At 30.1% G+C, this 118,782-nt stretch overlaps 1 protein-coding gene across 6 annotated transcripts; it reads right to left on the bottom strand.

Annotated features, from left to right (window-relative positions):
• Nucleotides 1–4,097: 4,097 nt before the first annotated feature.
• On the bottom strand, nt 4,098–107,260 carry LOC129915990 (putative uncharacterized protein DDB_G0282133). 6 transcript variants are annotated; one of them, XM_055995741.1, is made up of 8 exons: nt 100,763–101,749; nt 80,961–81,113; nt 25,018–25,124; nt 18,262–18,358; nt 7,738–7,875; nt 6,910–7,465; nt 6,298–6,840; nt 4,098–4,279 (listed from the first exon to the last, which is right to left on the bottom strand). In XM_055995741.1, exons 1-8 carry the CDS (start codon nt 100,961–100,963, stop codon nt 4,170–4,172), a joined length of 1,905 nt encoding a protein of 634 aa, XP_055851716.1. In that variant the 5' UTR covers nt 100,964–101,749; the 3' UTR covers nt 4,098–4,169. The 6 variants fall into 6 exon arrangements, with proteins under 6 accessions (XP_055851716.1, XP_055851717.1, XP_055851721.1 ...); XM_055995742.1 differs by having other exon boundaries at nt 6,403–6,840; XM_055995746.1 differs by having other exon boundaries at nt 4,098–4,302; nt 6,415–6,840.
• Between the last annotated feature and the right edge of the window lie 11,522 nt (nt 107,261–118,782).

The following is a 118,782-nucleotide window of genomic DNA, read 5'->3' as shown; positions in this document are numbered from 1 at the left end:
CAAGAGGATGAAGAAGACAGTTCACAGTGGTGCGTTACAAAGGAGTAGAAACGTCTTTAATATTTAAAATACAAACTATAAACTCTGATTCATTTTAACTTTATTTGCTGAATAGCTGAATTTGATGAAAACTTTGTAAGCAATAAATTTGGTAACACTAAAACAAATCCATCTTGTTCTTCCTTTTATTCGGCGCTGTTATGATCTCGATATCGAGGGGATCATAACTTTCTCTTTTTAATTTAATTCAGTAATAATTGCTGGATAGCTGAGAAATGGTAACGGAGTTATGAATACCAGAGTTATGCGCGACAAAGTTACGCGTGTCAAAGTAACGCAAAACCGAAGTTACGAAAAACCGAAGTTACGAAAGACCGAAGTTATGAAAGACCGAAGTTACGAAAAATCGAAGTTATGAAAAACCAGAGTTATGAACACCAAAGCTATGAAACGATGTTTTTGGATTGGCAACCATTGAGATGAACGATATACGGGAGGAACGTACCAAAAAACTAGAGCGTATAGGTTGAGTCAAGGCAAGAACAAAATTGTATGGGACGGTTGTGTCTAATCCCCTCCGGTTAGGCGGGAAGCAGGAATTTAAAAAAAAAATACTTAATTTGGAAAAAAAATTATTAAAAATCAACGGTTACACCATTAATATCGTACTGTACTTTTTTGTAAAGCCAAAGACTTGTTCTTGTATACAGGGTGTCCGGTAAATGGATAAGCCTGAAATGGCTGATAGCTAAACTTATGACTGTACTAAAACCAAATAGAAAATCGCAACCAGTTTAGAAAATATTAGTTTTTTTTCGTTCAGTGTATTTTAAATTTCATCATCTTACGTTTTCGTTCACCAGAACCACGAATGAATGAATTTTATAAATTTCTTTTTTTTTATAATTTTCTACAATAATTGACTAAAACCATAAGCACTTGAAAATTGTATTTATAATTTTATAGAAAAAATATTGAAATTCGTTTTTCGATGCAAAATATAAAAAAAAATATTTTATGAAAAATTTTAAACACCTGTGGTATCTATAACAAAAAATCTATAGGAATGTAGGTGGCCAACTTTTTTAAAAATATGCGCGTCCAAAGGGGATTGCAGAATGGTAATTGTTTTTATCAAATCTAAAGTTACTAGAAATTTATTGGTACCAAAGTGCAAAAAAAGCCTATTAATTTAACAAATTATTTTATTAATATTTTATCAGTTCTTTTGATCAGTCATATTTTACAATAATTTTTCTAATACATTACCATAAAAAAAATTGTACAACCATTGAATAGTGGCTATAAAAAAGTAATTTAGCTTTAGAACGAAAATAGATAGATAGTACAGTCATACCTATCAGCCATTTCAGGCTTATCCATTTTTTACCGGACACCCTGTATTGTTTTAAATAAATCTGTTTAATGGAACAGTTTTTGAAAAATTAATTTAAAAAAAAATATATGGCTTTTAATTTATCGAAAACGACAAGACGTTTTTGGATCCAGTTTTCAGTTTTCGTTTTAAAACAAACAAGAACATTAAATTATGTAATTTAAATTAGCACTTAATTACATAAAGTTTTGAAAGAAATAAGTTCGAAATTTATTTTTTTACTTTTTTTCAAAATTTTGATTTTAAAAACTAATTTTTCAAAAACTAGTGAATTAAACAGCTATATTTAAAAACATATTAAAATATATAGTTTTTGGCTTTAAAAAAAACGTACAGTACGTTACTTTTGGTGTAACCGTTGATTTTAAATAATTTTTTTTTTCAAATTAAGTCATTTTTTTTTTTAAATCTCCCCTCCCGGCTAAACGGAGGGGAATAGAAACCCCCGGCCCATACAATTTTTTTCTTGCCTTGACTCAACCTATACGCTCTAGCTTTTTGGTACGTTCCTCCCGTATATCGTTCATCTCAATGGTTGCCAACCTAAAAACATCGTTTCATAGCTTCGGTGTTCATAACTCTGGTTTTTCATAACTTCGGTTTTTCGTAACTTCGATCTTTCATAACTTCTGTCTTTCATAACTTCGGTTTTTCGTAACTTCGGTTTTGCGTAACTTTGACGCGCGCAACTCTGTGGCGCATAACTCTGGTATTCATAACTGCGTCGGTTTCCTGGGGATTTGCGAACACGAATTGAAACCAATCTCAATTTTAACTTTTTCTTCCTGAGTTGTAAAGTAATAAAAAATAGCAATTTACAGTCAGAGTTCACAGCTGATTGAATTTTAAATAAAGAAATATCTCTTATTTATTTTGTTGTAAGCACTAATATTTCAAAGTTGTGGTTGAAAGAATTTAAGACCCGTTTGCTGAATCGAAACTTAAGCACTTAAGTTCTACATAAATCCTTATGTGACAGTTTACGCAAAGGAAAAAGTAGGGAATAAGAGTTTATGTTCAACATAATTTATTTAAGTTTCGATTCAGCAAATGGCTCTAAGAGATTTACATTTAGTTTGATTTTTAAATCAATTCCTTTAGTGCTGAATAGCTTTTTCAAGCAATATCAACTCGTAATTAATGGGTTAACAAGAAAATTATCTTTTTGCATTTTTAAAACTGGGTAAAGCCTGGAGAAAAATATGTAGGTATTTACGCTTTAATTTCATTTTTTTTTTTGTAAGCACCATGTTCCAAAAAAGTGGTAGAGAAATTTTGAGAGATATTTTCCATTATCACTGAACCTACATTCAATTTTTCTGATGCTGAATAGCAAAATCACCTAAAACTACTCGTATGAAGAGGGAAAGTGGCGCTACTTCTCTCAAATGTATAGGTACCTCTAAATAATCGTTAGTAGAAAATCTAGTCAATAAATGTCTTGACAAAACAGTTTAGTTTTCTCTTTGAAATTCGCCATTTTTTTTTAGTTCAATTGTACTGAAAATTCAAAACTGTCACAATTTTGTAAGCACCCTTACATTTTTACTTGAAATCAACTGCTTTAGCATCTGGTATTTAATATATGTATATTTGAATAAAACCATTTTAATTTTTCGTTTTCATAAAAATTGTTTTATTTAATTTATTTATAGTACTTTTATTAATAATAATAATTATAATTATCTCATATTTATACTGAAAACTGTTTTACAATTTATCATTTAAAATACTATTCTTTTGATCCAATATAATTTTTGTTTTATACAAACGAAAACAGCGAAACATTATACAAATTATTTGAAACACAATTTTAATAATAACAGTTTTTTTTTAATGAACAAGTTTTAATACATTATATAAACAAAGTAAAACAAAACATAAACTTGAAATAAAATTTTGTCGACAACTCTGATCGATCAATTTTACTTATTTTTTTCATTATTTCAAACATATTTAACGACAAAAATATATGTAAGTATAACTACAATAATAATATATAATAAACTTTTTGTAGTGACGGAGATTATTTTTAAATTTATTTTTAAATTTTTATAATTTATAGTGTTAAATATGAGTATAACTTATTTAGTAGGTAATATATTTAAGGTTTAAGATTTTATTTAAATTTATATTTTACGTACAAATCGTTGTAAAAATTCTTTGGAGCTATATTCAATTTTCATTTACTTTAAGATAAATTCTACTTATATATAAGTTTGTTTTTTAATTTACTTTTAAGTTTAATTTATTTTTATTTAACTTTAAAATTTATGATTTTTAGATATTTTTTTTTTTTTTTTTTTGAAAAATTCAATCGAAGCTAAATCTTCTAGTAAATTATTTAAATAATTATTAGCCAAAAGCTATTATTACATTCTTTATACTTAATTTAATTAAAATTTTTTTTCATTAAGTTTATTTAAATTTTCACAGTGTTTTCTTATAATGATGGACATCCGTCCATCATTTTTATTGAAATATTACGTATATATATTTTGTAAATACTACTTCCAAATAAATCCTAATAATTATATTTTATATCATAATAATGCTTTCTAAAATATCCTGTTTTAGTCCAATTTTTTCTATGTTATTTAACTTTTTCAATAATAAAAAAAAATATCTCACATACAAAACTTCATTCAAGTGAATAATTTTAAGCTTTTATACTTTCATTTTATAAAATTTTTATTTGTTGTTTTATTTTTTTTTTTTATTATAATTTCCGATGTTTAAATAAATTATTAAATAATAATTAAATCTTTAATCGCTATACACGCGTTGGTGTACCAAATATCGGAGCACGACGTGGTGTTGGTGATGGATTATTATTTACGGAACGTCTGGGTGGACCTTGCTGACAATCAGAATAGGAACGATCTAAAATAAAAATGCAAGACACTCTTTAATTTAAAAAGAGAGTTTAAAAGAATAAAAAAAAAAAAACAATTAACATTGACTAGAATCGTGCAAGGATAATAAATTTAAAAAAAAAACATGCAATACATTGACAAAAATGAAAAGACAAGGCAAAAACTAACTTTACTTTTCTATTTATCAATAAATACTACAATTTTTCCAAATTGAACACATATAAATTTAGAAACTTAAACATGCTTCAGGTTTTTTTTTGTTTTGGAGCCTACCTATAGTTGGTGAAAACTTTCTAATAACAATTTTTACGCCTGTAAAAAATAAAGAAATCGAAACAAAAAACTGTGAAGGGTTGACATTTTCATGAAAACCCTAGAAGCAAACCTGACTACAAGAACTAAATCTTAAAACAAAATCTCAATCAAATTGTATAAGCAAAACTTTTCGACTTTCGAAATTTTTGAAGTAATTGAACCTAAATTTATAAACTGTGCTGAGTTTTTTTTTTCCTAAATTAAATTAAAATTGATAATAAATTTAAGATTGTGAATTTAATTGTGGATAGGATATGCTGAATAGCTGTTCTATAATTTCCCTTGAAAGTTATCTTAGTAATAAATATTACTGTTTTTCCTTTTTCTATAAATACTTGACACTATTAAATCAAAATAAGCTATGCTGAATACTTAGTTTTTCACGTAAAAAAGTTGTAAGCACACCTTTTTCTACTATAAAAAACTACGAAGTAATTAAAGCTACAATTTATAAACTGTGCTGAATATCTGAGATTTTTTTAAAATGTTGGTAAAGTTTTTTTATACATATAAAAAAATAAAAAGAGCTAATAAATAGAAATCAATAAATCTAATTATTCTTTTTTAATTGCTTTATGAAAATATTTAAAGGATGAGGTAAAAAAAACTAAGAATTTTTCGTTTTACTTTATTTTTAAATAAGAGTTTACAAAAAAACCTATTGTCCTCAGTTTCTTGAATATTTTGTAAGTAAAAAATTTTCGACCTCTAAATACTAAATATAGGCAAAATCAGAATTATAACATAATTTTAACTGCTCAATTTTCTAAAGATGTTTTCTAAGCCGAAAGTTTTCTTTAATATCATAATTTCTCTTTGAAAATAATTCCAACTCTGAAAAATCAAATGAAATCAAAATAAAGTTGCTGAATAGCCAAGTTATGAAAGCAAATATTTTGAAAGCGCACTTATTGATGATGAAAACCTTTAGATATGTAGGTATATGAAAGCAAGCATTTTTCAACTTTCCGAAACCATAATTTAGTTGAAAACCAAAACAAAATCTTTGCTGAATAGCTAAGATTTTCTTGCATATTTAGCAATCAAACGTTTTTCGATTCCCTAAAGCTGAATATACCGAACAAAATTTAAATCAAAGTCAAAACATAGTTTGAACTCCCAAATTATCCTAGAATATATTTTTACAAAAAATTTCCCACGTATCCGTTTTAACAATATCACAGTTTTACTTGCTCATTAGTTGATTGGGTCATAAAAACATTGTAAGCAGTCTTAATTTTATATTTTTAATTTAAGAAGAAGAGCTTTGTCCCAAATCTAAATATTAATCAAATGCAAACGTTTTGCTGAATAGCTGAATGTGCTTTATTGTTTGTAAGCACTACAATTTTCGACTGCTTGAATCTTTTATCAATACTATAAGGACTCATATTTATTTAAAACAAAAATGTATGGTTTTCATGCGTACAGTAAAAAATAAAAAAATAACTACTTACAAACAAACAAGAAATAGAATATGTACAAAACTAGCATGCAGTGCAATTGTAAAATAAATTATACCATTTTTTTTTTTTTTTACATTCCTTCTTCTAGTTGAGTGCTCGAATATCGATTAAATGACTTCCATTCCTATTTAGTCACAAAACATTTCAACGATAACAATACCGAATAATAGTGAATTTCGAGCAAAGACAACCAACCAACAAAATTATACAACCAAATAAAAAAGTTCTCTCTACAAATTCCTACCTCTAAACTTAATGCCTTGCGATTCATTTATGATTGCAGCCAAAGCAGGGTGCTGGTATCTTTCACGAAAGATACCCGAACCACTGTTGGTCGTCGATGTATTACCATTGCCATTACCATTTCCTCCTCCAACGCCAGCTGTTGCCGGTGAATGTTGTGGTGTCAGTGATTGATTTCCATTCATCTTGTAGTAACGATTCTGATTGGGATCATAAAGTTCATTGTGATTGAGACGGTTAACTGATTTAATGGATGAACAGCGATCTTCTTCGTTGCGTATTTTGAGAACGCGTTCTTGGACACTATACCGCGACCCATTTAGGGTATTGGCCTGATTCAAGTTGGTGATGTGATTGAGGTGTTTGGAACGAAAACTTCCTCCAGGCGAGTGCAACAGAGTGCCTCTTGATGAACTGACAGTGGTTTCGGTTGAATCCCGTGGACTGGCATGGTTGACATCACGGTAACTGGACGGACGATGAGTTGAGGGGGGAGTATCGAGGCCACTGTCATTGGCTGTATAATCGAGGTCTGTTGTTTGAACTAAATAAAACAAAAAAAAAACAGTTGCTTTGAGTTTGTGAAAATGGAATCACATTTTGTATATTTTACCTGAATGCCTAGTGTCAGTTGTAGGAGCCCTGGGCTTTCTGTACAACCAGTCTCGATCCAGTTCATTGCCATTCTCATTGTTGTTCCTGAACATTCTTGGGCGTCTAAGCTGCACTTCTTCGTCCTCTTCATCCACCACTTGGTTACTTCCAAAACTGCTATTGATAAAGATTCTTCTCGGTGAGCCATAAAGTCCATTCGAGAAGGAACTATTTTGACTGGCATAACCATTCGAGTATCGACTGAGATTCAAATTATTCGAATAGGGAATCTTTTGGGGCGTCGAGTGGTTAGTTGACATGCCACTATTATGATTCTCATTATTTAATGCGCTCAAATCAGGCACAGAATCGGAGAAGAGGAAGGGATTGGCTGAATTGCCATTCAACTTGTAATGCCGCCAGTCGTCTAGGGCGCTAGAATATGTGCCGCCCAGACCAAAGTGATGGGCTTGCAGTGAGGCATGTGAAACTGGAGCCGCAAGTGATGCACGCGATCTTGGACCTTGCGTGATTTTAAGTGTGCGCCGGCGTTCCTTCGATGTTAATGTACATTCCTAGAGAAAAAAGATTACAGAAATAAAGAGAAAAACAAGAAATGAAGATAATTAATGATCATATAGAAGACGATGTGAGTTGTGAGTGTTGAAGGAAGAGATCATGACATGCGTTTGTTTTTTGTTTTTTGTGTGGATGTTGTAACTAAAGTGTAATTCAACAGTAATTATTATTAAATAATTTTATGTTATCTTGTTGGAATTTTGTTTCCCTATTTTTTTTCAAGTGTAACGAGGTTAGTTGTTAAAATTTATGAGAGTAACGAACTTACCTCAAGCAATTCAAACCAATCTTCTAAGCCTTCATCGCATCGTAGGAGAACACGACCCTCACGACCAAGGAGCAAACCAATTGCACTGTACGAACGACGATTGAGCCATTCAACTTTTTCCACATCCACAAGTTTGACCTGGGAAAGATAATGAAGAAGAAAATTAGATGTTTGATTTATAAAATTACTTTGAAATTTATTAAGGTTCGGTTAGAGGTCTGACGAGTTTGAGCTGTTGTCTGTCATCAAAGGTCTTACAAGATCTTTAAATTAACTCCATATTTGTGTAGAAAACTTAAAGTTTTGTTCATACCTCGAAATATATTGTCAAATTAAAAATAAATGGGGTTTTTATTTGAATATTAAAGGAAGCAATATAACCACAAAATATTAAAGTATTTGTGGTTTCATGCGAAAGCATACCACCCGAAAGACTTGCAAGTTTTAGTACGGTAGTTCTAAATTAATTTTAAAACCTCAAAGACATTTGTTTATTGAGCAAAAAGAACAAAGTTTAAAATGACCAAGTTTTGATTACCATAACATTTTTAGTATTAGTTTTCAATGTAATACTTAAAACTTAATTAATTTAAGTTAATTAGGTGAGGGGTTAAAAAGTTAATCTTTAAATTTTGTTAGACATTATTTCTTTAGGTGAAACACTGATATCGCATTTGTAGTCTTTGTTCGTTTTTCTATACCTTCACGCACTCTGAAGTGATTGTTCTTTTTAGTACAAAAGTTACAATTTGTAATTTTTTTCTACAAAACCATAAAATTTATAAAATCAATCATGTACTAAAACAAAAAAAAAAAAATGTTTAAGTACAAATTTCAAAATAGATCTTGAAACTTAATAGGTATCAGTTTTATGTAACAACTTCAAAACAATTTTTAACAAAATTAATTCATTATGATTTTACAATCGTTTAATGGAATATTCTTCAAACAAGAACATTCACAAAAGTTTCATTAAATTTTTTTAGTTCAAAATTTTTGCTGGCATAAGAGAATTTTAGAATTCAGTTTTTAGTACAAGCGTTCAAAAGTATTTTTAATAAAACCATTTTAAGTACCCTTTATATTTTAGCACAATAGTTCTAAAAAAAGATCTGTTTTTTATTTCAAACGATTGTAACACACTGTAATTATATTTAATCAAAACTTAAGCATTTTACTTATATGTTCTAATTTTATTTTAATTCTTAATTCATCCCTGCTTTCAAAAAACTTGTTCTAAAACCCTGCTTGATGAAGAGCGATGAAGAATGATATGAAAATTCGATAAGAGAAAAAAGGGTCGGTGTTTTTTTCTTGTAGCTCAGTTCACAAAAATGTTTTAGTACAAAAATTTAACTGATTTAATACTGAATCTCTTAATTTCGTTTTTAGCTTTTCGGCATAAGGAGATTCCGAACATCCAGGATATAACAATATATTTACATTGATTTACTTAAGAGGGCAAACAAAAAAACAACTGTTAGCTCATTAACAACTTGCGTTACCTAATTTCGTCCAACAACAATAAATGTACTAAAAATGTTAAAAAAAGAATAAATTACGTCATTCTCCCCCTCCAATTTATTGCTCAACAGACCCGAATCAAATTATCTATCTTTCCGCCTACAAAACCCCATCTGGCCAGCTCAAAAATAAGAGTAACAAGTGCGTGCAGCTTATTTAATTTGACAACATTATTTTAATGTTAAACTCATCATTCACTGTTATAATTAAGAAGATACAAAAAGCCCATTAAACTTGAACTTTTCAAAAAACTTGTTCCAAAACATGGTTCTTAATGAGTTTTCTTATTTTTTTTTTTGTTCTTTTTTCTTTTATTACTATAGCCAGTCAGTGATTATGAATATTTTATTATTTTGTCTGCCTGCGTGGTGCGTACTCATTATGTGCGTTTTGCCTCTTCTGTTTTTAATGACAGACATTGCTAACCGTTAAATTCGAATGGAAGCATTCAATTTCACACTTTTTTATTATTATTTTTATTATTTTTGTTTCTACTGTTGGTGGTTTTCACTATACTCTTTACCTTTCAATCTCTTATACGAGTGTGATGCAAGGGTAGGTACACGTAGACGAGGTGTACACATGAATACTCCTACCTCAAAAACCAACTAGCTACTTACGCACGAAAAAAAATATATAAAATAATTTGTATGTTTAATGTTGAGAATCTTAGGTGGTATTAGGTATTACTGGCAAATTTCCCAAGAGTACGTGCCTCGTGCCATCGAGCAACAAGCATCTTCTATACTCAAATCATAATACTCAAAGCTCAATGAAAACCTTCTTCTTCATGACGCGAAACTGATTTGAATTTTTCGCTTTTTAATGTTAAATTTTGGTCTTTTATTTTTTGTTTCTTAAATTTTAAGGAGAAAAAGTAAAATTCTGTTTTTCATTTTTGTGTGTTTCCTAATTTCACTGTCATTATCACAAGAGACTACAAGAGTGTTGTTGGATGTTAATAAATTCACATGAGACTAATGGAAATGCGCGAAAAACAAGATATTGATATTAGCAAAGATTTTTGAAAGAGAATATTTCAAAATTTTATTTTTAGAAACACAAAATAATGTGCCACATTAATAATAAGTTGAAGATTATATTTTTTTTTTCTTTAGGTTTTTATAATTTATGAGACATCTGTTGCTAGAAATTATTATGAAAGAAAATCAAATTTGTTTTGAATTGGTTTCAAATTAGTTTTATTTTAGTTTTACATCAACTGCAAATCGAGTGCAAACATAATTTATGAACTATTCTGTTATTGAAATGTTTGCAGATTTATGAAAGAAATTAGCTTACATAAAAGGTTTTAAATCGGTTGCACATTAATTTTAAATAGGTAGATAACAAATTGATTGCAAGTTAATCGTATAATTTTTTTAATGCTTGAATTCATTTCGAATTCGCAGCAAATTCTTCAAAGAAAAAAATATTCTAAGTCACTAACAGTCGAAGACAGTTTTTTGTGCTTTTGCAAATTAGTTTAAAATCAGTTGCAAAACAAAATTAAAATTTGAGTTAAAAAATCTGCTGCAAAATAATTTCGAATACTAATTTCAAAACGAAATATGTAATATAAAACATAAATTTGTTTTCATAAAGGTTTGAAATTAGTTTCAAATAGTTGAAAGTTTGAAGGATACAAAAATATTTTAAATTTTAGTTTCGAATCAGTTGCATATTAATTCAGAATAGAATGTTGATGAAAAAATATGTCCGTTATGTAAGTTCAAAGTTTCAAGTCTCTGGATCAATGGGAAATTATTTCATTTTTGAAATCTTACAAATAACCATTTCTTACAAATAACCGGTCACCCTTTGTCAACTGGCAAGAAAAGTCTAAATCTATATTAAGAAATCGCTGGAAAAGTTCTAGACGAATTTTAATAACATATTTTATAATGAATGTGAATTGTATAACATAGAAAAAATAAATGAACTTTGGCACTCTTGTCGCGATTTGTTACATAAATTAATCTATTGGTATCAATTAATCAAATCATTGAAGAAGACAGAGAGGCTAGGATAGTGCTTTTTTATCTGGATTTTTACTACTATCCAGTGTAGTCTCCCATAAATGTTATACAAAAATTAAAATTTGACCGAAAAACTTCAATTCTAAAAAAAATTAAAATTAAAATGAAAATGCAAATGTTTTTAAATCAACTACAAACTATTTTAAGCTTTATCATAATTGGTTTCAAAGAAGTCTCAAATCAGTTGCAGTTCAGTTGATATAACATTATCATCCAATTCTTAACCTTTCCTTTTTGTTTAAATTGAATTCCAAACAAAAAACCATATACAAAAAGTGACTTTTAATAAAACCAAAAAAATAAAAAAAAATTATCTGAAAATTAACAAACTCCTTCACCTATTTTAATTTAAATTAAATTTACTTTCACCACAAAATTCAAGCAAAAAAAGTACAAGTTCTGACCAACGAACCAAAAGTGTTTTGTGCTTCCTATGCTCTATGGTGGTCAATTGGCCCCCTGATGAGTGCCTCTGCTTAACGATGCTGAAATTAATTTCTGGTCTTTTGGGAATGAAAAATCACCCGACCATGTCAAATATAATTAGTCTTAAAACTTATTAACAAAAAAAAAAAAAAAAAAAAAACACACAAAACCACCATCGTCATACTTGTCAAGAAAAAAATATTAAAATAACTGACAATGACAGCATGTTTCCGGCACACGCCACACAAGCATGATAATCCCTTAATTTTCTTTTTTAAATTTAGAACAAAAGTGCTAAAATAATAAACTTATAGAGATATTATTTTATATACATTTTCCCAGGCTTATTGAATCCACATATTAGACCAAATTCATGGGATAACTAAAACGCTAACACCTTCAGCGGTAGTATCAATAAATCGAATCAAATACTCTATATTCCCAAAAGATATGTAGGTAACTCGTAGATGCCAATGGTTAAAATATAGGTTTTTAAATTGCTATATGAAAAACGAGTTTGGAAAATTCCCTATGAAAACCTAAATTTCCACCTCGAAGCCATTTTCAAAATGAAAATTGTGTTTTTAGCCCAAATATAAGCGCCAAACACCAGTCGCCACTGCTGCTGCTGCTGCTGCTGCTACCAAACAATATTCATCGATTCATCCACACAAAAACGGAACGATCCTATATCAATAAATGGTTTATGGCGAAATTTACCGTTGTTGTGATTCCAATGAAAAATCAATTAATTTTTCGGTTGTGGCCGGTTGGTTAAAATTAGAAAATTTTTCGTGTATGGTTCGCTCTCTTGTGTGTCGGAACTCGTCATATATGTACACGGATGTGTGTACAAAATGAGATTAGAAAATAAATAGGAAGAAAATAAAAAAACAAAAATAAAATTGAAATTCGAAAAACGAATATAACGAAGTGAAACGATGAAAACTTAATTATTGTTTGCTGAAGAGGCTTTATTAGTTCTGGGTGTTGAATTTGTATCGTTTGAGGAGAAATTTTAAATGAATAGAAATGAAGTAGCTATGTCAATTTGGTGCTGTGTTGATTTGCAAAAGGATCATTGGAAATTAGGTACAATTTAATTTTAATGTGTACTAAATAGCAAGTATTCTATATGTTAAGGCAGATAACGAGATTTTACTAAGACATTTGAAAAAAATATCGGGTTTTAGTACATGTGTACTAAAAGTGTGGTAAAAGAAACCGTTTTTTTTTTTTAAAGTTTTCCAGTTTCTGTAAAATAAAATAATATAAAATAATGGTGTTTATTTAGTACTTTAGTACTAATTATAGAAATAATAATAATTGTTTATTTAAAAATTAGTAAAATAAATAGACTACAGTAGTTAGTCAGACATGCTATTGCGCTAGTAAATCTAGTGATCTTGTTCTTGTGTACTAAAAAAAACTTAATAGGGATTTAGTTTGTATAAAATAGAATAATTTAGTGCCAGTTGTACAAACGTGGATCAGCCATGGTTCAGGAAGTTAACCCACCGATTTCGGCGGATTAGCTGCGGATCAACTTCAGTTCAAGCATGAATATGTGACTATTTCTACATATATGAACCTTGAACCAGTGCCAAACTTCAGCCTTGCTACCGATTTCAGAAGATAAAAGTTGCTGATTCACGGATTAAATATTTGTACAACTGGCCCTTAATGAAACATTTTTAGCACTAAAAAAGGAACCAATTCTGTGTGTTCCGAAGCGATATAATTTCACTTGTATTAATGTTTTTTTTTTTTTTTTGTATATAGACAATTGAATGAATCATCAGTTTTTTAGTACTTGTGTACTAAGAAAATATCCAAAAGATTATGTTATTAATATAAAAAGTCATGATTGTGAGATATAAAATAATAACGAATATTTAGTACTTTTGCACTAATTGAAAGAATAAAATGATTGTTACTTTTAAATATTAAAACAAATAGAATATAATGGATGTGGTTCCAATGCGTTTTTTATGAACTTGGCACGTTTCTGTTGTTATTTTATAATTTTTGGTTACTTAAAATAGTATCTACTTCAAAAAAATATAATTTAGACAAAATGGAAACTAGTTTTAAATTATAATATTTAACATTCTTATACTAAAAACGGAATCCATTTTGTGTGTACTTAAAATATATTAAAGCGAAAAGACAATAGAATAAATAATAAAATCATTTATTTGGATAAAAACACCCAAACACATAGGTCTCTAAGGTTACTTACACAACTCTCACTCTGAGTGTTTTGGCAAGTATCACTTAGTTAATGAAATGACTATGTTACTACTATTTTAAAACATTTTTGAAGTTATACTTCTTATGGGACGGTGGGTATGAAAAATTGTTTTTTGACAAGAATGTCAAAGGGATTATGACGCGATCCCCATCTCCGAGAGAATTAGGCAGCAGGGCTTTCGTTTCACCTTTAGAGTTGGTAGTACTTTAGTATTTAAAAATGCAGTACGCCGCAGTTCGGTAAAAAAAACACACACAACACGTGGCAAGTTGCATGTTTCATGTCGCAAGTTGCATGTGGCATGTACCATGTGGCATGAATCATGGTGCAAGTACATGTGGCATGTAGCAAGTACCACGAGGCATGTGGAATTCAGTATGCAAAATGTGGCAAGTTGTATGTGGCAAGTTGCATGGGGCAAGTTGCATGTGGCAAGTTGCCACAAAAAACAAAAACGTAAATGCTCATAAATAAAAGGAAAAGAAAACAACATAGACTTAAACTAAACTTGAATTGATCATCAATCGTAGATAAAATTTAATTTTTTTTCTCAAAAATTTAGCCCGGAAATTGGAATGAATATTCTTAATTTCCAATTATAAAGATTTTTTCATGCATTAACTATATTCAGGGAAGTCAGATTGTCTTGGGTTAAGGTACGGAGATAGCATCAAAATATTTCCTAAGAATACCATGAGCTGAGATTGTTAAAAAAATACGCTGTTTGGTTATCTTAATAATAATATAAAACAAAAATAATACAAATATCAAATTAAATTCATCTAATATACTGAGTGAGAAGTATAACTTCAGTCGCGTGTACATGTGTACACACACTCTTTTTTTTAGTCACAAGACTATAATTTCATTCAGAAATTTTTAAATTACCAAAGAAGTATAACATTTGCCTTTGTACTAAAAACTTTATGTACACCAAAGTAACGGAAAATAAATCCACTTTTGCTATCACCACTAAACTTGAAAATTTAATTTAAAAGTTAATCATTTTATTTCACTTTCATTGAACTAGTTCATTTCATTGAGGTCTTCAACCTTTTGAACTACCTTACATTTATAAAATTTCCACTACAATTGTAGAAACCAAAACAAGAAAAAAAAACTGTAAAACCACCCAGATCATCGTAAAGCTGGCATCCGTTTCAAGAGATAAACTCTTTTTATTTTATTTAATGATGATTTTTTTTGCTCTTCTTCTATGTAACATTAATGCCATTTTAATTGCAAAAAAAAATTAAAAAAAAAAAAAAAACATCAGAGAAGAAAATTTCCTCTATCTCTAACAGTGTATTGTACGCGTACCTACTTTTTATTATTTTTTTTTCTATTTTTGCAAATTCCACTATTATTTACCACCAATAGTGTACTTCATCAACTTGTGGCTAGAGTAAAAAATATATGCATTCGTATTGTTGATTAAAACTCATCGTCATCATCATCTTCATTGGTTCTGCAATTATCAATCAATCACTAGACCGAGAACGGAAATTTTCATTTGTAACCAAAAAAAAGAAAAATAAAAATCTTTTATTTTTTTGTGATTGCCATTATCTCTGTTTTCGTGGAATAACTTTTGCACAAGAAAAACAAAATAAACTAAAAGTAAAAAAAAAAAACTATTTTACAAGATTTTTATTTTTTTTTTTTTATTTTTATTGAATTTTATTTCCTGCAGCGATTGATAATATTGTTTGGTTTTCTTAATTAATTCAATGCTTGATTGATTACTATGATTTGAACTTTTGTTGGAAGTTTATTGACCCCAAATATCGTGAATAATTTTACACTAATCTGAAGACTATTAAAAATGACCAAACAAATCTCCAACATAAAATAAAAAGAATATTTGAAGATGATTTATGCTATTAAATGTACAATGAACGCTCCAACTTAAAAAGAAAAGAGGACTAATGCTATGATAAAGACAAATATGCAGAACGCTTTTAATCTTTGAAAATTAATAGAATCTTTATTTTTTTTTTTTCGATTTCAACTACAATTTGATAATATTATTTATTGAGATCAATAAAATTCAAGTTTCTCGATCGATTTCCTTAACACTTATATTATTTGAAGGAACACGATGAATTATAAAATATAAAAAAAACAACAAAAATTTGTTTTATTAGTATGAAAAAATCACATTGACTGTGTGCGGTGACGAATTGGTTGCGTTAGAAAGGCGACTAGGAAAATGGTTATAAAAATTAGTCGCACAAAAGCTTACACAAGCATTTAAGACACCTTTCGTGTAAAATTTTGTGGTAGTACTTATGAACATCACTTAAATTAATAAGAAATTATCTCTCAAAATAAATTAGTGAGGCGACTTAGCATTAAAAAAGATTTCAATCGTGCACTTTGTGATAAAAGCATGAAATTAACATCGTTGGTAGTACTGAAAAAAAGAGTTATTTTGAGATATTGGGCCACCTTGTATTCCATCCGGCAGGGTAGATACAAGACTTTTTCTGTTATGCATATCATAGTATAGGCAATGAAACATTTGTATTAATATGATACATGATTTAGAGGTATTTTCTAACGCCCGATCGAATAAAATCAATACCAAAATGTCTCGACCATCATGTAAAAAGTTATTGGACTCTTTATAAATTGCCTTTTACTCAAAGAGCAAGAGTCAGAATATTACCAAGTACTCTTTGAAAAAAAGTGATAGTGGTAGTGGTAATATCATGTATCATATTAATACAAATGTTTCATTGCCTACACTATGATATGCAACAAAGCGAGTGCATTACAGAAAAAGTCTTGTATCAACTATCTACCCTTCCGAATGGAATACAAGGTGGCCCAATATCTCAAAATAACTCTTATAATAACTACGAATGATATAAATTTCATGCTTTTATCACAAAGTGCACGATTTAGATGCTAAGCCGCCTCACTAAATTAGTTATTTGTTGAGAATAAAAATTTTGAACTGAATGATTAATTTCTTTTTCTATAGAAAAAATATTACGCATACACCACAGTGACCCACATGGTATAATTCGATTTGTCACTTGAATGATATGTGTAGGTATATTTTTAAAGATCTAGCTTCACATAATATACACTTGAAGACTCCAAAATAGGGTTGGCTTCATATACAAAGAAAAAGTATTTCCATAACTCCTGCAGGAAGTAAAAAATTAAAAAAAAAATCGTGCTATTTTTAGTGATTTTCAATATGCTGTATCTCAGTGAAAAGTGGTCGTATCATGACAAAACTAAATATTATACTAAATATTTTATTTCAAATAGTGAAATAGCAAAACCATTAGAATTATACCCTAACCAATATTTTATCTTACGAAAGTGAGAACATTTTTTCTCAGAAGCTAAGATTTTCTGAAAACTTCCAGTATATTTGCAAACTCTTATGATAAATACTTCAAAACTACATGTTATCGATATTTTTAATCAAAATACTGAAAATTAAGTCGAATCATAACCAAATAATAATTTCAACATTCTCAACATTTTTCTTCCACTGTCACAAGTGTCTCTAACATTACTCTCATTTTTAACATAGCATAACACTTAAAAGTGTCAAAGTCCTAACAACAACCTCTTAACAAAGTTTTACACTCGTAACCTAAATTTTCTTGTCATTTTTTTTTCATAACCTTGAGGTCAAATTGCTTAGTAAAAAAAACTTCATAACCAAACCCAACAATAATAAACAAAATCTTAAACAACATGAACATAATTTGTACCCCAAACACTTTGCAATAAAAACAAAACTTGAAACTACTGTCTTTTTTTTTCTTCTAAACCCAAGCAATAAGCCCATTTAACCAACACTAAAGTGGGTAAAACTTGAACAATACCCACTTCTCTTTAGGTGCTACTACAAAATGCCAAAAGCATTTTCAGCCACTTCAATAACTTGATTAAGAAAATAATGAAAAAAATAGACACAAAAAACTTGACCGCACCTGGCCTGGGTATTTAACAAAAGATTAATAATACAAAAAAAGTCCTATCCAGTGTAACCACTTTTGTTTTTTTTTTTTTTTATATTTTTTGTTTTTATAATAAATCGTTTCTCTTTAAGTATTTTGTGTTAAAGAGACAAATCAGCTGAGGTAATTTAATTGGATTACCAGTTGTTGTGTGTTGTGATATTATTGGTGTCACAAGTCTTAATAGAGGCTTAAGTCAAAGCAAGTATTCAACTCTCAGTTTGGAGATACAAAAAAAAAAAAAAAAAAAATGGATACAAAAAAGATGATTAATGATTGTTTGCTGACTTACCTTAAATATAAATTGTCCCATGTCTGAGGCCCGTTCATTGGCTGATCCTGAAGCACGTTTAAAGCAATGCAGGTAATCACGTGTGAGAACGAAATATCTAAAAAACAAAAATGAAACAAATAATTTTTTTTTTCGTCAAAAGAGATAACTTTTAATTTTTAGGGTTGCCACTTTATGTGGTTTTCATTAAAAAATCCCCCCTTTTTTCCCACACTAATCTCTTTTTATTATCTTCCATAATTCCATGATTCTTTTGAAACAATTTAATTCGATTTAAAGTTTTTTTTTGCAACCACCACAAATCTGAAGATAATTATTTAAGAAAAGTTGCAAACTTTTATCCCCCTACACACAATTTCCCTCAATTTCTGTCCCTCTTAATTCTACTTATCTTCTCCCATAAATAGAACCCTCTTATTAATATACCTTTCTGAATACCTATATATTTTTTTTTCTATATAATTTTTTCCGCACATAACCATAAGAAATGAGATAATAATAAAATGAGATAAATTCTCTCGCACAATTGTTGTCCCAGGAGAATAGATGGTTATAGAAAAGTCGTCGTTATATTTATATGTAGTATAACAGCAACATAGCGCAACTAAAGCCATCATGTGAATAATAAAGGAGTTGGTATAAGCCATCAACTTATATGCAACTTTATGTTGCAACACTAGTTTATACATCGTGTTGGAATATAGTCTCTCCCTATCTCCCCCCCCCCCCCCCCCCCGAAGAACTCTCTCTTCTTCTTCATTTTCTAGTCTTTTATATATAATTCTTCATGCCATAACATATGATTCGTGCATTATCTCTTGCATCCAACACATCATCGTTTTGTTCGAAGAAGGTAAAAAGGATGATATGAAGGATATGATGTATAGTTGTCGGTTGAGGGGGGAAATTATGTTGAATGGCATGAGATATGGGGGTGTAGCATCATCAGTGTTGTTATTATCATTTTTTCTTTACCGTAATTCTGACGTTTTACACTTGGTATCTCCCTCATAGTCACTCTGGGTCTGTAGGGACAATGAAGACTGCAAAAAAAACTTCTACATTGAACAAGTTTTTCAAACCAAAAAAGGAAAAAAAAAAAGAAATCTCCTCGAAAGGCTAATGCAATGGACTTGGAAAATTGTTAACGATGCGATGTACATATTATAACAGGGTCGAATTTGGTTTTTTGAAGGTGCACCTCTTTATCACCTTTTTTAGTTTATTTTGTTAGGCACTGATAAGTCTCATTCCAAGTGCTGACAGTCGAGTTTAAAAATTGGTGTAAAATGAATAATGAGTTAATATTGAAAAAATTAAAATAAAAAAAAATAAGGTTGCCACTTTTAAAATGGAAATAAGTGTGACCAATTTGGCAATCATATTGAAATAAAAAAAAAACATTACAATTTTCTACGAAAAATTATGATTTTGTACATAACATAACCGCTAAAGTATACACTTTACATTACCCGAAAGTTTTTTGTACCTTGAATGTCGTTGTTTCTTGAATGTCGGGAGCCATCTCTCAAATTCAAGCATGGCAACCCTGCTCAAATCCTTAAAACCTTATACAAACACTTTTTTCTGAACAAATATGATAGGGCGACCACCAGTGAATTAGTAAATGATATTCACAGTTTGAGTTGAGACTTGCACATCGGGTTTTTGCGCTGAAAAAACTCGCTTTAGTTTTGGCTTTTGGTGGCGATGACACCCCTCCACGAAGAAGCTATTCCAGGCCCAAAAACTTTAATCACTGAGCGACATTAAGGCCTTGTGTGAATTGCGTTAAAATTTGTGTTAAAATTTTCACTTTGGTTTACATTTTATCATGCTCTCCATAGCTAAATAAATTTTAACTTTTTAACCCACTTTATTCACCACGCAAGTGTCAAAATTTAAGGTGAAAAATCTTAACATAATTCATACACGGCCTAAGAAGCACACTTTCGAACAAGACAAAAGAAAGTATCAATGGCCTGTGACAAATGTAAAGGAGCAATCCGCAAGTGGCAGCTTGTAAGTACGATTGCCACTGGTGAAAAAAAATTCCTACCAAAATTCCCCAAAAATCCTACCAAATCTCGAATTTTTGTTTTTAACTGATAAAATGATTAAAAGTTCGAAAACAGTTACTACATTAAAAGTATGTACATTACAACTACAAAGGCCACTTTTTGCTAGAATTGCAGAGAATAAAAATTAAGCAAAACGAAGAAAACAATTTTTTTTTTTTAATTCCAGAGAATAAAAATGAAGCAAAACGACAAACGAGAAAAAAAGGTTAATTTCTAGTTTTTGATAAAAAAAAAAACATTACGAAGATTTTCTGATGGTCTTCAGAAAATTTCGTTGCTTTTATCATTTCAAAACTAAAAATTGGTATTTCAAAGATCTGAAGTTCTGAAGTCATCTTTTTTTAAAGCGGAGTGATTGAATGAAATTAAAATTTGTAGTGACCTCTCCTCCAAAATGAGTTTTGGTACCACAAAGGTTCATCAGTTAGATGCAAAATTTTGGTCAATTTCTGACGTTATCTGGATGAACTTTTAATTGAAGTCTTGAAGCTAGTTTTTCTTACTAGGTAATGCATTGAAATTGCAACTTTTAGAAACAGATTTTGTAATCTATGTATTAGAAAGAAATTAAATAAATGTAATTGACTGACTTGAGAATAAAGCGTTTAATAGTCATTCTAAAAACTATATAAAAAAGTAAGTATTTTAAGGTGACTTAAAAAAAACCTACCAAATCGAGTTTAAACCTACCAACCTACCAAAGCCGAAAAAAACCTACCAAATTTTTTAGGATTTTACCAAAACGGCAACCCTGCTTGTAAGTGCCTAAGTGGTAAATTGAAAGTGGCAAATGGATAGTGATAAGATTAAGTACCAAGTTACAAGAAGGTATGCAAGAAGTGGAATGGTGGAAATGACAAGTGGCAGGTTTAGTGAGAGATCAAAATTAAACCAAAGTTAAACTACCTATTTGAGTTAACTCGGATGAGTGAATTTAAGTAATGCGTTTTATGTTTTATTCTTGTGCAAAAGAATGCATTCTGCAGTGAAAAATGTGTGCTAAATTTATTTGCAATGATTGTTGACATTTGACAAATAACTCTGAGTTAACTTTAACATTAAAATAACTGGCTCTTTAAATCTATAAAAATCTTTAGTATTATTTATGAGTTTATAAATTTATGAAATATTGTTATTATTATTAATCTCAACAATTATAATTATAAGCAAATGATGTCTGTCAACTTATTTAGGAGAACTGCAACTTTCTTTTAATTGTTATTTGAAAACCGGAACAATAAAAAAACAATAATAAAATCTTTAAATAAAAAAATCGTGTTTTAAACAAAGAATTAATCTTCAAATCAATATGATGTACATACTTATTGATATAATGTATATATAAAATTGTTGTTTGCTATAAAAAGAATACTGCCAGTCTATACCATCATCAGTTGATCTTTGTTTGTCAAACATCATCATCAATATGAAGGTAGAATAAAAAAAAAAAAACATAATATTATCCTTACTTTTCAATTTTTGTTTCTTTTTTTTAGTTTTTGCAGTTCTTATTCCTACTATTTGCCCTGTTCTTTGTTGCAGTCAGTTCAAGTGGCTATGCTGCTCCTGCTAGACCAGTCGAACCAGCTCCTACTAGGAGACCTCCAGCTCCTCGACCAAGCAACAGCTATAGACCTGGTTAAATTTGAACCATTCCAAAATGTTGTAAAAAATGGATTTGTTATTAGATACAACAATATAAAAACTAATCATCAGCATTCTAAATCATTTATTTTAAATTTTACTTTTTGAATACTCAAACTACAGTAAAAGTGACAGCTAGGTGACAAACAGTGAACAGCCAAGTGAAAAACCGCACTTCTTACAATTTTGCTTCTATAAAGTCTTACAGAAGCAATAGAAACACCTATAAAGCTTTATTGAAGCAAAATTGTTAGTCGGTATTGTAAGGTGACATCTCAGCCTGAAATCCACGAGTCAATGAAGATTGCGATACTTTGTTGGATGGCTGGTTCTTCAACAAAATGAAGAAGAAGGACAAGAAGAAGAAGACTGCTTTGGTTTATGCAGAAATTATTACTGGCCTAATTTAAAATTTCAATTTCACAAGCAAGTCTGACCAAAATACCTCTAAATGAGCGCCTTAACTATTAAACCTGCTTAATCCAACCTTGAAAACTCAATTCTTTTGCCTAAGGTATATACGGGAATCGCATCCATCAAGGGTGAAAGATAGTTATAGGCGGTCGGTGTTGGTGTTTGTGTATAGATGTGGGTTGGTCGGATGTGAACTAGGTGCACGGGTGGCGATATGATTCTATGGGAGGTGTTTGTAATGGTGAGCTTGAGGTTACGGTAGATTAGAAGCTTGTTGTGTGGATGGATTAAGTTTTTCTTTATTTTCGTTGTTGTTGTTGTTTTCCTTCACATTCATCTTCACACCTCAGGAGTTCTTCTCAAATTATTCGAAAATCTCTTCCGTTACAAAGCGACCAAAAAAAAAAAAAAAAAAAAAACACATCTATCTCTACAAACAACTTTCGTCATCGTCGTCGTCATCATCCCTCTTTATAGTTGCGCATATAGTCGTCATCGTTCATTATTTATTCCATCACAAGAGATTACAGCAAGGCTTTTCGGGGGCTTAAACAGATGTGCCACAGTATTTTTTCTGTCTGTTTTGTTTAGTGGTCGACACATTGGACCAAAAATCCATCACACAGGACTTTTGAGTTTTTTTTTGTACTTGCTTTGACGAAATTGGATTTCAAGCGTGATGAGCGTTGGTGGCTAGGATTTTTAAATTAGAAAGCCTGGTGTTGAAAAATTATAATGAGATGTGGTTTCTGTTTTTTTTTTGTCTATTTTGTTGCTTGTGGGTACTCAAATAATGTTGATCTTAAAACATTACTCTAGAGATTTTACTTAATAAGATAGATGACAAATTTAAATAGAAAAACTTAAAGCTTTTTAAAATCACAAAACTGTAAGGATATTTAATCTCTGTTTATTAATTTAAGAAATAATTCTATTTGAGAATCCCTTTTTTTTTCCTTTGAATGGTTTCTTTATGGCGTTGTTTATCCTTAATGCACTGCACTGGCTAGTTTCAGCCTAGTTAGCTAGCAAAGAATATAAAGGCTATAACGAGGGAGTTCGTATTTTTGAGAATTTTTTGAGCTATATCGCACTGTTTTTTTTTTTTTTTAGCAAAAATAAGGAGAAAGTGGCCAGGTTAGGTTTTGGTGTTATTTTATTAACTTTCCAGCAAAAAAGTTGATCGAATGGGCGGTTTTCCAAGACCAAAATTAAGGCAGACCGCGAATTTATTCAAAATTTGGAAACTACTTTTAAAAAGCACCCAGTGCTTTACTAATACTGAATGGTTCCTTTTTAACCAGAGAATAACCTTTGAAACCTTTTTTAACAATCAACCTGATTCACTTCCAATATCATACTAACCAACCCAATTAATTAATCCAGTTTGTGTCTATAAATCTTCCATTACATTCACTTTGCTCTCCAATACGCTACCCTCACTTTTTATATCACATACTTTCCGGGAGAATATTATGGAAAATAGGGGACTTTGTTCACCGAGAAAAGAGGGACGAAGCGACCAGGGCGAAGTCCTATACCCTTTCCCAAATTAACCAAAATGGTGCATAGCTTCCTCTGACAGTATTTTTCATTCCAATAAAACCTAACTTAAACTATCAATATAGAAAAGCTTCCATGAAAACAAAAATCCTTTTTTTTTTTCAAAGGAATCCTTTCATTAGTCAAATTAAATTAATGACAAGCTAAGTGGTGCAAGCGAATATTTTTGCTAACTTAGTTAAAGTTTCTTACACAAGCTATGTAGGTGAAACTGTCAATATTACACAAGAGAATATTCATCCTTGTCAACTCTTAATGATATCTACTTGTAAATGAGTCCTTGAAAATAATAATAAAAAAAAAAAATTCTACTTCAATTTATTAGACTTTCTCCATTCTAGCAAAAATTATATTTCCTAGGGTGTCCTTGTAAAGAGCTGTAATTTCATCAGTTTGAAAATTTATAACTCTTATAGCTTCGTTACTTTTATAGGACTATCCTAGTTTCTCGTATAGTCATCATTTATTCCGAAAAAAATAAATAAAATAACCTCATACCAACTCAATCAATATGGCAGGTTAAATAAAAGTTGAATTCTACTACTCCAATTATAAAATTCCATCTCATTAAATTAAAATTCCTTTGCAATTAAAAATCGTTCTTCTTCTTTAAAGTGGGAAAGAGGAGTACCTTCACATATAGAAGCAGTGAAAATTATCCTTTTAATGGGAGAAATACAAAAAAAAATCCATCAGATCAAGGTCGTAGATGGGAGAAAATTACAGAGGTAGTATAATATGCACATGACTGTCTCTTGGCTAAAAGCCAAGGCATACGAAACTTGTTATTACAAATTTCTCACTACTCAACTTTTATGTTTCAAACTTAAACCTAAAAACCAGAGGAAATAAAACTTTTAGGGCATAAAATCCCCCTTTTCACTACGTCCTTGCACCATTATCAACCAACCCTTATTTCGCTACCTTCACGACTAATTACGTCAAACGAACTATAGACAATTAAAAATCATTTCCCATTTACGGACACTGGTTTCTGTTGTAGAAAATTTTTCTCAACTTTATCCTGCAATTCCACACCCTTTTCCGAACTCACCTTTCTTTCCACCGCGAAAATAACCTATCTCGTTGTTGCCACAATAGGCCACGTTTAATGGGTCCTGTCATCGATGCAACTGGAATACGTCCTGCCAATAGTGATTGCTGCAAAAAAAAACAAAAATACAAAATAAAGGATAAAGTTAATATTTATTTACACATAAATTGAAAGATAAATAAAAAATCGAAATTCAATTTAAAATTAATTTTTCATGAAACGCAAAAAAAAACACACAACTTTTTCATTGAAAGGTTAAAGTTTAATATCGATTCGATTCGATTTTTGATATGAATTTGAATGTGTGGTTGTGTGTGTTGAAAGGAAGGAAGGATACTCAATTTGGTTTCAATGATTATACGATGATAATGATGTCATTTCATGTCAAAAGTATCTCAACTATGGAGGATGTAATTAATTTTATTGGAATACAAAAAAAATTATATTCTGTGTAATTTTATTACACTGTCCAAGTGAAATTGTGCGAAAAGGATATTATAAATAGGTGTAACAATAAAGTTGTTGTTTATGAGGTTTTTGGATGATGGTTGGTGTTCTGATACCAAAACAAAAGGGCTTTGTTGATGTGTTTTTTGTTTTTGGTTGTTAACAATGAATAAAACTTTTAAGCGAGGAATTAAAAACTAGAGAGAACAGATTCACTTTTTTAGTTACAACAGCCCTTAAACAAATTCAAATTAGGTAAAACCACAAGTACCCTTTATTTCCAGTTTAGTTCTTTGCAGTTTTAAATCAAACAAAACTTTAAGATTAAAAAAGCTTTGTTCTTGGTAGATGTCTTGACATATTTGGTTTTTCAATAATCCCACTTCTGATATTTGCTTTCATCTCCAGCGACTAATTCGTTAAACAAAATTGTTATTTAAGTTCTTATCCTGGTTTCTTGTTAAGACTTCTTGGCCTTGGTTACAGCTTTCATATCTACTGTTTTTTTGGATTTTAATTAATTGTTATCACTGTATGCCTCCGTGTCATAGAATAAACAATTTTTTTTTTTTTTCAAAAATGCAATAAAGTTCACAAAAAACACACAAACTAGCCGCCACTCCTTGGAGCTTATAAAAACAAACAAAAAAGTCTTGAATAAACAACAACAACAAAAAAAAACTTAGAATATAAACCTCTTAAAGGTAAACAAAATGAACCTCATTAGAGCGAACATAAAATACTTCGAACTATAATAGTTTGCCTGTCCTCATCTTCTTTAAAATTCAAAAGGACAACAATTTGAAAACGCCCTTGGAGATTAAAAAACATAAAAAAAAAAACTATAATCATTTGGCCCCCAACTGACTAGCAGAACTTAGACAGATATTGTTTTACCCCCAAAAGGAAATGGAACACCATCGCACCATTATCGTTGTTGGCATCGTCGCTACTCATTTACACTTCAAAGGAAAACAAAAAAAAAAATATATGGGCAACCATAATCTGTAAGGCTAATTGTTTGGTCGTGTAAAGGTGCTTTTACTTATGTTAAGTGTAAGAGCATAAGCTTAGAAATTCCATAGAGAAAAATAAGGTTCATACACTAAGTTCCATAAAAAGTTGAATCTCCATAAAAATCCCTAAACTGGGAATACCTAATATGTCGAAAACTAAAAACCAAAATCGGCCGAAAAAAAATTCAAAAATTATTAAAAAAAATTTGTAAACTAAATCCCAAAATGGACAGTCTTGAAAATTGGGTTTTCGGTATTTAGAGTTCTTGAAGTATACAAAGTTTTGTTCATTTTATTTTTATAACTTCCATAATCTTAAAACTCAAAATCTTGTTAGAAAAAAATTGGAAAACCTAAAATTTTAAATACAAAATTCACAATGCTGAACGTCGAAAATCAAGAAAAAAAGAAATAAACTAGGGTCTTTGGGAATTTCGGTTCTAGATATATCGCCTGCGGAAAGCAAAATTGTTCTAAATTCATGTCATGTTGATTTTTATATATTTTTTTTTTGTTAAAAAGGGTATCCGGGATTTAAGTTTTTGAGCTTTTGAACTTTTGAGGTTTTTAGTTTTTTAATTGAGGATTTTGGCAAACTAATTTTTAAAGAATTTGGGTCATACAAACTCTGAAAATTCGGAAAAAAACTAACAACCCTAAGTTCAAATTTATCCACACTCCATTAAACTTAAAGTTTTAATTAAAAACGGGAAGTTTTAAAATTTGTATGTGATTTGACAGATTTAAAATTTTTAATGAGAACTTAAAATATAATGGAGAGTGAATAAATTCAGTGAAGAAAATGCTTAAATCTTATTCCCAGTGTTTTCGGGATTCAAGTTTTTGATAATAAATTAAAAGAACTATTGTTGTCAATCAATCAGCATCACTTTGTGAACAATTTCAAGTCCCCAATCAAACTGATACCTAGTAACAACTTTCTGTTCTCTTCTTCTATATCTTAGTGAAACATTTCAATTTTTTCTCCAACACCAAAACTTGGTCTTTACAATCTCGAAATTGACAAAAAAAAAAGTTAAGTGGCAACATTCGGTGGCAAGTCGACTTCTACTTCACTTCGTACAAATTATTTGCATTGAAACAAACACAGAACAAGAACAAAAAAAAAAACCAAAATGTAATAAACTTTCTGATAAGAATTCATGTTAATTGAATGCGATAAGAAAAGTTGCGGAAGATTCATTGTTTGCTTGGACCAGAAAAACAGAGAACCGACAACAAACACACACTCAGCGCCAATAAAGAACCAGATGCAAGACAGTTCCCTCTTTCTAAGTCGAACATCTTCTATAAAACTTCTTTAAGGCCTGCTGTCGCAATGTTTTCCTACTTTGTCGTTGTGTCATCGTCCATTTTGGGTCTTGGGAGCTTCTTACATTATATTCTTCTTCTTCATCTGGGCATATAATAATTTATGATGAATAATAATTAATTTTCTTAGCTAAAATTTTCTTGTTTGTCGGTCGTCCTCGTTTGTTCATTTTGCATTTTTGTTTGTTTTGTTTGTCTCTCTCGCGACTTAGTTTTTAGTTTTTCATCTCTGGCTCTGTTCTGCGAGAAAATAATAATAAAATTATAATTGTTTGTGTTGAAAAGTATATAGTGTGTAGGTTGTTCTGGTTTTTTGTTGCTGTTGTTGTATTAGAAGTAGGTAGATTGGAATGGTATGTTTGTTCTCATTTCGTGCGAAATATTTTTCACTAAATATTTAGATAGACATTTTGCCGCAACTGGCTCTCAAATAAGAATCGCATGCCTCCACTTTAAAATTTTGTTCCTCTTGTCTTGGGTTCTGTCTGATTCTGTGTTTTTCGTTCTGTTTGTGTTTACTCACCAATTTGATTATGAAAATTAGTTCATGGCAAATAAATTATTCTACATCGACTTTTAATAAAAATATTCGAGTGGTGCATTTTTGCAATAAAATTAATTTCTTAGACATAGCAAGTGAATTATTGCGTATTTTTGTTTACAAAAATTTTTGTTCAGATTTTAGTGTGAGAAAGAATTTTTGTTTGGGTACCTAATTGAGAATGTGACATCATACTGCCTATAATCTATAGACACACTTCTATTGCTAAAAATGAGTTTAAGATGACTTAGTCACCGATAAGTTACATTGTTGACATTGAACAAAAAAAACTGATAACACTGATATGACAATGTGGTTATGATGACTTAGAAGTTCAAAATATTGAAGACTTACACAATTCAATTTTTTTATTTCGAGCTTCCAAGGTTTCTATATTATGATAACAGTCACACTATCTGAAGTGATAATTTAAACTTGAAACTGAAAATAGTTTGACTGATTAAAAAAAAAGTTAAAAATATTTCATTGGCACCTTGGTGGCGATATGGTCTTGAAACATTTTTAGTGTTTAGGTTATGTAATATTTCTGTGAGTGAGGAAATAATAGTAAGGAACTTATAAGTTCTAGGTATTTGTCTGATAAAGGTGATACATTTTTCAAAATACAAAGCTTAAAAATAGTGGAAGAAGTCTTAAAGCTTTTAATGATACTTTTATTATTCTATTTCGGTACTCTTCCGACCTACCCAATAAAAAGTAATTACCGATAAAAAAGTGTTGTCAATTAATCACTTCAACTTCAAAATTTCATTCCCACATAAATAATTATACGCACATAGCTAAATAATAGGTACAGGTACACTAAACCATACAATATATACGGTTGAATAAACTCAAATAGTTGTCCATCATCACATTGCGCCCCGGTAGCTAAAACTACATTCATTTTATAGTAGTTTGATTCAACCCATAACAGTCAATACGGATTTCCATTAAAATCGTTGATTGATTTTGATTTGTGCGATAAATTAACCAGACAGACTGAATGAACTTTTGCTTAGGAGTAACAAAGTTTATATGAGCAGAGCATATTAAGTAGATAATCATTAAATCAATAGTCAAGAAAATTAAGTTGGTAGTATTTTTTTTTTTTGTTAAAACACTTTTAACGTTTGTTAAGCATCTAAATCTCTAATAAACTGACAATTAACTGTTGTGTTAAAGTTGGTTTTGTCAAATTTATTTACTTTTGACGTTTTTGCGCTTATATTCACCTCACAAGTGTCAAAAGTCCGTAGCTAAAGAATCAAATGTAACGCCATCATACCATTTTATCTGAAAACGACTAGACCAGAACTCTTAGGTAATATTTTATTCCCACTGACAGTTCAACTTTATAAATTTCACCTCATGGTGTAATACCATACCAAGATTGATTGGATTTTACCACTTTTAAGCTTTGTTTAGCATTTAAATTGCTTTTAAATGAATAGTTATGCCATGAGTTGATTTTGTGAAATTTTGACGTTTTTGCGGTTATATTCACCTCACAAGTGTCAAAAGTTAGTTTTAGCGAAAAACTCTGTTTTCCAAATGGTTATTCAGAATTCAACTCTATCACCCAGACTAACACTCTTATGTACCTACTATTTTCTTCAAACTGACAGTTGAACTTCATAAAATTCACCTCATATGGTGTCCCACCACACTATCTCCTTTTTATTGCATACTAGATATTCTTTACAAAACGAATTGAATTTTAATCAGCAAATCATTCATCAATTAAAAAACCATTAAGTATTCGTAACTGCATCTATAACTTTGACATCTCTAGTCTTGCACCATCTCGCTCTATCTCTTTTACACTCTTTGTTAAACGTGTCACAAAACTAAAAATTTACATACATAATTAATTAACTATTCCCCCCAATAGACGAGTACATGTCACAAAATGTTGATTTATTTCACCTCTCCAGTCCTCTCTTTCTATCAACTAATCATAGATAAATCGCACGTTAAGATACAATCACAGCGCAGTCAAGTCAAAACACATGTTAGAATGACCATTCTATTATAAAAATGACAAATCACCGAAGCCACCTAACCTAAGCAAAAGGGATTACCTCATCCACTTGATTAAAGCAGACGCCTCATCATGTGTGTTGTTGTTAGCCCACAGAAACACCTTGACACAGACAGTCAATATATAGATAGAATAGATAAATATGGGAGAAGATTATATATACACACCATACGCGCGTTTATTCACCTCCCACCTGTCATTCTATTACGATGCGGTATCTTCTTTTCGTTTTCGTTTTGGTTTTGTTTTTTGTATATACTTCTGATTGATTCAATCTTTTTTTTTGCTTTTGTTTTATTAACATGCGTAGACATGTGGTTTATTTAGTTTGATTTCCGTCCAGACCTTTTATTGGAAAGAAAGAAAAAAATAAAGCTCTGTCCTATTTTTGGAACGCACATTTTGACAGCTTTTGATTTCACCTCAACGATATCGATATTTTCAAACAACAATAACGGTTTTGATTTCCGATGATGTGGTCAATAGATTCTTAGAAAAAGAAAGAGGGTCATTTAGATAGACCCCATCCGATTCTAGTCTTTTGTATATGTACAAAAAAAAGAATGAAAAATAACAACAATAGCCTTTTCCTGCGTTCTTGCATATAGATGATACTTTCTTAATGGCGTCATTGTTTCGTTATTTTTTGTTGAAACAAACTAGCAGACTATAGAAGCAGCAGTTATATAGACAAGTTGTTGGTGGCTTCCTCGCCAAAACATTTTTATTTTATGGCCCGCGGCAAACCTTTATTTTTGTATCCACTTCTTTCGCCACCAGTAAGTTAAATAGATACGTGATAGTTTGCCGCCATCCATTGCCGGTCCGTTTAGTTGGCATTTAAATGTAACTAAGATACACTGCCAAAGATAGCCTCCATTTTCAGAAAAAGCCATAGAGATAGATGGTGGTATGTAGCTAGCAGCCAGCAGACTGGGAAAGGTAAGGTCTTTATGATCACGTTTTGTTTTTTGTTTTTTTTTTTTTCTATTTCCTCCGTTTTCATATATTTAATGTGTGTATTCCTATAATGCTTCTATAAGACCGAAGTATGTTTGTGCATATTCATCCTCGGAAATAGTTAAATAAATGGTAATAGGCTTTCAGCTTTAGATATGTTAGCTACGACGACGACGACGACGACGACGGGGATTTGCAACATTTATTATAGAACGAAAAAGCTACTATGTTGATGGTGGGTAGAGTTGGGGGTGAAGAGATGGTGTTGCTATTAAAAACGTGACCAGAGATTTCCGATTGTCTATTCTGATATATCCAAAACCCCAAGATGACCCTGCATCTCAAACTATACTAAACGAGTAAGTAGATATATACAACTTGGCACAAATCCATATAACTTTTTCGTCCAGAAAGGTTGTTTGTATCTAATTAAGTCGAAACATGTGCCTCTTTGTATTATATCTATGAATGTAACTGTGAGTTAGGACATTAAACTTTAAACAAAACATATGGGATTGTTTTTTTTTTTTTATTTAGCATCTCAATGATGATGTTGCGTCATAAAAATAAATTTCAAATTGCATTTTGTGTGTTCTGTGTGTTGGCTACAAAAATAGAGGTGTGATCATTAAATATTGTGCTAAAAGTTTCTATCTGTTTGTTACTTAAAGCCCAGTACGCAGATCGCGCTAAACTAAATTTTATCTCGACAATTTTTATCTCTACACGTGTTAGCTAAAAGCCAAGATAAATTTAAATTTAAAAATAACGGCTGAATCACAGTTTCATTTACTTATACCAGCTTACATTCAATATTACATTACATATTTTTTTTACCTGCAGAATACCTTTTTTACGTTCTCATTTTGTTTTATTCCTCTTCTTTTATATATTCCAAGGTTTTTTTTGCCTCTTATTCCTTGCAGCAACAACAACAACCACAAAAATGTCAAAATTTATCTGTGAAAAAATGCGCTAAGCATTATTTCGCGAGCTAAATTGAGTGGAGACTTTTTGCAAAAGTAGTAGATGAGAATTTGAATTTAGCGCGTGAACTGCGTACTACCTGGCTAAAAATCCTCGCTAAAATTTATCTTTGGAGGAAATTTGTATGAAAGATAAATTTTAGCGCGATCTGCGTACTAGGCTTAAATGTGCAGGTTTGAATGCAAAGTGAATGATATTTACAAAAAAAAAAAGACTAAAAAAAACTTCAAACATGTACATTGGCATTGTTTACTTTGTATAAACAATTTAAATCTCAAAGCACAAAGCTAAATTTTTTTTTCTTCTTTAATTTTTATTATTTTGAAATTACTTTATATACGTCAATTGGGACGGGTGAAGGAACTAATAAAATTAGAATAATAAAGAATTTTGAACAATTTTGGGACAGTTCACATGAATTCTCTTCATTAAACATACATTTTTATCACATTGCGTCACTGGGTCAGTAAATTTATCGATTTATAGGATTGGGACAGTTTTGGGACAGTTTTCTTTGTGATTTTAGTAAAAAAAATACCCTTTATCTGATATAAATAAAAAAGAAACTTATATTGGGATAACTTTATTGTTAATATTAGTGACCAAACCACAAGGTATTAATGGTTTGGCAAAAATATCAAATTGGGACAGTTTTTAAGCAACTTTTCAATTAATTTTAAACAAAATAATAAAGGGACAGTTTTAAAATTTATGAAGGAAAAAATTCATAAGATATATTTCTGCTATTTTAATAGGCGATCTTATCTCAGCAAAGTTTGAACAAAACTAAAAAGGGGTTTATAATATCGGTTTATAATATTGGGACACTCTTGAGACAGCATTTTTCCCACGATTTTAAACAAAACCATTATAAGGACACAAGGTCAATAAATATACCGATATTTGTATAGTATTGGGACAGTTTTAGAATATTTTTTTTTTCTAGTAGTTAACAGATATGATAAAATCTTAGCAAAACTAATAATAAAAAAAAACCTTTCGATTTGAGTTTTTTATCACTAAAGATATGAGTAGGTATCTAATTAAGAATACCAAATAACAATATATTAAGACAGTTTTGGGCCAAACAAAACCAAGATTGAGACATTTTTCAATTTTTTAATAACAATTAATTTTGCCTAATTAACCAATTAATTTTGCGTAGTTTAAAAAATAATTATTAAAAAAAAAACCAACTTTGTGACAACACAGTTGTTTTTTTCTATTTTTTATTCGATGTTGTGTAAGTTTTTGACAATTAGGAATATTTTAAATTGGACCCACTGTGTCTTTTCTCTTTTGTAACGAAATGATCCTAGAAAAAAACTTAGGACTGCTTTATTATACAATTCACCAATATTTGGGACAAATTTGGGATAGTTTCAGGATAAAATAAAATTAGTAACAAAAAAAAAATGTTGGGACAACTTTTTGGATTTTGGTTTTGAAGATTTAAAGTTTTTTTTTTCTTATTTCCCTGATTTGGAATATTGGGTTTCTTTTAAAAATTTTAGTTTTTTTTTCTGAATTTCGGTTTTCAAACTACATGTAAGTAGTTTTCGGGATATAATGGGTAATGGAAAACCCAAATTCCAAAAATTCAAAAACCCAACACCTCAAAAACTTTAATCCTAGTGAAAACCATAAACCAAAAATCCAAAATTTCAAATTTTCTTTTTATAGAATTACGCTGCAGCATATTACCAAATTCATTATATTATAAACAAAGAGGTGACTGCCCTTAATAATAAGAAAAAAACTTCAAAAGAATAAAAATGTGGTTTCAAATTCTTAACCTGCATTTTAAGGGAATACAAAAATGTAGGTAACATTTTTCTCCCTTACTAACCTACACTAATTGCATTAAGCATTACAAATTGCTCCGGAATTTTAACATAAAAGAAAAGAAAAAGAAAATAAAGACCGCTAACACTGCTTCCCTTTTTATTATCCAAAATTATTAAATTAGATTTTACTTCTCTTTGAAAAATGTTTTTACTTTGGTAAACTTGTGTGAGGTGAGTTGGTGCAATAAATTGAAATGAATTATGGTCGTATGTGCATGCTTTAAATTAAAGGTATCCCAAAGAGTGCATAGTTTAAAAATTGTGTTTAAATTTGTTACAAAAAAAAAAAAAAAAAAAAAATAATAAAAGGACTGATTTACAACTAATTGTTTTATTTCAATACAAGGAAATTCCTCGAAACAAACAAGGTGAAAGAATAAACAATTTTACAATTTTTTCGCGCTAAAACAGTAGTTTTTTTTCCTATAAATGCATTTCACTTCTCCAAGCAAAGTCGTTATGTGGTTGCTATCCATAAAGCAAATATCACCATCAACCTCGTTCATCATCATACAAAATAGTATTCTGCTTTGTTTATTGTTTTTTTTTTTTAATTTTATTATTTCAACAGTTTTTAATATAAGTTTTATTTCCTCAAAAAAAAAAAAAAAAAAAAAAAAAAAATATGTGGGCGTTTAAGGAAAATAATAATAAATTTTTCGCACAATAAATTCCAGTTGGATGCGTTTGGTTTAATGAGATTTTAAAGCTTTGAGTTTTCTTTAAAAATAATTTTTATTTTTATTGCCATTTTTCTTTTATTTTATTTGTTGCCAAGCAATTATTATTCGAGTGGAATGTATTTACATTATCTTATTATAGAGCTATTCAATTGAATCCTTGAAATAATAAAAAAGATATAAAATAAAAATCATCTCACACACAAAGTGAATTCATTCACCTTTTTCTATAATATTCATCATTTTTAATCGCTTATTTTGTATCTTTTATTTATTTTTTTAATTTTTATCTTTGTAACACTTTGATAAAATTTTATTAAATCACGTCCAAATATGGTATTGTGTTGTGGTTGTGGTAGTGGTAGAATGGCATAGTTGTGGTGTACAAATTTTAATATCTTCCATTTGAATCGAATTTTATTCAAAACTATTTTTTTTCTCTCTCTCTTTGAATACCTACCACATCATAAGAAAAAATTATTTTAACAAAAGAAAATACCTACATTTAACTACTGGAAGTTAATTGTAATGGGAAATTATTGAGTAACTAACTATTGTTAAATACAAAAAAAAAACTACTGTATTTTGCAGATGCAAAGAGTAAGAAAAGTTGGTTGGTTAGTACAATGACTTGAAAGTATTTACATAATTTGTGTAAATTAGTGTGTGGTAAACAGCAATTACCTTTACCTCAGTTTGAATTGAATTCGATGTGAAAGGTGAGAAAAAGTTATGGACATTTGCTCGTATTCACGTTTAGTTATTAATTTTGAAATTAAAACAATAATTAAGTGGGAATTTACTGTTGCCAAGGTTTTCAAAGGGAACAAGGCACTTTTTCAGTGTCAAAAAAATCAAAGAAAAGTATTTTTGCGTTGTTAATGTTTAACACAGCGATGCAACCTGACCTTAGCTGATCCCCATTCTTAAAAAAAACGTTTTCTTGCCAGGAGAAGATGTGAATTTTAAAGTACACAAAAAAGTCTATGTATTAGTTTTCTATTACAAATTAAAAAAAAAAAATAGTAGGTAAATAAAAAAAATTTGCATTAAAAAAATGTTATTGCAACTGAAAAATATTTGCATGAAAAATAAAATTTTTACTGCAAATCATAATATTTTGCATTGAAAAAATAAATTTCAATGTAATATCGTCGGCGCGGCGTAAAGCAAAATTGTTCTAAGTCCTTAAGAAATCCTATGTACTTAGAACAATTTTGCTTTACGCCGACGATATGTGTGCACTAAATATTTTTTTTAAATAGATATTCGTCGAATTTCTTACAATTTTGACTATTTGACAATATACGAGTACATTATAAGCCATGTCAACTATAACTTTGAACCTATTGTAAGGCAAAATAGTCCAAATTGTTAGAAATTCGACGAATATTTAAAAAAAAACATTATTTAATGCACACATTTTATTTGCAATTTATTTTTTTGAATGCAAAATATTTTTATTTGGAATAAAAATTATATTTTTAATGCAAATATTTTCAATTTTTTTATTGGCATGTTTTGTTTTTCATGCAAATAAAAAAATTTTTTTTAATGCAATTTTTTTTTCAGTTGCAATAAATACTTTTTTTTAATTCAATTTTTTTTTTGCAACAAATGTTTTTTTTTTTTTTTAATTTCATTGATATTTTTACAACCCTGAAAGGAAAATAAATTTTCTTAATTCATTTAAAAGTCCATTGATCACGGTCGTGGAAGGAGAAAAGAGGTTATGTTTATGCATTTCCTTAAGGATTTTTTCCAAACAAAAAACTATCACATTAAAATTCCATTTTGCCTTAACGGATTATGCACTTCCTTAAAGTTACTTTTTTCGTCACCTTCAACATGACGTAATGTGGTTTTGCACTTCTTCGCCTTTTTCCTTTGCTTTAATCAACAGCCACTCACTTTAAGGCCTTTAAAGGCTCTTAAAAAAAAAAAAAAATAAAAAAAAAAAACGAGCAAAAGTGTCAAAGCGCATATTATGAATCCCAATTTACGACCCAACCAAAACAAAATAGGCAATGATGACTCTCTAAAACATTCACAATGTCGTATACCCGCATACATACGAGGTACATAACAAACCTACTATTACTCATTTTTTTCTGTATTTTATCCTTATTTAATGTCCATATATTATCCCTTCAACATGTGATACCCCCAGCAGCAATTTGCATTTATTTTTAACTAACTAAAAAATCGTTACAAAGATTGATGCTCATTTTTTACTATAAGCGAATGTATATCGTATAAAATGGAAGTACCCAAGGGTAAGTTATGGGTTCGTAAAAATAAACTAAACGATGACACGATTTCAGTATAAAAAATGACATGGAATAGATAAACCGGATAAACCTTTGTTCTAAGGTTTTCCTGTTGAAAACTTTGAATGTTTTATAATTACAAGAGCAAGTCCTTGCGACCTAGTATATTTTACTTTATTTATTCCCTTCTCATTATTTTGTTTATTTTTTTTTTTTTTTATTTCTTTCACTTTAGGGCACGTTTCTGCAACGCCTTCCGCATATTTTTTCACATTTGAAGGATGTTTTGTACTTTTTGTTTTATTTTTTTTTTTGTTTTCCCTCTGCAAGATACTCTGCCTTCATCTATCCTTTTATGGATAAATAAATGAGCCTCGAGTACATAGCAATCTGTGGCATGGGTATTATGTCCTTCTATCTTTTTGGATTTCTGGTAGCTTTTGTTTAACCGTTTTAAAGCACCGCGTGCCGTAATATGAGGACGAGGAGTAAATACCATCACTTTACCACCACCAGCAGCAGAACCAGGAAACAGATACAAAAATATTAAAACAACAATAGAAAAAAAAGAAGGATACGCCACCGACACACGAGTATAGAGAAGAGGTTCATTTCGACCGCGTGTAGATGAATATAAATTATCTTTTTTGCCAAGGTTTCCGGTCGTTCATTTTATTTCATTGTTTTTTTTTCTGTTTTTTGTTGTGGTTTGTTTTTGAAAATATGAATTCTGTTTTTGACCTACAACTTTGTGTACAACGACAACAATGTGCGATATTAAAAAAAATATATAGACCCTCTTTAGAAAGTTCATGGCCTGCTGCTGCTGCTGCAACATGGTGGTAACTTTCAAGGCTTTATATAAAGGATTTGTTAGAATAAGCGAAACATCTAGCTATGCTGTATACGGAACATGAAATAAATTTTTCGGTTAGAAACAAAATATTTGCATCCTTGGGAGATGTGGACTTATATGTTCTTTTTTTATTCTTTTTTTTGTTGGTTTTAGGAAAATCAAGTTTTTATGTGTTTGAGTTGAAATTTTATTGCTGAGCTGAGAGTATAAAAGAGAAAGATGTTCATATGATTATCAAAATAGTTTAAATGTTTCAAGGAAGTTAGATATTTTATTGTGATCTTGGGAAAAACTTTTAAAGGGTGACATAAAATTGGAAATTGTTTTGATGTTTTTGTACTGGTTTTTGCATGCTAATTTAAGGATCTCCATTTTATGAGGATTTGCATTAATTTTTGAAAATTATATTATTTGTTATAAACTTTTTCCTGCTGCTTGTTAGTTCATAAACGGAGAAAAAAATAACGCCAGGTATAATTTTACTTCTGGTATGTTTAATCATAATATAGTTAAATATACCAGAAATATAGTTAAATATACCAGAAATAAAGTTATATATACCAGATATGATATAAAGTTTTTCACATTGTCAACTACCTATAAAAAACTGAGGGGTAACAGTGTTTGATCTTTTGAAATTAAATTAGCACTAGTTAAGACTTGAGCTTTTTTAAACCTTTAGATAACCACCTTATTTCGGATTAGCTCGGTTTTAAGTTGCAATGATTTGGCATTGTGGGATCCTTTACTTACAGTAACCAATCCTAATCCGGATAAAAATGTGAAATGAATCAGTTCCGCAAGTTAAATTTAATAAGGTATAATGCTTTTCTCTGTACCCTGTTCTAATAATATATTGGTAATTGCGTTACTAGCCTAATTATGGCTTCACTTGTTATAAATTCTTGAAAAAATACGGGTTGGGGTCAAAATCCCGAAAACTCAAATCCCGAAAGCTCAAAATCCCAAAAATCCAAAATTCAGAAAACCGGAAATCTCAAAATATTCCGGATTTTGGTCTTTCTGGATTTTGGGCTTTCGGGATTTTTGGCTTTCAGGATTCGGGGTTTTCAGGATTCTGTATTTTCGATATTCTGACTTTTTTTGGATTCAAATGGATTCAAAGTTTCGTAATTGTGTCCGTCTCCCAAATAATAAATCTTCAAATAAACCCATACGATTCACAAAATCTAACACCCAAAATTCTGTTTCCGCTGCTGAATAAAAGGCTTATTGTTTTGCTCTGAATAATTTCTATAATGTAAACTTACCAAGAAGTTGCTCAACTTTGCTGTCATTGTTTTCAGTTTTGTATTGTTTCTTTGTGTGTGGGAAGTTATGTCTTAGAATTTGACACAACATGTGTCAAAAAGATGACATCTTCGTCTACATCAAAGCGCAACTTGAGTTTGAGTCTTGTCTCGTTTTTCTATAAAAAACAAAAGACTCCTTCTACATACAACATGCCAAGTTGCATGGTAAGGTTTTTTTTTTTGTTAATTGAATAGAAATTATGCGAATTGTTGTTTGCAATTGTTATTATGTTTGAAATTCACAAAAACAACATCAAACACAATCGGAGCATTTACTAATACTAAATATCAACAAAAACACATACCTAACCAAACTCTTATAACATCATCAACTCTGTGAGTATAATTGATGCATTTTGAATGTACTATTGCTGATGCAGGGAGTATGATATGCACAGTGCAGCAGAGTTATGTCAGTTGCACCAGTTGTTTGGCATGTTATGAACGTCGTCGTTGTTTTCGTTGTCGTATAGTCGTCGTCATGGCTGTAATGTGACTGGTTTAACATAGACAAGTCAGCCCGGCATGCAGTCTGTTTGAAAATGCAAGTAAATTAATTCGTATGTAGTTTTACCTGCAGACTTGCTGATGCAGTGTAGTGCAGCAGCTGGTTTACATACTAAGGAATGAATGAAATTTTACCAGAGGCTAGATAAATGGGATTGGTATATGTAGATATTTATACATTTATCACATTTAGATCAATAACTTAACTAGAAACTTGAATGTTTAGTATTAGTTAGCGCAATTGAATATAGTGAAAAATTCACGCCTTGAAACATCATACATATGCCCGGTCGTTGAGCTGGAAATACCAACATATTTTATTGATCTTATAAACTCAATCGACTAATTACATTCTAGATTTGAATCTTGCAGTTTATTTGATGGTTCACTTCAATTAGATTGAGAATTTATGTGCCATGGAAATAAAATCGAGATTTCATGTAGGACAAAAATAAATGGAAATTGCAAATAATGATATTAAACAAGAAATTTTCAAGTATTTTGAGAACTTAAATAGCAATCAACCGGAAGCATTAATGTCGTGTTTTAAGGTTTTTATGTTGTGGGATTATAAACTATTTATGTGGAAGAAACTTTGAAACAGTTTTTGTCATTTTTAAGACACAAAGAAAATTAATGTCCTTTCTTTGTATAAAGGTGTTTTTGTTTTCGAAAGCCCTTTTGGCTATTTAAAACAGTTTTTGATTCTTTTATTTTTAACGTTGATAGCGACTATTTTATAATAACAAAACGTACTTCGCAAGAATCATACACAAGATTTTTAGTACTAAAAAACTATGACCAATTTCATACCCAATGAAAATTGGTAAAAATGTTTCATTTACTATAGACACTCAGAATTCAATCAGTCTTTTAAAATATTTAAGGTGAAAGGCTGCTTTTTATTGGAATATTGAAAATCCGCTATAAGTCCCAAAAAAAATCATTTCTATAATTCGTACTCTTGCGAACTTTATTAAAAATGTTGCGTTGCAATAGGAATTATTATTAATTAATTGCGGTTATACTTCATAAGAGCGTTTTTTCGAGTTAAATGTATTTAAAAGTAAAAGGTTTTTAGCTATAATACCTATACTGATTTTTAATAAAAAGAATTTAAAATTTACTCTTGTTTCTAACTAAAAAGCCCTCCAAATTAAATTTCAGTTCAAAATCTCCACCCAAACCATAATTTTACTTTTGGTGTCCATAAAAAATAAAACTCTTCTGCTGAATTTCTTAGACGTTCTAAAACGTTCTGAAGAATAAAGGAATTAGCTTTGACGATAAGATTTAAAAAAAAAAAAAAATGTCACACATACGCCACAGTGACCCTTCGAACACCATCTTTGGATGACATACTAACACCGCTGGATTTCCATATGTTAAATCTACCTCCATTTGTCAAATAAGTCAGCCTTAAAACACGAAGAAAATATACAAATTAACAAAAAAAAAAAAAACTCAGTCACTCCAATCGCTTACAACATTGTTTACATTCCGATTCGATTTATCTATTGAGATATTCTCATAACTCTTATACAAAGTACCTACCTACATATTTTCTTTCGTGTTTTCTAAATTCCAAAAAAAAAAAACGCGCAACTTTTAATGTGCATGCAAATATTTGCCAAATATTTATTAGATTTCTTTGGTATCTATAAGAGATAAAAAAGTTTTTAAAGTAAATATTAGTTTATTCAATAAACATGATTATATAAGAAAATCAAACACACAACACAAAAACTTGTGTTGCTCTATCATAAACTTATTCAAGGTTTTCTACTCAGATTTTTTTATTTATTTTTTGATTTCCAGTCTTTCTACCCAAAAACACTAACTCACCTTTTTGAATTTATAAAAAAGTTATGTCTATGGGATTTTTGGTATTAAAATAGTTTTTTGATGGCAAAGGTTAATATTGTTTGGTTTTGTGATTTGCTTGTTTTTTTCGATATTTACATACAAAAATGTGTTTTAAGGCCTGTAAGACCGAAAGAAGTTTGTTTTTATAAGTTATGGATTTTGAGCTTTATATCAAATTGTTTGATTAGGAACTTTATATTTCGTATGTTTTGTTAAAATAATTTTACTCCTATAAGGTTTTACAGAAGCAGTTATAGCATCTGTAACCCTTTATAGAAGCAGAATTGTCATTTGGGTTTTGTCAAAAGAACAAGAAGGAAATAGAACCAAAGCACGTCTGTCTTGCTTCTCTGTCAGTACCACGACCTTCTTAAAGCATTTGATAGACCTATGATGTTGTAATTTGTCTTCAGTGACTTTAACCTTATGAAATCGTGAAAACTAATTATATTAAAGGTAGTCCCAAAAATCTAGCTTTATAGTAATTTTTAATTGCAATTAACTGTCCAAAATAAACAAACCCAAATATGCCATCAAATTTCCTAATCAAAAAGTTCAAAAATAACCTCTTTAATTAATAAACAAACCACTCAAGTGATAATACACATAAATCTGTTTGACAACCGTGTTAACAAACATCGTGACAACTAAAAAAAAAAACATCACACACCACACAAAATTAACACACATCAGTTAATTGCTTAAAGCTTTTATTTTTATTTTATCAAAGCCTTCAATGCCATATCTTATAGCTCTCGAGTATTATTTGTCGTCAAATATCAAATCGACGAAATATCAACGAAAATTCCATGCCATATTAAAGATTTGTTCATGCAACTTTACTACTGTCAACTTTAAGGTGTGTTCCATATATCCACCAAAAAACATTTTATCCGATTCAGAAGCAAATCACGTCACGTAATCATGAAAACAAATGTTTGGTGCGTGACCCTAAGTCATCCAAAAGATAAAAATAAAAACAACTTCATAGCGTCGCGTCATGTGCCATCAGGCATTGTGTGTGTTGTTGTTGTATCAAGCCTTTTCACCATCATCATCATCAACATCATCCACACAGTGATTTATTAATCGCCCAACACATTAATTATTATGATGGCTTCATGTACGTTTTTTTTCTTCACATATTTTTTGGTTTTGCGAAAGTTTATACTTGTTTTTCTTATCTCTTTGCTTTAAAAAAAATATCACTTAGATAATCATTTTGTTTAAAGATTTTCACTTAAAGTCATGACCACATGACACATGTCTGACATTTCTCTATCTGTCAGAATAGGTAAACAAATTTAAAAAACACACAAATGCATTTAGGTAAATGCAACGAGTTGAGTGAAGAATTATATAAACTCACGATAAATCATTAATCATGCATCACATCATCATGAACTTTTCTTCTTCCATCTTGTGTACCATATCTTCTATCCAAGTTTAACCTTTCCTTAAAAAAAAAAAGTGCAAAGTCAAAAAAGTCTCAAAAAAATATTATGCAGTCAAAGACAAAATCATTAAAGTTCAACAAGAAATGACAGGTGGCGGTGGTGGTGGTTGTTTTGGTGTACACTGCACTCTCTGTGTTCGAGAAGTGAGGGAAATACACCATTAGTGTGGTAAATGTCAACGCCATTACATCTTGACAGCATCGTATGGAATTTCGTTGGTTTTTAGTCATCCAGGTAGAGGTAAACCACTACTCACTCTCGGTTTATGTGTGTGCAAAAATTTACTCTTTCAAAAAGCCATGTAACTCCCCCATACAGAACGAACGCCACGGTACGGTAAGTACAGGAACTATCTTATATTAGATACGACAATGTAACAATAGATGACACATAGCGGTTTTGACATGGTGTCTAATGTCACGTAATATGGGTGGCACTAGAACACACTATAATCTGACGGTTCTTTGGGTGCGCAAAAATTACACGACTGAATGGATGTGTCAATATCAATCACAGAAGGTGCCATCTGTCAAAAAATACTGTGTGAATGGTTTTTTTTTTTTCTTTCTTTTTTGTGGTTGAAATGAAGCTGCAATTCATCATCATTATCATGGCAGTGGAACCTATCATTATTATCTTCATCATCATCTTTATCTTCATCATCTGGTTAAAGAGATAGAAAGTATATAATAATCCTGTTTGAGCGGTTGTCTACAGTACGTGCTGAATTCAAACTTTCAATTTAATTTGCTGTCATTCTACTGCAAAGTCAGAGGGGAAAACTCTACAAAACAAATATCAAAACCAACCCAGAGATGGAGAAGATGATGATGATGAAAGAAAAACTGCAGCATTCTTTGAGAAATACCAAGAAGATATAAAGCAAACTACAAGTGACACTTGAAACAGGTTGAGATGAAGATAATGTATAAAATCGATGGTCTGATATATTTGCCTTGATTGTTTTAATCCTTTTTGGGAGGTGGGGAATTTCGAAGGCTAGACAAAGTCAATCATCATTCCCTTCGAATGAATGAGAACATACGTATATAATATCCACTCTGTTAAAGTCGAAAATTGGGAACACATCCTTTCATGAAAACGAAAACGAAAGGTGTCAGGTTTCATTTCACTTTTGGGGATAAGCAGACGACTGTTGTATATTAGTGAATGAATGAGTAACTTACTGCATTCAGACGAAGAAGAAGAACGCAAACAGAAAACGTGCTCCACATCATAAAACTAAGTGACAAATGACTGCAAAATGGAGTTATTTTTGGGATGTCTTCAGATATTTATTGATTTACTTTCCAGAGGCAAAGGAAAGTCTACATACACACAGAAAAAATGACTTTCTGTTTTATTTAAACGAATTTGAAATTCATTCCGTTTGGGAGTAATTTTTTGCTTGTCAGTTGTTGTCACACGTGACAGCTAACATTGATAACGAGATGGGGTAAATATAAAAAATATACACGTAATCAAGTTGAAAGCCAAAGTTATTTATGACATTTTAAAACTATGTATTTTAAGAAATTTGTTAAAGTGTGGTCAGAACTGTCAATATGTTGGAAACTCATCACGGTGTCACTGTCTGTGGTGAATAATCTTATGAACACTCTTAAGTTATGAGCGCTTGAAGAATACTAGTCTTAATTTCACTCCTGACCTAGGCTCCAATAGAAACTTGTAAGCAGGTATTATTTAAGCTCTCAAAGCTTAATATGCTCATTACTTAACTCACCACCTATTTAAAAAGAACGATAACAAGAGAAGCATGTTTTATAGAGATGGTGTCAAAATAAATCAGCTAAGTGTAAGCTTGGGTTTAAAAAAATAAGTTGAGGTGAACTCAACAATTTGGATCAACTACATGTTAAAGTGTGGTAGATTCGTAATCGCGTTTTTTGAAAAGTTTTCCTTTACTTTTGTATTTTCACGTAAAAAAAAACTTGCAAAATTCTGTCATTGTTGCTTCCCAAAAGAAATAAGATCTGACGATTTCTTCAGTTGGCATTCAAAACAACATAAATAGTAAAGGGAAGTTATCGATTATTTAGTGTGGTGAATATCAGTTTAAAGGGTTACAAAACAAACTTGCATGATGGCAGCCTTTAAGAAATAGAAATAATAATGAAAAACTTTTGCATATAGGGTAAAACCATACAATACGCCCCAGTTTACAAAACGCCCCACCAGTCTCGTACGCACACAGGTGTTGTTAAGCAAACAAAGCGAAAACTGTTCAAACTAATTTAAGTTGCTCGTCAATTGTGTTATTGAGTTGTAGTATTCTGTGTACCCTGAAAAGAAAAAAACTGCAAAACAAAAATTTGGCACCAAAACATATTGCGGAGAGCGCAGACAAAATTTCATTTTTTCAGAAAGTATAAAGACCATATCAAATTGGTATATATATTTAGAAAGTTAAAAAAATGGGCTTCTTAGTTCTTTTTTGGTAATTCCTTGAAATAAGTTTGGGTTGCTATATTTTTGAATGCGCGTATTGCACTTCGAAATTTACAAAACGCCCCAGTACAGTGAGTATAATACGCCCCAGTAGATTATGAAGTAAAATACTGATCAATATTTTTTTTTATTTGCTATATGCTTAAGAATTGCATGAAATTACAAAAGGACGACACTGCGGCCATTATGGTCAAAAACGAAAATTATTACAGGACCGTTTAAAAGAAGTTTAGTATTCAGCGCATATCTTGCCATATGGCGTTGAACGAGTTTTTTTTACCATGTATACATACCAGATTGCAACATTTGCGGCCGCAAAGCATCGCAAAATTCTATATTCCAAAATCAAATAATTTATTTTTTCTAATTTAATACATTTGTACCTACTTTTTCCTTAGGGGCGTTTTGTCACTGGTGTGGGGCGTTTTACCCAGCAAATGAGTTACAAAACGCCCCACTTGAACTTTTTTTAAACGATTTATATAAAATATATGCTGACATATTTTAGTACATATGAATATGCCAAAAGTAAGAAAAAAGACTATACTTTTTATATATACCAAAAAAACTATTATTTTTCTTTATTTTTTTGGTTTTATTGAAGATTCAAAAAAAGTGGGGCGTATTGTATAGTTTTACCCTAGTCTAAAGGCAACTTAAACTTACTGCCTTCTTTTTCATTCTAACTTAAGTGGGAACTTTTTGACTATCTAAAGAAAAAGATGTGGTGAATATCTATTTGACAGAAAATAATTAAATCAAATAAGACTTTTAAACCCAAGACGCACTTTTGCGACATATCGATGAGAGAATTTAATTTAACTACGTCATTTATATTCCCCTTTTACCCTACTTAAAGATTCCCTATGTTTAATCTTCAATCGAAAGACGCGCCAAATGAGAAGACTTTCGCATTTTGTCACTCTAGGGGACAACACACGGTTTCCTAAAAGCGGCTCCAACATGTCATGTCGTGCCATTTGAAATGACAATTTACGCTGTACATATACACTCATAGAAATATACCATTATTCACATGGCTCATTGCCTCGTCATGGGCTCTGGAATTCAAAGTGCTGTGAAGAGTGTTGACGCGTCAGCAAATGAAGTGTTCTCTTGAGAGAATTTTATGCCTTCTATACTAGCATACTGCTATGCCAGCAACTTTCTTATAGAAGGTACCTACCATCTCCTCCTCCTCCAACTTCATTATATCCATACTGATACGATACGATCCTACCGCCCCCTACCGCCGCCTTTTTCTTTAAAGATAAGTGCCTAAGTGCACACAGCAGCATCAACGTAGACTTATTTTTAATTCAGCTTTTTAAAGGAATATCTATATGAACATATCTTCTTTTCTATCTAGAAAACGAGAGAGAGAAAAAGAAAAAAGAAAATCCAATTATTCTGCCGATTAATTCTGTCTCGCGCTCGCTCGTTCATGGAGCCAATTATAGTGTCGTTAATTGTGTCGGCGCAAAGTATAGTTGAGAAACTAACAACTTTCAAAACTCTGACTGAAACTGAATTGAACACGAGAGTTTATATAAAATGTCACACTTGATGCCAAATAAAATGTCAAAAAATCGAAGAAGAAAACTCAAAATGACACTACCACGCCAAGTGCATTATGTAACTTTTTTTTTGGTTTTATTTGAAGTTTAATAGGGTTGGGCTTTTCGCGTGGTAGAATATTATAACTCTAGCAGTTCGCTGAACTTAAAAGTTACCAAACCTGCGATAGTGGGATAGTTGTTATAAAGTTGACAAACTTTTATGTAATATAGTTGATGGAGAGTTAGGAACTGTGGGAGCGGTTGTAATTTGTTAATGCAACACGCAAAAGGGAAGCTAGAGTGCAAAAAAAAGCACAAACGACACGAACACACAAAATGACAATTTAATGGCAAAAGCAAAGTAGAATGAAAAATGGCTTCACCGAGCTCTTCTAGAGTTCTCAAAAGGAATTGTGTGGATTTCATTTGTTGTTGTTGTTGTGTTTTTTTTTTAACGACTTGACAATTAATCTTGTTTGAGGATAAAATCAGGTTCAGTAGCCTTGTTGCACATAAATATAATTTTATTCATGAACAAGAATTATTGAGTGAAAAAGAAAAGAAAAATTGATAAGAAAGTTTTGTTACTTGGTTTCTTTAGGCTAGATCAGAATCTAATAAAAGTGTCGGTTGTATTAAACAACAAGTTATAATAACTGAATGAAGAAAATCGTTGCACTTCTATTTTCAAATTAAAATGAATTAATTTTTTTTTTAATGTAACAATTTTAAGTTAGTAGCTTTGTTAGCAATATATACCTAAACATTGACTTCTCAAATGTTTAGCTTCTATAAGACCCTGAGGTAAATTTAACCTTAAAGTTATTTGAATGCATTAAGCTTCTTATATCACTTTGACAAAAAAATTTCATCCACTGCCGTTGCAGAGCATCTTAGAGTTCTCTTCTCTTTCTTATGAGTTCCACGTTTAATTTTTTTCAACCGAAATATATTTCTTCGCCACCAAAATTTAAGTGAAAAAATAAAACTATCGAGAGAATAAAATACATAAACAAAAGATCAGAATAATCAGACTTTTTTGAACGTGAATAACGTGAAATTCACGTTAAGGGCATAGTTAGATTTAATTATTCCGGTGGAATATTTTTCACGTGAAATTCACATTACGCCAGTAGTTCACTGTACTATTAAAGAATTTGAAAGTAGTTATCAAGCAAATAACTTAAACATAGAATTATTATGGAATGAAATTCAGAAATTGTATACAGTAAAACCCTAATAAGTGCCACACACTTAAGTGACTAACCCACAAAAGTACCTTTGTTTTTTTATAACCAAAATTTTAAGAATTTTTTCATATAAGACTCATCATTTAAGTACCTTTCGCTTAACTACCTTCCCCGCTTAATTACCTGCTATTTTGAGTACTTGTAATAGAACTTACCTGCAAAAAAATCACATTTAAAAACATTTTTAACAAAAAGAAAAACTTCGTTTGCTTTAGCGCTATAAATTTCAAAAATAAAAAAGTAATAGTCTTAATCTACTACAATGGTGGAGACCAACTAGTTACCTGGTTTAAGCTTTTAACATAACATTTTTATTATAAAATAACATGTTTTAACTATCAAACTTGTATATATTTTTTAAACTTTTTAAATAAATGTAAAGCGGGTTCTAATAAGTACATTATCCGCTAAAGTGTCTATCAAAACTAGGCATTTAAGGTAAGGTACTTATTCGGGTTTTACTGTAAATATTAAGTTTGATACTGGAAATTCTATAATTTTCAAAGATTTTGATCATCAAACGGCTCATCTCAGCAGAAAATCGTATGATCTATGATTTCTTTGATTGATATCAAATGCATATCTTTTCACAACCAATTTCTTCAAAGTTCTAAAAAAAAACAGGTGTTCTTTTTCCCAGTTTTCCTTTAAAAAAAAAAACAACAAAAACCATTTTCCTAATATCAAATCATTATTACATCATTTTTAAAGTGGAAAATTTCATTTATATTTTATTTTCTTTCTGTATATTTTCTTCAAATGATTACCTCATTTTTACACTCTCCCACCCACAAAATAGAAGACAGCAATAAAAAAAAAAAACAAGGCACGGCAATTATACATTATGAACAACAAGTAATCCGACGCCAAAAACTTGTGATTCTATTGGACAAGAAACAAGACAGTTCTAGACACATTTTTTCCCTACAACTAGAAAAAAAGATGAAAAATTAAATTACAAAATTCAGTTAAGGCGGGCAAACAACAACCGGAAAATATACCACATAAACGATAAAAAAATGTAAAAAAAAAAAAAAAAAACAAATCTCCACTAAATAGCGCCACTTAATTACCTACACTCTGTGAGTGTGATGTGTCTAGATACAATTTTCTTTTTATTTTATCCCGTCTGTCTGCCTGCAGTCGGCTTGAGGTTATTGATTGTGAGAGATTTTTTGAAGCAGAGGCGGCAACGGCAAGCAAACCAGGCAAAGGCATTCATATGTCATAAAAATCTGCGTCCTAGCGTGAAAATTCAGAAAATTTATGAAAAATCTCCACCCGTTCTAGATGATTTGATCATATTTATCAACAAAAAATAAAAACATTTATGAAACATTGAGGCAACAAATTGCACAAAAAAATATTTATTTTCTTGAGATAGAAGATATTTTTGTATCTCTTAAATGATGATTTCCGCCATCTTTGGCAAATCTTTGCAAATTTTTCTTTTCTTTTGCGCGCAATTTGAATGAGAAGAAAATTCCTTCGCACTAAAACGCATATGGTGTGGAAATGTTGCTTCTATATAAATTTTACACATCCTGTGTGTGACTGTGATGTGTGTGTGGTGCCCTATGGAAATATCAATCTTTTCTGGTTTTTTTTTTTTTGCACACAAATGTTTGTATAGTCTGAGGAATAGATCTGTGGCCTGTAAAAAGATATTCTGCACTATGTTAGGTCTCGAAGGTCAGATTTGCTAAGTTTTTCACTCATAAATCATTCAGCATGCATATATATAAGATACAACGATGATGATGAGGACAAAAATCTAACCGATGCGATATACTGCTACGCTCTGCGATGTGTGTCGGCGGCAGCGAGCGCACTGAGACTTGAAATTTTACGACCATGATGATGTTGTGTCGTGTTTTTGTAATTTCCTCCAAGTAGTTTTTTGGTAGAGACAATAACGATATGCAGAGATACAACTGTGTTTTTGATGTTGAAAATCTATGTGCAACAGTGCGGTGTTCAAAAACACTTCAGAATCACGTTAGGAGCCCTGTTATCAGTAAAATTTGTTAAATTTAAAGGGTTGTCATGTAGGAAAGTAGGTATGTTCCCTAATATTTTAAAATCTACTCATCATAATTCGACATATTTGGTATCGTAACAAGCGTCTTGCTTGCCCCCTGGTTATAGGCCATGTAAAGTCTTTAAATATGGCGCAATCTGTAGGAAAAAATCATGAAACATCCAGTTATTATTTTTTTTACTTATTTCTTTTTTTTTTCAACTCTTTTGGGGTTAGAATTTGATAAAATATTTGCGGAGTCACTGTTTATCAAAATACAATTTTTAGTTATGGTTTTTGCCACAAGGTGGTGCCATATTAAAAAGCTTTACATAATTTTTAACCAGCGGGCAAGCAAGACTTTTTCAACCACATCATATTTGTCAAATTTTGATCAATAGTTTAGAAAATATGAGGGAACATACATGCTCATTTACTTTTCAAATAACTATAAATCAGTTCAATTTGAAGATATCGGTTTGAAATTAGTTTTAAAATTCAGATAATTGAATGGTCTTAAAAAAGTCTTTAAAAAAGTCTATTTCAGCTTAGATCGTTTTGGCTGTAGGTGAGTTAAAACAAAATTTAAGCCCTTTTCTTTAAAAATTGACCTAATTTAATTTATATGGAGACATAGAATGCAGTTAGAAAAACGTGTACTTAAACAAATTTGTAAAAAATTTAATTTTCCACAAAAAAGATCTTAATGATTTTTTCGTTAAAGTTCATTGTTCAAAAGATACGATGAAGAAACCAAAACTTATGTCCACATCACTGTTCCTTGTGTCCCAATGGTCTTTTAGCACAGTACGCGCATCGCGTTATCGTGTAGTTTATTTTTTCCCACACATCACGTTTTCTGTGCAGTGTACTGTTTTACATTTAGTAAATCTTGTTTTTTCTTTTGTTTGTTGTTGTTACAATATCTTAAGAGACTTCTGTGTCCTTATTGTGGAATTTATTTTTTTTTTATTTTATTGTTGTCCTTCTTAGTGAAAATGTGGGAACAAAAAAAAGAACCCACAAGTGTTGTCAAGTCGCCTGAATGTCTGATATTGTCAAACACCAGTGATAGTAAGTTGGATGTATAGAGAAGAGATATTATATTGTGGTGCGTCCTCTTTCATTGTTAAAACATGCAAAATAGAAAATAAAAGAAAAAAAAAAAAAGAAATTCAACAACACCGCTCGCAAAATGTTTTGTATTCGCATTTAAATGAGTGCATTTTGTTGGAATAAAGGAATTGGGTTTTTCTTACTTCCTTCTAACAACTGTCTTCTTGTTTTATTTTTTTTTGTGTTTGTCCTTGTTTTTTCTTTCTTATTTTTTGTTTGTTGCATTGCATAGGAAATATCAAGATCGAGATAATTGGAAGTTCTATTGTCATTTGAATTTCTTGCAGGAAGTACATTTTTCTCTGCATTTATTAGTGAAATTGCAATTGCATGTTTTGTCCCTTTTTTTCTAGGTGCCTTCGTTTCTATGTTCAATGCAATTTCTATCGTTCAATGCAATTTGTGTGTACCCTTATTTTATTGCAATTATCCAAATCGGAATGGTTGTCAAGAAATTTTTTGAAATGTTTTGCGGCAATTTTTAAAGAGAAAAGTTATAAAGAGACAAAGGCTTGTTTTAGTCGTATAATTTAGGTATATAGAAGTTCACTAATTGAAGCCATATGTGAATAACACAGGGTTTTTTGTTTCTTTTGAAGAACCAAAAAATTCATTGAACCGCTTATGAAAGCAAAGAAACATTTTCTAAAGAAATAGAACTATTTTCAATAACAAGACACACGGCCTTCAATTGAATGATAAGGTTCTTTGACTGTCGAGGCCTCCCACGAATAATAGAAGCCAGGAACAGAGGTCTAGGGTCCTGCAACAGAACTTTAGGGCCTCCGAAAGACTTCTAGGGTCTCCAACACAATAGGAGGGGTTCTTAAAATAGATATAGAGGCTAAGGTTCTTTAACTGAGCTGAAGTGCTCTTAATTAATTGTAGGGGTCTTAAAAAGAGCTCCATCAAAACTGTAGAGCATATAAAAGACTTGTAATATAATTAACAGAGGAAAATCAGCCTCCAAAAGAGCTGTAGGGCTCTTCATCCGAAATTCAGGAATATATTTAAACCGAGATAAAAGCTCCTGCAACAGAGTCATAGGGTCCTTCAGAGGAGCTAAATTTGCCTTTAATACAGCTGAACTGTCAATTGGACTGCAGGGGTCTCCAATATAGCTATAGAGACCTAAACTCCTGCGTCAAGGTTCTTTAATACGACTAATAAGGGCCTCGAATTCTAGGGTCCAACTATAGACGTTTATGGCACTAAGCAGAGCAAAAGGAGCATCCAAAAGAGCTGTAGAGGTCTTCATCCAAGATGCAGAAATTTTCAACCAATGTAAAAGCTGCTACAGCAGCACTATAGGGTCCTCCAGAAGAGCTAAAAGGGCCTCAAATAGATTTGAACGAGACTGAAATACGGCTGTAGAGTAGACAATCCCGTAATTATTTGTAGAATGTTTTTTTTAACGGGACGTCTTATCCTAGTAGATCTAGGGCCCTTCAAAATAGAGACCTCGCAAGAACTCTTTTGAGCCCCCAATGTTCTTTATTTATTGTTAATGCAATTTTTTAAAAAGTATTTCAAGTGAAAAAGCCCTAAAAGAATTCAAAAGTCCTGTCTTCAATAAAAAAAAAAAAACCTATAGATAAATCCGGTTCGTTTTGATTTCGCAAAGCAACTTCATTGATTTTATTATAACTTTAAAAGCATTTCCTCATTCCAAAACCGATCACTTCCTAAATCACATTTAATACAAAAAAAAAAAAAAAACATCCAAACATGCATAATATTGTTACGCAATCTTAATGATTTTATTTAATCTTTGATTTAATTCAATTCACACTTTAAAAGCAAATATCTACAAACATTTATGTCAACATAAATCTTTTTGTGTTAAAAAATTCAATTCCAATCTTTCAGTATAAAGATGTTTGTTAAACTATTTATGGTAACTAAAAAGTTACAACCTGTTGCCCACATTTATTTTATATTTTTATCATCGTCATCAACCAGCTAAAACACCGATAAACATAAGTGATTTATTATTATTATTGTTACGCCAGTCAGACTATATAAGATTGTAGTAAATACAAAAAAAAAAAAAAAAAACTGGAACTAAAAGATAAAATAACTGCACATAGAAATATTTCAAATGAAATTCATACAATTTCAAGTTTCAATATCTATCCGCTCTCATCGTTTATCACAATTCCCATAAAAATAAAAACGAAAAAAAAAAAAAAAACAAATATCAAGCTATCCGAAAAAATTTTTAAGGTATTTTAAGTGCAAAAAAAACCTTGAATGCTGCCCATATATATGGATTTAAAATATCCAATGCAACGGAGGCAGCATCCAACGCATGTGAATCAAATTAACTAAACAAACAAAACATTAAAAAAAAATCCAATTCATACTAACTTTATGACGATATGGATCACAGGTGCGTAGTTAATTCAACTTTTTAGATAAAATGAACGCGTTCCACAACATTTGAATATTGAACAGTCAATTCAGTCTGAAAAAATATCTTACACAAGAGTTTAAAGGGTTTTTGATAGTTCAATATCAATTATGTATGTACTTGATTAAAAACTTAGCGAAGGCGGATAAGTTTGACAGGTCAAAAAGGTTTAAAAGGTTTATTCCTTAAAAATAAAACCAAAATTTTTAAAACAAGGTCCAAAAAGTACGAAGTTAGTAAAACACACTATTAGACCTCTTATTACGCTTTTTCATGAATATTTTTTTTTTTTTTAGTAAATACTAGAAAACATGATATAATGAAAAATTTCAATGTTCAATAAAACTTAGAATTAATTTTTTCGGTAAACCAAATTATACTTTTTTAATAGATTTTAATATTCTAAATTCAAATCCGAAGTAAAAAAAAAAAACCTTCAAGAAAGATGTAGGTTCTATATTTTTTATTGTGGACCTCAAAAATTATTTGATTGAGAGTTTGAGTTTAAGAACCTTGTACTGAAAACTAGTTCCATTTCTGGGGGACCATGTACACAACCATGTACACAGAGTTGTACGTGTACTGCCTTTTAAAAAGACATACACTGTGGGAAAAGCCACCATAAAACAAGGTTAAATCAATGAAAACCACATTGATTTAACTATTATTCGGAATGATTTTGCGTTGAAGATGAACGTTTTAAAATCAACGTGGAAAAAAGGTTAATTTTTGATGGTTTCGTATCTTAAAGTCACATAAATCAAAGTGGTTCATCTTTGAAACAAAGACGTTTCAACTTCAATTTATTTTTTCCCTCAGTGTACAAGGGCCTCTGCCCGAGCGATAAAGTCCTTTAACAGAACATATGGGGGCTTTGAACAGAGATAAGAGCCTCCAAAAGAGTTGCAGGGATCTTCATCTGTGATGCAGAAACTTCAAATGGGGAAAAATGCTTCTGCAAAGAAGCTATAGGGTCCTCAACAAAAACGAATAGGGCCTCCAATAGAACTGAACCAGCCTTTGATAGGGCTATAGGGTAAGCTGTCCCGTATTTAATTTTGTTTTGCTTTTATTCTATCGAAAGCGGTATCAAAAATTAAAGGTCTCAAAAGTAAGAGGTCTCAAAAGTTAGAGGTCCCAAAAGTTCCCTTTCAACAAATAGATCTTGATAATTACGAACTAATTTTTTTTGTTTGGTCATAATATATTTTGTATTTCCACCATCGTTTAAAAAATCAGGATGCTTAAGAAAATGATGAGAAGGGTCGTCCAACATGACTAAAGAGGTCTCCCAAAAACTCTTTCTAGCCACAAAAGTTCTGTATTTATTGTGTAAGGTAACATACAGCTTATACAGGGTGTCCCAAAAGTAATGGATCAAACGAAATATGCTTATAGGCCAACTTAAGGGCTCTCAGAATTTGGTAACTTGTTCATCCCAAATCCTTACGGTTTTCAATTTAATGCAATTTTTGTGGAATTTCGAAAAATCCCGACTTTGCAACAGTATTTTGCTTCCTTCGCTCATAATTGGTTTTTGTTTTTTACAATTCTTTCACTAAAACATTGCCTAATAATGAGAATTAATTAATTTATCAAAATATTTTTTATTTCATACCCCATTTAACTGCAAATTAATTAACAGTTCCATGTTTTATAAAAACTCAATTTCTTACTTTTATTTCAGAGCAACATCCCGAAAAAAAATTGTATGGTGTGACACGGGTTTATTATTTTAAAAACTTCCCGTGTTATTGCAGTTTTCAAAAATGTATAAAAGTTTCCAAAATTTAAATTAGAACGAAAGATATTACAATTTGAGTGCTAAAAAACAGGGGTTTTCAGAGCAAAAAACAAACAAAAATCGAGGCTTTTATTCAAAAAGAAATAAACAAACAACAGTCGACAAAATTTGTTTATTTTTCTTTGTTATTTTTCTCTTAAAAGCCCTGTTTTGTTGCATTGAAATTGTAATATCTTTCGTTCTAATTTCAACTTTGGAAATTTGTATACATTTTTGAAAACTGCAATAACACGGGAAGTTTTTAAAATAATAAACCCGTGTCACACCATACAATTTTTTTTCGGGATGTTGCTCTGAAATAAAAGTAAGAAATTGAGTTTTTATAAAACATGGAACTGTTAATTAATTTGCAGCAAAATGGGGTATGAAATAAAAAATATTTTGATTAATTAATTATTTCTCATTATTAGGCAATGTTTTAGTGAAAGAATTGTAAAAAACAAAAACCAATTATGAGCGGAGGAAGCAAAATACTGTTGCAAAGTCGGGATTTTTCGAAATTCCACAAAAATTGCATTAAATTGAAAACCGTAAGGATTTGGGATGAACAAGTTACCAAATTCTGAGAGCCCTTAAGTTGGCCTATAAGCATATTTCGTTTGATCCATTACTTTTGGGACACCCTGTATATTGTAAAACTTGAATGTATCTTTTAAAAAAGTTTTTTAAGTGAAGAAGTTCTAAATCATTCAGAGACCTTACCTTCAAAAAAACTGTAGATAAATCCGGTTCAATTTGATTTCGTGTAAAGCAATTTCAAAAATTATTTCATTATACTGAGAACTAGTTCCATTTCTATGGGAATAAATATGCAATCCAAACCCTTTATCCCAATAATTGAGCTTGTTTAAAGCTGTTTGCAACAGTTTTGCAAGAATCTGCATGTACTTGCTTAAATCGGCAGTTGCTCTGTCTTTAAGGGCATTATGAAGTTTCCTAAAAGTTTCCAAAGCAATTGTAGTTCTTGTAGAAGGGGTTTTATATGCTCTGCTAACCTCGTTTTGCATCCGCTACTGTATACCGTAAACACAAGAGTGCTTTTTAGTTATTGAAACTTGAAAGGATCGAACTAAAAAACTGGTTGTATCACTTTATTTCCATACAAATTAAATTAAAACAAAATGTGTGACAGAAAAACGAAGAGAAAAAAAAAAAAATTAAAAATGAAGAAAAAAATAAATAAAATAAAACCGATAAAGTGGAAGCATTCAGGACTTTGATTGGAATTTTATTTCATCGGTTTGTCAATAGGATCACTTTCGCTGTTTGTGATGCGTGTGTGCTCTTATGTATGTTGTCCGTCCATTCGGACTATCTATTTATTTTTTATTATTTTTTTTTTTTTTTTTAAACTCTCATCGTTGTTGTCCGTTCCATAGCTGATGGTTACAACTTTTTACCCTCAAAGCTGATACAAACGAGTAAATCAAGTTGAACACCGGATTTTATTTATTTCACTCCTCTAAAATTGTAATGCAATTTCCTATGCAATTTTTTGGAATTGGTTTGTTTTTTTTTTTTAGTATTTTAAAGTTGTTTTGAATGGATACGGTAGTGGAATTCCGGGACATAATTACACAGGTACACTTTTTGAATTTACCATCAAAAACAACAAAAGTATCGGAAAAGCCCCTCTTATTGCTCATTCGTATTTGGGGTCGAGAAAAGAATGACGATGGATGGTAATTCAATATTCTAGTGTTACGTGAATTTTTTTGTTTGTTGTTGTTTAGGGAATTATGTACTTAGAACTACCGCATTACAGAGTAACAGAGTGAAACATAAGGAAATTAAGTTTATACCTACTTTACTTTTTTTTTTCTTCTTTTCTGATGGATATACAAAATTCTTTTTTGTTATTTGCGAAGCACGTTCGTGTGCCTTTTGGGTTTTTTGCTGTGCCTTGTCGATGACACTAACTAGCACACATGTTGACATGCCAACCAGTGATAGTATTAGGTATAGCCTCTCTATAACTTAAAAGGTTTATAGTAGGTAAAGAAAAAAAGTTAGCAAAACGAAAAAGAAGTATAAAAAAAAGGAGAAAATTGGAAAGAGGAAGTCTTATTTATTTCCTGTGTGCCTGACGTCTTCTTTTATATGTCATTACGAGGGTGGCAATTGAAAGGAAGCAGCTTATAGGCATATAAAGCTCAAGAATCAAAGAGGAAAACTTTTTACTTAAAGTCTACCCAAGCATATGAAGAGAGAGACCTAAAAGTTTGTTTTTTTCTTCTTTTTGTATATTTTGTGTCAAGGATTGGAAAATTAAACGAGAAAATTGAGTTTTTGTATGTCCTGTTGTTGTTGTTGTTTCGAAAAAGGGAGAATTGATGGAAGGAAATTAAAAATCAAGATTGAATTTTTGAACTTGCATGTCGTCTCTATAGAATAGTCAATGTTATTTGACACGAAATGATGATGTACTTACATAAACCAAATACAAAATAAGCCTGGGTTCTTTGGTATGTAGTTGTTACATGCCAGAGAAAAAAGGATGGGAATTATAAAATAAGGGTCAATTTAGTCTTTGAGATTTTTGTATGAGTAAAGGTTGATGATATAAAGTAGTCGTATACCTACACTTTAGTGAAGATTTTTTAATCGGATTTGGTAAGGAAACTCTCTTTAGTCGTTTTGGTTTTGTAAAGGAATTTGTTCAACACGAATGCTTCAATTCGGAAATGAAAAAAAAGGTAATTTTAGTGTGAGCAGAATTGTAAAAAAAAAACGTAAGAGAAAAAGTTTCAAGTTACATTAAAGTATCTATTTTATTAGCTAGAGAAGATTTCTTAGAAAATTAAGTTCTTTTTTTTTTGGTAAAAGAGGATTTCAATTATGTAAGCCTTTTTGAAGTTTTTTTTAATGGTTGTATGAGAGGAGGTTAAATACCTACGCAGAATTCCATTAATAGTAAATTTCTTAATAATTTGAATTTTGTTTGAACATGAAACAAATGTGACTAGTGTCAAGTTGTAATGATTAGCAACATTATCTGAGGGCGTAAATAAATGATTTATTTACACCTTGTTTTCAAAAAATATCCAAAAATTTCAATAAAAACCAGAATCGTATGATTTTGGAAGCAATTAATCAGTTTTAGCTGCGATTTATCTACAGATTTCAGAATTTTGAATCACAGTATTTCAATCAATATATAGAAAAAAAACTGCACTTAAAGCACTTTAAGATTTAAACGTTATTTTTTTAAAGTACACAAAGAGATAATAACTTTACTGGTTAATTTAACTATATTTCTGTTATATTTAACTTTATTTCTTGTATATGTATCTAATTTCTGGTATATTTAACTATATAATATGATTAAATGTACCAGAAATAAAGTTATCTCTGGTGTTATTTTTTATCCGTGTACTTAAAGGTGTATCTCAAGTATAGTATTATGCATAGAGGTCCTTAAGCCTCTGTTAAGTTTTTTTTTTCATTTACAGATATTCTTAGCGTTAAAATAACTCTAACGTTTTGGGATAAAATACAGCTCATTCCTCAATTCATAAATCCTGCTTTTATATTAAATCACAATGCCCCCATATATCAAGATTTGTTGCAAACAACTATATAAAAGACTTTACTCATTACAAATTCAATGGAATCTCTGAATGCATTCATTCTTCCTTGAAACTAATGAGACAATAATTATTTGACATTAAATACAATATTACAAAGCAAAAACAAATCGAATTTCTATTCATTAACCAAAAGATATAAAACTTTTCTATAGAAACAATAAAATTCTCATCTCAATCCATATTTGGTTGTGAACTATTCCATTTTTAGCAAAGACTGAACGTGTTCATTTTCAATAAAAAAAAAACCATTCAACAAAAGACGATACAAAAAACAATCTCTTAATGCATTTTCCTTTTCCAAACTAAAATGATAACTACCTACACAAAACTTCTACTTTGTAAGTGGTTGTTCTTCCGTGCATTACTGTCAGCCAGGAAAAAATCGTAAATTGACTTTGCGCAAATACGAGTGTTAACCGAGGTTTAACAAAATAGATATAAAACTGTTTAATTTAGTAAAAAACAACTTCCCGAAAGTCTAGCTATAAATTAATTACTCGACTTCATTCTATTCCATGCACATAATTTTTACATAAAACAAAAAAAAAAATACTATAAAAGTCTAATTATTCTATTATAGTGGCCTTTTCTAATAGTGTTTCATTTCAGTAAAGCTGATTCACAAATAAAATTGACACACTGACTGAGCTATAAAGTGAGTCTCTGAGTTTAACCCCCAAGTCTGCGTTTAATTTGTATCTTTTTTTGTTTTGTATTTTTTTTGTCAAACAATTTAAATTGAAATTTATTCCCTCTCATGGTGTAACATCACTATTTTTGGCGTGAATTACTGCCGCATTTGTCTGTTTATCTGTCTGTTAAATTTGTTCTCTCTTCTGCATGTATAAGCTTCTGAAGTGTTTTTTCTGTGTTGATAAAGATCCATTTTTCGAGGGTCGTTGTATTGTTTTTAATGTAACTCATTAATTTTAGTTTAGTTTTTTTTTTTTTTTGTTAGATGATGAAATACTACATAACATTTATTTCAACTATAATTAGCAAGGAATGAGTAATCTTTCAACAACTACAAACAACAAGTAACTGTAACTGTTAATTACAAACATAAATTATGAGATGAGATGAGCAGGAACAAGAGAAATTAAATTGAGTACATTTTTAGTTTATTTGTCATGATTCATTTTGAAATTATGAATTTATGTACCCTATTTAGCACAGTAGCCTTGTCGTTTCTATTGAGGATAACCGTGTATTAAATCGAAACTATTGCTTTTTTCTAAGATTCTCCTCACTAACAAGAAGATACTTGTACTAAAAGCCGATTAGTAGAGTAAATAAAGCAAATTATTAAGGAACCCGGCCGAACAGCTCTGATTTTGACGATTTTTTTTTTCAAACGTAGGTAATTAAAAATACTTTAAAGTCTATAGATTAAAAATTGCCGGTGTTGCCGTATTGTTTTTTAAAATTAAAATTAATTTTTTTTTTAACAAAATCATTTTATTTGCTTAAATTTCATAAAACAAATGATAGCAAAAGATTCTCTAGGTAATTTAAGGAAAATATATAAAAGGCAGTAAGGGACAATCTTTCATCGTTTAAGCGATAAATGCAATTTTCTAACATTCTGACCTCAAACACAAAAAAAATATTTTGAAAACAACGGCAACACCTACAATATTTTAAAATACATTTTTAAAAAGCCAGAAGCTCATTCTTATCTCTTAAATTTAAATCCACTAAATTTGATCAAGACTTTTTGAAAAAATGGTCCTCAAACTCAGAATTAAAAAAAAAAATGTTATTAGAAAAATTTAAAATGACTTTTTTCCAAACTTTTTCTAATAAAATATAAAAAAAAATTTTTGGCCATAAATATTATCAGTTGAATTTTGAAGCAAAAAAGGTCAAATATATCACACTTTTGAAAAAAAAAATGAAAAATTACTTCAATTTCAATGGTTTTTTTTTTATTAAAACTGAATTTTTGCATTGAAATAATTAATTTTCTCAAAATATTGTGGTAAATAATAACTTTAAATTTTTGCTATTTAACTTTCAACAGTAAGGGTTATTAAATGAATAAAAAATAATTTTATGTTTAGATGTTGAATTTAAAAAAAAAATAAGTTACATTTTTTTCAAAACTTTTATTAAAAAAAGTTCTTAGAAAATGAAATACTTTTTAATTTTTTTCATAAACCGTAATACATATTGACATTTCCTTTTATAATTTTAAATCATAATAAATGCGGCCAAAAAAATTTGAAAATAAATGAATTTTATATTACGACCAAGTTTAAAAAACGACATGTTAAAATTTTTTCAATAATTTTTTTTTCAAAAATCTGAGTTCAATTATTATTCTTTCAAAAGCCGTTCATTCAATTAACTTAATTTTAATTTAACATATATGACTAAGCTTCTAGCTTTAAAAAAATGTATATTTGAATATTGTAGGTGTTGCCGTTGTGTTCAAATATTTTTTTTTGTGTTTGAAGTCAATTAATAAGAAAATTGCATCTATCGCTTGAACTATGGAAGATTGTCCCTCACTCCCATATATTTTTTTTCCTTGAATTTCCTAGACAATCTTTTGGCATCAATTAATTTATGAAATTTAAGAAAAATTTTTGAAAAAAATTTGTTTTTGTTCACAAAAATCTTCAATTAAATTTAAAAAATCAAAACGGCAACACCGGCAATTTTTAATCTATAGACTTTAAAGTATTTTTAATTACCGACGTTTGAAAAAAAAGATCATCAAAATCTAAGCTGTTCGGCCGGGTTCCCTAATATTGCCAATTTTTGAGCTTTAGTTACTCCACTAGATATTGAACAAATTATTTCATTTCCACAAAATTGACAATGTTTGGAAATCAATAATTTTGAACCTCCTCAGTCTAAAGAAACGTTCTAAGGCTCCAATTACTGGAATTTTTATGAACTTTCGTTTGTGATACTTTGTTTGCAAACAATTTTTTACTTAGAATTGTGAATTGCTCTCGTATTTAAAGATTGACACATAAAATTCATTAGGTAAATAATTTTAAAAAATTGATTTAAAAAAATGTACCTTTTTTTAAAAATCCATAAAACAATTTTTTTGAAAGCATTCTCAATTTTAATATCAGTATAAACTTTTTTATATCAAAATTTTCATTGAAATCGGTTGTGTCGTTTATATTAAGGAATTTTATCTATGGCAAGTAGGTACCGTTAATAAAGGTCCAAAAAATATTTTTTTTATTTCAAAAGTGCGGCCTTATTTGCAGCATTACATGTTTTTTTTTTCAAAGCAAAATCGTTAGCCATTTTGAGAAAATTGCAAAAACTTTATATTGGAGATATCCGTTAAAAAGGAGACATTAAAATTAAATAAAAATAATTTTTTTTCAGAATTTTAATTTTTCAACATTAAGTGAGTACTTACTCGGAGTATATACTCCTCTATTTTTCTGAAAACTTATTTGGCATGCATATACAAAAAAATAGTGTTTTTGGGTTATGATCATGACAGTCAAAGGAAAATTCTTAAACGCTAAGATTTTAATGAGAACTTACTCAGGGTTGTGAGCATTTACTCAATATCGAATACCTAACACTAAAATAATAAATATTTCCAACTTTTCACTCGTAACTAAAAACTACCAACAAATGAGTGTGTGTCTTACTCAATTACTCAATAAAAGTTGAGTATTTACTCGGAGTATATACTCTTCTTCTTACTTGAAGCTTTAAGGATTTATTTAAAGCAGTTTATTTTCTTATTTTTATTACCTAAGCATTTGCTCAATAACAAAATAAAATCAAGTGATTTTTGGTTGGTTTAAAATTTTTCTCTAAGTGTACTTGTCAGTAGTATTGCCCCCTTTCGAACACCTATCATCATGATGATGCGGTACAACATTATCAATACCGTTTGACTATAAAAGTGGCAAAAACTTTTACTAACCTCAATTTTGTCTGCATTAAGTTATTACCATTTATTTTTTTCTTGTTTCTTGTCTTTTTACGCACGATTCACGTCTATTATTGTTTCTTTTTCTTATATGTATTTTTTTTTTCTTAACTGTTCTCATAACCCCATAGTAAATTGCATATATTCAACCGAACATATGCCACCAACTTAAACATTTTCAATTGAAAGAAAGACACATTTGCCCCCAAGGCTCTCAGGTTAGATGTGCTGTTGCTGCTGATGCCTGTGCCTGATGCCAACAACAAGGGTGTTCTAGAAATTGAAGAAAAAAAAGTAGTAGAAAAAAAGCTGTCAAAAACTAGTTCTCCAACTTGCTATAGGCTTTACGAGTGCAGTGAATTTTTGCAAGAAGAAAAATATAATTCTACAACTGTGAACTGTATCTTACTTGTTGTTTCTTTTTGGCCATTTTTTATAATGTGTCATTTCTTTTGTTCATTCTTCTTCTTTATTCGGTTTTGCATTAAAAAGTTTTTTTTTTATTTTGCATAAGTGTTAAAGAAAGATGTTAAGAAAACTTGAAAGGAAAAAGAACAGTATCATGCTACTTAGCTTGGATTCATTTAAATGTCAACAACATATTGTTGACCCTTAGTACAATTCTACCTGGATGATGTTAATGACATATCTCTCATCTTGTTCGTGTTAATTTGTGTTTTTGTGAGATGCTTTTTATTCATAATCTTAAGTATAATCGTTTGTTGCAAGTTCTTAGTTAACTTGGAGTCCAAAAACTCTATGAAATAGATTAACCACGAGTTAACCCAAGGATAACCTTCATTTAACCGACTCTTTATCCATGAAATAAAAGGTAACAAACTGTTGTCCTTGTGGTGCCATCTAGACTTTTTTTTATATTGAAAGCGAGTTTTTTTTTTTAATAATATCTCAATTCATTTTGATAGATTTTAACTCGCAGTTAAGTCAGAGTTAACTCCGAGTTAACTTCGAGTTAATTCAAAATCAACAGTTACACTGTCAAAATAAAATGTACAAAGACAGAAAAAATTGTGTTTTTCTTCCAGATTTTATCTCAAAATATTTTCTTAGCTGAATTTCATTTCCCAATTTTTTAAATTTTCAAAAAAATCCCTCTCAACCTAATTTACAAATTTTTTAACACTTTATCAAAAATGGGTTGAACTGAAATATGACATTGGATTTAGCTACAGGCCACTAAAAACTCTCCATCATTAATTTGTCAACATTTCTCAACAAGTAATTAACAAATGATTTAGTGGGAAACCCCTATCCCATAAATCCCTGTTGTTCATTGGTTTGACAACTGTTTGGAATGTTTTGCCTCATAAATTCCTCCTCCTTTTTTTTCGAAACACATCACAGAATATTCAAAGAAGTCTTCTTATATTTCCCATTTTGATGTTAATTGTTTTTTTTTTTTTTTTTATGAAATTTATTTAATTTTTTATTTCAGGAGGAATAGATACGTTTGATTAAAGATTTTTTTTTTATAGTTATTAGTTTTTTTTTTTTGATTTAAAAATAATTGTTATTTTATACTCACGCTTTGTTTATGCAATTTATCTTTAATTTTTATTTAAAACGACAAAAAAATATTTAAATTTATTTGCATGGGACGTAAGTTAAACTCGACTCACCTGAAATTAAAAAGAAAAAAGGCAAAAATTAATTTTACAAATCAATCATCAAATTTGAAAATTTGTTGTGTGATATTGGAATGAAAGAAAAAAAGAAAATATTTATTAAGTTTCTATGTTAATTTTATTATGCATGCAGTAAATTATAGGAGGATTCATTAGAAAATATTTCAAATAAAAGATAAAAACGCATATAACCAGATCCAAACACCGATAAATAAGAATAAATTTAAATGTAAATGATTTTGCATGATAAATGCTATATAGGTAAAAAAAATGATAAAATGATAACTAAAATACGGTTAATATAAGTAAGATTAACGATTTATTTCGACTAGTCAACTTAATTGTAGGACATTTTTTAAAGTTTTTTTTTTATATTGATGGAGAAATAAGCTTTTTGTATTTTTTTTGTTAAAACTGCAAAAAGAAAGTAATTTTTATAGCTATAACTTCTTTTTGACTGCACTATCAAAACATTATGCGTGGAATAAGTTCAGTTTTCAATCATAATATAGTTAAAAATACCAGAAACAATGTTAAATAGGGTAAAACTATACAATACGCCCCACTTTTTTTGAATCTTCAATAAAACAAAAAAAATAAAGGAAATTAATAGTTTTTGTGGTAAATATAAAAAGTATAGTCTTTTTTCTTACTTTTGGCATATTCATATGTACTAAAATGTGTTAGCATATATTATATATAAATCGTTTAAAAAAAGTTCAAGTGGGGCGTTTTGTAACTCATTTGCTGGGTAAAACGCCCCACACCAGTGACAAAACGCCCCAAGGAAAAAGTAGGTACAAATGTACTAAATTAGAAAAATTAAATTATTTGATTTTGGAATATAGAATTTTGAGATGCTTTGCGGCCGCAAATGTTGCAATCTGGTATGTATACATGGTAAAAAAAAATCGTGCAACGCTATATGGCAAGATATGCGCTGAAAACTAAACTTCTTTAAAAACGGTCCTGTAATAATTTTCGTTTTTGACCATAATGGCCGCAGTGTCGTCTTTTTGTAATTTAATGCAATTCTTAAGCATATAGCAAATAAAAAAAAATGTTAATGAGTATTTTACTTGATAATTTACTGGGGCGTATTACACTTACTGTACTGGGGCGTTTTGTAAATTTCGAAGTGCAATACGCGCATGCAAAAATATAGCAATCCAAACTGATTTCAAGGAATTCACAAAAAAGAACTAAGAAGCCCAATTTTTGAACTTTTTAAATATACATATCAATTTGATATGGTCTTTATACTTTTTGAAAAAATGAAATTTTGTCTGCGCTCTCCGCAATATGTTTTGGTCCCAAATTTTTGTTTTGCAGTTTTTTTCTTTTCAGGGCACACGGATTACTACAACTCAATAACACAATTGACGAGCAACTTAAATTAGTTTGAACAGTTTTCGTTTTGTTTGTTTAACAACACCTGTGTGCGTACGAGACTGGTGGGGCGTTTTGTAAACTGGGGCGTATTGTATAGTTTTACCCTATACCAGAAGTAAAACTAACCCTGACTTATTTTCCCTCTGTTTTGAATCGTTTGCCAACAACTTGTTATTTTAACTGGAATAACAGAAATAATATTTCTTTAATTTGGGTTGGGACACTTTTACTTTGATATTATTTTAGTAGGTAAAATAAATTAAAACAAAAATAGGACTGAAAATCTGCTTCATAAATTAAAGTAGTTTTATTTTAGGGAGTAATTGAAACTCTCTTAAAAATCTGAAGCAACTTATATTTTCCACTGAGCCAAACAAATATTTTGACCAAAAACCTTGTTGTAGCTTCAGTATTAAAACTAATATAAAATTTTTTGGATTTTTAAGAAAGTTTCAATTTTTTTTTTGAAAAATCAATTTTTTAAAAACGAATGAATGAGTTTTATTGAAATTTTGTTTTTTATTGGCGTTTTCGATTGGCAGTCCGGAAGCGTCCGGAATCATTCTGAAAAAATTTTATTCACACAAAACTGTCAGTTTTGTACGAATAAAACGCTTTCAGAATGATTCCGGACGCTTCCGGACTGCCAATCGAAAACGCCATATGTCTCAATTTGTTTTGAAAAATTTTTGAAAATTTTTTATAAAAAAAAACTATTTAAAAAAATAAAAATTCTTTGGAATAGGTACAAGAAATTAAATGGCGTACAAGGTCAAAATAATTTATTTAGATGTTTTTTTAACTTTAAACTAACTAAAATTATTTTTTTAAGCTTTTTTGTTTTTGACTTTCTTAAAAAAATTTTTTATCAATTTTTTTAAAAGCTTTAGTATTCCAAGCAACTTTTAACATTCGAGCATGTACGTGCGACCCAGTCGTGCATCTTCTTTTTCTCACATTTGGAGCAGGACTCTGTGGATCAAAGTCTCAAATTAAGTTTTGGTTTACAGATATGAGTTCACAGTGAACAGGCCTAAAAAAATACAAATTTATTTTTTACGAGCTTTCGAACAAAAAATTCTTGTGGAAAAACATGCATTTAAAAAAATGTTTAAGTTTTATTTTAAGCTTGTATTAAGCTGAATAAATCCACAAAAAAAATTGAATGTCATGTTTAAGTTTTATTTTAAGCTTGTATTAAGCTGAATAAATCCACAAAAAAAATTGAATGTCATTTGTGTAAACTTAAAAAAAAACATCAAACTTAAAGGGTCACTATGGCGTATGTGTAACATTTTTTTCTATAGAAAAAAAAAATTCTTTTATGTGTTTAATAATGAAAACACTTTGGTATTGTTGATCATTTATTGAGTCTTTAAATAAAATAGTTGGCCATTCATAAATTGAACATATTAGGGGCTCTCGTTTCGCTGTCAAAATTTAGGGAAGAAACAATCAAACTTGTAAGGACACTCTATTTCTCGAACAAATTGATCCCTTTCAATGATGTTTATTAGCAAAACTAACACAACCGCCTAGACTATAAAATTTTAACAAAAAATCAAAGAAATACTAGTAAAAGAACAAAAGAAAAAATAATACCGAACAAACAAACACCACAGCTGCATGCGGCATTGTTTAATTAACCGCGCACCAAAACCATATAAAAAAAAAAAAAAAAACGACAAGAGGCACTCATACGACAATTTCGTTATTAAACCCGCAAATATGAGTAATATGACAACAAGTCATGTGCATCTTTTGTGTATGGTCGTGGTCGTTTATGGTTATAGTTAGTACTAGAGTGGCTCCCTCTATATCTCTCATGCCTCATTTTGTTTTATTTTATTTTTGTCCATTATCCTATCTAAAAATATATCTCCATTTTTTTATTCGTTGAATGTCTCCTATCAAAACTCCCTGACCTCCATATTGGCACTAAAGGGAAAGAGCATTAACATTAAACAGGCAGACTCATCGCCGTCGGCTAAAGCCAATTCATTCATTCATCCGTATGATGCATTATATTCGTCGTAGTCGTCTGTATGATGTGTGCTATGCACAATGAATGTAGTGTGTGTTTTGATAAAGATAAGCAATTCAACGCAGCAACAACAGGAGCAGCATCAGTATGAGAGAGAAAAAGATTGACAGTATAAAGAGTGATTGACATTGATATGCCACAAGGGTGGCAGATTGCATCTTTACTATTAATTCGAAAGGCTTTTCTTCGTTGTTTCCCTCCTCGAGGGGCTTCTAATTAGTGGTTTTATTCTTTCTTCGATTAATCTCTGAAGGAGTGTAATGATGATGATGGATTTTATATCAAAGATCATCAAGTAGTGACCCCCGTTAATAGACATCTCACATCATTTGCGTTCGTTTGTATATGAAAAGAAAGTTTAATGACCAATATGTGAAGAAGAAGATGATGACAAACTAAAAAAAAAACTTTTTCTTTGTTTTGAAAAAAAAAAAGATAATCTCGATTTTCTCTCGATTTGGGATTGAAGGAGCTCATCCTGTCTCCGAGATTCGATTTTTTTTCGTTTTTCGTTTTCTTCGTTGTCGCCATCGAACAACGTCATCGTTGTTATCGTCTTTGGAGAGAAAAGCAAAATATTGGTTTTTTTACTTTGTTTTCTTTTTGTCTCAATTTTACTTCTTTTTTGACTTTGCTGTCTCTGATCGGATATTTCATTCAATTGCAGTAATGGCATTTCCCCCCCTTTTATCCCAACTTGTTTATTCGTTCTTCCAACTCCACTGCCAATTGCCAATTCAATGGCATCTTCTTTTACTTGTGCTTCTATAGAGAGTTTCTGGGGGCCGATTCCAATGGTAGAGCTCCGTCCGGAGCCGGTAACCAGTTTCCTTTCTTGGTGCGCCTTTAGTGGTGAACAAGTCAGAGACGAACTTTTGTCGAATTTGTATATAAAAATGGGCATAAAGTTGAATTTATATCTGTTTTTTTTTGTATTTTTTTTTTTTTAGTTTGTTGAGGAGGAATCATATATTTTTTTGGTCTTTCTCGTTTTTTTCATTTTTATTTTTTTAATTTTTTTGCAAAGAGGAAATATAGGTGCGGTATTATTTCTATACACCAAAGTATGCTTTGCAAAAGAGGTATTCTATGCTAACCAAACCAAAACTGGTATATGGATGGATAAATGTTTTTACTTTTTATTGGAAAGTGTTTGCCATAAAAAAAAAAGAGTGAAGCAGAAAAAAAAAAATTACATGTTTTCATATTGCAAATGTTTGACTTTTTGTTTAATGAATTATTTATAAATTGGAAAATTGAAGGCGGAACGGTGCTAAGGTTTTGCATCCATAGTGAATTGATTTTTTTAGTCTGATGGTGTGCTGTAGTATGCTGGATGTTGATTGAAAAAAATATAGGTTGGGTTCGGATACCTATGTTTTATAATTGGTTTCTTTCATTTTTGATGACTTTGATTACTCAACAAATTTAATAACAAAACAAAAGTCAAGGTGAAAGGGGTGTGTCTTTCTCAAGCGAGAAAGTTTAAAGGTCAAAAGTTTTGTGCAAAATTTGAATGGATTTCTAAGACGACCTAGAAACAAGTCTGGGCTAAATAGAAGTTTCTTTAAAGTTTTAGGAAAAATATTTATTTTCTTTGAGAAGCAAGGTTTCGGACCCTATCGATGCAAGAGGAACCGTTTTCAATAGTTTTTAATATAGCCTTTTTTGGAACAGCTTCAGCTTGGCAGAGGGGTTTAAAACAACAAATATTATAATAAAATTTTAATCTTTGGACTAAGCGGACCGCAAAAGGGGTCTAGAGGTCTAAGTTGCTAACTACGCCATAACAAAAGAGTGTTTTCAACAATTTTAAAGAGTCTGACGATACTAGTAGTTTTGTTAAATTTTAACGAAAGATATTTTTTTTTCTATGAATGCTTTTAGGAGCAAGGTTTAGAACCCTATCTATGGAGGCAAGAGGAACCGTTTTCAATTAAGTAGCCATCCTTGGAACAGCTTGAAATTGGTTGTGGGGTTTAAAACAACTACTATAATGGAATTTTTAACTATGGACTTAGCAAAAGGGGTCTAGAGTTGATAATTTCGCTAATTTCGCCACTACAAAAGAGTGTTCTCAAAAATTCACTTCCCCTTAATATAGTACCAATTTTCTAAAAAAAAGTTCTTTAAACACTTATTAAATGCAGTTAGAATTATCACGTGTGATTCGGTGAGTCTTAAAAGATGTTTAAAGTAAGTCTTTCCTTAAAAATGCAAATACGATAGGGACTTAAAATACTGCGAACTAGGATCTGGACTGCCAAGGCTCTATGTTGAAAAAAAAAAGAGTTGAAAACTAACTCCCGGGACGGTGAAGTCTTGGACCTTAAGCAGATCATAAGCAACAGAGTTATTAAATGAAACTTAGTAGTACCTTAAGTTTGTTAAAAATTGAAATGTTTTATCACAAAAGACCACCAAAAAATCAAATCTGTCACGGGACGCTCTTAAATTGCCAAGTATAGAGAAATTAGGCAAGGGATCATCGGAAATTGAAAAAAAAAACACCTATGAATGGTCAAAATTCGTCACTGACTGGTTTATTTGCACACAAAAAAGTATTGAAAAAACTATATATGATATGACGAAATTGATCATTTTTGAAAAGCAATAATTTAAGAACTATAAGTCCCATAGAAATCGTTTCAGGCTCAAATGATTGCAAAATCAAGAAAAGTCCTTAGAGCTAAATTCAATAAAAACTGAAAAATTCCGGTATTTTTTTAAGGTTTGGTACATAAGTGTCATTTCTTCAGATTTTTGCAAAATATTTCTTGTCGCAATTCAATTTAAACTCGATTAAATTCAACAATTATTTATTTTTTCTCAAATAAACCACTTAATTTATTTCCTTCTAAAATTCCAAATACAAATAAAAAAAAAATTTATTTTCCCACGAACAAATCAATAACTATTTGATTTTTTTTTTGTGAAAGAAAAATGTTGCACCTGTCACAGGGATGACGAATGACATACATTTTCTGGCAGGTACTTGTTTTTTTTTTTTCTTTGTCTGCATGGTTTATTTCATAGAGTCTAGTTTTTCATATCAATGGACAAATATATTCTCTCTATTTGAAAATCCCATAGACTCTTTTGTTTAAATTAAATTCTTTGAAAAAAAAAATGTTGCGCTCAACCAAAAAAAAACGTCATCATCAAAGTTGAATTTCCTTTTGAAATTCTTATCGGTAGGTACCTTTACTGAATTTAATGACTTCTTTTGCCGGTTCCTTAATAATTTCAAAAAAAATTAATTAACGTAGGAACTCATATCTCACAAATATACGAAAATACGACACACAGGTAAGGTAAAAACCGGTAGGTATAACTAGAAATTTCCATTTAAAACATTTTGAGTTTTTTTTTTTACGGGTATGAAAATGAATACATATCGTCTACCTACATACCTTAAAGTGTATTTTTTTATAGGGTAAATTATATTAGATGCAGTTTTTTTTTATTATAACATGTTAAAATTGGAAAAATTGGTGAATACTAGAAGAACTTTATTTTTAAGAATAAACATTTTGAAATTAAAAAAAAAAACTATGTTTTGGGCAACTAGCAATATTTCTCTATTAGTTACTCTATTAGATTAATATCTTTTATGAAAGCAGTAAATTGTGACTCAATTGAATATGCAGTCATTTTAGTCTTAGTCTTAATTGTAGAAAATTCGTATTCGTATTTATTATTTTTTTTTTCATAATAAGTTAAAATACTGTCAAAAATATTTTATTTAATATAAAGTTTGCACTTATATACATAGTACTAATCTTTTGACTGTCGATTAATGACATCCGGCTATAAGTCAGATTTAATTTCTGCAGCTCGAAAATTTGCCAAAAAAAAAATATCTAATGCAACTGCAAAAAATTGCAATAAAAAAATGTTATTCGAACTGAAAAATATTTGCATTGAAAATAAATTTTTTAATGCAAATAAAAATATTTTGCAAATAAAGAATTTTCTGTAGTGAAAAAAAAAATCTATGCAAAATGTGTGCATATAATATTTTTTTTTTAATATTCGTAGAATTTCTTACAATTATTTTAGTTGAAATAGCTTATGTATGGACAAATAGCCAAAATTGTAGAAAATTCGACGAATATTAAAGAAAAAATATTAAATGCACTTATTTTGCATTGAATTTTCTTTTTTTCCAATACAGACAATTTTTTGTTTGCAATCAAATTTTTTTTTATGCAAAATATTTTTATTTGCAATAAAAATTTTATTTTCAATGCAAATTTTTTTCAGTTGCAGTAAAATTTTATTTTCAACGCAAATTTTCTTCAGTTGTAAGAAATTTTTTTTTAATGCATTTTTTTTTATTTGCAACAAATATTTTGTTTTAATTTGTAATTGAAAACAAATGCATTTAAAATAAAATGATTTTTAAAAACCCTGGTTTAGAGCGTTTTGGGCTCCTGCGTATTTAAACTAGGACTGGACTAATTAAAAATACTGCAGTTGTATACCAAAATTTTAATAATTTGACTGCTTTTGTTAACTTTGCAGTCAAAATATTATGTAATTGGTAATTACTGAATTCAGGGTTAAAGTGCTAGTACTTTATGTGCTTAGATAAGTATTTCAAGCCAGTTACAAAAATACTGCATTTTTTTTAAACTCCAGTGAATCCAGATATATTGAAATCCACTATATTTACCCAAAACACAAATTAATTAAGAAAGATATCAAATTTTAAAAAAAATTCTAGGGTAAATTTAATTTTACTGCCTAATAATGTTTTCTGTATTTTTTTCATTAAATTTTCATTCCCATCAGGTTTCAGTGACAGTGAATGAAAAAAAAAACTTGAAAAAAAAAGAAATTTATGACCAACAACGCCTGAACCGGTCACACTCGATATATTCAAATCATCCTGCCCAGGGGTTTTTGAATAAAGTCTGAGAGACTAGGTGGTGGACTTGGTGACTGACTCTGCTGTGCACTCTATGTCATACCAATATACCTGTATTCCAACTATACACACCTAATCCAATACAAAAGTCTGGTCTCTCTCTCAGTTGGATAGCCGACTATCAACATACAACCAGCGACCTGACGTACGAACCAACCAGAGATAGAGAGAGACAGAGACCCTTGAACGTCAACTACTTATTTACAATTTCATGATTCACCGGTTATGATAATCGGCATTATGGGTACCAAATGAATAAATATATCAGAGAGCCCATGTCGTCAGGGTAGTTAGTATAGAAGCAGTAAAAGAGCTACCCAGCAAAAAAACAAGGTTTTCACATTTCCATACATACACAAATTGACTTCAATAAAATTCCCATATAGGCAGAAAAATTACGTTAAATAAGAGGGGGTAGGACTTGAATCAATTTTGATGTGAATTAATAAACGACATGGAAATTTATTAACATATTGTTGAGGGGTGTGTTTTCTGTTTAATGTAGATTGGGATTTCAGGGTTACAACGAGGTATAAATTGCTCCTTTATAAGTTTTTAGGATTTTTTTTTCTTCTGTCAAAAAACAGGTAAGGGAATTTGTATTAGGGATAATTTGTTTCATTTTTTAAATTTTTGGACAGGTTGTCTTAGTTTTGTTTTGATTTTCGGTATTTCTTTCTTCTTTTTGATTGAAGATCCCACTTCGGAGAATAAGTAGTAGATCACTTAAAATTGTGTATCTTCGCTTCTAGGAAGATAAATCTTTAACTTTTGCAGAAACAGACAGCCAGAGGGCCAAAATATTGGGGATTTCTTTTTTCTTAAAAAAAAAACTTCTAAACAAAATATAAAAACCCCTTATTATTAAAATAAAATACTTAAATCAACAACACTTCCTGTATCGATGATGACAAAGAGAAAATTTAAAAAGAAATAAAAACACAATGCAGAGGAAAAGCCCATCAACTAACCACACCCATCAATGACAATAGCCACTTGCACAACAATGCACATTCATACGCATTCTTTAGCACATTTTAGCTAGCTTACATTGTCAAGCATAAGTGATCCCCTTGACGCAGCGGTTGACTTTACGATTAAGCGCCTCATAAGTAAAACTTTAAATATGAATAACTTACGCATTTTAAAATAGTCTGAGAAAGAAGGTTGGACATTGAATAGTTTTCATATTTTTGTGGTGCACAAACACAAAATTTGCACGATTTTGATAAAGCTTGATTGTAAACAGTATGGCTCCGCAATAGAAAAAAACCTACTACGGCAAAGCCAAAAGTTGGATTATGTGTTCGTCTATTCCATCATAGCTTCTAAAGTACTTATCATAATTTGACAATTGTGGTATTGTCAAAAGCGTCTTACTTGGTCGCAAATTATAGGTATATTAAGTTGAATATGATGCCATCTAGTGGCTAAAAAACAAGTATAAAAAGAAAACTTCGACTACGCTTTGAAATTAAACTTATTTTTAATTTGATTTAATTTATTTCAGATTTTTGTTTACATTCATGACTTTTTTCTCAAGAAAGTGTCATATTTCATTCAAATTTACGTTTTATGACCAGCAAAAATAAAGGACGCTTGCAATGATACATCATTAGTTAAATTATAATACGTTGTTTAGAAATTATTTGAGAACAGATGAAATAAACGAAAAAGAAGGTTCTATAAACGCTTATTCTGCCCGCCATTTTGGAACCACCGTTTTGAATAAAAAAATTTTGAAGCTTTTTTGTATTTCTTATACTAATATGCTTCAGTGTACTAAATTTCATGACCTTACGTCAAAAAATGGCCGTGAAAATGACTTTTGACGCAAAAAAACACCAAAAGTACCACTGTGCGGCGAAGAGAACGAAAGATTTTTCATTGTCAACCTCATTTTTACTTCTTATTTAGGAAAAATAATATATATTTTACCAATTAATTTATAAGAATTCGAGCCGATTTTTCAATCTTCTAATAAACAGTTAGTTAACTGTTAATAAACAGTCAGTTAACTGTTTTCAATCAAGAATAATTTATTCTACAGAATAACAAAAAAAAAAAAATTGTCAAATTCAAAAATATTCAAAATTAAACGTCATTTTTATTCATAAATTGTTTTTGTTTTCTTGTGTTCCCCTGTATTTTTTATCAAAATTCTTTCAAAACAGCTTTGACAATTGACACAGTATTTTTGTTGAGATTATTCCTTAGAATAGTTTTTATTCGTCTCTGAAAGAAGCAGATAGTTTTATTCCTCTATTAAATGATTTATTAAAGGAATAAGCAATATAATGACTGTTGAATAATTGATTTTTGCTCTATCTGGGGAATAAGTACTAACTGACTGTATAACTGACTATTGAAAAATCGGACCTTAACAGGATTTTCCAAATTTTTTCGACAAACTTCGAAACGCATGCGCGACTGGAAGTCCATAAACAATTCGGACCAATTTTGTTCTACTTAATATTTAGCTCATAGAAAAGTTACCTAAAACTATTATATTTAAAAAATAAGATGTTAGGGTGGTCAAATTTCTTTTGTAAAAATATCATTTTTAAATTTTTTTTTCAGAGCCGATGCGCTCTTAGTCTTCACCATTCGTCTTGAAATTTGAAAAAATAGTTTTTCGGCCTATTCTTATGAACATATTATAAATTTGTACGTAGTTATTTTTGTTGGAATGTTATTACGATAGCTACCAATAAACCCAAGTCTGCAACCTCGAAAGCTCTGTACGTTGTATTGCTCGGATTATCGCAAAATTGTCAGACTTTTTTTTCAGTTTAGTGCTTATAACTTGTTAAAGGTGCATTTTATCACGAAATTCAGGCATGTGAAAGGTGATTTTTTTAAGAAGATTTATTTAATTCACTACTTTGGAGACACATTTTGCAATGAAAGTATTCAACTAATTAAGAAGTTATTTCGTTTGTATGGAGTAAGAGGGAAAAAGATTTTCACTGGGTATCTTTTCCAAAGCATTTTGCTTATTCAGAAGTGAGAATAACTTGAAGTCAGAGGCGTACGTTGAGTTGCCGGAGCCCTTGGGCAAGTCTACATTTTTGGGGGCCTTTGATATAGGAAATAAGAACACATTGTTTTTGGGCCCCTGATGTATCATTTTTTGGTCGCTAAGATTATTCAAGTAATATATTTTGGGGCCCTACGATAAAATACATACATAATTTTTTTTTTTTAAACAGCAATTTATTTTTTTGGGGCCCCTGAGGTAATATTTTTTTTTTAGATGAAATATTATACCATTTTACTATGCATTACACTTCCCCCCTTGTCCCAATTGTGTGTACGCCCCTGCTTGAAGTTCATTAAGATAATTACTTTATCTATGAATTCAAAATTGTTCCTTGAAAAAGTTCACAATCCGAGTAACTCTTTTAATATTGGCAACCCTATAAAACTCGAAGTAGAATTTTAATTATCGTAAGTCTCTCTTGGGAATTTTCGATAGGTATAAAGTGCACTTCTTTTATTCCACCATTGCAAATTGCAATATTAAAAAGATACAAAGATACAAAAATCTATCTCTAAAATATCACGTGTGCGTGTTGTATATATCTAGTAGACTCTGTAGAACATGAATATAGTTTTCCTGCAGCAGCAGCGCAACGAGAGGCGGTATCTTACTCTCATATCTCTTGTTGCTAATCTAACTAACATCGAACTAATTTCCCTAATGCCTATTATGGGTGCACCCTCCGGATACGGTTTGTTCATTATAAATGTGTAAAGACTTAACGTCGTACTCTAACCTAGTCTTTGTCGTTGGAGTCGTTTTCGTCGTAGAGTCATCGTCGTCCATAGGAATATAGATTTGCCTCCGTGCCGGAATATCTGCAACTTTACCCATAACGTTGAGAAAGTTTTTTTTTTTTTTCCTGAGTTTGAGTATTTTTTTTTTTTTTGTTATATTTCCTCATGCTTGGGATATTTTTATACGTCAGGTAACATACAGTTATGGTATAGTTGATAGTACCTACTTTTTTTTTTTTTTCTTGCAACAAAGAATTCAACTTTAACTCACTTAAATCGCCAACGAAGCGATTACATTTGTGTGCTTGGAATTTTTTTTTTTTTTAAGATCTCTCTTCAATAATTAACTTAAAATAAAAAAATAAAAAAAAAATAAATTATAAACTTAATTAGTGCGACTTGTCGTACAAAGGTGTGTTGTTTAAATTGTTGGTAGGCTTTTTCCCATGCTCCAAACTTGTTGGGTGGTTTGCAAAAAAAAAAAAAAAAAATTGGCTGAAACTTTAATGAAATTAGCTGAAGGGAAATGTAGAAAAAAAAAATTATTCACTTTGATGTGATCTAAGAGAATTTCCTTTCCACATTTTTTTCTTTTTTTTTTTTTCATTTTTAGCAGTGGAATATTAATTAAGTGTGTGACTCTGTGTTGCACAAACTTGCATTTAAAAGTTGACAGAGAGCTTACCTACTTTAATAATATTCAAGTTGTTTTTCTTAACGAGAATTTCATCAAAATTAGTTCAGCCAGAAAGTGTTAATTCCATTCCACGAATTTTTTTATTTAATTATTTATTTTTAATTTATTTAATTTTTAAATTAAGTTTTAGAATCATCTTAGTTGGTCAATATTTTTTCCGATAGTGTAACGTGCCCCTTAGTTTTTATGTATGGAAATAGGCACAACAATTCTATGGACATAGTTTATTGCAAGTTAAAAAAAAAAAGCGAGAGTGGAATTTCATTTTTATTTATTTATTTTTTCTTCTCGTCAGTTTTTTGTTGTTGGCAAAACTAATTAGCGGAATTATTCATAAAAAATGAATGACGATTGTTTGAAGTTTTTATTTTGTTCCTCCCTGTTGCGTAGGTAAAGCAACCTTCTTTTAGGTTAATGAACTTTAAAGTCAGGAAAATGTAGGTAGCTATATTTTTTCCAAGACAAAAGACAATTATTGTTATTGTCAACCATAATAATCAAATAATGAGAAAAAATTTTTATAGCCAGTAGAACTAAAACCAGAGACAAAGGTAAGTTTATTATAATATTGAGCTACCAAGGCATGCATTGTGCAAGAGCCAGGTATGGAAAGATATGAAAATTATGGATTTGTAGAATTTTTAAACAAAAACTGTTGAGGAAGTCGTGGAGTCATGCAATCTAGTATGAACAACATGTGAATCATTCACATTAAAATAAAGCAATAAAATACAGTTTTTTTTTTCATTGAGAAGGATTTAAGTTCATTTTAAGTAGATAAAACATTCAAGTAAGGAATTTTCAAGCAAGATGTTCAAGATGTTCGTTTTTTAAGGTAATCTCGAAAACCTGGAAAGGGCAAAATAGAATTCGAATTCGTTATCAGCGACCCGAAAAACATATAATTAACATAGTCGCACTCCCAGATCAAGAAAACAATTTTTTGAAAATGATGTGACGTTATTTGAGGTTATCTTGAAAACCTGACGTGATGGGGGAAAAATGGACTTTGGATTCGGTTTCAGCGACCCTAAAAACCTATGATTCCATTAAAAAATAACGCAAAACACAATATAGAGAGTTACTATCCCTTAAAAAAGGTTTGATATAGTCATAGGAAAAAAACCCGTTATCTTAAAAATTTTCCATTTTTCGATTTTCTGCCCGTATCGACGTTTGATCAAAGGCTTCAAGAGAACAACATACTAAAATTTCAGACAATTTTACCAAGGGCCACTTCCCCATACAAAATGTGCGGGGTCTTTTACTCAAGATTTCGGAACCCTCGTTAATTTTCTTGTGAAAAAATTTTCTTTAAAAAAAATTGTAAATTTTTTTCCAATTTCTTAGAGAAAACAAAAAAAAAAATGAATCGGAAAAATTTCAAAATTTTTTTTCGTTATCTATTCATAAGGATTGAGCGGGGCTCGTACCAGATAGTTTCACCTTTTTTTAAATTTAAGTACGACCATTTTAAGGGAAATAAATTCACTTTAAAACCATACACAAATTTGGAATAACTTTTGTATACCCTTTTTTTTCCACCAGTGTATTATGAATGATATAATTTCGTAAACAACTTGTTTAAAAATGTTCAGAAATCATAGCGAACTTTTGTTAAGATTTTTGCAAAGCCGCTTTGAGATTTCTAGAAGAAAATTAAAGAACATAGAAGAAAAAATTTTAATTCTGGGTTGTTTCCCTTTCTTAATCTTTCATAAGCCTCGGTAACGCTTCCATAAACAGCTTTTTAGCTTTCTTTTGTCTGTTGTGAATTGTGAGATAAAGAATCAGATATCAGATCAATAAAAAACAAACTGTGATCTGAGAAAGTAAAATTGAGATCAATATTTTTGAATGAAGAAGAGGGATGCAGTTTGAAAAAAAGAACATAAAAATTTTATTTGAACACCAGTTCCAAACAAACATTTCATTTTCTTCAAAGTATTAAAAAATCAGCATTTTAGCTTCGATAATGGTTCGGTAAAACTTTCCCAGCATGGGAAAAGCAGATAGTTATACAATTCACACTCAGAATATTTAAATAGGGTCTAGAAGTAGCTTTTAAGATTGTAATCTTACGAAATTTAGTACCAATTGAAGAAAAACAAAAAAGTTTTAAGGTTTTTTTTATAGTATTCTATAAGCTTTACGTCTGTGTATTGTTTAAAATGTTCAGAGAATATTGTTATCTCTACCCTCGTTATTTGCTTAAACTTCTTGAAATTCCTCTTTACGATTTTAAACTAATTTTAAATGATTCTATAACTTCCATGAAGAATTTGCTTCTGAGCTTAAGGAAGCTGTACTGTAACCAGCCATATTTCAGTTATTCTATTAATACCCATGTTAATAAAATTTATTGATGATATAAACATTCTACAAAAATAATTTTAAATACTCTATTGAAACGATATTAACTCTGGGTAAAACTGGTAAACGTGGTAAAGTGGTAAATGTGTATGTTTACCACATTCAAATAATTTTACAAAGTTTACCCGCGGTTTACATGGTTTCATGAATACCCCTGTTATTTCAATTGATTTTTGTTTATAGTATAAGCATATTAATTTAGAAGTTAATTTCATCGTAAAATTTAACACAAAATATTTTGTGGTGATTTTTTTTTAAATTTTTATATTTATAATTAAAATGTAAAATTGTGCATTAGGTATAATGTAATTTAAAGAAAAATATTTCTGTACTTACTTGGTTCAATCTTTTTTTTCAAGTTTTTTGAATAAAATGTGCATATGAAAAAATAAAATACTTCCCATTCTCCAAATGAATTAAAAAAAATAATAAACAGCAACTAAACTAAACAATTCACCTTGCAATGATATATTTATAAGGAGTTAAACCTTAATCGAAATGTATTTTTGTTTTTTTTTTTTATCTAAATAAATTACTAGGTAAAATTGTATCTCTACCATAACCACAATAAGCTACTAAGAAAAATGGTAATAAATAATGACCACATGACCACATTATTTAAAAGACGACTTAGAAAAAAATAGAATTTTATTAAATCATTCCAAAATTAAATTAAATCTACCACAAAATTTTAAACTAAAATTTAAAAAATTACCAATTCCATACCAATTAAAAAAAAAAATTAAACTAAAAGTAATTTTTAGAGGAAAAATTTTGAATCTATTTTTTTTTTTATAGAGGAGTATAATGCCTACCATAATTTCAGGTTGAAAACAAACTTTCGAGAGGCTATCCTTGCAATTGGTTAAATTTCCCTGCTCTGGTTTGGTCAATGTACTCGTATTGACTTTACCATGACTGGAGAAACGCTTCATATGTGTCCAAACTTGATGCCATGGTACTTCTTTCTATAAATAAGAGATACAGGGATGGGAAGAAAGAAAATATAAAACAAATCATAAAAATAAAGGATTTTTTTGATTCTATAAAAGCCAATTAGAAATTAAAAAATTACATATTTTTATTTTTTGTAAAAATTTTGCTAAAATAATTAGTTTTTTTTTTTTTTTTAATTTATTTATCAATTATTAAGTACTCTTGACAACAAGTAGTTGGGGAGATTCTTATCACATTTCTTCAAAATTCCATAATGGAAAGATATAGAGACCTATAAAATGATTGATGATTGTTGACAATAAAAAATAATAATTTATTTTTTTTTATCTCATGGGAGATATGACAAATTAAATATACAAAAGGGTTACATAAGTCATTTCAATTGGGAACTATTTAATCAAGCAATTAAAATTGACAAAAAAAGTAATAAGTCACGGAGGTCTGGTCTAACGACGACAAGGAGCCCTAAATTAACAAACAAAAAAACGAAGAACAACCGGAAATGTTTTTTTTTTCAATCCCACAACGTAATCACTATAATCAGACAGAAAAATTCTATTAATCTTCTTGGTGCAAAAGGTTAACTATAACGTTGGCGTATTTAAGGTACTTGAATGTTCATATAAGGGTCATTTTTCATTTTCTGTGTGTAATCACTGCAGGGCTAACTGTAATTTTTTTTAAACCAAAAGATACTTGAACATACTAAAAGATATATAAAACGCCTACTTAAGATACAAATTTACTGACTTTTCTTATAAAAAAAAAAGATAAAATATCTCACAAAGAAGAGAAAGAAAGGTATATTTCTTCCTAAACATTTTTATTTATTTTTTTTTTCAGTTTGTTTTCTTTTTTATTATAAAACTTCCTCCACCCACCTGTGTTGTGTATGCATATACCATATGGAATGGGTACTAAATTTTTATATATTTTTTTTTTCTTACATACATTTTAACCCAGAAATGTTCTGAAGAAGAAGCACCTCTCTATCTGACGTCAGCAAAAGAATACCTATGGTACCCGCGATGCGATGATGGTTGAATTTTTAAGATAATTCCATCGTCAGTCGCGTTCTTATAAGGTATAATGTCAGTAAATCTTTTTATTTTTTGTTGGTTTTTTCTTTCTTTACTCTTAGGTTCTTCTTCAAAAAGTAAATCCTTATTCCAGATTCAAATGCTCTCCTTCTTGATTCTACACCACACATCGTATAAGAGAATGTCGTTTACTTTGTAAATTTGACACTTTGGTACACGCGATTGGGGTCACACATTTCTCCATCATAATCGGATCATATCATATCAAGCATTTTTCTAACATTTTTAAGACACACAAGAAGACATTAAGGCTATCAAAACTCGAGTCTTGTGCAAGAAGATTTATTAAAAGCATTTTTGAGGTTTTACAAAAAATCAAATGGCAGCTTGATGGTAATTTTGGTAATAAATTCTGAATAACTCTTGTACCGATAGATTACATCCCAAAGTTCTAAGATTATTACAAAGCAATTGGAGACAAGGATATTATGATAGAGCTTCTTTCATACAATATTGAATCTATACCTAGTAGTGATACTTTTAGGAATACTCGCCGGTTACCCTTGGGGAAAGTATCACGGATTTCCCTGGATGGCTCCTACTAATATCACAGAATACCCAATAAGTATCAAGGTTTATCCCGGGTGTCACAAGATGCCCCTTTTAGTATTACAGTTTGCCCTAGTAAGTTCAACGGGTTACTCCAGACAGTATCACATGATGCTCTACTAAGTATCACAAGATACCCTGTGATATGTGCCCCGGTAAATATCACAGATTACGTTTGTAAGTTCTACAGGATGAATTTAAGGTACAAGAGGTTCGCCCTGTAATTTTCACATTTTCCTCCCATATTTATCACGGGAGGCTCTGTAACGATCACAGGTTGCCTTTGTAAGTTCTACAAAATCAATTTAATGTACAAAAGTTTCCTCCTGTTTTAACATTTTGCTCCCATATTCATCATGGGAGGCTCCGTAAGGATCACAGGTTACCTTGTTTAGTTATACGTCTCGCTCCAATAAGTATCACAGTTTTATCCGGTAAATACCGCAGGTAGCCCGAGTAAGTATCACGGGCTGAAAAGATGTATCACGGGATCCCATACAAAGTATCACAAGCTACCACGGTAAATATCACAGGTTGCCGCGTTAAATATCACCGTATGAATCGGTAAATATCACAGGTTTTCCTGGTAAGTACCGCAGTTTGTCGCGGAGGGTATCAGAAGATGTGTTACTAAGTATCACAGGTTACAGTAGTAAGTTATCACAGGTTGCCATGGAATCAAGTAAGTGATCCTTGTGAGCATCAAAGATATCCCTACATAAATATCACAGATTATTTTGTTAAGTACACTGAGGGAAAAGCCACCATAAAACAAAGTGAAATCAATGAAAACCACATTGATTTAACTATTATTCGGAATGATTTTTGCGTTGAAGATGGACATTTTAAAATCAACGTGGAAAATAGGTTAATTTTTGATGGTTTCGTATCTTAAAGTCACATAAATCAAAGTAGTTCAACTTTGAAACAACGACGTTTCAACTTCAATCTATTTTTCCCTCAGTGTATGACAGTTTGGTGTGGTAAGTATCGTATGTTGCCCTGATAAGTATCGAACTCTAGGCAATATAACAGAGCTTTGCTGGTAATTATCACAGATTTACCTGGAAGGTATTATACGTTGCCATTTTAATTACATAGGATTGACCCAGTAAGTAAGCGTCACGGGTTCCGCCACTAAGTATCACACGTTACCCTGGCAGATGTCATGGTTTTTTTCCGGTTGGAGAGAAAAAAGGGCTCGAATGAATTTCTTAATATTGTTTTCTGATATCAAAATATCTTCCCGTTCATCAAAAAAGTATTCTCTTAGAGCCACGTCTCCGGTACGAACTACGCTGGATTATGTTGGTGATTGATAACGATTCTTTCATTTCTTTATTGTGATATCTTTTGTAAAACGGTAGGTTTCTAAACTCTTGTGATATTAAATAATGCCTTAGTCAATAATTTGATTTTCCACCTTAAAATATCTAATCTTGAATTAAAATCAAATGAGCTTTCTTCGAGAACAGGATTCATTTAATTTTCAATTTTAATTAACACTTACCGACAAATTGAGCACCATAAAAACTTTGGTTAGCGAAATTCTCAAATTTCACCAACTAAATGACACATCAATTGATGTTTGCGTAAATTTCATTAACAAAAGTTGTGTTTTCCCCAAACTTAAATTTAATGACTTCATTAAAAACATTTCACAAAAATATCTAGCTACGAATAGAAATTTTAAAACTTAAAAAAAACTATCCAATTTGTAAAAGGTTATGCGACCTCTCTCTAAACTTCATTCGCTATTTTCACATGAAGACATGATACACGCTCACAGCATCTAACTGATGATCCCATTCAGTTGATAGAAGAAAAAAAAAATAATATTGAGTCCTCAATCAAGTCACGCAGAGTGTGTACGTACAACATACGGGTATGACCTATCCACCTACCATGTGTGTGTGGATGCTGTGCGCAAAAACGCATCAAATCGTTAATGCCAACCTATTTAAAGGCTGACATATATCTTCAGTGTAATAATATAACAAGACTGAAATAAAAAAAAAAAACATATTTTTTTTTTGCTTTCTTTAAGTATAGATACTTTTATAGCAGTAAAAGATGTGAAAAGTATCTTAAAGTAATAAAAACGACTTTGAATTTCTTTTTTTATAGATATCTAGATTTATTTCTTGCGCGGATTTTTCTTTGAAATAAAAAAATAAAAAGTTGATACAGAAGCAAAGAAAACAAAAAACAACAAAATCTCCAATTACCGGATTTGAAAATTGTATGTGCACTCAAGATCGCGGAATGGTAGCCATCATCACCGTCATCATCAACGTAGAAATCAGGACCACCAACATAAGGTCATCATTATGATGGTGGTGTAGGAAGAAATTTGATTATGATTTGAATGCCAAGACTCTTTTGTGAAGTAGCCAGCTAGCTATTGTAGTAACTTTTCTATTGTTTCAAGTCCGCCACTTTGTAATCAGAAAGCCTTCTGTAAAGATATATATCTAACTATAAAAATTCATAACGGGGAATTGCAATTCTTTTTCACTTTATAAAGTCTATACGGTAGGAAAGATTGAAGGTATTCAGTAGTAAGTCAGTTTGTAGTAGTACGTGTATCTATTACACAAGTTTCTATTTATCTACGACCAGGCTTTGGTTTTAGGTTTCTCTTGTTTATCATTTTTTTTTTAAATAAAGAAAAATTTTTGATTAAAATTTGCATCTATATTTGGAAAATTCACGGTCAAAATAACAATTTCAAACACAAAAAAAAAAGCCAAGAGGTAAATTTTAGATTGTATAAGGTAGGTAGTCATTCAAGATCAAGCAAGTAGAAATATCGTATTTGGTGCATTAGTCTGGAGAATCCAGACGAAAATTTGCGTTTTCATTTTGAGACTTTTTTTTGTTAGGGTCATGACATTTCTATCACCAGGATGTTAATAGTACTGTTTTAAAAATATTCTGATGGGACGAGATATTAAAATAAGCACAAAAACCTATAAACAATAAAAATAATGACTTTTTAGATGAAGTTTAAAGTCTTTAAAATTTGACTTGAAAGTAAAAACAGTTACCTCATAAAAAACTGAAATAAATTATTATCAAAATTCTCATAGAAAAAAAAGAACAAAAAAAGAAAAAATTAAAAACATATTTGGAAACAAAAAAGAGCCGTTTTTTGTTGAAGAATTGTTTATAAAAATAAAAAAAAATTTTAAAGTTGTCAATACATATTGTAATAAAAATTGTCCAATATTTAAATCCAAAATTAAAAAAAATCGATCTCCTGTTTTGGAAAATATTATTTTTCAAAAAAAAAAAAAATCAATTCAAAATTGTACTTTTGAATTACATATACATTTATATCTATAAATACTAACTTTCTGTCAATACACGGTTGCGATTTTTAAATTTTAAAATTAACGAATTTTCAAAAATATATTCGCAAAACAGTGTCATTATAATGGGGCCAATATTTTTTTTATATTTATTGAATGGGGCCAATATATTTTTTGGGAATGCAAATTCAATATTCGAATTTTTCAAAAAATTCTACGTCAATTTCATATGCATATTCTCTATAAAATATTGAAACCGAAAAAAGTTACAACGAAATGAAAAAGTAAAAACCAAATTCGTACCCGTGTGCTTTTCACGTTACAAAAAAAGGCGAGTGCCTACTTCAGAGGGTAAAAACTTTTGTACACCTAAAAAATAAATTTCGTTGACATTGAATAAGTTGTTTTTTTGAAGAAATTAAAAAAAAAAAAAAAAATTGTACTGAAAAATTAAAAATCCTTTAAAATCCAAAAAATAACAAATTCATTTCGCGTAACGTCCACGTCCCATACAAATTTGCACATTCTCCTTTACACTGAAAAATTCAAAGTTGAAAAAATAGTAATTTTTTTGAATTTTGAAATTTTCAGTACATACGAGTACACTGTGGTGTATGTGTAACTTTTGTTGGGAATTTTCAGTACAATTTTTTTTTGTTTAAATATCTCCTAAACGCAGCGTGGAAAAACGGTAATATTTGGTATGTATATAGAAATCGAAGTGAAAAACAATTACAATTTGTACTAAACGTCTATCATAAAATTTGAGACTTTTAGACGACATTTCATATTTTTCAGACTTCCTATACAAAAAAAAAATTTGCTTTAAAATTTTGAATTTTAAAGCTAAATATAAACCACATGACTCAATCAATAATAAAACAAAAAAAAAAAAATACCTACAAACACCTTCAAGTCTAAAATGTCAAATTCCCACAAATCACCTAATTAACCAGCTTCGACAAAAAAAAAATAAAAAGCAATAGGTACCTTGCTTCCCAAAATATTATTATCATTTTGTTGTTATCGCGTCTGTTTCAAATTAAAATTCAAATTCTACAACCCGAATTTCCTGTTGATGACACAATTTTTGCATAAAAATAATATTTTCCCAATGTTTTAGTGTCTTTTTGGGCTTCTGTCTTGTATGTCTTCACTATAATGTCACACAACGAACTACGATAACTTCCGGCCATTAAATTCGCATAATTATATCAAAAACACACATTTCTATGGAATTTTGTCTAACAATTATTTTATATTCCACAAACTCTCTCTCTCTATTCGTGTCTTTTTCATATTTGTATTTCCTCTTTATCGTATCATTTAACAAAAAAAAAAAAAACAAATTTTTTGCAAAACGATGAATTCGTTAAAAAACAAATATTTGACTATGGTCGGAATAGAAAATTATATTAAAAAACCCCAAACTCAATGCCCTAATCGACATCATAGATACACACGTGTTTATCATATCCCAACACTCAAACGTTGAAAAGTAATAAAAATAAAAATAATAATAAAAATAGACCGACAACAAGAAAAAAATAAAAAAAAAAAAAAAATAAACAGAGACTTTCATTCATAAGCTCATGAATTCTTTGACTTTATTGTATATTCTCCATCGTTTACCCTTCGTCTTCGGTCTCGGGTCTTTTCTCTTGAATTTGCATGCAACGATGACAGGCTTACTATGGACTGGAGGAATGATGCCTTAAAAAAGCCAACAACAACAGAAATGTACATCTTCTTCTTCTTCCTTTTTCCAAATGTCCAAATATCTGAGGTATAATAAAATTTAGACGAATAACGAGAACAGCCAAAATTTTTGTCTGAACGAACTCAAACACACACAAAAAAAAGGTTCAAATTCCTAACCGCCCTTTTGGGCTCTATAGAAGAAGAAGTTTTGGGGGGGGGATTCATAAGGGGATTTCTACCCATTCTTATTACAGGAAGGCAAAAATTAAATTCTTCTTCCTTTTGACTCCTGACATTATAGTTGTTTTTTTATGCCAAAAAAAAGGAACAAAATAATAAGGAAACCATTTTTTATTTTATTTTAGTGTTGGGTTTTTTTAAATTTAAGAAACAACACACGAGACAAACGAATCCAAGAAAATCATGTTTGTGCCAAAAATGAAAAAAAAAGAAAGATAAGAGACTAAGAAAAAGTCCTTGAAAAAGGCAAAACTCTTCAGACAGACTCTGACTCCTCTGATTCTGAAGAAGACGAAGACGGTCTAATGTCTAATCGGTATCACTTCTTGGCCTCTTATCTTAAGAGCCAAATCGTGTTTGTGGTGGAGATGGGTTCGTCCCTTCTTCTTATAGCCTGATGTGTTGTAGGCTGAACTCTTGAATTGAAATTCTTTGGACAGGAGGTAATCAATCATTGACTGTGATTAGAAAATGATGGACACGATGATCTTAATGTTGGAGGATGGTTATGCCTTTTTTTTCCTCTCTCTTTTTTTTTTTTTTTGATTTAAGATACTCAAGTTGATATTCTTTTTCTTTTTTATTGATGATGTTGATTTTGTTTGGTAAAAAAAAGAACGAGGGTTGTAACTTTGAATCTATATGTTTTTGCAAAAGGGTCCTTGACAATAAGATGTTTTCTGTTATTTTGAAGGGGAGGCTTATACTTTTGCTGATAGAAGGGTTGATTTTGATTTTGATTTTTTTTCATCATCATTCCCGAAGAATTCCTTGAATTCTTATTCAAATAGATTTGGTTAAAAAAGGGATTAGGCCGATTGCCAATATAGAAATATAAAGTTTGTTTTTTCTTTTATAAGATTTTTTCTTTTTTGGAATTTTTCCTTTGAAATTTATTCTTGTGGCATGAAAAGAAGGGTAGAATTGATTTTTGTTTTCTATCAAAGGGGATTTTGTTTTGTATGCATAATTAAACGTTTTTTGAAAAGTAGATTTTTTTAATAAAAGCAAACTTACAAAAATCGATATTTGTTCGGTGAATATTTTTATGGGTAGGTAATTTGGGAAAATTGTGTGGCCTTTATTTATGTTTAATCACACGCAATTTAAAAAAAATTGGGTACAAGGAATGAGCCAAAATTCCGAAAAGTACAAAAACTTGAAAACCAAGAAATTCAAATCCCCAAAACCGATTTCTAAAGTAAAAATCTGAAATAAATGCATACATACAAAAATTAAAAGTTTTACAGAAATCCCCTAATAAATACGTTGGGCATAAATGCACAATATGTGACGCAATTGACCAGGAACCCAATTACAGAAATCAATTTTAAGTGTTTCATTTAGTATTATTGAAATCATATATCCGAAATCCCCGGATAATTGAGTCGACCAAAAAATGTAAAATTTTTAGATTTTTTTTTCAAATGATATTTGGTAACATATACAATTAGTTAAAACAATTATCCATAGCTACATCCGGAGATTTCTGGTTCCAAAAAATAAGCAAAAAATAACAACAAAGTTTCAGAAATTTTTTAGTTTTATTTAATTTTTTGTGACCTTATTTAATTTATCTTGGGCGAACTATGCCAATGAAATTTCACTTTCTTTAAAAACCATTTGGGACCTTATTTCATTTTTTGAAACATCCTTGAGGAACAATTTTAAAATGTCCGTCCATAAAGATGGTTTACTTGGTTTGGGTTGTTATTTTCTTATCTAAAATAAACTTCATTATGAAAAAAAGGGTCTTATTTCATTTTTCTAAAAAAAAAAGTCTAAGCTTTTTGGGGCCTAATTTCATTCATTTTTTGGGCCTTATTTCATTGAGACATAATTTCATTATGAAAAAATATCCCAATTTGCGGCATTATTTGATATGTATCAACAACAAAAAATAGAAATTTAAAAAAGAGCCCCTTTTAAATAAATTGGGTCATGGTAAATAAATTTGCACCAGAACTTTGTAGGTGAAACTACCAAATGACTAGGTAGTCATTTTTTGCATACCAACATATATATCATCAACTTGTCTGCAAAATAAAAAAAATCTCAACACTCCAGTTCCCGTAATAAACCAACCCTTTCAATTATTGAAAAACTCAATTGAGCTTGATTGATTTTCTGCATTAAAATTTCCCCTAGTGACCCAGTTTTCTTTCGCTCTTATTTAAAAAAAAAAAAAAAAAATCAGCACGATATAAAATAATTAAACCTACCTCCTCCCAACACTTAAATCAATCAATCTTCATTAAAAAAAATAAAAACACTATCTGGTTTGTGCTCTGCACGCCTTTATGCAATGAAAATCCTCCACACTCGTATTGATGCCTATATGATAGTGGTGGCTGTGTTGTTTTTACTCTGCCTCCATTCCATTTAACACAAAACACACAATTAATCGCGCAATTTACGTGCAGGTCGGTCGTTAAAGTTAAGTCTGTCAAATTGCATCTTCCCCCACTTTAATGTCAAATGCTTAGCTTATGCATCAACCATTTATCAACCCACTGCACTTTTTTTTTTTTCAAAAAACCAGAGAGAAAAAAACAACAACAAAATCTAATTCAAACTCAGTGAAGTGCAGCAGTTAACACACAACTCAAATCAGTATGCTAACATACAAAACATAATCCATAATCGAATGTCAAGTGGCATTAATCTAAAACTATAAAATGTGCACCAACGACGACAATAACGCCATCCAGCGAGGGTTTTTTTTTATGTAAATCGAAATTGATATGTAAAACAATAAATATACAAGAACACTGAGAGGGATAAAAAGGCCGTCAATCCGATTACAATCCACACACAGCATACCATTAAAAGCAATTTACCATAATAAAAACAATTCCAATCAGTTCAATCCAATTAAAAGGAAACGAATAACTAACAAAAAAAATTAAAGTGGAAACACTTAAAAAAATATGAACAACAACAAAATATGTAGGGAAAAATTAAAACACAATAAAAGAAAACCACAGAGTTTGAAGTTTTTACTGCGTATCGCATTTTTCTTTAAGCCCCAACACCAACTCTGATTTATAGAAATTCAGAGTTGCCAGTATCAAATTTTATTAAAATAAAAAATAACTGACAAAATTGTATAAGAATTGAGTTCACAAAAATTGGATCCTCTATTTTAAGAGTAATTTCATTATTTTTTTATTTTTATTAAAATTAACTATGTAATTAATTAATTTAATTTTCAAATTTCTGTATGGACTTTGAATTTGACTATCTTTTGACGAAGAGTGAGTTTATGAAAGTATTAACACAATTATTGATTTTACAAGTCAAATAATCATTTTTAACAAAAAAGAGGTTGTCTGTAAAGCCGGTTTACGGACGATGATTTTACGTGATAACGTCGTAAGAAAACAGGTTGTGTACTTTTAAAATGAGCCATTTGAAGGGTTATTTATTTCAAACAATCATAATTTTCTCATTATATGAATTTTTTTTATTTTAAAAGCTCACAAAAAAAATTATACCATTAAAAAGCCAAATATTTCTTCTAAATAATAAAACCATTTTTAAATTTTTACAATGAGCAAAAAGTACTAAAATAATTTATTTATAACAATCATTTTCATCAAAAAAAGCAAAGAAAACATGTAAATTTATCTTCTCACGCTATTAAATCCATTTTTTTTAACAATCTATACAAATTTTTACACCATCTGAAAGCTTATTGTCTTAGCTAAAAATATATATATAGATCAAGTCTATGAGACATCTATAAAAAGAGCAAGAATTTTTTAAACTCGATGAAATTTCATCAAAAAAAGCAAAAAAACATTTATTTTTATGTTCTCATGCTATTAAATAAATTTTTTCCCTAACAACCTATAAAAAAATTTATACCATGTGAAAGCTTATTGTTTCACCTGACGTATCAATCTCATTTCAAAGATGTAATTGTATCAGGATTCTCATAAATGTTTAATCAAATTTCTATCTGCTCTTGGTAAAAAGTTATAACCTGTTGAATTCTAAAATATTTATTTTACCGTTATCTCAAAATTGTGTTTACGAAAATGATTGAAATTTCGCACACATATAGTCGTAGTCATGGTCTATCATTACTCCATATATAATATTCCTCTATCTATTAAAGAAAAAAAGGTAAAAATAAAAAACGATGAAAATCGGTTAAAAACGGCCAAAAACCTGTTTTTTTAAAATTTATTTTTCTCCGTATTCAGTCAAAACTCTTTTAACGATTCCAATTTTTTGCACATGTATGCGCATTTATCAGCCCAACATGTCCCATATAACTTGAACCCTCCAAAAAAAGCTAATAATCAAAAACTACCCAAAAATACCCCTAAAAAAGTAGGTATTTTTCAAAAATTCATATTTCGAAACGCAGAGTGTTGGAAAAAAATCCGTATGAGACGCCTAATTTTTTTTCTTTCATCTTTCACCTGGCACCTTTAGAATTGTCAAAAAAATTTGAGTTGTACTCAATGGAATTTGAGTTGTACAGACTTTCAGCGTTAAAAATTTTAGGTATATATTGAGGATCCAAGTTTTTATTATTTGGGTCAACAGTTTCTGAATTTAAGATAACCCTTTATATCCGGCCGCTGAAACTATTGATATATCAAACAATTTTAAGGGTTTAGCTGTAATTTTGAGTTTTAAACGTTTTTAGGTTTTACAATTAGGTAGTAGATTTTATGTTTCGTTATTTAACAACTCTGACCTTTTAATTTTTTTGTTTTTGGAATTTTGGCTTTTCTTGACCTTGAAATTTCATAGGTCATAAAAATTTTGATTTGTGAAATTTTGAAGTTTTGCAAACTTGACTTCCTGGATAATTGGGTTCTAATTTTTTTTTTTTATTTAAAGTTTATGGATTTTGGGGTCTCTGCAGTTTCTAATTTTGTTCTATCGAATTTTGTTCGGTTCTTTAACCTTTAATGTTCATTAAAACAACATTAATAATTTAAATTTTTTAAGAGTTGTTGATTGGCGATTTTGGGGTTTCATAATTTTTATTAAATTTCTGAACTAATCGGATCCTGAATTTGTTTTTTAAAGTATATTTTTACAAATATTAAAAATTATTAAAAAAAAAATTCAACCCATTTCGTTGCATCTGGTAACCATGACTGGCTCCAGGTTTTTCGTTTGAATATTTTTTCCTACGTTTTTAGCTGCACTTCTTATGCAATTTGTGTGAGAGATGTTGTGCCATATATTTAATTTGGATTGAGGTTGGGAATGTTTGAAACGAAAAAACGCAGCTCAATAAATTTGCATGCGTTTTTTTTTTTTTTTTTTTTTTGTGCGATTAACATTTTTACATGCAACGCAACATGCGTTGCCGACGAAGTTGTGATATAGGGCGGCATATCTTTAAGTTAAGCTTGAGATCGAGAAGCATGAAAATACTCGAAGTGTGTGGTGATGATGATAAAGTCTATCGAGGGATTTTGTTTGGTTTCTTTTGTGATGATGGAATTCGGAGAAAAAAAAAAACCATACATAGTTTCAAGTAATTGCAATTTCCGGTGGACATTGTTTGAGAAAAAATTATATACCGCCACCGCAGTAGCAGCATGCATTGCATATCGCATGCATGCATGGTGGTGATTGCGAGAGATTTTATATGTAATCCCCTATCATAATATGAGTTCTATGAGTAAGATATCAATTTTATTTTGTTCTTGTTTGTTGATGTTGAATAAAAAAATATATGATTAGAGGGAAGTAATCTACACATGAGGGGATGGATGATACAAAACATGCAAACATATGGGCTATCAGAAACAGAACAAAAAAAATATGTAAGTTTATGCGGCCTTATGCGTTCAAGCATTTATTTATTATTATGTACTTTGATTCCCACATCCTTTTCCGTTCGGGTGGCACAGTTTGTGGAATTGAGAAATTTAAGATGAATTTTATATTGATTGAGGTGGTCGTGGTCGTGTTTGTTGTTCTTGTTTGTTTAATCAATTGGGGTCTGGATCGATGGAAATCATAATAAATTGTCAATCAATTAGATACAAATGAATAATGGAATTGATTTTGCAGCAGGTACTTTAAGCCCTCGTAAAAAATACATAAACACATGAAAGTGATGATTGTATTTTACAGAAAACTTCAGTTTTTCTGTGGAATGCGCTATTAAAAAATGAAAAATCGCCTAAAACGCTTATATTATAAAAAAAAAAGAAATTTTGCACTGTCCCCTTAAATCCCCAAAAATTACATTTTTACAAAAATTCAAACTTCTGTCGTTTTTCCAAATCTTCTTTACTTTTAGATACCTACCCCAAAAGTCTTCGTTTCACCTAGCTACGTTTAGAAAATTTCAAAATAATAAATTTGCACACAAAAATTCAAAAGCAGGTACTCAAAATTCCCCCCCCACAAAAAAAAAAAATTAAACATGTTAGCACATAAACTTAATCCGTATGTAGGGTAGGATGGTATAAGAGTGCGCGGTTGATAAGAGTGCGCAAAGCGATTTTCTACGGTTTGAAAGGGAATATAAGACTGAATGCACTTATTTTGGAAAGATCTAAATGAGTTTGATATGCTGTCAAAATTTCATGAAAATGTGTTGGTAAACAGAGGTGCTAGTTAAGTTTAAGTTTTTTAGCACTTTTTTTTCCAATTTTTCTTGCCAAACAAATTAAATTTTCCGCTTAACAACAAAAAATAACAATAAACAAAGTATGGGACATTGAAAAGTCGACAAAAAGAAACATTTAAGGAACACGTAAGATTGGTCATAAAGTGCATTGTGAAATACATATATATTCTTCGATTACATGCCTGGACGTGTAAGAGTGCGCACCATGATGATGTATAAGAGTGCGCGGTGAAAAAAAGTAGTAAATGCTATCCAAGGCTTCAAAATAACTGGCATTTGTCCATATACTAGCAAACAGCAGCTAGAAAAAGCAATTCTAACCAAAAAGAAACCAAATACAAGTTTTACAAAAAACAAGCTAATGAAAGTAACTAGGAAATATTGAAATTTTCTCGGAACCATTAATCGAAGACTAAATTGATTGATCCTCATGCAAGGAGTGATGGGTTGAAAAATACTCTGTTTATTTAAAGATAGGCAGTTTTATTTGCGACTTTTGTGCGAATTTACAACTGTACGCAGCTGCGCACTCTTACAAACTAAGCTGCGCACTCTTACACAATAGGATGTATAAGAGTGCGCAAATGACCTAACGTGGTATTTTGTTTATAACTTTTGAATTAATACATTTTTGTCACCAGTTTTAAGTTTTTTTCGTTGCTTTGATTATAAACTAAAAACTATATATACAAAAAGTAGTTAAATTCTTTTTGTTATTGTTTTATTTGGTGTTTTGTCTAAAATGCGCACTCTTATACCACCTTACCCTAATAAAAAAAATAAGTGCTCTAAATTATATTATATACAAAATAGAGACAGCATCATCCAAGTCATTTTTTTTTATGTTTTTAATTTTTATGATATATAAGGTGTTTTTTTGCGTATGAAAAAGAAGATAAATTATTCAGCTCTATGTAAGCCCCACAGTTCAAATTTTAACTTCACAACCGAATAATTTTCAGTTAGTGAATGGTTTAAAATATTCAGATGGTTTTGCTAATCAATCAGTGATTAAAATTAGAGGAAACTAAGAAGTTCACTGTGGTGTATGCGTTATTTTTTTTTGGTAACATTGAAAACTTTTGTGCAAACGATGATTTTTTGTTTGTATCCAGTTAACGAGGTGGGCAATCGATTGTCATGTGAATTTTTGAAATATCAAAAAAAATAATTTTTGAAGATATTAGCAAAAAAGTTGCCATAAAAAATTGTTTTTTGAAAATTTCCTAAACTGAGGGTGGACAAACGATGATTTTTGAAATGTATCAAGAACTCGAACTGGACAAGTGATTGCAATTTAAAATAAAAAAAAAAAAAAAATGGTTTTAAGTGGACTTTAAATTTTTCAGTTCAAAATTTGTTTTTTGAATATCTCCTAAATGGGAGGTGGACAAACTATACTTTTTGGTATGTATAAAGAACTCGAGGTGGAAAAACGATTACAATTAGTTTTATACGTCTATCTCAAAATTTGAAAGGCGATTTTTCATTTTCTTACTTCCTAAAACAATTTTTGAATTTGATCAAAAATTGTTTTGAAGGATGAATAAACGAATAAGACTAGTTTGGTTCAAAAATTTCGTATTTTCAAAAGTTCAAATGATTCGAAAATTATTCCTTTTAATTTTTACCAGCTAAGATAGAAACACTTTGAAGCCAGTTGAATTTTAAATCAGTTCACTCAAATAACAACAAGAATTTTATTTATTTTAAACTTGTACGTGTATCTTTGTTTAATTTCAGAAACTTTATCAATAAAAAAAACTTTTATGAGATTTATCTTCATAGATAAACAGTTTTTTTTTTTATTCTAAAAGTAAAAAGTCAAATTCTATCTTAAGTAATGTCTTCTTTAAAATAAAATTCAAACCAATTACAATAAATTTTTGTCAACAAGCTCCATGATCGTTAAAACAAATAAATATCAAATGCAAATTAGTTGGATAAAAAATAAGGAAAAAAAATGATATCGATAAGTTTTAATGGACGAAGGTCGTTTGACTTAAAAATTGACTCTAACAAAAATAAATAAAATCTGAAAAAAAAAAACAGTTCCCAATTCGAAAATAAATAACTGATACTTTTTCACTTAAATTGGGTGTCTTGTTTTTCTTTTTCTCTTATAGATTCTTTTCTTAATTCCCAATTCTCCATTAAAGATATCAAGAACAAAACAAAAAACAAAAAGCACAAAAGTAAGAGTATCTATCAAAAAGTTTTTTTTTCTTTTTTTTTTTGTAGAAAATTTAAAATACATAAATATTTTCTCGACTTGTTTATGTGAGAAAGAATTACATTTTGCCATTTGGTGTTTAATAGAATGTTGATGGTATTTTTATTTTTTCAGATTAGTGTATGTAGGCGTTATTTCTTGAAAAAGTGATACCTACTTTGAATAAATTGAATTGATGTTTTTTGAGTCCTTCTTGAAGAATAATTTAAGATTAAAGTTATAACTGATTGCAGAAGTTATTGAAATGAGATTTTTAATCGGTATGATGGAAAAAGTGTTTAAAAGGTCAATGTCCAAAAAAACTCTAACAATTTGTTTAAAATCCTTCCTCATGTGGTGCAAACTGCAATTGCAGATTTTTATTTTGTCTCTTAATTTATTTTGTCCACTTTAGAATTGTTTAAAGTACACATGACCCACATTATTGCAGTGGAAGGGAAAAAGTACGTCCCTAGTCACCATATGAGAATTGATATTGCGAATAGAAAGAAGGACACGTGAATTAAACAAAAAGGTCAACATGACTTAAATCAGAAAAAATAGTAGGGAACATGTTATGTACACAGTGTTGGTGCTTGTTTAATGTTGGACATGGAAATTTCTCCGCACACGTGGGTCCTGAGTATGATTATGTGTACCAACCTACCTACTCTCTGTGCACACACATGACATCGTTAAAAGGTTTTTTCAAAATGTTTTTCCTCTTTTTTTTTTTTCTTTTTTGTTGAGGAAGGCTAGAAGAGAACATAAGGATTTGGAATTGCCAGCGAACTCAAAAATGGTGATGATGACTTCCATATGCGGATACGGACCTTTAGGATCACGAAGCAACAATAAAATAAATTTTCATTTTCATTTTTCTTCATCTAATTCTTTTTGATTAGATTTTTGTGTAGAGTCCACATAAAAAAGGGTTATATTTTCCATTATGCTTGTTTATTCTTCAAAAAAAAAAAAAAAAAAGGTCATAATATGCTTCCGTGGTCTTTCTTGGTTGTAGAAAAAACAAATAAAGATTTTCTTTAAAAAAGAAATTATTATTTAACTAAGTGTAGAGTTTTTAAATTAAAATGGATAATCTTTTACGAAAAAATCAAAACACTCAACTTAAATAGAAACAAAAAAAAAAAATGGTGAGAAAATTGGAAGCTTTAAATTATATAAGCCAGCATTAGTATGTGGGTATAAAAAAACCTACAACTGCAACGGTTGCATTATCTTAAATGTTTTTGAATATAAACATTAAATTTGTTATTTAGTTAAACAGAAGCAAATTCTTTTAATGCGAAGAATGTGGGTTTGACATTACTTCTGTTTAACTATCTGTCTGTCGTTATCAGAAGCTTTACAGAAGGTCCAATTTGTTTTATGGTTGGCACTTTTTAGCACTTTATAGGGATTTTTGAAGCCAATACATTTTTTAATCCAAAAATTACAGCATGGGGCATAGTTAAAAAAAAAAATATTACGCAATTTTCTTTTATGAAACATAACTAAAAAATCGATTTTTTAAGAAATCTTTACTAACGGTACCTTTCATTAAACCTTTTTTTTTTTTCAGTTCCAAATCTCTTTAAAAACTTAATCGATCAAAATGATTTTTATTTTTAAGAAGCTTTTCTTTTGCTAAATGTAAGGTTTTGAAAAAAAAAAGTTTTTGGATTAAAAAAAACTTTTTTTTTTCGAAACAAGGCTACTAAAATTATTTTTTGATAGGTATATTGGTCTAAAATATTCTTAACAATATTTTTTTTTTAAATCGCAAGTCATTTTTTTTTAATTAAAAATAAATCTTTTGTTTTGGCAAGCTTCGAATTATAAATCAATGCCAAAAATATTTGAAAAAAAAAAGAAATTCCTAAGATATGTATGTATTTCTAAAAAGAATTTTTCAATATTTAAATAATATCTTGTAGCCACTAAAAGACCCCTTTATAAAATATGACACATCTCCGTTGTTCGTTACAAATTTTTTAAAATTGTTTTCATCATTAGTTTTGTAATTAAAAAAATTATAATACTCCACATTGACATTACTGATATTTAATTTAAATCTATCTTAAAAAGAAAACATTTTTATTGCAATATTTTTTCATGGCACCAGAATGATTTTCTTAAATTATTGTAACAAAATTTTTAATGAAGTGGCAACCTTTATTTTTTTTTAAATCAAACAATTTTTTTTTTTTTCATAAAAATAAATATAAAAAATTCGAAATATTTTGTAATTTTTGTTTGTTTTTTTTTTTAACGGCTCTATCAATTTTTTTCTAAGAATGCACCTTAACAAAAGAAATTTAATTGCATACTTTCTTAGACAGATCAAAAATCTTGTTGCACAAGAAATTAAATGGAGGTCAAATTCATTCAAAAAGGTATTTTTATTACATATTAAATTTGTTATTTATTTTTTAAAGTTTTTCTTAAATTTCTTATAAAATTAAATTAAAAGAAGAGACATAAGCAGTTGCTTATTTCAATTTTGTTTGTTTGAGACGATAGGCTTTATTTTTTCTGAGGTTGAATTAGCATATTTTGAATTTGTTCCTTAAAACATAGCTTTGGGGGTAAAAAAAAGCAATTATTCTAAGAAAACTAATGAACAAAAAAATTTAAAAATTGTAAGGGCTTTTATTTATAAAAGAAACCACAAATTGAAAAGTTTTGGGTTTCTGAATAAAATCATTTTTTAAAAAGTGCTGAGAAAATAGTTTTCCAAAATTCTTTGTTTTTGAAAAATTTAAATTTTTGAGATACTAACCTCAATCCGATTATGAAAACAAAAAAAAAAAAAAAATCATCAGGAATATCAAAATACTTTTCCATAATTGTGCCCTTAATTATGAAAGTGGACTAAGTCACTCCTAAAAATGGCATCAAATCTAGCCTAAAAATAATTATTATTTAAGGGGTAAAGTTTATTTGAAAGCTAAATTGCAGTAAATAAACTTCTTTATTGCTCCTCTAGTGATTTCATAAAAGAAATATAATTAAATCGTTATAAGAAAATTATTATGTAAGTTTTTCTTCAAACAATGCAAAAAGTGACTTAGTCCACTTTCATAATCATGGGCACAATTGTTTTCTTGAAAAAATAAAAACTTATTTAAGTTTACTGACCCTTTCAATGTTGTTGGCCTAAGAAAAAATGATTTCTTTTTAAAGAAAGCTCACCAAAATTTAGCTACATTAAAAAATATTAATATGAACATCGTTTTTTTAAATTCTAAAATCTGCCATTAAAAACACATAAACATAAAAAAGTTTTATAAAAATGTTTTAATAATATACCTATAACCCCTTAAAAAAAAAAAGCCATTTACGTTTGCACCAAAAAGATTGAACAAAAAAATATACAATTTGCAACATTTTTTACTAGCAAGGTCAAACATAGTTTCATTTCCAGTTGTTCTCTACTTCGAAACACTCTTTGCTAAAATTACATTCTAATATTCCCATCACATTTAATTTGTATCCGAAACAAAATACCTCACACCTTCCATCTAATTTAAATTCAACCTAACCTCCCACACTAATGATCTTGTTTTTATTTGTTATTATTTTCTAAAAATCATTTCGCAAACACTTGCTGATTTTAAAATTGACTGACGTATTTATAATAAAAATATCAACAAACAATGAACAACACATTATTCTCCCGAACTCTCAAAATACCTATTTGCACTTTAATTGAATTTATCATCAAATTCATCAGAAAAGAGTCTTAACTGTTCTGTGAGGTACTTTCCTAATTAAAGATTCGTCACCATGATAAAGATACGAGTCATAGAAAATCATCGCACATTTTAGATAGAAAGATGGGGGATTTTAGATACACAAACTAATTAAACATTCATAAGCTCTTACAGATTACAAAAATATGGGAAAGGCTCTCAAAAACTCATACCTTTGGATCTAAAATGCTTCGCTCCAAACTATCCTCTCGCTTGCCATTGGTTTGTTGATTACTCGCCTCCAATCTCAATCGGGCACGTTCGACGCGTGCCAAAGTTGGACTATCGAGTATCGATGGTGTGCGACTTGGTGTCGATGGCTGATGCGGTGGCGGTGTTTGCCCAGTATTTGGTTCTGTTGGAGTAACCAACATTTTGATGCTGCTACTCCGGCTCCTGCTGGTGCTACTGGTACGGCTACCACTAGCAAAACTACTACTCGATGTGCTAATAATGATTGTGCTGTTTTTTTCAACACTTTTTCTCAAAAATTAGATCAAAATTAAGTAAACACAATGATGAGTTATCAATTTTTTGTAAATTTTATTTAATCTAAAAAAATCCTTCGATGTTTTCGAAACAGGACTTCTTGCAATTGAAAAACTTTGCCTATCACAATTTGCACTATTGAACACAACACTGGTAATCCACTAGCACATGGAGGAACTGAAATTTCCTCTTCTTTTTTTGTTTAGCAAACAAAAGAACACCAAAAACTAACCAAAATAAAAAACTGATATTTTTATCCAAATTCGATTAGTCTCTTAACAACTCAAAGTAACTAATTAAATATTCAACTGGCGTTTCTGGTTGGTATTTTCGGGGCGACTAACATCCTGTTTCAGAATTGAACAGAAACCAGAAGAAACAAATTCAAAAAAGGATTGAATTTATGGAAAAAGGCAGACAAGACAATCAGCGATAAAGGAGAAGAAATGACAAACAAAAATTCCAAAAATAAAATATTTAAATTTTTTTATGAAATTTAGTTTCTTTTTTTATACATATATAAACAAACGATTTTTCCTTTAATTATTATAATTTGTATTTCAAATTTGATAAATTTTGAAAAATAAAGGAACAAACGTTGAACGTGTCAAACTATTCCACACCGTAACCGAACCGTTACCACGTCGAGTTATTTTCGGACTAAAACAATCTCATCAGCTGTGAAAAGTATCTACCGTCATGTCTTGGTTGACTTGCAGATACAAATGACGTCAGCTTACAACTCAAACATAATTCCCCTACACAGTTATTCGGTTTGAAATAGAGATTTCCTTACGCTGAATAGCTGAACATGAAGCTGAATTGATTAAACGTCAAACATGTTGGAGATAAAGTATCTTTTTGTGTTGATATAGAAACCAAGTCGTATTGTTGTGTGGTGGTGGTTTGATTCTGTTGGATTGTTTTTGTTTGATAGGCAACTAAAGAAGAAGAAGAGGTATCTTTTTTTTTTTTAATTTTTTGAATTTATTGTTGTTTTTGTTAAATGGCTTGCAAGAAGTTAAACTTTTGTTCTTTTGAAAACAAAACTTGAATTGAAGTAGAAACTGAGAGATGTAAAAGAACAATAAGAATGGTTAAATAGAGAGAAGATGTGTGGCATCTTCTTTTGCTGTTTTGCCTAGAAGAGTGTCTTGTCTTCAATTTTTGCTGTTAGCTGTTGTTCTAAAAATAGGTCAACATTCAACAATTCTTCAAATCTTCTCAAAACAAAAAAAGAGCAAAAAACTTTTGCATATTTAGGCTTGAATTTTTCGTTAAAAGTTGTGTGATAATAAAAATAAGACAAATTGAGAGATGTAATAAAATTGGAAGATGAGGGTCAAGCTAAAAGATTTGTTGACAGTTATAAGAAGTGTCTTTTTTGGGGGGAACATTTAAAAGATGGATTAACTTTTTGTATTTTTTTTGCCGGAAACTGGTTTTTTGGAATGGCTTCGACTTGTGGTCGGGAAAGGTTAAGGAATGAGTGGAATGACATTTTGATGTAACGGAGTTTGGAAGTTTGGCTGGCTGAATAGCTGTTTTTGGTTTTTTATAATGTTTGTTGGTGATTTAACTCTTTTTTTGTTTGTTTGCCTTTGTTTTATTAATCATTTTGGTCAGTTATTTAAATAATTTTAATGAGTTTTATTGTGATTTTATTGTTGAGTAAAAATAATAAAAACTAAGCCAATTAGTTGTGTATTTGTTACATTGATCCCCTCTGGGCCATAGGTCAATGTCAGAAGAGTACCCTTATTTAAAACGAAAAATTAGTGTGACCAAGTTTTGGTTTGGTTTTCTTTGTTTTGTTGATAGCCATTGAATAAATAGGAACGTGGAAGAAGCAGCAATTTGTTAAAGGTTTTAGGCATTTTGTTCACAAAGAAGCTTAAAAATTAAGAGCAGAAATAATATGAGGTATTACTGAATGAAGACTTTGAATATCAACAAATGGGGGAGTAGAAGTTAACTGGAAGTGTGTATTAGGAAATAATCCGTTTAGTCAAAAATTTTTTTATGTTATGAAAAATGGAGTTTATGTAACTTAAAAGTGGTTAAATATTGAAACAATCTAGATAGAAGATTCGATTATTTTTCGAAATTTGGTTGGTTTGTCTTAGTTTGGACAGTAAGGATAATTCTTAAAGAGCGTTACTGTTGGGAGCTCCCAAGATCGAAAGATCGTGCCAAGTTGTGTTAGTGGAAAATAGATGATAGTTAGTTCTGAGTCGTTACCACTTAATGAACGTAAAACACTCATCAAGCGCTTCAAATGGTGATTCCCTTCGCAAGAATGAAGTGTGTTGCAGAGCCACTGACAAGTATGTGTATTGTGTATACTCTATTTAATTGTGAGTTATGCAAGAATCAAATTGCTGCGTCATCGAGCGTCAAACAAAGCATGTGTACACAAGCCCTCAAATTCTGGGGGACACAAAAGACAAAAAGAGCTTACGTACATATAAGCGTCATAAATCTTTTAAGGCTAGTTGTACAAATATTGTTCAGCCCTGGTTCAGGAATTAAACTTGCCGATTTTGACGGATTAGCTGTGGTTCAACTTTGGTTCAAACATAAATTTATCTATTTTAACATACATATATAGACCTTGAACCAGTGCTAAATATCAGCTTCACCACCGTTTTCAGAAGATACAAATTTCTGAACCACGGATTAAATATTTGTAAAACAGGCCTTATGGTCTAAAGTACTTAGCCAACAATTTTTTCTCATTTTGATGATCAAGCTGATGATCCCAGTTAGTTTTTTTTTTCAACCTTGATGAGAGAAAGCCCTGAGCCATTTCCAATCACAGCGATGCTATTTGATATGGGATCAAGTCCATGATATCCATGAAATCCTGCTATATAGGTAAGAAAAATTCTATCGGCAGACAAGGAGAAGTCTGGTCAGGAGCAAAGGTTGAGTCATTCTATGAAAAGTTCGAGCATGAACCTAGATTGCTGCCAACATGAAGGACATGAAGGAGATGGATTTAAAAGTTGAATCAGACCTTTTTGAAAAGGTGTTAAGAGGCCCTTTCATTTGATACCATTTTTGTTGCTGTGCGTTAAATTTTGGGCAATTTAGCTTTTTTCAGAAAACTGTTGAAGTGCATTTCAAGGTCAAATATTGGTGCAACATATTCAAGATTGGAGCAACTAATTAGCAACAAACTAGCAACAAAGGTACAATGGTTGGCACCGCCGATTTTTGTACCAATTATTGGCACCCTTCATGCAATAAAGCATTTCACAAAAATTACTATGTCCAGGAACAAAAATCTTTTTTTTTTTTCATAAACTGTATTAACTCTCTACAATTCAGCATTTTTATTTAGGTTTATTTCATTCTAACTTCCTTTTAATTAGTAAAAAAGTAAAGCCGTTCTTAGTTCATGAAAAAAGTGCAAAAAATACAGTGTTCCCGCTAAGGCAGTGAATTTGGTAACTGTCCGTTTTTGTTATTTTTTGAGTTTTTGGATGAAGATTTATTTTTTTTTTAGCTTAACAATCTAATAAATTAAATGTTTTTAATTGTTTTTTTATAAAAAAATTATGTTCAAATTAATTAAAAAGGGGTGTCAATAATTGGTCCTCTATAAAGTAGTGGTTTTATTATTGGCAGGAGGGTGCCAATAATGCGTGCTTTGGGACATCAATCGTTGGCACTGCCAATAATTGTACCTTTTAGAATGCCAATAATTATACCGTGTATCCGTTTTAAGTTTATGTTTGAAAAATAGGGAAAAAAGAGCTCAAAAGGATTGATAGAATTGCAAAAAAATTCGTTACAGACGATTTGTACGTGATTTCCAAGACCCATTTTTACATATTTTATTTTAATACATATCTCGTTTTTAACGGATATCTCCTAGTATATAAAGTTTTCAAGATATTGCAATTTTCTCGAAAACGGCTCCAGAGATTTCGATTAAATTTGACGTACGCAATGTTCGATGTTTCTCTTTTTTGGGAAAATTACAAAATTTTTTGTTAAATTTAAACTTAAAAAAAGATTTAACTTCCAAAAATTATATAACATAAAGGTATGTAATTTGAAATGCAAGAGCCAGTACGTACGACCCAGTCGTACATTTTATTTACTTTTTTTATATTATATTAAACTGTTTTTAACTAAACCTTGATAAAAACTCATGAAAAACACTTGAATTTCTTTCAATTTTGAGGATCAATGCCAATGACTTTACCTTTTGGGTAGATTTTCCTATTTTAATATTTTAAGAATAGTTTTTGTTTTTTAAACATTTTTTTCTAATAACATTCAAGTCAGAAATTCTTTAAACTTTAATTTGACATATAAAACATATTCCTAACTCTTTAAATGCGAGAGTAATTCGCAATTCAAAGTGAAAAAATGCTTAGGGGTTCCAACCATTGTACCCGTTACGCTACTCAGATTTTGTAAATTTGGGGATGTGGGTGCTATCTTGACGGACCTCCGATCTCTTCTTTATGCAGCAAATTGCAAGTGTAGTTCTAATTCGCTTGGGCTAGTCTAGTATCGCTTTTAATAGGGTTGTTAAGGTTGTTTAAACGAAGCTAGATTATTCTAATGCAAAACCAAAAAACAAATTCAAAAATTGGTAATTTCTTTTAAGCTTTGTTACCAAGAGATTTTAAGGTCTTACCGAAAAACTCGATACAGTAGTTATAGATGCTTGTTAACGAAGTCCTTTTGAAGAACAAAATTTCCTAAACTATTATTCTATTAGCTTTTTTCAATTAAGTTTCTTTAACAGTATTTAAACAAGTTATTAAAAGTTGTTATTAACTAGTTTGAACTAAAATAAGCAATTTGTTTCTAAAGCAAGCTCTATAAAAGCTATTGCCTGCGAGATTATAATTTACAAAAGCTGATGTGTTACTTGAGAAGGCCTCGATAGTTGTAAGGCGATGGGTTGTAGATTGAATTGACTTGGGATGAGTTAGACACTACAGCATTAATAGAAAATGATTTTTATGAATCATCAGGCGTTTTCCAGTACCTATCCTATTCTTTTTTCCTCAGTGAAATGGAGTGTAATATGTGTAAGCGGCTGCTATGTACCTCAGTTACTTCTTTACTACTTATCATAGGTATTTTGAAAAAGAGGGTCCAATGTTTAGAGGTTGTATAAATTTCGCCTTCAAGTTGCAAAAGTAAATCGCTAAGTTGTGATTGATATCAAATTTACCACTGTTTAACTCCTGAATGCTCGAAATCCTGTTTTTATAAGAGTCAGAAAACATTTATGTAAGTTTAAACAAAAAGCATTTTCATGCGACGTGTACCTAGACTCTCATCATCTTTTAAAAACACACACTCGACGGGATCAATGGACATTTATTTTTGAACAAAAAATAAAAAAAAAACAACTGATTTTTTATGAATGAAATTAAAACCCAATTAAAAAAAATTTCGAACAAAGTAAAAATATATTTCCGAAAAAATTATTATTAATCAACATTTTAAAAATAAATCCAATTTGTGAGTATGCGTAGGTAATAATCATCATTATTATATCGGAAATCGCAAAAGAATATCTTTTCATCGCGCTTCTTTCTCATTCACCAAAAGAAAGAGTAATGAGTCACTATTTTTTTGCGTATTTAATTTGCTCTTGAATCTTTAATTTTAATCCAAAAGCCAAAAAAATGAATATCACAAAACATATGCCAGCCGCCTTGACTCGTAGTCGGCTATACTCAACAGTCACCCCAACAAAAAGTGGGACAGTTGCCAAAAGAATCGAAAACAAAAAAAAAACACCCAAAAAGCTTTAACCGGGAAATATAATTGTGTTTGACACTTGAGATCTAGCAACAATCACGTCTGGGTTTGTTGAATCACCCAATTTTGCTGGCGTTTTTCCTTCGGTACTAATAAACCAAAAGATGTACTTTTCATCAAACCGCCACCATTACATCACCACGTCTATCTTAAAACTACTAAAAACTACACTAACAACAACTGTCATTATCATCAATTGACACATTGATGGTGTATACCTCGACTGAAGTTACCGAACGCTCCCTCTCATCATGAATCACAAGCTCCAGCTCGATAGTTCGCTCGTTCATTTGTATGTGTGTATCCAAATTGACTTGGTCGGCATCCGCCTTCGTCTTCATCATGAAGCGACACAAAATTACAGGCATAATTGCACATAGTTGCGAGCGCCAATATTTAAATTTAAAACGATTACAGCGCCAAAGTCACTATAGGACCAGGCAAAGTGTCAAGAAAATGACAGCAACGCGCGATGACTCTGACAATAAATTGACACTGACTCACTATACACAAACTCGCCCGCCATACACTCTTGAAGGAGAGAAGTGCGAGAATTAGTGAAATCAGTGGCGCCAATGTGTCGTGCAACATGCAAAAGAAATAAGATACATTTTGCAGCCCAGCCACCAAGAGTATATCTATCTAGCATCTGAGGAGAGATATAGTTTCTTGTTTATTTTGTGTTCTAGTTGGATCGTAAAGCAGCAAAAGGAGCCAAGATAAAATATATTTTCTCTGCTTAGAAGTGGAACCGCATAAATTCAAGGTTCTGCCAGTTCGAGTCCCCATAGTCTGCTTGCAGGCTGCATGTTGTTCCTCGTTCAATGTACAAGTGCAATGCTCGTACAGGAGTCGCCAGCAGCGGCATTGACATAGGTTCAGTGTGTAAACAAAGCATGACACTGAGAGATAGAGAGGGACAGATAATGCGAGAGAAAATGTAAGTGCAACCAACGCAGGCTATTGAATGACATTCATTCCCATTTAACGCGGGTAAATCGTATGTGTGCCAGCATGATTCTCTGCTAGTATATGACGGCGGCAGAGCGGGCACTTAGAACAGGTAGTATTGGAAAATTTTTTGTTGAGAAAAAATTTCAAGGGGCTTGTGTTTCGAAAAGAAGGTGAAGGTGTCAAGCGAAGTGAGTTTATGGCATCAGGTATAGAAGATAGACAAAGGGAAATATCTTTGTTTTCGATAGGTGGTCTTAGAATACTAGGAACCAGATATCAGAAGTATTTGAAATCAATCAGTTGTAAAGAAGACAAAATAAAAAACTGCATTTTATTGTACCTATTGGGAATCTGTAAGGCAGAGAAATGATATAAAATGAATTTATTGCATGTTATTTGTTTTTCATGTTGTATGCGTTCAATAAGTTTAACTATCCCTGAACGACAAAACGTCTCACTTATAAGTCGGAATGTCTGAACAGTATCAATCCAAAGAATAAAATTAAAGAAACTTTTGCGGAGAGAGAAAAAATGTTCTTATTTTTCTTCCTTATTTATTCAGCGTTCAGGTGACAAATCGTCACACTTTTAATTTGTAAGAAATTCTGATTACTGAGCGTATGAATGAACACTGAACAGTATCAATCCAAAAGAAGGAATTAAAGAAAATCTTGTGGAACAAGAAAAACTGATCTTATTTTCTTACTAATTTATTCAGCGTTCAGGTGACAAACCGTCACACTTTTAAGTTGTAAGAAATTCTGATTATCTACTGGGCACCTGAACAGTATAAATAGCAACGATGAAATTAAAGGAACTCTTGTGGGGCAAGAAAAAATGTTCTTAATTTTCTTCCTTATTTATTCAGTGTTCAGGTGACAAATCGTCAAACTTTTAAGTTGTAAGAAATTCTTATAATTGAGTGTATGAATGAACACTGAACAGTATCAATCCAAAAGAAGGAATTAAAGAAAATCTTGTGGAACAAGAAGGCTGTTCTTATTTTTCTTCCTTATTTATTCAGCGTTCAGGTGACAAATCGTCACACTTTTAATTTGTAAGAAATTCTGATTATCTACTGGGCACTGCCAGCCTTTAAACAGGCTGCGTGACCGATTTGTCAAGTTTTGCTTAAAAAGATACTTGTATTAAAAATAAGCGTTGGTAGGTTCTATTGCCTTTAGTAAGACACTAATTTCATTTGGGTTGGGTTCGATATCCCGCTTTTTATATTCCCGTTTCTTAAAATACCGCTTTTAAAATCCAGTTTTTCATAATCCCGCTTTTTAAACAAACAAATTTTATTAACAAACTAATATTTACTTTAAAGTTTCAGAAGAAAAATCAAATCGTGATAATTCCATAGATTTATAATAACATAAAATGATCGCAACACCTTAACATAGGTACGGTACACACTACACAATAAAAAGTAATTTCGTTTAAAAATATTTCAACTTATATTTGGATGTATTTCAACAATTTTTATTTTTGAATAAATGAAATTTCTTTTACTACTTGTGAACTCAATTTAAGGTTTTATTCATTTTATGTTTTTATAAAAGAAATACCGTTTTCATAATGTGTTGAAGGAACATATATTTCTCATGTTTGTTTTTTTTTATTTATGAATTAAGCATGTGCTTTGTAAAAAAAAAACGGGATTTGACGGGATTTTAAAGTGCGGGATTACAATTGATCGGGATTTTAAATAAGCGGGTTTCAGAAGATGGGATTTAATAAATCGGTTTTTTAGAAGACGGGATTTTGAAACTTTTTTTCGTGATTTTCGAAAAACGGGATTTTAAAAAGCGGGATTCCGATATGCTCCCTTTCATTTTTATGCTCGATAAGTACAAAAGTTCACTTCGTACTTTTTGAGTAACTCAGCATTTTTTGAATGCATGCATTTTTTAAGATAAAAATGAAATAAGTTTGACTTAGCTCTAATTTTGATGGCAAAACACAATAAGATACCGGTTTTGAACCTTATACACTCTGCATACGCATAGGGCCTTCAGATGACAACTGGAACAACTTTGGTTTTATGTGGTGTATGAGTAACATTTTTGTTCGTCGAAAAATTTAAAAAGTAAATAGTTTTATTTATATAGTAGGGTAACTAAAGCTCAAAAATTGGCAATATAAGGGAACCCGGATTAGATTTTAATGATTTTTTTTTTCAAACGTCGGTAATTAAAAATACTTTAAAGTCTATAGATTACAAATTGCCGGTGTTGCCGTTTTGATTTTTTTAAAAATTTAATTGAAGATTTTTGTGAAAAAAAAAATTTTCTTAAATTTCATAACTTAATATTGTCTAGGAAATTCAAGGAAAAAAAGAAATATATGGATGTGAGATACAATCTTCCATCGTTCAAGCGATAGATGCAATTTTCTTATTAATTGACTTCAAACACAAAAAAAAAAAATATTTGAACACAACTGCAACACCTACAATATTTAAATATACATTTTTAAGAAGCTAGAAGCTTAGTCACATTTGTAAAATTAAAATTAAGTTAATTGAATGAAGGGCTTTTGAAAGAATGGTAATTGAACTCAGATTTTTGAAAAAAAAAAAAAAATTATTGACAAAATTTTAACACGTAGTTTTTAAAACTTTTTCGTAATATAAAATGCATTAATTTTTCAAATTTTAGGCCACATTTATTATGATTTGAAATTATAAAAGGAAATGTCAATATGTTTTACTGTTTATGAAAAAAATTAAAAGTATTTAAAAAAAGTTCTTTAACTTTTTTTAATAGAAGTTTTGAAAAAAAATTTAACTTATTTTTTTTTTAAGTTCAACATTTAAATATAAAGTTAAATAGCAAAAGTTTAAAGTTCTTATTTGCCAAAATCTTTGAGAAAATCAATAATTTCAATGCAAAAATTCAGTTTTTATTAATAAAAAACCCAGTGAAATTGAAGTAATTTTCATTTTTTTTTAAATTGTGATATATGCTACTTTTTCTGCTTCGGAACTCAACCGATAATATTTATGGCCAAACATTTTTCTTTAAATAAATTCATATTTTATAAGAAAAAGTTTGGAAAAAAGTCATTTTAATTTTTTTTTTTAATTCTGAGTTTGGGGACCATTTTTTCAAAAACTATTAAATAAATTTAGTGGATTTAAATTTTTAGAGATAAGAATGAGCTTCTGGCTTTTTAAAAATGTATTTTAAGATATTGTAGGTGTTGCCGTTGTTTTGAAAATATTTTGTTTGTGTTTGTTTGTGTTGGAAGATTGTCCCTTACTCTTTTATATTTTTTTCCTCAAATTACCTAGAGAATCTTTTGCTATCATTTGTTTTATGAAATTTATGCACAAAAATGGTTTTGTTAAAAAAAAAATTAATTTTAATTTAAAAAAACAATACGGCAACATCGGCAATTTTTATTCTGTAGACTTTAAAGTATTTTTAATTACCTACATACGTTTGAAAAAAACAAATCGTCAAAATCAGAGCTGTTCGACCGGGTTCCCTAATAATTTGGTTTAGTTACTCCACTATTACTTTTTAAATTTTTTCACTAACAAAAATGTCACTCATACACCCCATAAACCCTATGTTGTTCGGGTTGGTCGCACATACTTACTCTAATGGTAAAAGTTGTTATAATTATATAAATTATTTTATAAATAAGAATATACATAATTAATAACTTTATTTAATTGTTTTAAGAAATTTCATAAGTATGTAATGTGAAAAAAAAAAATAAAAATTTTTTTTTTTGAAATACTTATCGCAATTAAAAACAATACCTACCTCAAATGTATGCCATTTTTATTAGGTATATGAAAATTTCTTGATTTTATTTCATTCCAATTATAATTCTCATTCATCATCGGTCAGATCTAAAAATATTGTCTTCAACATACAAATTATTGAAAAGAATGTTAAATAGGTTCAAAATCCAACTGACCATTCACTAATTAGATAAAATTCTGAAGAAGCTAGAAAAGTGCACACAAATTAAGAAAATAAAACCTTTAAGAATTTTTATTTGTCGCTTCTTCTTAATGATCTTCTTTCAATAACATTCATTTATCCCACAAACAGTTTCCGACTTTATGCAAGAACGAAGAATTCCCACGAATCTCAAAGACATTCCTCTCCAATTGTCATAATTTCAAAGAGCATCTGCGCTGTGCTACCACGCCCTCACAAACATATTACAACCAACAACAACAATTTGTTCAGGTTGAGATTCAGGTACAAACTAACTAATGTTTTATCCAGGTATATAATGAATCACTTTCAATGGAATGCGCTACACAAATCCATCAGCAATTTGAGACTACAAAAGAAATGAATCTCCTTGAACAAATCTTGATCGTAGATCATCTTTATTATTTTTTTTTTTTTCTTAATTATCATCACCCAACAACCGACTTTTGGAGTCCACACAGCAGAAGAAGTGACTCAGTCATGCTTGACTTTAAATTGATTCCTTGAAAGCAAAGATCGTAGGCGTGGGGAGGTTCATTGGCGTTTATACCCTCCTCTATATTTTATCAGCTAAACAAGGTCCAATTACTAAAAAACAAATTCCCCCTTCATTTCTGTAATAATTTTTTGTCTACGGGGTAACTCGTTCTTCTATAAATCTTTTCCTACTCCCCTTTTTTTTTGCCAAATGATTCAGTTTTCAGTGACTATGATCACATTACCCCAGCATTGGGGGGATCGGAGCTGGGTGATCTCGATAGCGGGTGCGTCAAGAAACCCAGCAAAAAAAAAAAATATATGAAAACTTTGCAAATACCATTTGTTTGTCTGTCACACATATAATTTTATATTTATGCCCAGACCCAGACCGAATGGAGTCTCTTTTTCAATATGTTTCCTCTGTTTTGTGGTGTTGAAACAAATAATTGTGAGAGTTGTGGTCATTGGCATTGACAGTTAAGATAGACGCCATTTGCATGACTAATAGCATCGAAGCGCGAAATTTGAATTTGAATGTTTTGCACAGTGAATCATTGCGAAGAAACTTAATTGAATATGCAATATGGGCTTGATGATGGTCAACCACATAATCAATTTTGTTTTGTATATCTCTTTTCAAATAGAATATCTCATTCTTCTTCTATGAAGCAAACAAATATCTAAATAATTCGTTTTGACTCATTTCAATTGAGATAAATGAAAACAATTAAAAAGTATCAAAGAAATCGGGACAAAAGTTCACATGTTGTTATAGAGTTTTCTGCAATGATTTAGTGGATAAATAATGGGTCTTATAGCAAATGAGTTGACCTATAGCAGTTGAACGAGCATTGGCCTAAGATTATGCTTCATGGTTATTAAATTCTTTGGTAAAATTTGCATAATTTGAAATTTAATCTTCACCACACAGAAGCATACAGATCAGCACTTAAAACCTGAACCTCATTTTTCGAGGTCTTAAATAACAATTTATTATATGAAAGCTTAACGCTAGAAAGTGTTGGAAAGAAGACAACAATAGACTTAGACTAGAGGCTTCAAAAGAGAACTTATTAAAACTGAGTTAACATTCGAAGGTCAGTTTATTATCCTCTTAGAATTCGAATTTAAATTCTTTATAGAAAAGAATAGAAGAAACAGTATTACATAGTTTTTTTTTTGTAGTGAAGTCTTTAAACTGGCGGCGGGCGGTTGGGTGAAGAATTACATCATTCATATGGAGGAGTTAGCGTTTGAAGACTTTCTATATTTATTAATAAACCTTCATTTATATTGGTTAAAAATAACTTAAGTAAACATTTTTAAGATCAAGTTCTGCATTTACAAAATAATAGATAAATAAAAAGTTAAGAAAAAGTTCCCTCAGCAATTTAGTTTATTTTCGTATATGATACTTCTTATCTAGCTACTTGGTTTAACATTCTTTAAAAATAAACAATCGAATATTAAAAATAAATTTATACACAAATTTAGATAAATAATGGATGTTAAGTACATAATGTATACCATATACCTACCTACTTATTAAGAAAATTTTTATTAGAAGAGTGTATGAATTTAGACTTTTTTTTGAAATTGTTGTTTTTAAGATGTTGTTGCAGGGTTTTTCCGAATTGTTTCGGAATGCTCCAATTTTTTTTTTTTTGAAAAATTTCCAAAATGGGGATTCTAGCACCAAGCCCCTTTTTTTCGAAAATTGAATTTTTGAAAGTTGTTCCAGGTTTTAAAAGTTTTTCTTAACAATGTTTAATATTAATTTTTTAAGTTATAGACAAAAAAGTAAATTTTGCCTGCTTTTTTTTCGATGTTTTACGTTTTATATCTTGTTTAACTTCAAAAATTGTTCTCACTATTGTCCCAAAAAATTGAGGTCTTAAAACTTTAGAATATACCTACTGCTTTGGAAACAATTTTTCACGGTATTTTTTTTAACTCGAATATTTAACAACATTTATGTTCCAAGTTGAACACTTAAATCTCTTAAGCCAAACCAAAAATCGAAATAAGGGGGACTAGAAAAAAATTTCTTATAAGTACCCTTTTCTAATTGAAACCCAGTAAGAGTAGATCAAAAAATTTCAAAGAAAGAAACACATTCGCTGATTTTAGGTAAACCTACAAGTTCGGGCTTACAATCTCTGAAGTTCCCTCCTTCCGTTTGATTCAGTAATGGGGTCAAAGTTCAAATAAACATTATATCTTACAAACTTTAGTTTTTAGAGAAAAAAATGTTCTATAAACTTGTATCACCCATTCATTCATTTAGCTGTTGAAGAAAATAAGAAAAAAATAAAAAACGGTTAGAAACTGTCAAAAAACTTAGGAAAAAAAAACTTGTTTTTCCCGTTATTCAGTCAAAAATCATTTTAAAATATCAAATTTTTTGCGCATGCATGCGCACTATCAAGGGGCATGGTAGTGCCCAGCCAAGTTCTAGCAACTTCGGCACTACACCCTTATTTACAGGAAACAACTCAGGCCATTTTCGACCCCCTCTAACTTCCACACCAAAGATGCTAGAAATTTTAAACTCTCTACATTTGTTGAGCTGGTCAAAACCAAACACCTCGCAAAATTTCAGTATCCTACGATGAGTAGTTTCTGAGATATAGGGCTTTAAAAATCGCAAAAACCGTAACTGACTCACTGACTCACTGACTCACTGATACACTGACTCACTGACTCACTGACAGATCATCAAAATTATGGAGAACTTCCCGATATCGTAGAAACTTGAAATTTTAAACGGTGATAGGACTTGTGGTGTATACAAAGGAAAAAATCGAAAACTTGAGATTATCAATTCAGGGGGCGTGGCATCCGCCCATTTCCGCTGAATTATCATAAAATATTATAGAGCACTTCTGATTATCGTAGAACCTTGAAATTTGGTAGAATGGTAGAACTGATAGTTTATACAAAGGAAAAAATTTAAAATTTGAGAATTTCAGCCAGGGAAATGGGCGGTTGCCACGCCCGCCCATTTCCGCTGAATTTTCATAAAATATTATAGAGCACTTCTGATTATCGTAGAATCTTGAAATTTGGTAGAATGGTAGAGCTGGTAGTTTATACAAAGGAAAAAAATTTTAATCTGAGAATTTTAGCCAGGGGGGGGGGGGGGGGCGTGGCAACTGCCTATTTCCGGTGAATTTTCATCAAATATTATAGAGCATTTCTAACTTTCGTAGAACATTAAAATTTGGTAGAATGGTAGACCTGGTAGTTTATACAAAAGAAAAAATTTAAAATTTGACAATTTTAGACAAGGGTCGTGGTAACCGCCCATTTTTTCTGAGCAATACCTTGCAAAAAGTAGTGAAATCACAACAAAAACATTACTGTTAAAAAAAGAGCCAAGTTCTAATATGTTGAAGTTATTCTAGCACAAAAAGTACTGAAATGTAAAAGTGTACCAAGTTCTAAAGCTTGGCTTTAAATTTGTGTATACAAAATGTTGATTGTTTTAAAAATCGGTAATTTAAAGAAAAATTGTCAAGAGAACAATCAACATTTTGTATACAAATTTAAAGCCAAGCTTTAGAACTTGGTACACTTTTACATTTCAGTACTTTTTGTGCTAGAATAACTTCAACATATTAGAACTTGGCTCTTTTTTTAACAGTAATGTTTTTGTTGTGATTATAGACTACATGAATAAGATTGATATTTTTTGAACGCTACGAAAAATTAAAAAAAAAAAAATAAAAACTCACCCAAAAATACCCCGAAAAAAGTAGGTGTTTTTCAAAAATTCATAAGTCGAAACGCAGAGACTTAAAAAAAAATCCGTATTAGAGCCCTTTATCTTTCAAATAACGTTTTTCAAATTGTCAAACAAAATTTCCCCTACCTATAATCACTACTTTGTCAAAGGTCTACCTCATGTTTTAGTTTTAGAAAACTAATTAAAAACTACTTGGTTTTGATTTTTTTTAGAATTTTTTCAACACCATTGTCAGTCTTGCAATAAATTTATCTATCAATTAAAAAAAAATCAACTCTTTAGGTACATTGTCGCGTTTAGAAAATAGCCATTTTTTTGCAATTTGGCTTTACCACTATTCACCCTATTAAATGACGGAGTTTTTAAAAAATCCTTCATTGTGTTCAACAAAGATTATTATCTTTTAAATAAGCTATAAAAGATATTTGTATCTCTAAAAGTTTATTTTTAATTTTTAATTGAAAATTTTGCCGCACTGCGAAAAATTTAAAGTGGAACAGGAGAAAATATAAATCATCGATTTATAAGACGTTATCACGTCAAAATTATATAAAAAAAAATTTGCACAAATTGGGAGACAATCAAAATCCCGACATTCTGAATCCAAAAAAAATCCCAGAATCCCGAAAATCCAGGAAACCTAGAATCCCCTAAATTCAGAATACCGAAAACTCATAACTCCGAAAATCCAAAATACCAAAAACCACAATTTTAATATCATAGGTATAGTGATCAGTTAAAGTCTTAGGGTTAAGATATGGTTCACAAACATGAAAATAGATGAACAAATTTCACATAGAATCATCTTGTTGAAACCCAAAACTTAATACCGAAATCGATACTTTTCCATATATAGTCATACAAATTTGGCTACATTTTAACTTAACTTCCTCTTCGTAATTATTATAATAGTTTTGGGACTTATAGGTTATCCATGCAAATGCAAGCCTTTAACTTTGAACTCTTTATAAAAACTAAAATATATTATTTGAATTTTACTAGCTTAAATAATTTCAAAAATCATCTATCTAAATTTCTATTAAAGGAAAAAAATTGATACATCATCCCAAAATATTCATGAGCTTTGTTCAAAGAGAAATACATAGTTTCCTGGGAATTCAAACAGATGATATGACGATGGGAAAACTGCCAAAGAATAAATTAAATTGTAAATTTTTACTCAACCAAAAAATATCTCTTTTCGAAACTTGATTTTCCAACTTCATTTTGTAATTTTTTAAATCTAATTTAAAAGAGTGCAGAGGAGGCGAACATCATACAACTTGTGCTTAAACTTCTTCATCAAAAGTCATTATAAAATACCCAACCGATATCAATCCAATTTACTTTTGATTCTTTAATCATATCCATCTATTGTGTCGGTTGGATGGTTCCTTGGTGTATACGTTCGTTCATCTCATCTCATCTTAGAGTTACTTCCGCATTCCCCAACCCCATTCTCATTTCAATCTTCCTCATAATTCATAGTAGGTACTCGTGCAACAACCTCAAACCTCCTTGTGTCTCTCTACCCTTTCTATACACGACTTTGACTTTGAGTAGAAAGAGAAGTAAAATTCCATTCATATAACTAAAGTCTAAGGGAATTTCACAACACAAACACTTCATTTTAATTACAACAATAATCGTAAACAACACCAAACGATACGCAATCCTCATTAAAAATCAATAGGCAGCCCTAAGGGTGTCTTGGCACGTCATTCTTCTTCTTCTGCTTTTGTTGTTGTTTTTTTTTTTTTTTTTTTTTTTTTGTACGGCTCCCCTCTGTATCCAGAAATCTACCCTTATCAAAACAGAGTCAAACTGAGAAATGAGCTTAATATTAGAACGACAGCAAAAAAAAAAAACAACAAAAAAACGCGAAACTTGCAATCTGAAGTTAAAAAACAATGACAAAGCCAGTACAGTGCTAGATTTAACAATAAGCGGACCCAATAGCTACTGAGGGTAACAGGTGAAAGGGGCGGTTTTAGTTTAAAATAACTTTTTTAATAATTTCTGATAGGTAGGTACTAGTTCCCGAGTAAAAATGGAATTAAACCAAACCACTGCCGCAGCACCGCCACACGGCTTTTTGAGAGCCGCACCATCACATCACCGCACCATGATTAAAAATTTCTTTTCCTCCGCACCAACGCCGCACCATGATCAAAAATTTCTATTCTGCCGCACTACTGCACTGCCACGCCGCACACTGGGGAAATTTGTATGGGAGTGCGGAAAAACTTAAATAAAAACTGAACCACTGAATAGATTTGGATGAAATTTTCAGGGATGACAGTTTTCGTCGTAAGAAATTATTATTATTCATTTCCGCCCACTGCCACGCCCTTTTAAAAAAATTTGTGAAAGTTATAAAGAATTCCGATTCTCAATTTACTTGTACCTACTTATAGCATTTTTTTTTAAATTTTTTTGTATTATTGGAACCACCTCACCGATTTTAAATACATTAAATGGAAAAGAATAACTCATAGTAGGTACTGTTGTCGAGGTCCACGTCCACGCAAAATAAAAAACCCAAATTATAGTTAAAAATTATTAAAAAAAAAAACACTTTTTTCATTTTTTATACAAATTTTTCAAAAGTTTATTCTTTTAAGAGAGCCATTTTTTCCTCAATTAAATGACTCTGATTCTTCTTAATAAAGGAAGGGGTCAGATGATCTGTATCTTTCAATAATAATTTCAATTTCTGATTGGATCTTCGCATGAAATGCTTAAAATTCCCAATATTAAT

The sequence above is a fragment of the Episyrphus balteatus genome, chromosome 3, assembly GCF_945859705.1.
Source record: "Episyrphus balteatus chromosome 3, idEpiBalt1.1, whole genome shotgun sequence".
Taxonomy (NCBI): domain Eukaryota; kingdom Metazoa; phylum Arthropoda; class Insecta; order Diptera; family Syrphidae; genus Episyrphus; species Episyrphus balteatus.
This window is presented reverse-complemented; position numbering and strand designations above follow the sequence as displayed.

Bases quoted from the DNA above. Each gene is read 5' to 3' on its own strand.
- LOC129915990 (XM_055995741.1), bottom strand. From the start codon at position 100,963: ATGTTGGTTACTCCAACAGAACCAAATACTGGGCAAACACCGCCACCG. The intron at 25,125-80,960 runs GTAGGCATTATA...TTTTTTTTGCAG, and splicing joins GTTTTCAACCTGAAATTATG to CAATCACTATTGGCAGGACG. The intron at 7,876-18,261 runs GTAAGTCAGCAA...TATCTTTCCCAG, and splicing joins TGGGACAATTTATATTTAAG to GTCAAACTTGTGGATGTGGA.